Genomic DNA, 144179 nt, shown 5'->3' with positions numbered 1-144179 from the left:
ACGCCATCCCTTAACGCGGGTCGAATCCGGCGGCAAAACCGACTCGGGAAAACGAAAGATGGGGACGTTAACGTGTGACGGCTGCCGGAAAAAGAACAACTTTCCCAAGTTTGTCGGTTGTAGAGTTGCACCACGCCCGCCGCGAGAAGGTTTCCATTCGCGGATGAAATTACACTCCGAGTGAAAGGCCTTAAGTACAGGGTGTGGAGAAAGCGGACGTGCTACGAGATTCGACAGGTGTTGGCATCGCTAGAGAACGGTTAATGGAGGACTTTGCCGAGTAAAATTCAGATCCAGCTAGTGTTCTCGCACGGAAGGATTCTAATCGTCCTACCGCGTAAACTTCGTGGGTAGCCAGCCATTCGAACTCTCCTCCCGGCGACGTAACGGTAATAGTTTGGCCCGGTGGTTAAAATTCGGCGGATTGCTCGGCCTAACCGACGAGAATATTCTTTCTACGGCCGGTGACTAATCGGAATTAATACGTCGCTAGTTTGTAGGATAACCGTTTCGACCCCATCCGATAATTCGGCCATCGGGACGCCATTTATCACGTGGTAATTAGGCGTCCGCACTGCCTTAATTACCCGACAGATCCGGTAGATTGCCGTAGAGGAGGATCGCGGTTTCGTTCGGGTACGCGTGACTCTCGCCAATTTTTTGCTTATTAAAAAGTGACGAGTGCGACTTTTCGCTTCCTCCCAATTTACTCGACTACCGACGAGAAGGTAAATCGCACGCTCCCTCGGGCGGAAGTCTCCCCTTCTCGCGATACCTTTTTAAACGACGGGCCATTCGGGTCGGGGGCATTGGAAAAGGGGAGAAAGTGGCGTAGTTGCCGATTCCATTCGACAAAAAGAAGCGAAAAAAACGTTTTCGGTGCCTTCTTCAATTTCCGAAAACTTTAGTCAATCAATATTGCCGGAGGCCGCATTACTTTCGGGATTTTTGCCGTCGCTCGACTCCGACTTCTCTCGTATCCGGTAAAGAAATTCAGAAAACAATTAAGGTCTCCCGCTCCTTCCGTATTTTTACGGTGTCTCTACGAAAGAAAGTAGAAGAAACCATTTCTTTTCGGCATCTTTTTACGATATTTTATATGAGATTTCGGTAAAAATCTGTCGGGGTTCCTTCTAGTTGTTTCAGCTTTTTGGTCTCCTATTTTCCGAGGAAAAAACTGGATTATCGTGACTCCGATATGAAATGGCGGCTTATCGTCTTGTTTCCGGTCGATATATTATGAATTTTTAAGAATAAATTCTAAAAATGCTCGGCTACGTCCAAGTAGTTGTATTATTTCGATTTTTTAAGATAACTTTCTCAAAAATTTTTCAAAAGTTTAAGATTTCTTCCTTACCTTCCTATCTTTTAAACGGAATTCCTTATACGTTTCCTAAAAATGATACATTTCGCAGAGAATTTCTTCAAATTCTCTCGAGATTTTGGAACTGCTTTAAGTTCCTTTCCGAGATTCTTTTTAAATATAATTTTAGAAAAAAATTGCTTTCCCGGTGAAAGTTTTAGAAAGAATTGTCTTAGAAAATCGTTAATTGGTGTTCGATTGAAAATTTTCCAATTTAATAATGTAAAAGTAGAGGAAAAACAAATAAAACTTGAAAGGATTTTTCACCGAGTCCTTGAAAATTAGCTTCGAATTCGTTGGAATCCTTTAAAGATGCTCGTATATTGAAGAATTTCTTGGCTTCTTCAAAGAATTTCTAGTTAACGAGTTGAGAGAAATGTTTGCCTCGCGACTGCGTGCAGTACAAGAGCGGAATTCTTACGGAACAAAATGGGAAAGAAGATTTGATTTGAATTTGAATAGATCGATGAAAATATCGTCTATTTTCCGGGTATTTTATCCCTCCGGTCATCGATATATGCGGAGTATTTTCTTTTCTCCAACGAAGAGAGCAAAAATAAAGGAAAAATTCGAATTTTCGCTTTCGGTCGTCGGTAAAGATCACTCTGCCATAACTACAGTAAAGTCGACGAGTCACAATTGGCGCGTGCTATTTCTTCACCCCACCATTTTCTTTATTCTTTATATCTAGAAACCATTCCGAATTAAATTTATTTTTTATACCAAGCACCGCACGGGAGCCCGACGTTCGTGTTAATCTCGGATTATCTGGTGTCGACGTCGGGGGTCGAAGCCGATTTCGGCACGGAGAAAGGAGAAAGAAAGAAAAGACAAAGACTCCCGTCATCAAATATCCATTAGACGGATAAGGATTGGGACGGAGCAAATCCGAGCAGAATTAATGACGTCAGACATTGATGAAGTGTGCAACGGAGCGACGACATTATTAATAATTTTCGGGCAAAAGCGGCGCGAGACGATCCTCGGGATGGATGATGGATCGGGATGGAGTCTGATCCAGAAACCGTTCGGGACAAGAGGCAAAGACGAGATGACAAGCGAGAATATCCGCTGATTGACAACCCGACTCGCCGAAATCGATCGGTTCCGTGGCAGCTCCGGAGGAATTATTCGGAACCCGAGTGATGAATGGTTTTTTCTACGCAATTCGGAAGGGTAAATCGGCGTAAACCTACCAAGGTAGCCCCTACGACTCGGGATTATGGAAGGCATAACCCTTATTTGAATATGGCGTGTATAAGGCAGTCCGTACGAAATGTCTCGTGTGCCTGGTGTAAACGGTGCCGAAGATACGGTGTATTCTTCTGTTTCTTTATGTCGGTGTCTTGTACGTCTTTTTTCTCTTTTGTGTTCGTCCTGTATCTCCTCTTTCTCTTTCCCCTATTTCTATTATGTCCACTTGTCTCTTCTTAACTACCTCTTTCGCTCCCTTCCAACGCGTTTCCTCCCTTTGTATGGCCTGTGAAGCGTGTGATGTGTGTCGTTTTCTGGGCACACACCGCACGACCATAACCGATAATAGTTTAATGGAAACAAGAACCGTTTAACAATAGATGGCCTTTTTGAATAACTCAAAACAGGAAACGTTAGTCATTACGATACACGGTAAACGCGTAGGAAATTTCTTTACAGACATTGTTCACCGGTCGAAATGTGCAGAGAACACGCCACGGCAGACGTCCACATTGTAAAAAGAATCGACGTAATCTAGTATGGCCGCCAAACAACACAAAAAGGAAGTTTTCGTACGCAGTTGAATTTGTAAAAGATAAAGGCAGAATCTGCGGAACTCCTTTTGCCAATGCTAGAAGCGGGTTCTGGTACGAAAGAGGACGAGGAGCGTGTTTTGTGTCCGGGATTTAAATTTATTACGAAACGTGTAAACGTGGAGCTTTCCTTCGAGATCTTAAGACTCTTCCCGTTTGTGTAGTTAGTGTGCCTCTCCTGTTTACTCTCCGACAGCTCGTCTGTTCCTCTTAAAGGGATTAGAAATGGTAAACAAGACGCCTCTCTTCTCTTTATGAATCCAACGAGTGGGAGATGGATGTTAAACGCACACTCGTCCTCATTTTAGACGGAGTATTCGGTTTTGTGAAAACACAATATCGTCCGGTTCCGAAACTTTTGTATTCACGATCTACGTTCCCGATAAACAAGGAAGACGTTTTAGCCAGTGGCATTTTTCTAAATAACGTTTTAAAGTAGGTTAAGAGAGGTAAAGTCTTTAGGAAATTTTTGGCAGGCTTTCAGGCCACCACAATGGAATTTGCAATGTTTATGTGTCGTGCGGCGTACCGACATTAGGACGACGATTAGAGGGCTTTACGGAGAAGAAACGGAAATAAAAATGAAAATCGAACATTTCCGCCAATATTTCCCAGAAGAATGGAACAATTGCCGGGAAAATGCATTCTCGCGGGCAAATGGCTCGGGCCAATTCCGAAAATTACGCACGAAAGGGGAGGAGGAAAGTGGCAAAGCGGGAACATAAACACGAACGACTCAATTACCGATTAGGAAAGAGCTTCCGCCATAATGGAAGGTAAGAGCGGATTTACTGCCCCGAGGCCGCGGTGATGCGGACAATCTCTCTACCTCGACGTCGGTCGGGATACGCCTTTTCTTCTCTCCCCTGGCTTCCATAGAAAATCGATAGCAGATCGCACTTTGCCAAACAAACTTTCACCAATTTTTCGGACGGAAATGCCGTCTGCAGCCGAACTAAGATGCTCCCGTAAAAGAATTGGCAGAGACGGCAGCCAAAGGCCAAACCGGGTTTCTGGTAGTAACGGGACCCCTATTAAACCCGGCAAACAACTGCCACGGCGGTAACAATGGGCTGGGTGAAAGCCACAGAAGATCATCGACGGTTCGCGCTCTGCCATCTCGTCCCGGAGAATGGATATCGAATGCTTTATCGCCCTCCGTATCTTGGCCATCCGGGCACAATCGATGAGCTTATCGGAGAGGAGCGGAGGCTTCCGTGCCTCCGCTCCTCTCCGATTGACATCTCGCCCGGCCGCATCCACTTCCCCCTTCTCGTTAAGGCTTCCGTCCGAAGGAACCTTATAAAGCCCTCCGGGGCTTCCGTAAATCGGCCGCAACGAAGTAGCTCGCACCCTTAAAGTAAACTTTCTACCGTTTCCGCGCGTAATCCGGAGGCCGGAAGGGAATAAAAAGTAACCCGGCCAGGAAAACTCTGGCACGTCTGGGCCGGAATTACATAATATTTATGGCTTCTCCCGGACTCAACACTTCCTCATCAATTTTGTCCGCTGACCATATTTTCGCTGCCGGAGCCATCTTGGACGGTTGCCAGAACCGGACAAACCGTCTTTCTCTAGACGGGTCCTCCGCCTAATGTATGGACGATCGACTCGATTGGAAGAAGACCAATTTAATCGGCGGGCGCCCGGGGAGAGTCACGACGGAACGTCCCGTCTCTCGTCCTAATCGCGCCAGGCTTACCCCCGCGGAAGGTCGAGGAACGTCCCCGTGGCAACGCTGCCCACTCCCGAGGAAACGATTAGATTAATCGTCTTCCTTCCGGCACATCGAATCCCCCTCTACGGGCAAAAAACACATCGATCACTTTCCACAAAAACTGGGGTATCCGCTAGCGCTCCGGTAATAAATCCAATTGCAGAAAACGGAAGAGGACGACCGGGACGTTACGTCACGCGTTACGATTAACGCCGGAACGTTACGTACCGTACGTGGTCCGTCCGGCATTTTCAGTGCGAAGAAGCTGCAGAAGCACCCATTTCACTTTCGATTCTTACCCGGAATCTTGTCTGACAGAAATGAAACTATTTCGGTCAAACAACATAGCGTTACTTTAACGTTAATACGCTACAAAATTCGTACAAAAAGGAAAAATAAACAGAAAAATCGCCACGTTTCCATCACAAATCCGGTGTAACTCCGTAACTCGGGGCGTACAAAACTCATTAGAATTTGCTTTGGTAAGTGTGACTTTTTTATTAACTTCCCGGACGATAGAAGATTATATTTAGACGAATTTATAAAAGCATCTTTGGGATTTAAAAGAAGAAGAAAGCAGAAAGGGCTTTCAAAAATTACTCTCGGGGGAATTTCTGCACAACTCGTTTCCATCAAAAGAAACGTCAGAATCGTGATAGCCCAGTCGGAGTTTTCTACAGGTTTTTGGCTTTCGAGTAAAGATTTCGACTTTATAAAAAACGGCTAAAACGATCATTTAAAAAATGTAGATTATACGTTTACCGGCCGCTTTTAAAAATTGCGCTCTGATCAATACTTTAATTCGCTTAAGGAAAATGGCATCCAATGTTTTTTATTGCGGATATTAAACGTTGCTCGAATATTTTAAGAGACCGAAAATACATTATTCAAAGAGTTTATTAGGAAATACTCTCCGCGTATTCATTTCGAAGTTAAACACTATTTCTGCCAATTTAAGGATGTCTAATCCGTCGTTCGTCGGGGGCGCCGACAGCGATACATTCAAATTTTCGCCAGTTTACGCCAGGTTTTCACCCGTTTCTTTCGAATTTTAGGGCCAATTTTATACGCCACGGGGAAAATTGATTTATTGGAAGAGAAGCGTCGAGATTTGCATCAAACAAGTATGAAAAAAATCGAGTTAAAATAGCCGGAACTACTTACTTTCGACTTATTTGTGGAGAAAACGAATAAATTTAATCGTGAAAATTAGCGAAAATGCCCGTCGAGTTGCGTGAATGAGCCAGTTCCGGTTTCTAACAGTTTTGTACCTTAAAATAAGCCCGCGTGTATTTTGATGCGGCACGACTAACTTTGAGCTTACCTAGAAGTGTACCCGCATAAACTTTATTACAGGGCGGACCGAAACTCGTCGACCGCCCGTAAGTTACGCGGACTTCGGGCCACCTTACAGTGTATTAAAATGTATTTTACGTAAACTAAACGTTAAAGCGTACGCCGGAAAATATTCCGAATACTAAAACGACGGAGGAGGATGGGAAACAATACTTTTGTTACCATCTTTTATTGAAAACTGTACAAGTGTTCGTGTCGGCTAATCTCTGACGTTATTTATCGAATATATAAAAATCCCATACCACGAAACAGATACTAAATATTAGCATTAACGGAGAAGTTATTTATAAAATGCACGCTCGGACGTACCATACATCAAACGATAGAAGCTGTGCGTGGCAGAAGGATCCAAACACCACAAAAGTCGAATGTTTTTCCATCGTTTTTAACATTGGAAATGTGTTTATGGAAGAGAGAGACGAATTTTCTAAAAAATAGCGTAGGATGAAAATCTCCAGTTATCGGGTCGTCACCGAGAGCAATTTTTCGGTAGATTGGGAGCATCGGCCGCGGGTCGAAGGCGATAATTACTTCTAAACTGTGTGGGTGGGTTAGTAGAAAAAGAAAAAGGAAAGAAAAAAGAAAGAAGAGAGAAGAAAAGAAAAGAAAAGAAGAGAGAAAAGAAGAAAAGAAAAAAAAAGAAAGAAATGAGAAAAAAAAGAAAAAGAAAAAAGAAGAAAAAGAGAAAGAGAAAGAGAAGAGAAAAAAAAAAAGAAAAAAAGAGAGAAAAAGAAAAAGAAAGAAAAAAGAAAAGAAGAGAGAAAAAGAAAGGAGAAAGAAAAAAGAAAAGAAAGAAGAAAAGAAAAAAGAAAAGGAAAAGAAGAGAAAAAAAAAAGAAAAAAGAAAAGAAAAGAAAAGAAAGGAAAGAGAAGAAAAAAAAGAAAGAGAGAGAAAAAAAAAGAAGAAAAAAGAAGAAAAGGAAGAAAAGAAAAGAAAAAAAAGAAAGAAGAGAAGAAAGAAAGAAGAGAGAAAGAAAGAAAAGAAAGAGAAAAAGAGAAGAAAAAAGAAAAGAAGAAGAAAAAGAGAAAAAAAGAAGAAAAGAAAGAAAAAAAAGAAAAAGAAGAAAAAAAAAAAAGAAAAGAAAGAAGAAAGAAAAAGAAGAAAAAAAAGAAAGGAAAAAAGAGAAAAAAGAAGAAAAAGAAAGAAAAAAAAAGAAAGAAAAAAGAAAAAAGAGAAGAAAGAAAAAAAAGAGAAAGAAAAGAAAAAGAAAAGAGAAAGAAGATGAAAAAAAAAGAATAGAAGAAAAGAAAAAAGAAAAAAAAAGAAGAGAAAAAGATTGGGAGCATCGGCCGCGGGTCGAAGGCGATAATTACTTCTAAACTGTGTGCGCGCGCCGTCTATAGAGATTCTTTCGTACCTTTCCCCGTTTTCTTTCTATTCCAGACTAGTCTCTGAAGGAGACGAGTATCTCTCCGGAAGTTCGGGATCCACCCATCTCGCGCCGTCAGTTCTTTCGACAAGTAACGATCCGTCATCTATCTACGTTATTCATCGTCGGGCGACCCCGAGAGAAAGAGACGAGGATCCGTAGCAAACGTCGCAACATTAATTAAAACTCGCAACAACACCGGATTTAATCAAATGTTTTTTCTTTCGTTAGCTTACGACGGATTCGTTCCGCATTCGTCCACACTCGCACGTTTTGGGAGTGGAATTTAAGCGACGAGAGAAATAAGGATGCAGGAGCGTAGAATGGCTGTTCGAGGAAGAAATTATTCGGCAGCGAAGTTATCTGCAAAGAGCTATGGAAGCGGAGAGAGTGGATTTCGATGCTCCGCTTCCGTAAACCGCATCTAACCTTTACGGCTCGATTTGTGTAATAGGAATGTTTCTATAGCAAAAAGAAGCATTGGAACGCGAATTCTGTTCCGTTTCCCGGGAAGAATTCGTTACGGCGAAGTAGAACGGAACCTTTCTTCGTTAAAACGAAAGTAAATAGAAACCCCGCGGCTCCGAAGACACTGCATTGTTACGCTCGACGTTCCTCGTCCATTAACGGACATCTAAGGTTACTTCGGTAATCCTTAAGGGCAACCTTTTCTTTCCGGTGACGAAAGCGCGTGGCCACTGCACAGGTGAGACAATTTGACAATTAACGATGTGGACTTTCTACTCGCCGTTCCGAAAAGGATCGACGAGCTCGGAGTCGTCTTCGGAGATACCCGGAGTGTGGTAACATTCCGACAGTCGTCCGTGCGAAATGCCAGCGTGCGGAGCCGGCGAGGGTGGGAGAAGCGCCGTGCTCTGGAAGGGTGCCTTTGTTACCGCCGGAGGAGCGGACAAAGGAGGAAGGGATGGACCGATACGGCCCCCGATGGAACAAAACGAATATTATTTAACGTAACCGGCGCTGCCGTTTCGCGCGCGTTACGCCGAGACGGAGCACTTACCAGCGTGACCACGGTGTCTTCGTGACCGATGCGTGACTGGTCGTAGACCACCCCGTCCAGGCATCGCTGCGTGGAGTTTCGCAGAGAGGAATCGCAACTGTGGCGCCCGTGGTCGGAGGCGTTGGCGGAGGCACACCAGTGATCGGGGGTGAGAGTCATGAAGAGCTGACTGTAACTGTGAAATCCGTAAGGCAGGTGAGCTGGTAACAGCACCAACCACAGCATCAGCTGCTGGTAGCGGCCGTACTCGCCTACGTCACGGAGGATCTGGTCCACGTCCATCGCCCTGTTACGGCAGAGGCGCTCTGGCCGACGACGACGTCGACTGCTCGGCTAAAATGGGGGAGACTCCGGATTGGTCGATGTGACGCCGCTCCGAGAAAGTAATAACGCCCTTATTAGCGGATGTGGGTGTCGGATGGCGCCGCTGCCTTCGTCCGGCGTCACTTCCGGTCTAATCGACCCCCGATGACGTGGCCGGTAACTGTTGATTCCGTTGGCCCCGGAAAAAAGAACTTCCCGCGCCGAGGTGAGTCGGTCCCCGAAGTGACGAGATCCTCACCACTGTCGAGAATGGTTGCATCCGTCTCCTACACGAGGAAAATACCGCTTCCTCCTCCCATATTCCCAATTGCCATTCTCTTCCTCTCAGCCCATTCCAAATTGGTCTCCGGTTATTTTCTACTCCCGGACACAAATCTTCGCGTCTCGTCGCGTGTCGTGCGCCAAAGCCCAACTTTTCCCCGACACCGAGACCAGACGGATTCCAGAAATTTTAGCTACTCCCGTGCTTAAGTCTTGGCACGAATGACGGATCGTTGCTTATCCAGTCCGGTAAATCGGGAGCGGGCTGGCTTTTTTCCAGAGATTAAATGAGGGGTGCCAGAATATTCCGTGGAAAAATTTAGAGGTAAACGAGCAATTAGCTTTAGATGCGGAAGACGGAAAGATGTTAACAAGTTGGCCGGTGGATTCCCCATCGGAGCCGCAACAAAACACTTCTAAAGGAGGAGGTTTAAGAGCCGTAAAAGTTACAATTTCTACTTTTACATTACGGGAAAGAGAAAATGGTAATTCAATTATAAAATTTCCGGACGGGGCGCCGGGACCTCTGTCTCTTAATGGTTCGGATAACGAATATTTAGGAGAAATGGCACTTCAACGGCCGTAATCGCGAATTTATGGCACCATAAAGATGGCTATTTTAGTGGTCCTTAACTGTAATGGATGAGAGCATCGTCTCGTATGATTTGCATAAACGTTAGCCATACTTTACCGGATAAGAGGTTCGGAGTGGAAGAAATTCGCCGGTGTGCAATAGAAGGAATTTAGCGGTTGATACGTACCGGAAAGCTAGAAAATGGACCTCTTACACGATAAATACAAGAGAATTTTCGGTGGACAGAGATTTAAAGCCTAGCGAAGTTCTCTTCGAGTCGGAGGAATAATCGATTACGCAAACTCTCCCTCTCTTCGGTGGCTGCAAGAAACCCGCTGCGAGTGTCTCCGACCAGTTACAGATTGTTAATTATTTTCGCATTTTCGGGTGCTCTTTAAAGGATCCGGCCGAATGCAAAGTGAAAATATGAAGGCTGCAATTGCCGTTCTAATGATGTAGATGATCAGAAGTCGAAGGGTGGAATAGCAGAACGTCAAAGTTTCATTAGAGAAAGTTAGTAATTCGGAACCGTTAACCATCGATTGGAATTATGGTCGATTTGATTGGCATTCTTGTCGTCACACTAGTTGCCAACGCATCCGGGAATGCGCTTTCGTTGCCTAACAACTTCTTAGCGGTTATTTTGTGTAACACGACTCGCATTTCTTATTTTATTTGTGATATTTCCTAATTAGAGCGGTTTAAAATCCATTTCCAATTTACTTTCGCCGCATTGTATGTTGCGCGGCAGGATTTTTTCGATAAAAGTGCAAATATTAAGTGAATTTGGGATGGTCGTCCACTAATTACTCGACGGCACCGGCCGAAAACACACGTATAGTTTTAGTAACTGGTAACCGTAGGTAGATTTCTGCATTTCGTGCGTAAATTCCCCATCGCACTACGGGTACTCGATCATTTAAATGAACTTTTCTGAGCTTTCACCATACGCAATTTTCCATTCAAATGTTAAACTCGTTCCGCATAATCCCCAAAGTGGGAGAGACGTGTCTTTCCAACATCATTATACCCGGAGGAGGAATATTTAAAGGTAGCACTTGTAACCATTCTGCTTGGATTGACTTGTAAAGAAGAATGGCGAGGCCACAAAGGAGCTTTGCTTCTATCGAGCATTTCAAAGTCACGGTAATCTCGCGGGCGACAGTTTGTTTTTCAGAAAACTTCTTTTTTGTTTGCAGAGTCAGTCGGTGCAGTTGGACGTGGCGAGGGATTGCCGTCTCCTTATTCCCATTTGCTTTCAATCTCCATCAAATTTACTGCTCTCTAAGTTAGATTTAGCTTCGGAAATGTAAAAAAAAAGAGAGAAAAATTGTGTCCCCGGGCAAGATATCTCGTGCCAAAATGGCAAAAATTTTTAGGAGAAGTGGACACATTCGCCCCTGTGCCAAAATCGTTGTTTGGTGCGGATATTAACAAAGGGGAAATAGAGAAGACAAGAAGAAATTAGTGTAAAAATTCCGCAACTCGTGTTTTATGAGTTACGTACAAGGGCGCGGCGCCCTTGTACGCAACTTATACGTAACAAAAATGTTGAAACGAGAGAAAAAGTAGAAATAAAATACGGTGAGAATTGCAAAGTTTCGTTAATCTTTCCTAATACGGCAGTGTTTCACTCACCTCGGTCAATTAATTGTTCCGTTGTGCACCGATGCACCACCCGAAATAAATCCCGTCGGCGTCAATGATTACGTATCATTATTTTGTTATGTCTACACGATAGCCTAAAAGTTACGCGTAACTATATTACATCTACTGGTATAATTCTGCTGGTAATTTATAGAGCTAGATAGCTTCTAGCGTAAACAAACTACTAATACTGTATATATATGGCCCTTTAATTATATAACCCTTATGGAAATGGCTTTCACGACACCGGATACCCTCACGGTATTAAAAGATTAATTACTATTAATTGGTCGCTTTTGCGTATACTTAAGGGTAATTGATATCTTGTATACTTTATGTAATCACTCGTCGTATAAGGGCATCTTATCTATTTCCTAGTATTGTTATAATCGAGTTAATGTAATGTTATCGTAGTTTTCTTGTATATGCCGTTATTATGCGAGTTCGAGTTTCGATTCTGTACGTCTGAACTCAACCATACAATAGATTAACTGTTCTATACGTAAATTTACACTTATTTGAACGAATTTCCTTTCATGCAAGTTTGAAATGTAATGTTCTCACGTATGAATTTTTAAACAGAGTTCCACGTTAGCTGACAAAGCAATCTTCGCTACGACCCGCTTTATATCAGACAGGTGCCGATGAGATGCAAACATAAATGAGAAAACGGTGGTAGAAACAATAGTACAATTCGTTTCCTTCCTCTCATTTTATTTGCCTTACGTCTTACATAAATTTTAAATGATATTGGCAAGCCATTCCGTTGGAAAGATGCCTATTTACAATAAATAATCTAAGAGTTTTGCGGTTGATAGGATTACAGCAAATCAACTTCATTGACGAAGAATTAGAATAGAAAAAATCGTTTATTTTTTAAATACGAAAAAAAATGCTTGAAACGAAGCCAAAACAATTATGGTAATATCATAACCCGAACGGGAATAATCAAAGATATAATTAATATCACGGTTACATTTTTTGTTTCCGTTGGAAAGAATAGAATTTTTATCGAGCTACCACCGTTTGCTCCTCTCGTTCTTCTTTCTAATCTTTCTCTTGTTTCATCATCCACATTTTTTCCACCTTCTCTTCCTTAATTTAGACTTTGTTTCCGCTTCTTTTGTTCTCGTTTGTGATTTATTTTCTAACGTCTAGCCAGGCGTTATCACCTTATAAAAGGGGATGATGTTTCCCCTAAATGACACGATAACAGGTGATATAAGATGAAAGCCTCTCTACACTTCCGTACAGATACAGAGAAGATAAACACGAGTTTCCTGGCAAAAAGAAGACAGAATTATAAGTTGTTCTCGTTCTTAAATCTTGCTTTTTGTTTCTGGAATTGTTTGGATGCTTAGAGAATTTTCATTAAGTTCTTTTTCTTGTTTTGTAAGTGATGCTCGTTTGGGGGGGAAGTTGCCCGTTTAATGCGACGCAGTTAATCCGAGACGATCAACGAACTAACTAGAAAACGAGAGCCAAATTAGACAGTGATAAAAGGATGACGTGAGCAATTCCTTCTCTTGTTCTTTTAATCGTTCGTCCATTTCTCTCGGATTATTTCACTAAATGTCTATTTTCCTTCCTTATTACGGGGTTTCTACGCGCGGACTAAATTCTAATTTGCATGTGCCAGTTGTGTTTCTTACACCCGGTGTTCGTGAGTACGAAATAATGTTTTTATTTAAACAAGCTTTCGACTAATTGTCCTCGCAGCAAATAAGGAAAATTGCTTCGAGAATTAGTACTAGAAAGCACTATCCGTACGAAATGTACTTTACTATTTCATTGGCTCCTATTAGTCAACGATAACGTTCGTTCTTCCGGATCTAATTATTTACACGTAAAAAACGTGGCAGGGGTGCGTGTTTCTGTGCAAGAATTACGACGTGGAGTCTCGTTTCGTCCATTTAACATTTTCCCGTGCCGAAAATATACCGTGTTTCGTCGGTGCAGATGCACGACTTAGAAATAACAAGCATCGTCCCTCTCGAGACGAGAACATATCGTGCTCCTAACAGCAATTTACTCGTTGAGAGAAAGGGGAAGAAGCTAAGGTGACAGCCGAGCTAATCCACTTTATTGTGTTCGAGTGCCAAATTTTCTCTTCTATCTACGGGGTTGATAATAAGAAGTGTTCCTCTCCCGTAAATAATTATCTTCCTTTCATTTTCGGCACGAATCAATGGCCATCACTCCGGCTCCGAACATCGCCGAGACGAAGAAGGCACTAAGAAAGGGATTGAAGTGATTTATTTCGCGTAACGTCTGCGCAGTTCTCGCTTCTAGTCGTGTAAGCGGGGGGAGGTTAGAAAGATAAATAGAAGGGCGGAAACAATAAGAAATCGGTCGAGTAGCGTGTCTTCTTAGCTAATTGTCCATTGACCTACCTTCGTTTGGATACGGTCCAGAAGTGGAAGGACTAGGATCGAATCTATAGAAAACATTTGCTCGTCTTCTCGTTTTCAACATTTCTCCGTTAAATGACGGAGGAGACGAGATTTAATAACCCGAAACCGCAACGGAGAATCCAATTAAGAGGTGACAATAGGTTTTCGTGGTTTAATTGTTTAATTAAAAGTAATTGGACCAATAGAAACGTGGTAGCAGAAATTGCGAGAGGGGGAGGCCGGGCATCCCCTTCCATTAAGACGGGGACGAGAAGCGTTTAAAGGAGGACGTAAGTTACTTTAAAAGGCGCGGTGTAACATCTTTTACCGTTTATGGAGCCCCGTTTCTGTAGCGGCGACGGAGATAAAGAACGAAGCGATAACCGATGCGACGGGAATTACGACAACAAGTCGATGGCAGTTTTGTCTTTTAACACTTCCGGTCGATAATCGACATCCGTTCTCCACTTTCCGATGAGGTTTATTATATTTCCCTTTCATTTTGTCTGTCAGATGGCAGTTAAATGCGAAAAGATAAGTTCGGAATCGGCGGCGAGTGATGAGAACGAAAATTTTTCCTTACACGTCGCTCCCCGGGGAAACCTTTTCGATAATTGACAAGTCCGACCCCCGTACAAAATCATTTCGATCATTTCCGAGATTGCTGCCGACGTAACTGCGCTTAAGACTTTTACGCCTCATCAATTGAGCCGTCAGTTTTTTAATCAAAAATAATGCGCCATTTTTATATTTTCCTTTTCAATTTTCCCTTATCGTTCTTAAATTACCGAAATGCGTTCGTTTTTCTTAATTTTTAATGAATATTTCTACATTTTCTAATCAATTATTGGTATTTATTTTATACGGAAATTAGAAAAATTAATTAAATTTACAATAAAGTGGAGAAAATTTTATTGTAGAGTTAAAGATTTAAGGCGGCGATTCTCGACCTTCTTAGCTCCGCCCCCCCCAAATAGTAAATATAAAAATGAATATTCGACAGAGTAAAAACTCGGTTGACGGAGTATTTCCCGGAAGATAAAAACGATTTCTCCGAGAGACGGGTCCCGAATCCGTTTAGTGAAAATGATGACGACCAGCTCATCGAAACGCTACAACTGCAATTTGAATATGGAAATTTAGTCACAGAAGCATTGAAAATATTAATCCCTTTCGCCACGTCTTATCTCCGCGAAAAGGGTTTTTCGCCTATGGTTGCGCTAAAAACTAAATACGCCGCTCGAAAACAATTCGCTTTTGTGTGTTTCTAACGTAGATCCACCTACGAAGAAAATTTTAAATGAAAAACAAATGCGACCGTCGCATTAATTTTTTTCTTTACGTGTTTACTTATTGTAAGTAAAATGTTTATAAGTTTATAATAAATGATTTTTTCTCATAAAATGATTTCGTTATTGTTTCGCGACTCCTCTTTAATATCGCCGCCACCCCAGGTTGAGAAACTCTGATTTAAGGTAAATTCTCATATATGTTCTCGGTCTGAAATTAGTAGCGCTTTGTTCTTGTACATAATACTTTTCCTGTTAGCGATAGTGTGGTGCCGGTCACCTATCTAACTCCTTTGGAGGAAATTTTTGGTTTGAAATGATAATACAGTGGAACTTCGCTTAACCGGCACAATTCGTTCCAGAGTATTACTCGTAATGCGAAACACTCGTTAATCGAAACGATTTTCCCATAGAAATTAATGTAAAATACGATAATGCGTTTCACGCCAAAAAATATACTCAAATGTTTTATGTATAACACTTATTCGAAGAAAATTATACAATAAACATTGTTAAGGAGCGTGAATCTTCGTCATCTTTTCTTGTAGCGCGGAATGAACCAACCCGAAATGCGAATTCGATTTGCGGAAAACAAAAAACATCGGATAATTTGTCCGATATGCCAAATTCTTGGGCTACGTAAAGGCTATAATTAAATATTAGAAATTAATTAATTTGACTAGAGGTAGGTGGATAGTTATGTTTCCATCTCGTATTAAATTTAATAATTATAAATAGTTAATTTTTAATTTAGACATTTCTGGAATTTGATTTGGAATCGGTCATTAAATTTAATACGAGATGGCGGTATAACTGCCTACCACTAATCAAAATAATGAATTTCTAATATGTAATTATAGACTTTACGTAGCCCGAGAATTTGGCATATCGTTTGGAGTGTTTATTATATAACGGGCTATGGTTGTTGATGTTTATAAGTAATATGTGCGAACACAAGTTTGGAAAAATATCTGATCACGAGTGACACTAAGATGCTAGCTGAACGAGTGCCGAACACGGACTGATGGAACACGCTCGCATCCAGGACTTCCCCTCTCCTCGGCACTCGTTAAGCGAGTCATTTTTCACAAATTATATCGCTCGTTGTGCGAGGTTTCGCTGCAGTTAATCGGGCCAGCTGCCCCTAAGCTTTCCACACCATTCTGGAGATTAAGGAAGGACGACAGTGGGAATTTATAAGTCTACAATTTTTTTCGAATTGCAGGAAAAAACGGGTATAGGCGAGCTTACAGAAGAAGAAAACGCATTAATTTTCGGTTTATTGTGTAAGAATTCCTTTATATTTTAACTTTAAGCAACGTATTTTCCTCGTTACGCATTCTTCGACATAAAGTGGGAGAAAATATAACATTTTTACCTTTTATTCCCTAGACGAAATCCACGTTCTCTTACTTTGTATTCTGCAGAAAGAACCTTCTTTTTCATTTTCAGTCCGAAGAGAAATTATATCCTCGCAGAACCATTTTTCTTCCTCTTACATCGATATCATTTCTTTCCATTTAAAGATTTTATCGGGTTATTTCTAGCTTGATTTTATCCGGACGACTATAAATTCACCAAAGGTTAACGCCTAAACAATAAAAAAGAAACACGTTTAAATTTAGAGGAGGAGTAAGGTGAAGCTGCGGACGATAGATAAGCCATTCGCACCTTACGCCTAACGATTCTACCACCTTAACCGCAACATTAATGAATACTAATTGTTAACACCTGTTTCGCTCCTCCGCCGATTAAATCCCGCACGAAGGGGGTAGGGATTTGCGGGGATTTTTCGCGCGGCTAAGGCTTACCTCGCTTGTTACTTAGGGAAGGACGGGCTTGGAGAGGGTGAATTAAACCGAAAGATGTTCCTCCCTATCGATCGCGGTTCAATTTCGCTAACGATGCGAAGGTAATCTATTCTGTAAACTGCTTTCTACTCGGAGGCGTCGAATATTCACTTTAGTAGGAAATCGCATTTAGAGTACGGTAGATGGAAAGACTTAAAGCACTCGCCACCCTCTCTAACTCGAGTTTCGGGTGCCCCTCTCCCCTAGGAAAAGTGCAATTTGTGTCGCTACTACGGCATTTCCTCTTATTTTTATGCGGTTTTCCGCCCGGCGGCCTTGTAAAACGGAGCATCCGGGACGAAATTTCGGGTGGGACGACGAGTGAGAACGTGAGAAATGCGAACAAACGACAATCGGACGACAATTTGCGACAAGGCAGGACAAGCCAGCTAATGATAGCCAGCGCCTGTTAATGGCAGTTAGTGAGATGGATTGAAGGAGGAGGTGGCAGCGCGTGCACTTCATTTGCATAAAACAGCGGAAGGAAGAAGCGCGGAGGCGGAAACATCTAGCATAAATAGTTGGAAAACGACGACGGTTAAAGCCAGAACCGAACCCGATTCCGTCGGTGCGGATCGATGGTTCGACCGTTCTTCGTTCTTTCCAGAAGGTATCCGTCGACGACATCCGGTTAGTTGACCCGCACCGGAAGTTCTCGTCGGGAGCCGGGTCAAAACGGCGCGAGTTAGATTGATTGAATGCGCGCGACACGATGATCTTTCTTCGTCAAATAACCTCCGGGATCGGGGCCACTCGTCCTTAAATGAGGGTTCTACTCGTTTCTAGCTCAATAAATAAAATGAATAGCTTTATTAAGCGATTACCGGCAGAATTTGCTAGCAGAAATCCCGTACGGCATCGTGCAATGCTGATATATCAATAGTTACCGACGACGACGACGATTCGATGAAGCGGCGGATTCCTACGACATTGCAACGGGATGGAATTGAGCTCTTCGAAGGGTCTTCTAGTGAATATACCTTATATATTATTCACTGCATCTTCAAAAATGTGACCTTAAAAATAGATATATATATTTCTCAAGAAATTCGAATAAATGCCGTTTTTTAAGTAATTCTGAGCAATTCTCTGCGGTTACCATCGATATCACTGGTAACAAAACTGCGTACATTCTTTAAACACGAATTATTAATTAAAATTCGGCCACGGAGACATAAATAAGCTACTCTAACTTTACATTTACAAGAAAATATTCCCCAACCTTTCACCTTTATTGAAAAAAATACATTATACAGAAATATAAAAATAGAATAGGCCAACTCCTCGTTGGAGAAATCAATTTAGAGTAATAAAAATATCGATATTTCGTCTATGATAATATATTTTATTAATGTTTCCGTTTAATTGGCTAAATAGTTAATGTTAATATCGAATGGATACAGAAAGACTAAGGTGAAGTGGAGGAAAAGTGTTGCCCTGTCATAATTCCAGATACCTTCCATTTTTCTTCTCCATTGCGGAAATTACATCTCTCTCTCTCTCTCCTCCTAGAATTTCTTACACTCACGACAGAATATTACATTTATTTTACCATTTTTAAGCGATAATTTCAATATTTTAACATCGAGAAAATGTATTCTACGCCCACAAAACTCTATTTTAAAACTACTCTCGAGAGTTCGTGACCTTTAGGGGAGAGTTTAGAAGGTTTTCTCTACACCAATGTCGAACTGACCTATATTAAAATATACTAAATTAAGCGATTCTGTGTGAAGGAGCCCGCTAACTAGCGAACTAGAGATCAGTAGATCTGCCAAAAACTAGAGATAATGGGAGTGGAGCCGAAAGGAACGATTGTAGTGTAACAGAACGTGGAAATCCGTATATATATCCTATTATCAGATGATCTACAGCTGGAGATATTCTATTGTAAATAGATTTATAATATATTTATTGAATAAATTTACATAAATTGAACCGAAAGGTGTGAAAACTTCGTGAATTATCATACTTTTTATATATTTTTCGTAACAGAATAGCAAAAATAAATGTTTAATTATTAAAAATGGATTTTCACCTCTCTAAGCCAATTTGATCTCGATAATTGTGACTGGAAACGGGGGAAATGGAATAATTAACAGTAATTATAAAAGTATTACAAGATTATTTTAACTAGAACTGCTTCGCTTTTCAAGAAATTTTGCGGACACACGCTTGGGCGACGTATTAGTTAATGTGGAAGAAGGCACGTTTGGTGCGTGGTAGCGTAATTCAATCTAAATTTTGTGCTTTTTATCTCTATAATTTTAATCCTAGATCACACTTTCTTCTAAACGTGATAAATAACTACAATTTTCACTTGTTCTGTATTCGCTTAATCATTTATAGCAGTTATCAATAGTTTAAATTTGAAAAGTGTAAACAATACCATTAAAATAAAAAAATACATTGAAAACAAAAGTTGACAGATAAAATCGCCTACAGCATACAGAACGAGCATTCTTCAAAGTAAAAAAATATCAATAATCAGGGTAATGACTAGAATTTAGATGGGATGTGATTGATGATGGAAGAAGAACGATGCGATTCTTTAACAAAAAACCATTATCGACGCTTTGTTTATACAGAAATTATTAGTTTAATGCAAGGTGAGTGGATGCGCAGAAGCTATATTTTCGCATCATTAATGCGTTTGGTCTACCGTAAAGAGGAGACAGAGAAGCATCCTTTCCTTCTGTCTCTTCATCACCCTTCGTAGAGAAAAGAAAGGAGCAATGCATTAATATATGTGTAACGTGATAACGTGCCCAAGTAATGTCGAGTGTAAAGAATTCCGTAAATTAATTACGAAATAAGAATGTAAACGGTGTTTAATACACCATTTATCCCATATATTTACACTCATTTTTGAAATCTTCGTACGCGTATTGTGGGACGACACTGGAAATTCGCTCATTTTATCAGCCTAGGATGCGTTATTACACTATTTTACACCTTTTCGTTACAAAAAATATACAGGAACGACGTCGAAAGGGTAGAAAATTCTGAACAAACGAGATAAACGTAAGCCATAGGAACGTATTTATGAATTGCGGACTAGGATACGAAGCGTTAAAATCGCATAATTGTTCGGTACGTACACCGGTATAACGTTTTAGAAACAAGAATAACATGGTTGTTGACACAAAGGCGCAAAATAAATGTTTATGTTTCATTAGATAAACTGCCCAAAGCAAATTTTGAGAGGAGCGAAGAGTGCTATTCGGCATCTGCTACACTCCACGTGTTTGCCAATTCGATATCTGTTGTGTGTTTCGAAGTAGAGACGACGAGCGTGTTATTAAATTGCCGTTTTTTTCACTCGGATCGAACGATTCTACGCGCTTTTATTTCCTTAATGGACTTAAACTAGCGAGAGAAGATGTTTACTCGAGTTTGTGTAATTGCTCACAAATGCTGTACACTATAAAATTTTCGTATTGCCGGATAATTACGATTGGAAATGAGTTTTCCTCTCGCTTGCTTCCTCCTTTCTGTGCAAGAATCTGTGGAATTGCAGCTCGGACGAAGTACGGAAGGCCGAAAAACACCATCTACAAATCGAATTTTTTGCTCGGTTGCTTAGCAGCTCTCGGCAGACGGAATTCAATCTTCGTCCAAGTAGCCTTTTACAAATTACCTAGAAAAATTGCTAAAAAAATTTATTTTCTGAATAAAAGATCCTTTTGCTCTCCCCCGCTGATTTATTTATTTCAAAAGCCGTCTCCGAATTTTATTGCTTAGTTTTGCTTAATTTTTCTCTCTTTAGAAAGCGGATTTTGTATTCTCTTTGATTACTCTCGTCCGTTTGAATGTCCGCCCGTAAGATTCTTTAGAAACTGAGCCGGCGTATCGAAATTTCAAAGGATGTTTTCTCCTTTCTGCAAATATTTTGGTATGGAAAACTGCAGAAAAGTATAGTTGAATTCCGTTATTATTTATAACTTACAATACAACCCGTCAGTAAAGCAACATCCTTGGTTTATTGTGTAAGATAATTCCCAACTTACTCGAGCCAAAACACAGAACGGCCGAGAGGACGAGAGGAAAATCGTTATGGGATTCGTCGCTACTGTCCCGAATTTGGTTCCTTTTTTCTGACCAAATTCGTGCGTTTCTCCCGTAGAAAACGAGAAAATTCTAAAGATTTTTAAAGGTTTGGAGAGTCCATAACTTCTAGAAGTGGTCCATTGCCAACTATTTCTTCTTTCTTCCTCTTCTTCTTCTTCTTCAAGAGCAATTGGGACGTCGAGTACAGTAGGAGGCGTTTTAAAACTTGTCGATTATTCATTTTCTTGCATTTTTCCTGCCTCTCGTTCGATTTTCCGAACTTTTTCTGGAAAAATGACAGAGACGGCTCGAAGGGTAATTTAGAAAATGACGCGACGGAGACCGGAAGAGAGGAGTAAAAATAGCATTAAGTGGGCTCGCGAGGCGAATTTTCGACCCTCTTCCGGTGCGACTTTGACAAAAGCCAATACGGAGACGGCCATTAACAATATAAATAGCACGAAAATCCCGGGAAAACGAAGACGTCGGCATTGACGGGACGAGGGATTAGTGTTGTGGTGTTATCGGCGCGAAGAAGGCAGATGAGCGTGTTGTAGCATCGGTTCCGGACATGTGTAAACGGGCGAAACCAAGCGGAAGGATCGTTCTCGCCTCATTTCTTCTTTTCTTCTTCTCGACTAAGGAAAAGCGGGAGATCTTCTCTTCTGTCACAATGTAGCGAAGAACGTGCGCCCGATGGGTTCATCGGATTTCTTTTCTCCTAAATCCGTGGTTCGTGCCGTTGTCGGTGTTCTAAAATAGCGGGAGTCAATCGTATTTATACGTCGACTCGTTCTTCGGTGTGTTCCCGTGCAAATCTTTGCCTTCTCCAGTTTCCTTCAATCGGTCTCGTCTCGGAGGGCAAGAGAGCATTGGCCAAGTATTGCAGAAAAGACGTGGCTTTCAGAACATCTCGCCATTTTTATCGTAAGAAAAATCAGGGATGATGGAAGTATCCTTTATCTGGAGAGCAGACACTCGAACAGACGAAAAACACGCATTATTTGCCTGTTTTTGGCCGGGGTGGTTCGGTAGTTCGTTAACTTTCGGCCCAGTTTTTTCCTGTAAAATTTTTAAGATCTAATTCGCCTCTATATGGGTGGAGCAAGATTCGGTTAACCGTTGTAAAGGCTAAATTTCTCTCCAATTCAAATATTTTATTGCTCGCAATTCACGATTCGTATTCGCAACGTACTGTACCTCGACTATGCCACGGTTAACTGACTCTGTGTATTACATTTATATCTAAATAATGAGCAAATGATAATAACGAAAGATTCGGTTATTTTCCGTATAAAGGATTTTTCTTGAAGAGGAAGTACTTTTTTCCTTGGAATTCTGGAGTGAAGCAACAGCAAAACTCTCGAAAACCGCTCTATAACTGAAAACTAAAACTATAAAAAGTTTTGGATGTGCACTTCTAACAACAGTGTATTGATTACATCTCAGGATAGTTCGAAAATTCTTTCCATACAACTTTAATTTCCAGAGAAAGGGAGAGGGGAAAAGACTAAGTGGAACGGAAAATGGAAAAATAATCCCCTTTACATTCTAGAATTAAAGCCGAACTCTAAATTATGGAACAAAGGGAAGAAAATTCTACAATTCTAGAGTTTAAGTTCACAATTTTAAGAATTGCACAAAGCTACAAATTCTAAATGAAAAAGAATAAACTCTAAATTTTAGAAACCAAAGCAGAGGTTTAATTTCTAGAGAAATATATTTTAGAATTTTGTAGTGACAGAAACAAGAAAAAATTAACAAATTATTTGAAAAGACTGTACACTTATAAATTCTCAATGTCCGTCTGATGTCTGGCCGTCCATAATCTCGAGAACGAAGTTAAATAAATAAAAGTCGAGACCAGACACGAAAGCGTTAGGGGCAAGAGGCCCCGATTATCTGTACACGAACTTTCGGTACAAACCGGAAGTCACGTTATTTTAACATTTTTCCCCGAAAGGAAAAATATGACGTACAGTAAAGGGGCAAGCCACTACTAATTTGAAGTGGAAAGCGTATATTTTAAATTAAATAATTAAAAATTGCAGCCCGGTATGAAAAAGTCAACTTTTCTAGAATTTCGGAATGCCTAGATACATAACGAGGAGATTAAATGCAAATAATGAAAACCGATACTAATGTTTGTAACTTACTCAGTTTACGTAAAGGTCCGACTGTCAGAAAGTGCTAATTTTCTAGAATTTTTTAAGTTCTAGAAACAAAAGAAACCGGAAAAGCTAATGGTAAAACTTTCTAACTTAATTTTAAAAGGATGTTGCCGAAGTAACCGATGGTATTTCGACCATTCTAGAAAAAAAGAAATGTAATTTTTTTCCAGAAGTATCCCAGGTGGTCTCGCGACTTAAAAATATTTATCACAACCCGCAAAACGCCAATTTTCTTTTAGTAAAGCGAAAGACTGGAGAGAGAGAAAGCGGCTTGGCTCGCCCGTCCAATCGATGGAACAATTTATTCGTCATGATTTGTGGACGCTTTATTCACCATTTATTGTAAACTCGGTAAAGTTTTTATAGATTATTAAGTGTCCTCCGGGGCGCGGGACGGCCACACCAGTCGCAGACTTACGAGAGAAAGAAAGAGGAGAGAAGGACGAGTGGACAGATTGACAGTTATGAGGCTAACCTCTTCTGCCGCAAACGTTGTCGGAGAGGGATTATTTACATTATGAATTATTATTCACCAATTCCATCATTCTCTCATTTCCGTCTCTGCCGCAAATACGAGAATTTGAAAGATAAAAAGAATATATATCCCATTAATTTCATTTAAAATTGGATTTAAACCTTTGTTTTCTTTAACAACTTATCAATCTGCCGCTGCCTAATTTCTGCATCTGACATATAAAATTGCTGCAGAAGCCGGAGTGTAAGAGGACTTTAATGGGTTTTAAGGTGAAAGAGGAGAAGTTAAATATCGTTTAACAGCTGAATTTTTTAAAGTGTTTTTTTCAGAAAAGGATCTACTGAATTCTTTTTATAGATTTTTCACGTTTCTACGGCCGAGAAAGTTCGATTAATCTGGTAGGATTTAGTAGGGAGAAAATCAGAGTTTTCTGAGTAGAGGAGCGCGCGAGATGGTGGATAACAACACTGGACGTGTCATTATTTCGGTGACTAATCGATCATCATCGTTGTCTCCGGCTCTTTTCCTCTTCGGCCGCTCGCTTTCGGCTCTTTTTTGTGGAAAATCCTGCAACGATTACAGTTTTTTAACATTAAGACAAAGAGGATCACTTGTGGAACGCGCCACTCCCCTAACCATCCACGGCAAAGACCTCATAAACTTAACAATAGAATTTTTAGTATTTGCGAATAACGATAGTCTAGAGAAAAATGGGATAGTTATCCGGAGCCATTTTCCCTGGAGGGAGCATTTTGGTAGAACATAAGGCAGGAAAATTGGTTCGATTACGACCTCTTACTGCGGCCGAAGAGATCAATAGGAGCTCCGTGATTAGGGAGACGACACGTTAAAAGAGGGCGTATGATGGCGGTGGGAGACACGATCCAGGACGGAAAAACACCTTCTTAATTGTCTCTTGTCTGTCTTCTGTTACCGACCGACGACATTAGCCAGGTTGGCCGTTTAGTTTCGCCGGTGCAAAGTGTCAACAGACGGCCCGAGGCGGCTGGTGTGATAGGTTTAGTTTGAAAAAGGCACGTTCTAGCGGTTGACGCATTCGACTGCCAACGATGTCTCTAGTGCCGCCCTACACTTTGCCCGTCTGTAGTGAGCGCTACATCAACTACTCCGTTCTCGAAGCTGTGATGTAATAGTTACCGAGCTACGTATGTAGAGAGCAATTTGTGCCGTGTTGCGTGACAGTTTAACAACCGTCTGTTGGTTTCCCAAATGCGTGATTTGTTCGAGTGAAATTTCTGTAAATGGATGGTGGATATAACATTTTATTTGACACCTTTTCGGGATTATTTAATGGTAAAAATATTTGTTTTGCGATTTGTCGGCCGTAATTCGATTCCTTCCGTGATGTCCAGTGTGCTTTTTTAAAGAATTCTTTCTAGGAGAGTCCCGTTGTGAGAGGGTCTTTTTATATTCGAGCAGGATATAAGAACAAACAATCTTTAAACCACACGTTCGATGAATTTTTGAAATACTTATCTGAGTCGGTAGTTGGTCTTATCTATGGCTCTCCCTCTACAGGAGCGCAGAGAACACCTGGAGAGACAGAGAGCGAGCCACAGATTAAGAACTACCGGTGCACTACTGCTTTTGCAAAACCGGTTCGGTAGTTCTTTGTGTAGTGCGAAAACAAGTGTGTTGCAGCTAAAAATCTCCTTTCCGTGGATGCAAATGGAGTTTTTTCATTTGCACTCAAAAAATGCAAAGATATATCCCTTCCACATTAAAATTTTATCCAGTAATTGCAAAAACATTTGAGAAGCCCCCAATCTTCCTTCTGTATCTCCTTGCGAGGTTCTCAACGTAAAATCGCACTCCACTAATTTAGAAAAATTCATAAATTTATTCCAAAAGAATTACTTGACATAATCGAAAGATGTTTATAACATTTAAATATTCAAGAAAAACTCAAAATTCAATGCGTTTTCCCGAAATACTCTGAAGAATCTTTCTCGAAGCATTTTCTATTTTCCAGAAATATCATCGTTACAATGGAAGAAAATCTAATTGTTCGAGAGGAAAAAAGCTATTTTCGTGAAATATTATCAATAAAATATCATATAAAGCTCGTAAATATCTTCCACACCCATTCGTAGATGCCATCTTACAAGGTCGTCACTCGAAATCTTCCTCCGTACGGCTTCCGAGATAAATAACCATCTTGAAGAAATGGTATCGATAAATCGCCACTGTAGAACCTATATCAAATTCTACTTTATTGATTAGACTCTCGGCAAGAAATCTTATGAATAAAATATGTTTACAACGCAAAATATATCGTGTGAAACTCGATACCACGGAGGAGGCTTTTAAGAAAATACATCATCCCAGAACGATATCATCATCGTCACCATCTCGCAAAGCGTATCGACACCTTGGAGAAACCTCGTGGACGAAGTAAGCCATATAAAATATGTTGAAAGGAGGACCCCCGTCGAAGAAAAATGTAAGGAATCTCTTATTGTCATGGCATCAATCCTCCATTTTAAACTTTTACTAATTGTTAACCGAACCAACAGACGTCCATTCCACGTAGAAACGTGGAATGTGCCTCAAAAGCCCGACGTCGTTTTCGACGGGAGGGTATTTTTTCCTCCTCTTTTCTTCTTGGCAGGCGTGCAACCCGCCGAGAACCATCCGAATCTGGCTGTACTGTGACGTGTAGTCATCCATCTTACTCCGGATAGATGCTTCTCCCACGTCGGTGATAAGTTCAGTCGGCTCGCTTCCATTATGGGACGACACGAGACGGAAGTACTCCCCGGGGTTAATCGGATCTCCAAAAATCTCCAGGGGCAGAGTCTGTGGAACGGAGCAGAAAATTAAATGCGTCAAACCGGAATTTTTTCTACACGTTCTCCACCTTCCGCCTCCGCCATGTTGGTCGACCAGGCGTGACCATCCTCTGCCATTAAACCCTGGCCTAGAGAGATTCTCCTCCTTCCTCCTCTTATTTTATCGACTATAAAAGGGAATTTTATGTTTAAAAGTCCATAAAACTGTCAAGAAGAAGTAATTTTCGCGGTACTAACCACGAAAATAAGGCGCACGCTAATGTTTCTTTTCTACTTTAATGCATTTACCGGTTAAAGCAGGCGCATAAATCAATACATTTCGATAATTGTACGTAGGGAAAAAAGTATATTAAGCGTAACAGCTTAATTAAATTTAAGAAAGAGAAAAAACCGGGCGAATTTTTAATGATTATAAATGAATAATTTGACTATTTATAAAGGAAAATGATGGCGAAAGTGCCATTCATTTCTTTCTGATGAACAGGACATGACTCGGACTCGCTTCGCCTACACATTTTAAATTTTCTTTTATTAACGTTAGTTAAACATTGGAAAGTAATATTTTTTAATTAAAAATCTCCAATTTGAATTCAGAAAATCATTCAAAATTTACATATTTCCCTTCTTCTAATTGATATTCTTTAGTAAATATTAACATTAAATGTCTGCGTGACAAAAATATTCTTACATTTAAATGCGCTTCTGATAAACATTGACTTAAAAAAAATAGTTTTAATTAACTTTATAATTATTTTCATCTTTTATGGCTTTTAATTAGTTTATTTCTTTCATATTTGCTACTTTTTTCAACTACTTCACCAAATTCGAATTACTTCTGCCGCTAATCCTTCAGATTCTGTACATTTTCTCCTTAATTCTCCTCTTTTTCCTACTTATTTTACTCAATTCTAATATTTCCTAGCCTTCTCTAACTCTGCCAAATATCCCCCTTTTATACCTCTATAATCCTTTTGTCCTAAACTTAAATACGATTTTTCTACCGTATTTTCCCTATTCCTTTTTAATTTTCCCGAAATTAACAATTTTCCCCGAAAGTTTCATCTTTCCTATCCCATTTCTCCCGAAAGTTTCATCTTTCCTATCCCATTAGGTCTTTTAAAATTAATTTTTTATTTCGCGGCTACTAAATGTTTAATTTTGCGATTTTCTGGTCTTTAACTCTCCTTTTCCCTTACGGTCCACACCTAATCCCATCGAAACTCCTTTCATATCACGACTTAATCGCCGTTTTCCTTTAAATTACTCCTTTCTTACTAACTTCTTCTTGCCGTTTCTATTTTGCCCATCAACTGCTTTTTTCTCGTCATTTCGTCTTATTTCTAAGTCATCGACGGGTGTGAACGTCATCATCAAAGTTAATAAAGTATTTAACAAGTATTTCACTTAATCCAATTACATTTGTCCAAACTTTCTTTCTCGGATGCATCCTACTTGTTACAGTCGATAAAGAATTGATAGAGAAAGTTTGTTTTAATGAAAGGATTTTTATGTGCTGGAAATTTAATTAAGCCGAGGGCCAACGCCGAGAGATAAACACCTAAATTTAATTAAAGCAACTCTATTAAGTATAAGGCTTCATAACATCCCGGGTAGAAAAATTACTACTTTCTTAATCGGTACGTAAGGAGCTTACACAAAGAAAAGGAGAAATTCACTTTCATTTACTTGTATAAATTGCTATTTTAAGAAAATACAGAAATCAAGACGTGTAAACATTACATACATTTGTTACTACCAAATTTTCTTAAAGAGAAGATTGCTTCGCACTAAACTCGATTGCCATTTGGGAAGCCGAGAAGCCAAGGATCTGTTTATATCAGAAACAAGACCGACACTCGGAATCTCGGTAAATCCTTTACACCGAACTAAGCCATGTAAATATGTTTGCTGGGTGTGTTTGCCTGGTCACGCTGCAGAGTAGTGTGTTGACTGTAATTTGTCTGCGGTACTTAGCTGTAATTGTCAATAAAGCTCAAGAGAACATCCATCAACCCCGGAGAGAGCCTCTTTTTTCCTCTCTTTCGAGATAACGAGTTAATCACCCCGGATCATTGCGAGAATGATCCTGGATGATATATCGATTCTATCCTGTTTTTATTTACAGAATCTTTGACCAAACGAGAAGTAAAGCTCTGATTACACGTGCAGATATGGCATTTCATCCCGTGTTATAAGCCGCAAATGCTTCCCAACCCATTTTCTGCACTCCCTCAATCGGATTATAACTTTGCAAACGTGGCAATATATAAATTCAACAATTACGGACGGCTGTACATTGGAATGATGTAGCATTTAATATAGAATTAATATGAGTTTACCGGTTTCCAAGAGCTTAGAAGACGGGAAAGTTAATTACGTAGGAAAGATTTGTTTTAAAAAGGAAAAGGTGAGGCATTATATATGAATTTATAACGGGTACGACCCTCGTATTCTCTTCCGATTTTGACATTCTATCGTTTTCTATAAGGGGCTCTATATACGCCCTACGTCTTTATATAAGACAACGCGGTGTAGAACCGCGAGATGCGAAACATTTGAGAGGGAGAAACACCTTATACTCCTATATACAAACAAAATAAAGAGTGATTTAGTCGACAGTTATGGCTTATAACACTCTGCAAAACTAACATTTATCATACCGCAAACAAGAGGAAGACACGCAACTTTATTGAATTATTCCATCGTAACTTCTGGTGTAATTCTCGTATGATGTACCTTTGCCAGTTTACGAGATTTACGACATTTTCACACACTCGTCCTTTGACACATTTCAACGAAATGCAGCGCGTGAGAACGAAGCTGCGGTAATTAATTGTAAAGAGATATCGCGAAATTTGCATCTGTCTACGCTAGATTGTATAGATCTTGTTTATTTACATTTATACAGAAGTGTAAATTTACCAAACTACAGATACAAATTTAGAATTTTCTCCTATACCCGGGTGCGTTACGTAATTATAACACTTCGCACTGTCTTAAGTAACTTACTGGCAGGAAAACACTACTTCTAGGAAACTTCTTTATTAGAAATCACGTTTATCTGTCCTTTGCCCCGAGCGACACGTCACGAGCCGACGTTTACACTGCGACGTTGACTGGTAGTGTTTTATTTTTAAATCTCCGTCTTAGTTTTATTGCGGACTGCTACTCCGAATATAAAAGTAAAAGAATTCCATACGTAAATGTAAGCTTCGTTTATGCTATTTACGAAAGACGTTACGTGAGAAAGGAGTCGGCGACCCCCGATTGAATATTTTGGGGTTGGCCAAGTCCCCGTCGAACAGATCGATCGTCGACTTCGAGTGTTTTCAATACGCCAAAGAATAGTTTTCTATATATTACCAGTTTTTTTTGTATTTTATTGGAGGCCATAAGCCACCGATATAATCGATAGTAAGTAGTGAAATATGGGTTTTTGGAGGTTATAGAAACGGTGGAAAGATAGGAGAAGGGACGTTTCGGGAAACTGTCAATATTTATTGCATAAATGTATATTTTATAAAGAGAATTCTTTTGACTTCTTACAATTTGACATTCATCCGTTCTACTCTTGTCTATTATCAGAAAAGAAACTCCGCAACTTCCCTTTATCCACACGGAGTTTAAATTTAAAAGAAAAAGAAACAAATGTTTAGGTAATTAGAGATATTTCTTACGTATAATAACTAACAATAGAGAAAAAACCTTCACCTTTTATTAAGGGTGGAAAGTTCCGGATTTTAAGCACCTAAAAATAACAAATAAACGGAATTGCCTCCTTCAAAACCCGATTATTTACGTCATTTCCGCGTTTTTCAAACTTTTTCTCGGTCTGGTCTGTTGTTTCTACTCTTCCATTAAAGTCCATTCTTCTAGGTTATTGTCGAGACGGAAGAGAAAAGAAATCGGCTCTAATTCTCTTGGCGCGTTGTTCCGAAAGAACAATATTTGGGCAAATTTCTTCCTCCAGATTATATAAAAAATATCCTACATTATGCACCGGTATTTATTTAGGAGTAGACATTCTGTAACTCGTTACAGCGCTAAACGTAGAGTTCCTACGTAACACAATGCCCAACGCGTAACCATAATGGGCCTATACACCATCTCTCTCTCTTTTTTACTTATAAAAATAAAAATGTTTTTAAATATTTATACATAAATTTTTATAAATTTATGCATAAATATATATATTTATGTGGAGTATAAATTTTTTTGGAAAATTCTCAAAAGTGGCGCCATCTGGTTATAAAAAGATTTCAAATTGCAGAATTACTGATATATCAATGAATTTAGTATACGTTTTCGATCCGTTTTAATTTAAGTAACGTTGACGTTTATCTCCTCGGGAGGGGAGAAGGTACGGTATGGAGATTTTTTCCATTTAATTAAATCGATTAAGAAGTAAATGGTACGACATTCTCATTAACGTCTACGCGCGGTTTAATGTTACCAAGCGCCAAGCGGTTGCAAAAAGCTTCTTGGCTAACTCTATTAACTCTGGTTATTCTTTTCTTCCATTCTACGTAGGAACGTCTTCGGAATCTGTAGCAATCGAGAACAAGAAACACGCGATTCCTCACGTCCTATCTTTTATCGCGTAACCACAAAGGTGACGTGGTTTAACTGTTAAGCGACAATACAAGAAACTGCTTAATGAGGTCGAAGCAATCGAATTGACTAATTGACCTTCGGTTTAAACATTTAAGATTTTTGAGCAGATAATACACTTTTGCACAAAGTCGGCCACTTGCATTACAGAAAATTCACACGGGATATTTACGTTTTCTAGTGTTGAAATTTTGATTTAATTTCCAGCCATCTACTTAAAAAAAATCCAGCAGCCAGTTGCTTAACTTTTCCGGCAACGTTTGGTGGCGCCATCTGTTACGATATTTTATTTTTAAAAAAACTTTTTATATTGCTAACTATTATAAAATGGCAAAAAGCTTCATTTTGAGGGTTTATAAAAAAAATTATAAATGCTGATAACCGGTAAAATCGTCATTATACCCGAACCCTCTCGAGACACGATGCACGAACCCTCCATCTCCCCACCCCCTCGACTTTTAATCACTAAAATTTAACAGTGTCAATTTCCCTAATAAACAACCTCCCTGCCAAATTTCGGGAATTTTCGACATTCTCGATGGAAAACTAGTGTCATTTGTGATTTGAAGCGTTCTTCGTCAGCCATTAAAAATATAGTGACGTCATTGCCTGTTTAGCGAAAACCACGTCTGACCTATGAAAATATCTGTTGATAATCGCGTGTTAGCTCGACACTCTTCGGTTTGACCCTTGTATCGTAACCGGCAATTATTTACTGCCACATTGTCGCAACGCCGGGCTGCAATTTTCCGTCACGATGCTCTTAGTTTAAGTTGTGTCTCGCCCCTGTACGTCATACTTTTCCTGATAACAATAAAGTCGTGCCGATCGGCTCCGTTGGGGAGAATATTTTTCAATTGAATTGAAAAAGTTAATCGGACGCCTCGCCCTTAAGGTTTGCATTTCATCCGTCTAACTCCGTTCTCCAGATTAAGGAAGAACAGACGGACAGACAGATTTTTGAAATTGCCTTAACTGTTTTTTTCTCACTTTTCCACCAACAGATGGCATTAAAATCTCCGATTTTCTCATACTTTCCCCGCTTTTTTTATTATTATTTTTTAAATCTAAGCTAATTGAAAATCTGACCGATAAGGAACTCTGTCTAAGAACGTTTCGTTATTAATTAAGCGCTTTTTATTGATATTAAATATTTCTAATTATCGTGTTAAGAAAGAAGCGCGTATATTCCTATATTATATACTTCGGCCCGATTGGAAAAGGAATTCGTGAAACAGAAAAAGATAAGAACGCCTGGACCTCATACACTAATTTAGAATTTTCCCGTGTGGTGTCGCTTTAAATTACCACATTTATAAGGCGATAAAACGGCAATTCCGAAACTTCTCGGTTCTTATTGGATAAAAAGGAAAAATAAATTATCTTGAATAAATACTGACAATGCAATTAATTTTTTAACGTTATGATATTTATTATATTCATTATTAATAAATGTTAATATTAGATTATATTTGAAGATGTTTTCATTTTAAGTCATCAGATGGAGGCACTAGTCGTCGATCTATGGATTATATTCACTGTATTTGGTGTATTTTGTGTAAATATTTTGAATAACTAAATTCAAACTACATTTAATTTCAATGTATTGTTGAGTAGTTAATTTGAATTTAAACTGTTATAAACCAAACTACGTTTCACTATACCCAGTCACCGTATAGCTGTAGTGTTGAGTATAATGTATTGTATACGTAAAAGTTCGAATATAAATCCATTTATAAACGACATTATACTACGACAGAAGCCCGTGTACGGGATCTTTTACAGGGCGAAGTTTTAAAAACATTTTTGATTAAGAACACGCTTTTTACTTTTCCGACTGTTGTAGCCTAGGTAGCAGAGTAGCTAGGTAGCAGTACGGCCATCGGTCGAAAAAATTACACCCCCGTAATTTTTATATTTTCGAACTCGGGGGGACCTTGAAACGTCGAGAATAAAAAAAATCAGGTTTTTTTCTGTATGAATAAATGCTAATGTTAGTGTTTGTGTGTGGATGAGGAGGCGCGGTTTTGTTCACCCTCTTTAAAGCTTAATAACTCCCGTGCCTTTTGTCGAAAATTTCTGAAATTTTGCAGGAAGGTTTGTGTATTAGGGGAATCGACGCTATTAAATTTCGGTAGTTAATGGTCGAGGGAGTGGAGAGATAGAAAGGGTTCGTGCATCGTGTCTCGAGTGGGTTCGGGTGTAATGAAGATTTTGAATAAAAATGTTACTAATTCTTCGTAAACGAGGGGTTAAATCTCCTTTAATCTCCATGCACGCGATTCTTGCTACAATGCACTGATCCGAACGAAGATGTAGTGTTGCGTGTGAACAGCGCGGTGTAATTTTAGCGTAGTTTGAATATAAATCTAGTATAAATTACATTGTGGCACAATATTGTATTTGAATGTAATTGTAGCATTCGACGTTTGAATTTGAATGCGATTATATTCACACTAGAATATCATTACACTACACTTCAATGTGTTTTCCGAATGTAGTGTAAGCTATGTTTATAATTTACACGCTAATTAGCACGATATTAAATGTGATTTTAATGATTATAATGATTATAATACCTACATTATTCGATTATTTTTACGAGATGACGAATTGTATAGAATGTTACCGTACGTTGAGTGACGTAAGAAACAATACCAATAGAAAGGGTAACGTACGTCGTACTTATTACAGCGTGCCGATTTTTTCTTCCAAATCTCATTTTCCACGAGAGCCGTCAACGTTTCAAAAAAGTGTCATCTGTCCGTCGCGGGTGGATGGTTGCGCGACACGTAATTAGCACGAGTAGACTAGGAACGTGATTTTGTCGATAATTTAATAGCCATTTAACACTCGAGAGAATACACCGGCTAAAATGGCCCTGCCGAGTCGCATTAGCAGACCGTAAAATAAAAAAAAAGAAGGAAAATCCGACTTGTTAGTGACGTTCGGGAAATGCTCTTCGGGGAATTGGAAACTTACGTTTAATATGCAGAAAATTGTCTATTAAGATAACTACAGGCAATAGTTATTAAAAGTAAAATAATTATTTCGTAATGAATTTTAAAAAATTCTGGTGTAAGTGATTTAAAGCAAAAAATAGAAAATTTCTAATCCTCTTACGACGTGATCCGAATTATTTTCATTTTCCCGGCTGTTATGTATATAACAGAAGAAAAGCATGAGCATCGGTGAAAAAATTGCCTGGTGATTTTTGTATTTTACGCAGATTTACTATAAAACACACGCCTAAATACATAAGTGTTTTCTGTTTTCCTAATTATTTGTATGTATAAAATGCCCGACTCTTCCTTACACGCAAGAGCATATTCGTTGACGTATTACCAAAAATTTTGTGTACGCCACCGTCTCGAAAGGGTCGAGAACTATCGAACAAATTACTACAGGCAATAATAAACATACGCGTGCTGGAAATCGCTTCCAATTATCATTTTATATTAATTTAAATGGATTTTTTCATTAATCAAACCGATTAGTAAATAACAATTTAACAGCGAAGTAAAAGGAACGACAGACTAAAGGCTATTTATAGCAAAGGCAGTTGCTTCGGTACAGATTTATACCGGTTAGTAATTATATTTCTAATTAGGCTTTCATTAAGAAGTTAATTGCCATTTATTTAATTAAGTACTTTCGAGAAAAACCCTAATTATAAGAAAAAGAAAGAATAAACAATTTTATTAAATAATTCAAATAATACGACATTTAATCGCGAAAGAAAGGATAAATCGACAAACAAACCGGACGAATTCCAGCATTTTAAATCGTTTTGCCGCGGCCAGTTTTGCTAATTTCTGCGGTAAATCTAAAGTGGCGGCCACCGGTAGGGGAATTTTTACACGCCGCCGAAGTGAGAAAACAAAGAAATTTCCCCACGGCATTAAATTTATTTGTAAAGTGTACGGGACGTGGCAGTTCGATTCGATATTCCTATAACTTAAACATCCGTGTCCGGAAAGAATAATCTGGCCGTAAATATTAAAACGACTCGATCGATCTTCATTCTGCCTTTATGGCCCGACTTGTTAGCAAAACTTTTTCCAAACTCATCAAAAACTTTCGACTTTTTTTCTCTCGTACGGAATTTTATACGGCGTACAATACTAAGCCAGGCAGCAAATTAGAAGCGGGCGATTAACTTTCGACTGCTTAATTGCCATATTAATTATTTTCTAAATTAGTTTATATAATACAACATATATTAAGAACGGATGAATACTTACGGAACTCAAAATGGCGTCCGAATATAAATACAAAATTCTTCTCGGATATTCCGATTTCCGAAGGAAATTCATTGGATCGCGACTTCAATTACCCAAATTATCAAGAACCGGGATTTGAGATTGGAAATGGCTTCCAAATTCTTCTCGGATACTGGATTTCTGCAAGAATTGCGCTATTTTCCTTATTAAGCATTCTCTCGCTATTTCTAATAGCTTGACCATTGTTAATACATCTACAGTACTAGGTAATTCCTGGTTATTTCGTACTAACTTAACAATAAAGCTAACTTTCTTCTTCTTCTTCGTCCAACCATAACGCTTTACTCGCCACTAAATTCGAGTAGTAAATTTTCGGCACGTCAGAATGTTCCCTGGTGATGAGGCATTGCCGGATTATTTCTATAGAAACCGGCGCTGCCGCCGAAAGTGAAATGAAGCCTTAAAGCAAAATAGAAGATTAAAAAAATTCTAAGCCGAAATTTAAAAGTTTTTGTTCGTTCGATCGGAAGTTTTTACCAGTCGTAACTGATTAAAAAGTGTTTTAAACCGCACAAAGAGAGGGAGAATATAAAAGGGTCGGCACCGATCTTCTTTCTGTAGGTTCTATTTTCATAGTAATTCTGTATATCTTGGTGATAAATCTAACATTATATATATATGCGAGTTATAAAAATGTCGAATTTATGTGAAAAATGTAAACGTTTCCAACCTCTATTTGTTACTTCATATATTTAGGTGATATCGCGTATTGAAAGAGCGACCATACAATTCGTCGGGCGATAATCGAGCCACCGGTTAGGAAAATAACGGTTCGACCGAAACGTTTTCTCTACATCGAACTTAAAAGTATTGTCTGTCGCGAATGTTTTATTCCCATTTTCTTCTTCGAATAATTTGGGAATCACGAAGCAAAATACGTTATAGCTGTGTGACGTTACTCCTGACGCAATGTCAACGAATCAAATCGTTTGGCCTTACGTTAATAAAGTAAAATCGAACTGACCAGGAAATAATATACGTCTACGCTCGCTAGATGGCGAGACGTTACTATTATTATTATTTTCGGCAAATTAATGATTAAATTAAACAACAGATGGCGACACGCAATTTTTGAAAGGTTTGTGGTTTAAATATTATATAAAGTCTGTGTGGTTTATAGACGTATCTGCGCTTTTAATACGTGTCTATTGACACATTTTAAATAGGTACATTCATCTTAAAAACAAACGTAAAAAAGGGCATAAATCTCTATTTTATGGGGGAAAAATTAAGGTTCGGGTGGACAAAAGTGCATAGACTAAATGGGAAAGAACCCACGACTTACGAATACAGTTGTATTATTTTTATAAATTATCTCTATTGTTTATTTAAGCGATTTAAAGTAATGATAGAGAGAAGCGGGAGAGGAAGAGCGAGAGAACGAGACGAATCCCACGCTCCTCTCTGCAAATGACAAAAAATGTATGAATGAAATCAATAAAATAAACAAAACCAGACCTTTCGCCACCGATGGAAAAGATTTTATTTGCGTCACTCGGATTTTACGCCTAAAAGATGAAATTTCTGGGCCTGCGTATGCCCGGGGACCGGGCCCCGGGCCACGACATCTCCTAGGGATAATTTTTATTACCAAAACTACAAACGATATTTAAATTACAAACAAACCGTGTGTTAGAAAGTGAATAGAGAATGCATTATGTAATAAATTCGCTTCTAGTACGCTTAACATTGCCGTGTGTAAATTTACAATTTTATACGCTTTATGTAAAAATCGTCAAAATAAATTTGTAAATTTAATATCGAAATTTTATTCCTTTCATTGAAATCATGCAAAATGAATATTTCTTATTATTAAAATTTGACGTACGTAAACAAAATATATGTATATAAAACCGATCTTTTTAAAATTACTTGTATCTTAAGCTAAATAATGTCAAATTATTATTCTAAAATATCTCGGATGAATGAAAAAATGTCAAATGAACTTTCGCTCTAAATATCAAAGGAGACAATACAAATTTTGTAATTGTCCTTTTCTAGGCGTTTCCTAAGTATTAGCCATAACACTATGATCTTGCCTTAATTCGGGCCCCTCGGAACCATCTAACAAAGCCGTGTATATTAACGTCGTTAAGCGCATTTAAACTCTCACTCTCGTGTCATTTTTTCTTAAATAAGTATAATTCCCATTGTTATATTTGTTGTTGGGTTCCCTGGCCCCGTGGACACAAATATTAGAACTCTAATTCCTTCTCCTCTCTCGCGCACCCCCTTTAAATGACTCCCTCGTAGACCCTGTATGGTCCAATTAAAACTTGCAATCATATAATTTCACTTCTGCAGGCTTTTTGCTATTATTCCAACATATAATTAAACATTCTAGAACAGTGTTTCCCAACCTTTGTTGTGCTATGCCCCACCTAAGCCTTTCTAAAATTCTTATGCCCCCCAACATATACGTTGAACTCTTCTGGAAGTTCTCTCGTTCTCGTGTTCGTTGAAGTTTTTTTCTTGCACTTAATTGCCACACTGTTTTATCGTAACCACGATAAAACCCAATCCTTTCATCAGTCTCTTGCACTTTCCAGTCATTGCCAAACACGACCTGGAACACAACAACTCACATCTGCCCACCTCGAGGTCTGGGCAAAGAATGTTCTTTCTCCTCTTTCGCCGGCCTCAGGGCCTCGTTCATCTCTTTGTTCTCAGTGGTTCCCAGAATTGTTAATCCCACCCCAAGAGAAAAGGGTTATAAAGGAAAGTTCTAGAAGGAAAGGGAAACAAAGAAAATTAAAACTAACTTAAATCAATATTTACAATAAATATGGCGTACAGCGGCTATACGGTTAACTTAAACTCTGAACGAGTTTCGAATTGCCCCCCTTAACAATCAAATTGCCCCCTTGTGGGGCGTGGGCCCCACGTTAGTAAACACTGTTCTAGAATGTTTCTGCTGGGGTATCCTCTCAGCCGTGTTCTAATTTGTAACCCGTTCCCTTTGTTAATAAATCTCTCGTTCTCCAATGTATTTTCGGGTCCAGGTTCACTTGTTCAGTTATTCTGTTGTGATAAATGCAGGGTGTGACAGTGGAGTAAAGTGAAAAACCAACTGCTCGGTTAGAACACAGAGTTTAATCTAGCAAGTAAGCTGTATATACTACATATACCAAAACGAGGGGAGATAAGGTATGAAGTACAAGAACGCAGTTGTATAAACAAAAGTCTAGACATTTCCTGGAATGTCCCTAAGAGTGTCATGATACTCTCACCAACATATTCTTTGCATTAGGACGTTCTTGTAGGTAAGTACTCGTTCTTTCCTTCTCAGTGCCATTATGCCTGTTACTAGATAGGTCTATTTTAATATAGAAAACTACGTTAACAATTTTAAATATACATATTGTTATTAAAGAAACAGTCGTAATCCTGTCGAGGGTCAAAGTTCAAGCTATTAGAATCGATACAGAAACGATGTTCTCGCTATTTACTTTCGTAAGATTACGTTTATATCAAAGTACTAATATTCTAAATGCTTCGTAGTAGAAATCTAAAGAAAGAAATGACACTTTTTTACATCTCGGGTTTGGGAGTGTTGCCCCTTACTTTACCCTTAACAATAGAGTCGTGCCGGTCATCTAACTCCGTTCGGGAGAAACTTTTCGAATTGAAACAGAGCGACTTCCGTCAAAATAGGAAGTTCGTATATGGTTAATCGGGGCTTCCGGTTCCTAACCGTTCCATATCTGGTCTCGACTATCGTATATCTAACTCCGTTCTCCACATTAAGGAAGGACAGGCAACGGACGACAGTGGGGATTTATAAGTCTGAAAGTTTAAAATTGCGGCCCAATTAACGTGTAGTAGTCAAATACATAATAAAAGTACTTTTACTTTGAATATATATTTTACAAATATTTACAGACTATTTTTATATTTGGTTTTCTATCTATTCCGAGTGACCATGGCAGAATTTACTATCGACCGTTGCCCATGGATAACGAACAGAGAAGTAGTTTAAATTCATTTAAACCACAAATGTAAACATCTCTGTCGACGTTTGTACTGTTAAACTTCCCGAAAAAGAGCTAATCCAAAAATCAATTCGATAGATGCATATATTCTAAATAAATTTTAGAAGAGCCCCCCAATCAAAATTCCTATTCAATTTTAGATTTAACCATTAATTAAATTATACACCGTATATAAATTCACCTATTCACGTAGTTCCTAACACTGCGTATATAACCTATATTTTTTGCTATTTTCGAAGACAATTTTCTACAATGCTGCTTCCAACACGGTCGTTCGTCCACCCCCATTCCAACATATTCGATATGGTTTACTTGTTTCAATTTTCTGTACCAATCTTTAAGTTACGTGCTAAACCACGTAGTAGGATAATTTGGGGTGAAGTGGATAGTTACGATTTATGAAAATTTATCCAATGAAGTTGTACGTACACGATAGAAATAACGATCATCCGATACCATTTTATACTGCAAATGCATTAGAACAATTATTTTTTATTCGTCATATTGTAACGTTTGAAACACATGGGTTAACTGTGGGAATAAACAAACATTCCTTTGCTCGAGCATCAGCATCAGTTTCAAATTTCTCGATGTCGATTCCACGCTTCTTACTATTGTCAATTTATTGCCGATTGGCCAATATTCTTTGGTATTTTTATAATCACTTATCACGATAATACCTATCTCTTTCTACGTCCACTTCCTCTTCTACTCTACTAGACACATTTATCGGCAAAATACTTTATTTTTAACCTTAAAATCATGGTAACTGTTAGCGTAATACAGCAAACTCCGGCCATTAGGACCGATATCTCTTATTGGTCACAATTCTTAAGTTTCGAAGATAAAATCTTTCCTATTTCCTCCAATTTTGTATCTTGAAAATAGTCTCTATTCCGTAAAACGTCAATATTAAAATCCTCAATTCTCAATAATTTTTCGTCACAATGCTCTCGATTTTAGTAGTGTCTCGCCCCTTTTGCTCTCTACGATACACTCGTGCCGTCATCCATCTAACTCCGTTCGGGAGAATATTTTTCAACTGAAATAACGTAACTTCCAGTTTGAACCGGAAATTAAATCAAAGCTTATGGGCAGGCTTAAGCTTTCCATATCTACTCTCGACTTTCGTCTATCTAACTCCATTCTCGAGATTAGGAAAGGACAGACAACAGACAGACGAACGGTGAGAATTTATAGGTCTGCAGTATTTGAAAATTGAAGCTCGAACAGGTGTGAACCGTCGATTCATTTTGCGTCATCTCTACGCCACACTTAATAAGCTTCGTCGTTCTCTCGCGCTCTTGAAACGTACCGGTTGGCCCAAAATCAGTTAACTCCTGTATAATATAAACAATTTCTAATCATTTTATTTAAACTGGAATTTTAAAAAAACATACGTTAAGTTTATTATAATAATTATGAATTAAGTACTGGGTGAAGTTTACACATCTTTCTAATCAATTAATGAGCGAGCCAACTACAAAATAAACAGGCACTAAAGCTAATTACAACGCAAACGTTTAACTGTAATGAAGCTTTAATTATATTCAAATATAATTTAAATAATAATCATTTAAATCCCGCGCGAAAAATAAATTTACTAATTTAATTATTGAGTTGCAATTTTTAAACCGAAGACCTGTAAATTCCCACCGTCCTTCCTTAATATCGGGAACGGAGTTAGATAGACGGAAATTGAGGCCAGATATGGACGAAAGCCGCACGGGTATATTACACCCGACGTGGACCGCAAGCCACGTGATTTCAATTCTTAAACTATTCTCTCGATTATCCGTAAAGAATTTCTCAAGAAGTGTTTGAAACTTTATAGGCTAATTAGTGTAACCAGCAATAGAAAAACAAAGTGAGGCAACCTACGTAAATCCGATTAATTGTTTTGCATTCTTCTAATGTGGGCTCCCGTGCTTTATTTCTACTTTTACACTGATTAGTCGGTTCCAACAGGTTCGTATCACACCTAAACGTATACCCGATAACATTGGTGCAACTATTGAAATGGGAAATCGATCGAGTGAGAGGGAGAACCATAAAAAAAAAAAAAAATGGTAGCAACGGTTCCCTTGGTAACTCGAAGTATACGCAAAGCCTGGATTACGGTCGCTAGGTGACGGTGGCACCTAGCAACTACGTCCGATACAAACGCAGTAGCTGTGGCACGACGGCATTTAGTGTGTTTCTATCTTTTCTTCCTTCAGGTAAGTGGTTTTTTTTCTATTAAACACGCGCTGCAACTCATCCAGTGCCAGCACACCCGCTTTTCAAACTGCAACCTTAACAACCAATCGATGTCCGATTCAAATCTCCCGGGGTGACGAATCGATTACGTTTCTTTACCTGGGGTTGGCCGGCCATAAACAGAAATTGGGCACGATCGTATCCAATGATATCCCACTTAAACCGGCACCAATCGTCGTTATCCGGTCAAAAATATATACGAGAAAATGGTGTAGTATACGCGTTCGGCAGGCGTTAAACGGGTGCTACACACCTGTACGATAAATTATCCCTGTAATTGAACACCGTGTATTTTTTTTGCGGGTATTTTCCCTGTGAATAATGCAGAGAGCTTCTTACAATTCAACCTGTTAAATGGGAAACATCCAGCCACTTGTTGAAACTGGGTTAAGATACAAACCAGTGTAGTTTTATCACGATACAAACAAAGTTATCAGATAAAAAGCTCGATTTATAACGGTAAAGGTAGAAAAATTTATACTTAAAACTAAATTCCCACTTGATTAAACATAACTTTAGCTTTATTAACACTAAAAAAAGTAAGTTTGTCAGGATTTTCGTGTTTCTAAGGGATCTTTAAACAGAGAAAGGTATTTTTCAGTAGGTTCTGGAAATAGTTAGGGAAATTTCCCTATCGAAATGATTTTTTCAATAAATGTTTTCATTGAAGAGGGCGTACACTTTCTCGAAAACAACCGACGTCATCACTAGCGTAATACAATTCGTAGTAACAAACTGTTGCTTAGCAACCGTGGCTTTTATCTCTGACAATGAAATGATATTTCTCGAACAAACGTTTAATTTCGTAAATTTTGTTATAAAGTTTACCACACAAAAAATAATAATAAAAATTTGGGAATGAAAAGAATGTAAAAAAACGATACGAAAACTTTTATTTTTATTTCGACCTTTACGCGGTAAATCAGTGTTTTATAGTAAAGAGATATCATATTCGTCGGCGGGATAAAATCGAATGTTTGTTTCGTTGCTTGGAAACCGTTTGTTACCGGTTGTCAAGGCGACGTGGCAACAAAACGCGTTGCCTGGCAGCCGAAGTAGAAAACAAGATGGCGACTATCAACGATATTTTACTATAAATATAGTAATAATAAGAGGGAGAAGAGGAAATATCTTTGCTTTTAGCGTAAAAGCCTGTCCGAGACGGGATCAAAACGGATTTCTTCAAAAAATTTACGGCAAAGGTAATTTTTTTTTTTTTTTTTTAATTTTCAAGTAGGGGGCGCCAAAACGTCTCTCGCCGATCTCGGGATTTATATTAGTAATTGTGGCCGAGTCGCCTGTTAAATGAGTGGAGTAAATACGCAAAAATTCGAGAAAAGGAAATTATTTAAGGTTTGCGCTTATATTCGATATTCGCTTAAATTAATTAATTAAAACTCAATTTATTTTGAGCAAAGAATTAGATTTCGTGGCGTTTTACAAATCTCTGGAATTTAACCCGTTAATTTTAATTAATATACTTATTATTTTTCTGAATTAAATGAAGAAAATTTCAGAAATTTATGATTTATCATCTGTTTATTCTCTAAATATCCTTTTCACGAGTTTGGTTACGTCAATTCGACGTCATTCGTACATTCTCCGTTATAAAAATAGAGAAATGACGTCAAATCGATGTCAGATTCGTATTTCGCCCCCTATCGCGAAAAAAATTGGATTTAACTATTTTATAGAAAATAGCCAAAAATCCGCAATATATTTTTAAAAATTTTAGATTAAAATCAATGAAATTTATTATATCATCGCATTTTATTTCAATTGTTTACAATTAAATTAGGTTATAAGAAACTTATAACTTCTTTCGTATTTTTAATTAAAAATAATGTGGATAAGTGTTTATTCAGTGACATTTACGTGATTTAACGTCATTAACATTATATAACTCCCCGAAGCTCTAACACGTTCAAGTTGATCACGATAAATTCTAAACACGTTAATATATAATTGGGAATACGAAAGTGGACGGAATTTTAAGATGTTGATAAACAAAGAATTTAATTCGAGTTAAAGAGCGTGTTGAGTGCAAGAAAACGTCAACAAAATGGCGTGTTAAAACTACAAAAAACAAATGCATTAAGAGAAAATGTGGTTAAAATGTAGGAAGAAAATATCGTATTTTTAGCTAAATTTTTCTATTAAAAAATCAATTTTCGCTTTGTCTCGTTCATTCTCCGAAAAATCGATTTATTATTTTTTTATTTATTTCCGCCATTCACTTTGTTTATGGATTTAAAATGAATAATTTTTATAATTAAAAATTTATTAATTTAAATCAAATTACAGATAATTTTTAATATATATTTATCTACTAATCAGATACTTTTATTTAAAAATTTAAATAGGAATCCCTGATTGGTTAATATTATTGGACGGTTAACGTTTATCGGGATCCGTATCGATTTATGATTTGACGTGTAATTTTAATTCTACTCAAAAGATCTTTCAGTTCCGTAGCATAGAAAATATTTTAAAGCGAGTTTTCCTAACTTTTCACTTTAGAACAATGATGAAAGCGGAATTAAATGAAGAGTCAATTGGCGAGTCAACCGAGTGGAGAATAATCTCTGCTGTTGGCGCAACGGATCGTAAATGATAACCTTATCTGTTTACTTTGTTAAAATAACTTTCGAAGGTTAAATACATCTTTTATCTATATTTTTGCTTTAGTTACGTGCAGCTAACCACACTCTTTACGCTGGTATCTATTGAAAATAAGCGAGATTTTACGAATATACCGCACTACTTACGAATGAATTTCTTAAATTTTACACTCTGGCTTTACGTTAAGGGATAAAGCCACTTCAAATACGTATTTCACTGCTGAAGATATGTTCCTCATAGTCACGTGTTGTTTGCAGTTTAGGTTATTTAAAAGACGTATAACTTAATTTAACAAAGTAAATTTTTGAAAAAATGGCTGCAATATGTGCAAAATATATTTTGTTTTAAACTTAAAATCGATTCGTTCTTCGGGAACTCCAGTATAAAGAGCCAAATGCTTCAGAAGAGTGATGAGTTCTCTCTCTCACCCGATTTCACATTCGGATGGTAAAGAGTTGATGCGATATTAGCACAATAATAAAATCGTTTCGGTGGTCGTATCAGCCAAGCTAGAAAGTAATTTGGAAGCCATTCTTCGACAGGTATCTTCCCTCCAGATTTAATTAAATTCGACATCCGACATCCACATTCCACGTCTTGGTTATCCATTCTTTAATCGCTAATTCAATACTCTTCGAACTTAATTTTTTAAGGATGAATATAAATAATTTGTAATTAAAACTTATTTCAGAGATAAAGTATAGTTTAAAATTACATTTTATTGCTTCAGTAGCTGGAAGCAATGTCATTTTTCTTTTATTTTTTAAACTCTACTATGGTTGCATGAGTATGGAGACAAAGTAGAGTATAACCATCTGCTTGGCTCGAGTTATTAAAGGGAGACAGGAGTTAAATTACAGGTTGAAAGTAAATTTTAATTACACGCAAGAAAAAAAATTCGACATGGTTTTTGAAAGATGTTTAATCAAGAAAGGAATTAAGCTGGGGTAATTAATGTTGGATATCGTTGCACTTCTTACACTCTTCTCCACACCGTAAGATATATGATCGATAAAACTAGTTTGGACGTGATTTATAAAGATTTTTTTCTTGATTTCTTCATCCAATCCGTCATCATAAACAGAAATTTTACATCTGGCATCCGATCGACGAGCTGGCATAAAGTAAGCCATTTGGAGAAACGTTGTAAATCATCGCAGAAACTGAATTTTCCAGGGTTCACTCGCTAGATATATGGCTTATTTTCGGATATAGAAACGAGTTCGAATGAGTTTTAAAACAGTAAAATATGTAGTAAAGATAGGTACGAAATATATAGAAACAAATTTCTTCTTAATAAAGAAATTCTTTTTAGTAAGAGGATCGTTGAAAGATCAAAGTCATAAAAATGAGATTGAAGTAATCTGCTTAACTGTAAGATATTGGATGTAGAAACGAGAGACGTCGGAGGAAAAAAAGGGGAGAAATAATCGATGTTTCGTGCCATTCTGGTGTATCATTTGAATTGATAAATTCCTTTCCTCATTCCGAAATTATTCTTTACAACAAACGAATTCCATATTATTGTAGCTTAACTTGATTGCTATTGCCTAACTTCATTATTATCTGGGTGGAAAATTCCAGACGAGCCGTTTTCCATTACGGAGGAACAATGAAATTGTTCGTCTCTTCAGGAAATTAATTCATTTTCGATTGACGTCCCTCCTTAAGTAGCGGTTTTGTAATACGATAATTCTTTTTACATCCTTTCTTGTCATCGCTTTAAGTGAATAAAATGTTTACAAGTTCTCTGCATCATCATTTTAAACAATTCTTAATTAGGATTAGCAGAGATACACGCGTAGATTTACACGCATTAAGCAAAATGGCAACCGTGTTCCTTCATTTCTAATTTTTTATTTAGGCTCTTAAAAATGTAGGGCATATCCTTCACTTAGACGAAAATATGTCTTGTATTTATGAGGCATATCTCACGCTAACGACCACATATATACATGAGGTATAGCTTCCTAAAAGCGTGAAGATATGCCCTTCATTAGTGAGATATACTTTTTTCCTAAGTCTTCTATAAGTGGATCTTAAGGGGGAATACTTACGCCTCGCATTTATGAGGCATGTCTTCCTGTAAGCGGGAAAGTACGCCTCACAATTAACAATACATTGCTACACAAATGAACTTACAAGACATTTTGTTGCTTATGAAAACACGCTCGAAAGAACTACTCCGAGACACTTTCTACCTTTTTTTAAACCGGCAAATTATAAAAACATTTTAACGAACAGCAAAAGTGTCGTTAAAAGAAGGATTTTTTTACCTTCTTAAAAATGCAATTTATCTTTTTAAAATTCTTCTTATTATTAAAAACTCATCTTATTTTATCACAATACTTGTACCTTTACAAGTTGAACGGTTAGCATTAGATATAATTAACTGATAATAGGATGAGGCTATTGTTCATTTTATGGAAAAAATCTATTATATTACAGTATTTATTGTTGTTACGTTTTTTAAATGTCTTCAAGTATCATATTACATTAATAAATTCCTTTGCAATGTACTAACTGGAGCTTGCTTCTTTGTTAATAAGATTCTTGAGTCGTTTCTAACGGATTTTCTGAAGAATAAGCAAATGTTCCTCTAATATTAACTTTATTATATATTAAACTAGTGAATGCATTAAATTACGCAGAGTTACGAGGCTTACTCACTTAAATTTAATAGGATAAACATCGTAATAGTTACTCTGTCATTGGCGCGAGCGATGGCGCTTCGTCGCGTCGCTTTGTGTAACGTTTTAATTTCTACCGTAGCATTTTAAATAGATTACCCATTTTTTTTTACTTATAGAGTGACGTCACGAGTTAATTTTATGCGAAAGGTGAAATAGATTATCAGTGATCTTACAGTATAACGATCCGTGAAGTCTACGCGCAACGCGACGAAATGAGAGAAAGCGCTGTCGCTTCGAAACATTCACGCATTAGAAAGTAAATATTTTTGAATATAAGTTAAATAATGGAAGTAATAAATATATTTAAATGAGAAAAATATATTAAAATATTGTTAAATTAAGTAAAAACAGTAAAAAGTTTCCTTATATTCGTATAATTTTGTCGTGAAAGCGTCTTAAAATCAGAGAGCATCATTCAAGTTGTGGAGAAAAAATTAGCCAATAAAATCTCAGTAATATTTTCAACAAAAGAGAAAAGTATCCAATAAACATCCAGCTGACGTCTGCGAAAACTGCTGTGTGACGTGTTATGAAACGAGATTATTTCTAATAGATATCACCACGTGATGTTACATTATACAAATGACGTTTTCAACTTCACGCTCAGAATTTCCGCAATATTTACTACAAAATATAAAAATTCAGTGCAATTTTTGAGATTTAATATCATCTAAATAATGACAAAGGCAGTTTATTGTACTTACATTTATTACTGTATAAGAAAGCGCGATAACACTCGTTTACTATATTCTAGACGCGACGGCGCAACGTCGCGTCGCGTTGACTAAAATACTTAATTCTATTAGCTATCAATGTTATCGATCTCTCATAGTCTACCGTTTCTGCTAAAACACTCAATATACAATATTAGAAATTTCATTTCGATCCGAGTGAAAAAACGTGTGAACGTTGTAGAGCTTTCTTTGCTGGCGCGAAGCGACGCGACAAGTAAATAACCCGTTACATCGAGGAGTAAGGTGCATAAAAACAAAATATAACAATATTTATTATAATACGAAACGCGTAGTAAGTAGGTCATGGCTTATTTCTCAAACCGCGAGTTTTAAAGAAATAGTCTTAGCGCGAAGGATGCGCCTCGCGACGCGACGCGACGCGAAGCCATCGCATCCTACCGTTGAACATTCCGAGTTATAATTCGAATACGAACGCGCACGCAAACAAAATTATTAAATTTTAATCAATTTTATATTAAATTCCACAAATTCTATTTATTCATTAACATTAAATTAAATATAAAGGATTAGAATATTGATTTTCGCATCACGGCGCTAAACCAATAGCCAATTAAAAAAGTAAATTGCACTTAAAATATTAATTAAACTTAACAAAAAATACAATTAAAAGGAATTAATTTGCATTTTATATAATTGACGGCACGCAAAATAATTAATTAATAAGAGATTTGAATCGTTTAGTAAGCGAAGATTCACGTATTGAAGGAAAGAACAATATCGATCCTAACACCGGCATTTACGGTGCTTCCATCTGTCGGAAACGTTAGTAAATTTCGCATTCAACGTTTTATTATTAGAAAATGGTAGAATGACTCCCGAGGCATCTGTCAACTTCCATTTTGTCAAATTTCCTTCCGGCTAATTTTATAAGTGATATTCTGTGGTTGACAATTGATCCCTTTACACACTAATGCACTCTCTACGACGATCTTAATGATTTAAACGTTAGTTTAAACCATTAAGATCATTGTATAGAGTGATTTAAAAATTTATTAATTTCTTCTTATTTTAATTTTATTTTTTGATTTATTCGTTGGGTTACCGAGTGTTAAGATACTCAATATTTAAAGCTTAAATCTGTAATCTTTTGATATTTTTAAAGATAATATTAGTAATTATGGGAAATTGTGTGGGTTTTTTGTGTAAATATTTCTTAAGTTTTGATTTAAATGCTTAGAAAAGCGTGTTAAACACTTAAATATCACCTCAAAGTCTCATAAATCCTCTGAAAAAACAGCGTTGATTTTAGCAAATAGAAAAAAAAATACGTTTAATTTTATAGTAATTTTGATGAAAATTAACTAAAATATCTTCATTTTAAAGCAAAACTTAGAGAAAAATACATGGACCTTTGATGGAAGAGTGGGACGAACGTTGTAAGATACAGAGGAAATTTTCATTTGAGGGTATTTTTACCCAACTCTAGAAGTATAGAAGCTTATTGAAAAATCTCTTTTATTCAAAAATAAAATAGCGATTTTAGTCTCTTTCAGAATTTTATTTGTATTCAGTTTGCGCTGTCTAAATTTTCATTTTATTCAGAGAATTATTTGAAGGAGAGAATTGTAATAACGTGGAAAATTGAAATTTTCAGTTCACGCCATTCATCGACAGCAATTGCTATTATTATGTCATGTATTTCTGGACTAAAATAAGCGAAAGAATTCTATTTTTTCTTATATTTTATTTTATTTATCCCGATACCTCTCGACTCTTTCCATGACACAGCTTAACATTGATCTTGTTCTGAACAACGCCATTCACTCATTCCTCTAAACAAATCAAAGTTTGTTTCAATTTGAAAGTAAAATTCGGCTAAAAATTTCCAAATAAACCAGTTAATTACTTTAAACTTTTTCTGAAAGCATTCTTCAATCAAATTTTATCACAATTTTTGCCTGAAAGTAATGAAATTTCCTTTAGATATAATCCAATTTTAGAGACTTGGAACGCTAAAATTCTTTATAAAATAACTCTCAAGATAATTAAAAGTTTAAACAGAATCAATATTTTATGTTTGAATGAATTTAAATTCATTTAATTAGCTAAAAAATGTGTTAAATTTAAAAATTCCCCTGTAAAGCCGGCTTTACCTCATAAAGACTGTGAAAGAGTTATCAAGAAATTGGCACGTTAATTTTAATAGTGAGGCATAAATAATACATTTCAGCGAGGTTAAATTAACATATTGTTGTAACTGATGAGTGATTAATAATATTATTGTTTCGTTTATAATAATAATTTTCAATTTCTCTTATGTGTGGCAATCATAACATTCTGCATGCATAATAATGGTTCACATTAATTTGAAATCGATATAATATGTAAATATTCGCATTACAACAATGCAAGTGTTTGATTATTTGTTAAATTGATTATTAAACGATTGACATTTCTAAACGAGTGAAGCGGTGAAGCCGAACTTTCACCTCTTTTTTTCTGAGTTTTAATGTATCTGTATTGAATTTTTAATAAATTTATTTACTTACGAACATTTATTTTTTATTTTATTCATATTTTAAGAATTATTTATAAAATTTTAGTACATATCACTAAGATAAATCGACATAAAACCGTAAATTGAGGAGTAATGAGGTGAAGCCAAACTTTCAGTTTGGCTACTGGTTTTTTTCCAAATTTTAACCTCTACACCTCAAACTTTCGATCGTTTTACTTATTTAAGAGCATTTCATTTGTGATTTTCTCACGTTTTGAGGATTATTTATGAATTTTTTTTTGTATAATGTGAAATTTTTATACGTCTGCACGTACTCATATAGTGAATTTTTGATGTAAATGAGATTTATTATTATTATTATTACTATATGCTTTATATTAAGCCGAAAGTGTTATAAAATAACCTAAATTTATAAAAATGTTTCTATGATATAAATTAAGTGAGCCGTAAACGTGATAACAAATTGTTTTGCGTAATTATAAGTGACCAAGTAATTACGGAAGCCGTTACACGATAATGATTAGTCATAATGTATCACGGATAAAGGTGAGTCGTTACGAAGTCGTGTAATTGCAATTGCTCACACGTTTATTCCACTTTTTTTCTCTTATTTCCCGATTTTATGATTTGTTTTTCGTGGTTTTTCTTTTACTCTAACGCATTTTTAATGATTTTAACAAGGTTACAAGCATCACATCTTCTTAAATAGTCTTAAAAAAATGATCTTATATATCTAATACAGAAAACACTCGAAGGAACAGAAATCACCCCGAATTACTTGTGATTTTAGTTAATTTTCTCACTCGAAGTTGCTATATTATATGAAACATCTCTTCGGAAAGATTTTTATTTAAGCTTGCGAATAAACTTGATTTATTGTGACTCCAAATAACTGTTAGACACGCGATGATGTCTTTGGAAATGGTTCCCACGATGCCATTCTCCATTGTACCTACGACTGAACGACAAAAAATGGGTTTGACGAGAACAGTAGCAATGAGAGCTTAGTTTAAAGATGGTAACACAAAATTTTCGAAGAAAATACTTTTTTTAGCGTGGGAAATAACGTCGAGAAATCCAGCGGACGTAGTAAAAGACAAAATTCTGTTGGTCTCTCCTAGTTTTTTCTTATCAATCCCTATCCTGATTTCATCTCTAAATTCGTATCTTGACTTCCGGACATGATAAAAAGTCATTTTATGAAATTAAATGAATATCGAAACGTAAAAAATTAATTAACACTATTAATTCTTGCATATTTTCTGAAAAACTAGAGTTTTGAATTGAAAGCTTAGCAAGATTCCCTTTGGAATCAAGTCTCTCTACGTTTTCAACATGTCTTTATGAAAATATTTGATCTATATCTCCTAAAATACTCAATTAAAGTATTGGAGTATACAGTAATCGAAGTAAAAATGTGTAATTTCTCTTTAAAAGAAGTCGGGAATCATCGACAAAAGTGGTAGAGTAAAAAGTTTGGAAGTTTGTCTCGATTACAGTGCGAGTAAGATGGTATTTTCAATTATAGAGAAAGTATCGATGTGTTTTGAAGTTAGAATTGTTTCAACAGTTTCTGGTTATCTCGCCCCCTTTAAAAGTTAGATACATAAAATTGGACGATAAAAACTTGAAAGTTCCGGAGATCGATGGAAAATGCAATCGTTATATTGATTGAAGTTGTAGAAATATTACACATTGAGTTTTGGAGGAAAAACTGGTACAAAAGAAATTATGTAATTATAATTAGGAGCAATATATGCGGATGTAATTTAAAATGTTTTAATTTTAATTTTTAATCTTCAAAACAACAACAAAAGTAACCGAAAATAATTAAATTTTTGTCACTTTTTTCCTCCCGTTCTTTAAAAATCGATGATAATTAATGTTCAGAATATAAACTGTGTAATAAATATTCTGGATAAGTGCACTAGATGAAGAATTTAATTTAATTAACCCATTTGAACCTATCAGCTCTAATAGAATCTAACGTAACCTATTTAACCCTACTTGATTTATATAAACAGACTTAAATTAGACTAATTATTAATTATGTTGTGGAAGCCAGTCAAACTCTTATTAACAGCGCTCGGGTTTCCTCCCTTCTACAATGTATGGTACCTGCTGCTTTTTTAATTTACGGATGAAGATGAGCGAAGAACCTTTTCTAAAGTCAGGAAATGACGAAGAGTGCAATGACTCCTTTCCGAAGTTAGAAAACTGAAGAAAAGTGCAATAATCTTTTTCCAAATTTGGAAAAGCGTGAGGAAGAGGGCAATAATCCCTTTCTAACGTTAGGAAAAAGGTCAAAAAGAATGCAGCCGTATCGCTTTCTAAAAGTTAGAGAAGAGTGCTTCATTCTTTTTCTACAGTTAGAAAAGCATAGAATGCAATTGTACCGTTGTAAATATAGGAAAGGGTATGTAGTAATTCTTATCTAACGTTTGCAAAGGGTATAAAAGCAGCAGCAGTTCCTTTCTAGGGTTGGAAAGGGATTGCTGTTTTCAAAAATCTGTGCTAACTTTTCTGCTTAATTCAATTTGAGGAACGTAAACACTTCTATCTTCCATGCTTAGCTTCACCAATTTAATTTAACCTAATTTAATCTGGCTTGATCTAAATTTCTACGGCTTTACATAATCCAACTTTGATGTTAAATGGAAAAAACGTAAATAAATTATATTGAATATCGTTATTTAGTATCCATTAAAATTTAATATGAGTGTAATTATGACGAAACTCAATTAAAATAAGATTTTGATTTTAAGCTAGCAAACGAGATAATTTTTAATAGATAAAACTATTTTAAATTAATTTTATTGCTTTCTTATTTACCTCATTTTTTAAAAATATATTTATTAAATTCATATATTACTTTGATTTTATAGTTATTCAAACACAACGATTCATCAACAATGACCTATGCACCCGATCAGTTCAATTTGGCAGATTCTTTCAATCACGTGATGAAATGTTCGTTTTCTTCTGTTCAATCCCAAGTTGAGAAGACAAATAACAATGCCACTATCCTAGCAAGAGAAACGAGAGGAAATCATTCGTTAGGACTTCGAACGACACATCGACAAGTACCTTTTCCATCGAACAATAATCGTATACATCCCATCTCCAGAAAGACAGTCAAAAGGGCCTACAGACATAGATCACGCGCAGTTCAATTAGACGGTTCCGATCCCTCCGAACCTCTGTTCATCTCTACCTGGTTAACGACCATGAAACCATTGATGACACCTCTTTCTCCCCGAAACGATGGTTCTGTAGATTTCCCTATTAACAAACAGTTCGAAACCAACGAAGTGCTATCTAACCTGCCTCTACCATCCAGAATGAGCTTACCTATTGCTTCTTCGCCTACGTACACGGCTCCGAACATCGCCTTTCCAGTTTGGGTGGCTCAGGAGAACACGGAAAACAGATGCCACAACTCGGAATCTGTTTTACCCGACGTCACCATTCCTCAAGCAACGAATAGGATACTATCTTCGTCTTCTCTTCTAACAAAAATGAGACTACCGATCGCTCCTTCGCCCATTAACACCCCACCGAACAGTCCCTTTCCCGTTTGGGTGGCTCAGGAAAATAACGAAGACGATTGCCACAACCCGGAATCCGTTTTGCCCGACGTTTCCGTCCCTCCGGCAACCAGCTGCGTCATCAAATCAAGTCCAAATTCTTCGCCGGCTCCCGAACAACATCCCAATATCCAAGAAAGCTGCAACACTTCTTCAAAACCAAATTCCCTACTCCTTATTCCTAATGCGGATCACGAGGCTGTCCAAAGCTCCCTAAACTATTCGTTAGAAGTGTCTGGAAGTTCGTGCCATTTAGTTAAACTCAATATCAATTCCTCGAAAGGAAATCATCACCCAACCTCTCCTGTTGTATCTGCCCCTAGTGTCGCAGAAGGGAATCGAGAAGAGACCAATTCGGAAAGAAGGGAAGACGTGGAAAAGAGGACCAGAGTAACCATCGAGATCGAAACGGGAGGAGAATGCATCATTTTCCTTCCTGTAGATCGAGTGGAGTATCGCGTAGTGGCTCGCGAGTGTCCAGAATGCAGCAATAAACAGAAAGAAAAATCTGCGGGTAGGAAACCCACTGTTATGGTCGAGACGAAACGATGAATATGTACCTTCAATTTTGTTATAAACAATAAATATGCTTTTCCAGTAAGAATTTGCTACTTACTCCATGTCTTAGGTTAAGCACAATGAAATTTTTATGTTATACACCTTTGCTCACTTGCACACCTTTTAGTTTGGCTTGGTTTATTTGTTTACGGCACGTGGAAGACACCTTGGAAGATCTTCGACGTGCCGTAACCCAATAAACCAAGTATTACAAACGTGAAGAAAACCCGGGAAACTCCACGCGGCCTGCCCGTTGGCAGAGGTGCAAACCCACCACCGATTATCGGCCGTACGCCTTTTAGATTCAGTATTGCGCGAGCTTTAAATTCACCTAGTCCAAAGCTATCCTTTGTAGAGGAATAATGGAATTGTTACTTCACTTTACTATCCGGTTAAGGGAAATAATCCGTTTAGAAATAAACTGTATACCATCATTTTCCATGTGTTCCGCATGCTAAGCAGTACGAAATTCTGGATCGTTAACTCGGATCGAGTGATTTCCTTCCCGAGATAAAGATGGCATATTTTGATTTTATACGAAACGAACAGAAATTTAGAAAAAATTACTGAAATATCAGGTAAAAAAGTCACTGGCTGAAGACAATATCACAAAATTCACGGTACATCCGTCGATTTCCGGAGGATATTTTACGAGATTCACTTAATTGAGGAAATTCATTTTCCCGAAATCTTTCGATAGACATTTTAAAACAAACTTGGTCCCACGCGAATAAAACACTTGGCACGACACGAGAAAAAGCCAAGTGTCTAGAAATCTTTTGTTATTCTATCGGCATTTTCGACAGTTTATCAGTCTGCGGAGGATGTTTTTAGTAGCAAGAAATCTTTCTATTGTCGGTTTTTCGGTGCGAAAATTAATGTTTGCCATCAAAGTGCCAACAGAAACGTTTCCGTCGATGCTATAAAGAGAATCGCTTCGACTGCCATTCATGTCCAAATTGATTGCCATTTCATATACATCCTATACAGGAAATTGCCTGCAGCCAACGTGTGTTGCATTTCTCCATTTTCGATCGATACTCGTTCTCAGCTCTAAATAAATGTTTGATCGAGCGTTTAATAAAGGTACAAATTTTAGGGGTCGAATTTCCACGCCAGAAGGGAGTTCATTTACAATTGGATTTTTCTTCGGATCTATTCCGTTGGTGTAAGACCGGATTACTTCTATCTTCGAGTCATCTGTGATGTTTATCACGTCCCGAAACAAGAACTTGATTAAAATGGTTGACTTGGTAAAAAAAATTACATAACCCGAAAATCCGAGTTACAACACCAATTAAGTATGAAAAAAGTTGGTTTCGTGTAATTAATGCGCCAGTTAAAAATATAATTTTAATTCCAGTGACGCAATAATTTACGGTGACTCAATTATCGATGCTGCCTTACAAAATGACGTAACAATCGAGATTAGTTTCCACTGTAACGCAACAGTCGAAGTCGGATTCGGATGACGTAGAAATCGAAATGAAGTTCGACTCCACCTATCAATCGACGTGACGTCACAGTCTTAACGTAATAATCTAGGCAAAATTTTGTATGACGTATTAATCGGGACGACTGACATTAGCTTCGTTTTGACGTAATAATGGATATTTTACTTTTTTATCCAATTCATTGTTGCGTAATTTTAATTATTATGTCAAAAATGTACGTAGAAAGAGACGAAATTCGGCAACACAGACGAATAAAGAAATCGGTTTCGGCATTACGTATTTAAAACGGCGTACGTAACAATGAGTAAAACCGTGGTGAAAAGAAAATTTACATAAATTATTGGAATTGGATTTTCAGAGAGAGAAATTATTGAAAGGGATGCAGTGTATCAATTTAAGGATTTATAGAATCTCGAAAGAGCGAGATTCACTTTGGTTTTTAAAAATATAAAAAGGATATTTTTATTGAATTTTTTACATTTTTCTCCTCCCGAAACATCTAAAATCCTTTTTCAGAATCTTTCTTACATTTGTAAAATGTATGAATCAATTCGTTTCGGGAACATTTGAATTTATAAATATGTTCGACTGACGTACAACTACCAATAATTGATGATGTGAAATAATAAAACACTAAGATAAACTTCTGGAGAAAATTTCTCTAATCGAATCAAAAAATTCGATAAATAATTCATGATTAATTCTAGAAATTGCGCATTGAAAAACATTTTGATTTGAATGTCGCTGCTTACAAACAAACCAACTAATTGTTACGTCAAACGAATTCTACGTAATTTATTCGACGTAATAATTAGTTAATTTGTTTTAAACGATTTACTAATCTTATTAATTACGCCATTTTTAAACACGTTTCAACATGTAGTTACGTATATCTTAAATAAGTTTCAATTCGTTTAGTTTAATTATTACGTCATTCTTAAATTTGTTTGAATTCGTTTAGTTTAATTATTACGTCATTCTTAAATTTGTTTGAATTCGTTTAGTTTAATTATTACGTCATTCTTAAATTTGTTTGAATTTATTGTTACGTCACTCTCTGGCGCAAGACGTTGTCAAGAATTCATTTTTGCGTCATTTTAAGTTACTTTTTTATTCGTTGTTACGTCATTCTTAAAATTGATTGAAAATTTGCTCCAAATTTTCTTAACGTAATAATTGAAATTAATTTAAGAATGACAATTGAGTAAAAAAAGTCTTTGGAAGAAGTTGATTGCATTGATTGTTACGTCATAAAGATGCTGCTATCAACTGTTACGTCAAAACAGAAATCTCGATTAATATATCATACCCAACCTAATTTCTGTTTTTTACGTCACAGAAAATGCTGCCGTATCCATCAATCTTTGATGCATTGTGTTTTATAACAATATGAAACAATGTGGCCCTGTAACAATTACAAATAATTTCTTTCGAAGAAGAATTAATTGAAATAATTTATTATTTTTTCGAACAAAAACTAAAAAAACAACAATAAATCAAAATGTTTCCAAATGACATAATAGTAAATTGAACAGAGTGCCCGAATGACGTAATAATTAATTGAACACTGGTTCAGAATGACGTAACTATAAATGGAGTTAGCTCCCAGTGTGACGTAATAATTAATCGAGTACAATTTTGGAATGGCGTAACAATAAATTGAGTACTATTCGTAACGACGTAATTATTGACTAATTACTAATTTAAAGCGACGTAACCCTAAATTAAATTATAATTCTAATTAGGAAACAATTAATGACGTAATAATAAAATAAATTCCGTTTGAGATGTTACAATTAATTAATACAGTTTAGTGAAATAAAATTAACTTTTTTTTACTATTAAATAATTCCTAATTTGACGTAATAGTTAAGACACCATTTTAAAATGACGTAGAATTAGTTAATTTTTTAATTTGACGTAACAATTTTGTGCTATTTTTAAATGACGTAATAATACGATAAAATCCTTTCCTCAATAACACAATAATAAACAGACGCAACAATAATTTCCGAGCGACGTAACGATTATACCGGAAAGCAATTTTAAAATGACGTAACAATAGGTGGAGGCGGAACTTACTAATCGACGTAACAATTAACTTGCGCGTAATTTAGACTGACGCAACCGTGAACCGAACTGAAATTTCGAACGACATGACAATTGATTCCATTTTAGTCGAACGTAACAATAATTTTCTGTTACGGATCGCGTTCGAATTCGTAGAATTGGTAAGCCGGAAAGGCGTAACAAGTTTAGATGTTTAACAACCCCCAAGATAACAGCGTAACGTAACGGGAGCAAAAATAAAACGAACACAAACCAGTAACTGTCCCGAGTATCGTCATCCTGTCACCGCTCTGACACAAAACAAGGGTCCAACGACGGTACAAACTTGATTTTCGACACTTCCCGTAACATTTTAAGTCAGAGTAACCATATAATTAACACAGCTTCGGTTCGACATTCCTCCAACACCGAACAAGTTTGTAATTTCTGGAATTTCTCCGGAGACGGGGTATCTATTCTGGTATGTAAGGATGACAGATTGTTGGCCCTCAACGTCCTACACGTCACGAAATCTGAGTCGATGGGGGAGGCAGCAGAAAGGACCCTCTCGAATGAAAGCAAACAACTTTCACTAATACATTCTTCCGAGCTGCAAGTAGGATCATCCATCAACAAATTATGTAAGCTGATAGTAGGAAAGAGGATGTTTCTATTCATCTTCTCTGTCGTTGTTTGACTAGCCTAAAAAAGGGGTCAAAGTTCACGACTAATTGAAATTAATTGTCGAAGCACAACTTATAGAATAGGATTTGTAACCAGATAATACAATTAATTTTGAGTTTTCAAACTTCAAACTTGTGTAATTTGTTAAAGTATCTCTGCAAAAGACAGGTCAAAGTTCATTAGAAATTTTTAATGCTAAAACTTGATGCGAAAAATAGCAAAATCGAGTTAATTTTAAGAGTTTCGCTTCTTCTAACTCGCTGAAATCGCTAACTGGCTCGATCATTGGTTGAGTGACCCAAAAAGGTTAAAGTTCATCTGAAATTTGAAATTAAACTAGCTGATTCTCAATGCTAAACTATAGGATTGGTGTACTTTTTTAAAAAAGGGAACGGATTGAGTTAATTTTGAGAATTTTACACCTTCTGTCTCGTTGAAACTAATGTGTAAATCGTTGTTAAGCCAGGCAAAAAGGTCAAAGTTCATTATTAGTTGAAATTAAACCAATCAATTCTTAATGCTAACACTGGAGAAACTGGGCGCTTAATCTGAAATTCAAATTGTTTCATACCTTCTAATGCGTGAATTTTCTAACCGACACCTCGACCGTCGTTTGAATGAACCAAAAGAAAGGCCAAAGTTCACCATTAATACCAAATTAAACTAATAATTTTTTAAGAGTAAAGCATGGAAACAGAGAAAATCTGACTACGACTCCTTTAAATTAATTTAGGAGTGAGTGAATTAAAGTTTCTGGTAAAAAATAATAATAATAATAATGTTTTCGTATATAAAATCTGAAGATATTGAGAAAATCGAGAACAACGTTAAACGTTTAACGTTAGAGAAGCTGTTAACACGATAAAAACAGCACTTATAGACGACTAGCATCATTCAAAATTGAAGAATAATATCATTTAATTTGAAAACAAAAAATCTGCAATTTACAAGTGAAATCACAAAAATTCGCTAGTAAACACTATAAACAAAGCAAAAGTAAGCACATTTTATTAAGCTTATTTAGAGAAATTTTGTGGCCAACCTTGTAACGCCAATTATGTGACGATGGTTAACGTTTATCTGGCAACAGGGAGAGGGAGTTGTACGCTTCCTGATGCTACAAGCCTACAACCATGACCTATGTGACATGATAGATCCTCTTTGATCTACCTCTCCGCTTCATCCAACATAATATGATTTATATACTTAGAACTGTCAGTTATTACGATTATTAATTCAGAACTTTCGTTGTTGTCGACACACTACTAAACACGAAAAAATCTACACTAAAAATTGCATGGGCATGTTTTGAAGTATAATACGCGTTGTATCTTTTGTTAGAAGTAGAAAAATTAACCAGAATCTTCCCTTCTTCAACTGTAAAAAAGAAGAAGTACAATAAAGTTGCAACAGCTGCAAGACGATTATACTTATACATACTCGTGTTACACTCCTTCGGTATTCAATTGTCGTTTCCTTTCAACATAAAAAGTCAATGTTGCCGAAACGGAGCCAGCGGGATTATATTTACTATCGATTTCTCGGAAGGGAGCCCACGTTATACACTCTAACTTCCGGGGAGTCACCAATTTTTTCAGGTTAAAGGTTGGTGGCAGCTGATAACTCTTATCGAGAAACACCCCCTCTCCGAGAGTCTTAGAGATGAAGAAAAGCTAGTAGGAGTACGAGGACTGTGACTAATGATCCACTTTCTCTGTAATTCCACCTAGGAATGGTTCGCTGTTTAACTTTTATTATTTTTTTCTACTTTGAGTGGCTTCGTTTACGTGATCTTTCTACCTGTACTTTAATGAAAGTTTCTTAATGGTAATATGCTGAAGATGCTCGGGATGAATCTGCTGATTGTGTTGGAAATTTTTATGATTCTATGCAGCATTATCCAGATTTACCGCTTATTTTGTGTTTTAAACCGAATTTTAATGATTTTAATTATATTTAAAACGTTTAAAGCGTGGGTAATTTTATTATTCGTCAATATATTAAGCTGAAATTCACCTAAATCTACGGTGTGATTTTGTTATCGGTGAGATAATTGATGTAACTTACAGTTGTTAAAAGGAGCAACAAGTTGCCGAATGCTAAAATAATCATAAATCTGAAGGATTATTAACATCACCAACAGATCGGATCAATGTTCCTACCTTTCAGTAACTAAAAGACTTACTTTTATAACCATCTCGAAGCTAATTGCGCATATTTCTTAAGAGAAAAGGTAGAATTTGTGATCTTAGAAGTATTTTTGAGGGCGTTAGTCCACTAATTCGTACCACCCGTCGTAACTCAACATCTAACAGAAATAGAATCCACATCAGACTAACAGAGTCAGAAGAGAATGCGGATGGTTGCCATGGTGACTGTTTCCGGACGGGAGATGCGTGACTGGTATGGGTCGAAGAATAGATTTATCATTACGTTTACTCGGCTTGTTGTCTTTATTAGCCGATGTCTCGACGCCCGTTTGCTTGTCGTTTAGTGAGGAAGGTGAGGAATTTTCTCATAATACGAAATTCTAACATAAAAATCTTCACTATACTCTAAAAACGTCATACAAATCCACTCAAAAGCACTTCTTACAAGTGCTAGGACACCTTTGTAGGTACCTTCTACATAAAAGTGAGGACATTTTAACTCTTACTTAGGGTGTATCCACGCGTGTCCCTCGGAAAAAATCACTTCTAGCAAAGAAGAAGTGATTTTTTCCGAGAGAAAGTGAGATTTATAGAAACAAGAAACAAGATCTAATTAAATCCAATGGAAAAGATGGTCGATGTCCAGAAGAGAGCCGGAAGATGGGGAGACAAAAGCCATTTAACCAGATAATTCGACTCTAAAGGAGAAGTTGTTTGATTTCGGAATAGCTTTATGACCCAGATGTTTAAAACGGAGGAAAATTAACTATCGATCGTCTTAGCTTCTTCCTCAACCATATTCAATTGTTGGCAAGACCCCATCTTTAAGCCATCCAGGTAGTTTATCGCCTCTAACTTCTACATTTTCCACTCCAGATATTATTAAAATAACCATACTCTTCTTCCCTTCACCAGACATATAGTTACGTGTGTTGAAGCAGTAACGTACCTCGAGGTGTGTTTCTGTGAAAAACCGATGGTTACTACTACCAGGGCAATCACTTACCTACCCCCATTATCCCCAATGAAACGTGACAAATATCCGAACCAACATCCTCTGGGCAGAATGAAAAATGAAATTTCCACAACAGAATCGATATTGTTCCCTTTTGTTACACGATATTTATGAATCGTGCAAGGATGCGTGAGTTAATTTATATCAATATGGGGGATCGGTGGCATGCTAAAACGATCCTCCATCTCAACACTTTGCTTAATCGCTTCGATAATTATCGGAAAGGTGATGGGTTGGAGCGAGATTTGTTCACACAACATCTCTCTCTCTCTCTCTCTCTTTCTTTCTCTCTTTTTTATCTATCTTACGCTGGGCATCGATCTTCAACATCTCTCTATATAAGAGCATCGTTCTTTCCCTTTATCAACAGCACTTATGAGTTTTAGAGGTTGAAATATTTCAATTTTGTTTAAATTTACGCAACATCTAACAGTTTTGTGCCTATAAATGATGTGTTCTTTTCGTACTAGCTTTATTAAAATTCACCAGAAAAGTGTTTCTATATCCAGCACGAAAGCTAGAAGATGCTCTCGTATCGTATCCTTTTTTTTCCTCGTTAAAATGGGAAAAATGAATATATAGAAGGACCACGCCTCTTAAAATGAAGCTATTTTAATATTAGATAATTCCAGTTTTGATGTGTTAGTGAAAGAAACCGCGATAATCGAACACTATCGACCCGACGTTCGTGACCGAATTTTATTCGTTTAATCATTAAATAAGTAAAATTTCTATCATAAAATTGAGTAATTCGTCGATCGAACGTTGCATTTACGATTTCCTCGCCAAATTTTTCGAATTTGATTAAAAATTTTCCGTGCAAGTGAACATTTTTTCAGTTGATCACACATGAGGATAACTAGTTTAATGCCCATAAATTGATTTAAAATAATACGAAATGAATAAAACTTTCTGTTCGTATTTTGGTGATTAATTTCACTTTTAATGCTTCAGAAACAACAAAAATTTTATGATTAAATTTAGCGATATGCGCCTCGAATCTTCTTTTAATTGTAACTCCCTCAAGCATAAAAGCCCGAAGTGATGCAAACTATTCAAATTTTAATAATTGATAACGCTGTTGGGAGAAATATCTTTCTCGTTTCAATAACTAAGCAAAGAGAATTTAACTTTAAACTCTTCAAACAATTCTTTTTCAAATTTTTAATTGCGAAATTGCACGAAAGCTCGACGTTTTCGTTTAATCTATTGGAAATTACAGAGTGACCAACCATTTAATAAGATAATCTACTTTCGACCACGTGGTCATAACTGTAAACACGCTGATTTTTTCCATTTAAAACTAATTACACCCCGAAAAATTCGTGTTTTTTTTCTTGTCTCATACGAAATTGCAGCATAATTCTCTGTGCTTATCGACGTTTTTCTTTGGCTTACGACGATTCAAACCAGCAATTACAAGTTACTGTAACGTAATTAACTTATCACGCAATCTCGTGTTAGATAATAAATGTAAATTTAAAGGGCCCGAATTTCTGTCGAAACGAAGTTTTTAATGTAAAGATAAAAGTCTACAATGGCTCGAAGGCTTTCCGAAATTTTTTACTAATTAGTGATGACAAAAATTGGACTAGTTCGCTCCGTTTACAGTACCGTGACCATCACCGTCTTGACACCAGTTTGTTGCTCCAATTGACTTTCGGTCTCTCCCTCTGAGCTGGTGCCCTCGGAGGCTGTCTCGATGACGTAGTAGGCTAGAAAGGCGAGAAAGGCGTGAGTTGCAAGCATTCGTGACGGTCTGCAACACGCAGGAGGATCGAATTGACGCCACTCCGACCTCGGTTGTGCGTGACGGATCTTGTTTCCCTCGTGCGTGAAGAGGGAGGACTCTGCTAACTTACCTGAGTATAGGAGATTGCGGGACTTGAATGGATGGTTTCACCATGCCGTTCTTACTCTCCATCCTGTAAGAGATTCGTCGATTAGTTGCTAGTTCCTACGCTTCAACTGTGGGGTGTCAGATACTCGACTGACATTCAGAGGTATCTGCGAGAAAATATGGATGGTAAAGTACACTGCGCAGTCATATAGACCCTATCACTCATACCGGATAAGCTTAGCTTTCTGCGACAAAGATCCTCTCTTAGCCTGTAAGTCCCTCTACCAATCAATGTCAACCGAAGAAAGAAAAGCGATAGACATCAAAACTTTTACAGTAACTGGATATTATCGAACCCGGACTGAATTTAGAATACCATTTTACCATTTGAAAAGCCACTTTAGTTGTTTACCGGATCACTCCTTTTCCTCGGCACGTATTGCTTATGGTATAAAACACCATTATACTAATTTATTAACAAATTTTCCACATCACGGAAAAGAAATTTTTCTTGAATTTTCTTCTGGAATTTAAGAAAATAAGTTAAGTAATTGCCATGCAACACGGCAATCGATAACGCTTCATCTCCGAACCGCAATACCCTGTTGGGTCGTTATCGTTAACGGGTTATATTTTTCTGTCAGTATTTTTCAGCAAAAATCTAGATTATAAATGCTATAAAATAAATTACAAATTTACTCGTTTTTGCAAGCAAAAGTTTCCTTATTTTTTAAGCAAACGTGACTCTTATCTGCACCCTTTTCAACGTTGGCTCCTATTGTAATTGATCTTGGCAACGTACAGTTTTCGAACAACAAAATTACAAAGACCCCAATTAACAAGTATTTTTGCACTTTTTGGGACTTAACTTTGGTTATTGCGTATTTAAATTATAGATTTCAGGCAATTTTAGGAGATAATTTCATGCCGTTGTTGACTCTTATCGCCGCTGATTTTTCTGCTCTGTCATTTTCAAACACAATTACAAAAGAAAAAATTCGGAATTTATAAAAAATTTTGCTGGTTTACGAGATGAAGTTCGATTTTAATACATTTATATCCGCTAAAATTACAAATTTGGCCAATTTTAAGAGGTTTTAAACTACGGCTGCTGAGCATCTGCTTAAAGACCACAAAATAAAATTGAAAATTTAAAGAAATTTGCTATTTTTCCAATTGTATAAGTTTTCATTCGCTAAAATTATTTTCACTCATTTTTCATTGATTATTTTAATTTTACAAACGATTTTCTCGAGAATAAGCGATCATTAATTGTAGAGACACAATTAAATGTTAATTTTACAAGTCGTAAAATAAATAAATTCCTATAGGAAAATGTTGTCTAAATGTTGACAGCGAAGAAATTTTTATTTTAAAAATGTTATTGCTGGAAATAAAAAATTGCCAAAATTAATTTACTTCGCATCGTCTCTAACTCCGTGTTAAACAGCACAAGAGCTTAAAAAAAGAAGTTACTTTAAAAAATTCAAATTTCTTCCTAAAAACATATCTAAATTTAAAAATTGAAATTCTAAAATAATTAATAATTAATTTAATTTGACTTTTTCAACGTCTCTACCGCTTCAATTCTGTTAAATTATTTATTCTAAGTCTTCCAGGATAGAAAATTGGATCGAAATATAGAAAATTCTGTCGAATAAATTTAGGAATTTTTTATATTTAATTTATTTTACACCTTTACTAAATAGCGATTCGATAAATTTAGGATTTTTACATAAATTTTTCTGAAAAGAAGTAATTTAAAAATCTGATTATCCGAGAGCTTATCAGAAGTTGTTGCAGCTGTTGTGAGTAGAAGCGATAATATATATTTTTTCTTCTTCTAATCTTCCAGAAAAAATTTGTCTACTCATGAAGCAAATATTTGCATAGAAAATTTGCTAAAAAAATTAAAAACAGGAAGCTAATCAGAAGTCAAGAGTTGTTATATTTTAGCTCCAGCAGTCTCTCCGATAGGAGCTTATACATGCTTCGAGGTAGAAATCTCGTCTGGTTGATGTTTCGTTAGTGTAGGAATTTAGGAATTATTTAAAAGTCTTATTCTACAGATTTTATAACGTAATTTGCCATTTTCTTCTCGTTTAAAACGTTTACATCTTAGCGAAAACGCTTTATTGCATTCCAAGATGCGAGCCACGTCTGCAGATGACATATTCTAAAATATCCGACCTGACAGTCGAATAAATTCTACTCTTCTGAATTAAATTAATATATATATATAGAAGGTGGATAAATCGATAATAAATTTCGTACTATAAAAATTTTTAGATATTGAAGTGTTTCTGTCGCATTTTTTAAATGTATTATCCAGTGCGGAATTCGAGACGATGTTTTATTTTAATTACGGTTTTTGAGAATGTTTTACTTTAATTAATGAGATTTTTAATGATTTTTTTAAAATATTTGAAAGCAATGTTATTCTTTAAGGACTGGATTTGGCTTATAAATTAACGTAATTTCGATTTATCGATCCATGTAATAATGCTTGGTAACGTTCCTCGAATTCTTCTTGGAGTAGTTCAACATGGAACACTGATTGCTTTTGGGATTTTTATAATTATTACTGGTTTCTAAAGAAGAATTCTGAAAGCCCGATGTGTCCAGATTCGTAAAAGAAAAGCATCTACACTTTTGTAAATTATGTTTCGAATTTTCGTATACTGAACTCGTGAAATCTGAGCAGAAATTGTATAGCGTGCTGTTAAACTGGACAGCGGATCTCTCTCAACTGGAAAGTGGAAATGGTCTTTTCATGTAACACCATTTTGACACGTCTGACGTGGACAAACTAACTTAAAAAACAAACTTTAGTAAAAGCAATATAAAATTTTTGAGAAATCCACTACTTCCAGATGCGAGTTTCTGATTTTGAAAAGTAAATTACGTTTATAAGAATGTAATAACGAGATATTTACTCGTTTGAGTAATAAAATATTTTATCTTTCGATGAATTTCTTTACTTGTAGAGTAGATTTTCTAGGTGTTTTCAAGTGGAATTTCTTACCGGGAATATACAATGGAGCTCGACCAATAGGCTGAGAAACGTGGTATTAATAACATTGCTACCAGTTTCATTCATACTCGAGGTGGATGAAAATAATCCACCTTATCGACTCCACCCAGCATCCCGCTTCCTCTGGATTTCTGCAGTCTTCATTAATCTCATGCCAACAGTTGCAAGGGCGTTGTTTCTCACTCGCTAACAATTGGAATAACATGTTTAGTTTTTTGGGTTCTAAATGTAGATTTCGGGAGATTAGTGAGGCGGAACATTTGTCAGAATTAATCTCCGATAGCAGTAGGCATTAGTTTCGAACGTTCCTGTGTAAACTAATTGATAGAAGCATCATAATTATCAATATTTTGATAGTTTCTGGAAGATATAACCATTAGATTATAGCAATGTTACGTAATTTAATACCATAATCTACAAGAAAATTTAAAAATACTGAATTTTTTTATGAAAGTTTTTTAAAGTTTAGTACAATAAAAAATTTGAGAAGCGGTAAAAATTTAAAATTTAAAAAAAATGGGATAACTATTGGAAAACCCATTAAAATAAGTTATCTAAACAATATTTTATATCTTTTTGCCTTCAGGAAACCATTTTTATTCAGTAAAAATGGATAGAAATCCATTTTCGAAACCTTTTAACATTGTGACAAAGCTGTTTAAGATAATCCCTGACAGAACGAGAATATCTAGTTGACATTTTCAAACATTCTTCGATTTATGGAACTTGATATGTCGATTTCCTCTTATAATTTACCAAATCCATCGCGAGGGAGGTTGATTCTTATCATTTATCACCACGAAAGAGTGGAACTACTGCCCTTATCGCATTTTACTCAACATTATTGCAGTTAATATCTTAACTGCAATAATGTTGAGTCTTCAAGAGATAGAGCCTGAAATGATGATTTTGATTGGATGTTAGTGATGTCTCCTTAAATATACCCCTAAAAATATATGCAGGTAGTTGCATAGAGTCGTAGAAACTGTGCCAAAGCTGAACATATCATTATACTCCAACCTTTGACCTCTTATCACACGTTAGCATCTGGTAAGAGGTAACAAGAAAAAACATATTTTTGACTTGAAATGAACAGTAGGAAAATTTTTCTTTCAAAATTCTGTAGTATGGTGCAGTTGGTTTGTTTGACATCAGCAGATGTTCTTTTTCCCAAAACTATTTTCTCTACAAATACTTCCTTGCTGGATAAGGATTATTTTTGTCAACATACTCTCCTTGACAAAAGTTGCAAACAAGAGAGACATACAAAAATGTATGGTATAATATAAACCAAACACTCTGATCGAATATCCAAATAGTGTACTTAGATAATAGTTGCTGTAAAAATTCGAGAATGTATCTTTTCAAAATTTTGTAACGAACTGGATGAATTATATTAATATCTCTTAACGAAGAAAGTTTCCAGAGTGGGCGTAAAATTGAAAATGGGAATGAAATACTATTTAAAACGTGTTTCTTTTTTCGAGAAATTCAGCAGTCATACCTTACAGATTAATAATAAACCGTCAGCTTTTCCGGCTCGAAGATCTTTACCTACGCCTCCAAAATGACAATTTCAATTCTCTCACCTTTTCGAACCAATCAATGGACAGAGAAGTTGAGAAAGACTACAAATTTGGTTCTGACAAGAAGATCATAAATTCAATTCTGACCTAAAAATATCTGGTTTAATAATCAAATCTTCTGTCGACATCTTTAATTCTTGCTCAAGTTAGGAGATTTAACTGAGCCCTATAAGTAGTCACCCTTACTAGTAAAGGTAATTTTGAATGATACGATCCAAAAAGAAATTTTACGAGATGTTTTTATACAACATAAAATTGCGTGATATGTTTTATAAAATCTGATTTTTAAAGGGTGTAGAAGAAATCGATTCACACTTTAATTTAAGAATTGCGCTAAAAAAAGCAATTTCTAGTGAAGAATTTTTAAAATTATTAGTCCAGAAGTGATAAAAAGGTTTAATTACAGGTGTCGAGTGCATAGAGTGAGTACGTTTTGCCCCGTTTTATCGGCGCATGCTGTATTTATTCCGCGTCATTGATGCGGATGCTGCGCTCCTCCTCCTTAACCAATTTTCGTTTAAGTCGTGAAATCTGTGTTTTGGAGAAGCCAAAATACGTTCGGTTTATGAAACATTTATTTATTAAGATAACCAAGCTCGGAAAAGTTCGAATAAACAGGGGGTGGAAGGAGTTGACGATTGTCTTCCGTGCAAAACTGTCTAGAGAAAAGATTTTTATTGAAACGAGACGGAAGCCGTTCGGCCAAGAAATCCAATTTCTGCTGGCGTCAAATATTTAAACTTGTGCCAAGGGATGCTTTTTACATTATAAAGACTCGAGCGGAAGAGAATCTTTTATTCGAGTGCATTAGAAAACCTTCCGGGGGAGAGTTGCGTCAAAGCGTAAGAACTGCCGTTTCTATGGCAATGAGTCAATTTAAATGTCAAAGAAACGTTTCTATTTAGGAAAGGAGAAGTCAGCGTGACGTCAGAAAGTGTCAAACGAAAGCACTTACTTGGGAAGGCTGCACCGAAAGCAGTCCTTCAGACTCCAGTGTTTCCCATATTCTTCTCCGTCTTCTAAGGTTTGAGGAAGCTGTTGGACGAAGGGTTCCGGCAGCATCAGGGCGCCCAATGCTGATACTAATTCTACAGATCCCAAAACTACTAGAGGAATGCTTGGATGATTTCTTTTCTATAAAAGAAACATACTTGTTTAGTTTAACTTAATGGCATTCTGTATTGCATTGTGATACGCGTGACAACGTAACTTTTATCAGCGCTTTGCTTTCCAACATCAGAATAGCTTCTTGAGTAATTCCACTTTCAGTCGACGTATTCAACTTCTGAAAGCTAAATTAGCCAGGGAAATTGCTGTTAACTGACTGCAGCTCACCATCTCGAACGTGAAACAACTGTTAAGTGGATCTATCATCAAGGGTCGTGTGGAGACGCTTTCATACAACTAGTGTTGCTCAGTACCAAACTGATCACTCCCACAGACAAATAAATTAAATATGAAGATTAAAAAATAAGAATTATCATTAGAATGAAATAAAACCTTTGTTTTTCTTTCAAAAAATACAAGAGTAATTTTTCTCGAAACAATTAATTAATACAATGCAGAGAGAGTGTGACGCTACGCAATTTTCCAGCAGTGCCGTGAGGTGTTTTGTACAGTAAGCGGCATCGATATCGATAGAAGGATGAATTAGTATTTCTTTTGTTCTTCTCACTTATTAGAACTAAAAATATCGACAGAGTTCCATCCGACTAAACGGATTTTAGATATTCTACTACAGACTATTGAAAGAATATAACTTTCCTACAACAAAAAACTGCTGAATGTCTATCTGTCACGCGCTATATTCTTAGAATTGGATTTGAGTGTAACATTTATTTCAGGCATTTCAGTTCGTACAATAGCTATAGACAATAATTCAAGACAAATAGAATAGGAAAATTGAAAATATACAGTACACTTAAAGGTAGAGGAAAATTTGACTCTAAGTAGGCTTTAATTATCTCAAAAAAAAAGGAGCTTAAACGTTTGGATCTATTTTAAAATAGTAACTAAATTATATTATTGTTGTAACTAAAAAAATAAACAATGCTAATAAATTCACGAAATCCATGACATTAATTAAAGTCATAGTTAAAATTAGTCTTCCGGACTTCCGGACTCCTAAACACAGAAGATTGGGGTTCCTCTAGATAATTTCACGGCAACTAATAACGTCTAACTGTAACTATAGAATTATTTATAAATTATAATATACAATCACAATGGCTTTATTTTTTTCAATTCCGGGCCCTAGACACGTGAGGCGCGTGCATAGTGGGTATCCGTCACTGGTGAATTTTACTTTCTATTGTATAAATACATAAATTTCGATTAGAATTCATATATTTTTATGAGAAATAGAAAAAATCTTCAGTGAGGAATTGACGGAAATTCGGAAAGAACAGAGATTATATGAAACCGCACCCGTTTTAAGGTATTAAAAGTATTTTAGCACAAAAGTATAAGAGATTAGAAGGTAAGAAAAGTCGAAACTGCTCTGTCAGATGCTACGTTAAGCCCTTTTAAATCCCAGCATCGAAGTATTTCGACTTCGTCACATTAATTACGGGAGCAAGGAGAGCAGAGAGCGTTTCGACCAGAAGAATTAAGAGAGGTGTTGGATTACTAGCGCCTTCCGATGCAGCGAGAGCAGTAGTTTCTCTGTACCTGATTACTAGCAGTCAACCCTAGGAATTACACTCGATTAATTCTGCCTGGCGGCAAACATTCCCTTCCTTTATTTATAATTTAGGAGCTACGCTTCCGGATGTGATGTTGCTAATTATCGTATCTTTTCGCATTAAGCGCTATGGGAATAAACATTACTAGAGAGTAGAAGGAGGAGAGATACCTGATAAATGAGCAAAGGTATGATGACTGGAGACAAGCAGCAAAGAACTTCTAGCATGTTTTGTCCCACATCCCTCACCACCGTCGGAAGTAATTCAGAGCTCCATAGTGGCAGGATGATACACGATGACGACACCGTAGTTTTGGCCACCACAAACAATACTTGCGATGTCTTCTTACCTGTCAAAATTGATTATTTGTTAAATTACGCCAGGGTAGAAAATTCCACGTGTTAACTTTGTTTCTTAACGGTTCCTGTACAAAAATTGATGGAGACAACAGGTAATGCGCTCGACTGTCGTTATCAATTTGTTTACAAAAATTCTTTAAATTATTCTTGGATTTGAAAGTTTAATTCCCCGTAGATTCGAGTAAAAAAAGAAATAGAAACTTTTGAAAAATAAACTTAGATAGTGGAAAATTAAATTATAATTAAGTGCGAAATATTCTTTAAAAGCATAATTAATTATCACCAACTAATTAAAATTAAACCTTAGAACGTGTTGATCCGATTTATTCCATTGTACAAACTATAAATATCGCATCTTATTATAAAAAATATCTAAATATTTTCTTAATAATTTACTGTTTTCCAACATAGCGGCTAATCGAATTAAGCTAGAAACTGTAAAAATACACTTAACTGCATCTGCCCGTTGATATAATCAATGACAGCATTCCACCAACAGCGGAGCATAAAAACACCGAACAACGCCTTCCATACCTCTTTAACATGATAAGAGCAACCACCAAACCCATCAGATCGGCAACAACCGCTAGGAAAAAGTTCAGGTACAGATCACCTTCTATTTCGACAGAGTAATACGTCAGTCCAACGCACACTGCCGTGTTAGTCACCCTGGAAAAAAACCAGATTGCCAAACTGTCCATTAGGAAAATAATTAATAAAAAAACACCACCGTCTGAACTCACCGTACAAAGGAAACGATCAAGGTTTTACGGCATAAATTTGGTGTTCTGAACAAGTCAGCTAAGGAATAACTATCATCGGAGCTTTTCTCATCTTGGAGTGCCCTTTCCACTCGAAATCTCCTCTGTAATACAGGAAAAAAACAGCGACTTAAAGCGAGAATTTCGTGCTAAATTCATAAATTCTTGAAATTTTCTGATTAAATTTTTATGAAAATTTTAGACACCCTATCCATTCTTTCAGGACCACATGAAAATACTATCAATTGCAACCTACGGACTGCGGTGGCATCAGTTCCTGTTGATGGCATTTCCATGTAGACAATATACTGTATATATAGGGTAGCCCAAAATCAGCTAACCATTGCAAAAACTTATGAATCTTGAAAAAGTTCTTCTTCGAGACGACATCCTTCTCGCTCGACACACTTTGGCGCGCATTTACGTATAATGACAAACGAAAAAACATTGTTAACTGATAATTAGGCCATCCTGTATTGATTGTAAGCGGGGACTTACCTTCAGATTGATAATGTAGTCAGGAGAGAGGTTAGCACCGTTGGTGTGAGCAATTGTTCTATACAATCTACCTAATTCTTCGAATCTTCCTTCGTTTAGTAGCCATTGCGGTGACTCTGGAAGAATCCTAACCAACTGCTGAATTATTGCGAAAGGTTTCAAAAATTAATTTTTATAAATTTTATAAATAAATATAAACTTTTTTTTTAAAAAAAAGAGGGAGTCAGAAACGTGCTTTTAAGAATTTCTACCCTGTAGGGATCGTGCGAATAAATTGCAAAATTAAGGATTTTTTTAAAAGTAAGAATGTATTCTGAGTAGAAAAATATAACTTTTAGATAAATGTGTGGTTTAGCGGTCGAATTTAACAGGTTTTTTTACACAAAAGTTTTAAAGAAGAACCACGAATAATTTCAACAGAAGTTTCGTTACAGGCTCCGGACTGTGAATTAATGTAGAAACAAACAGTTAAACAACAGGCAACTCAAATTAGCATTGAAAATATTACATTTTGATACATACAGAAGAATCCCAAAATCAGTTAAAGAGATATACCTATTTAAAACTGATTTAGAAACAAGCCTATACTATTTGTCATTGCGATGACGTGTAGTCTTTCCAACATTAGTAAAGAAAATATTCTAGTTAACTGACTCCATATCTTAATTAAAAATTCTTCAAACGATGATACTAGCAGCTTTACCATGAAGAATGCGAGAAGAGCGCGCAGCTCCTCCATTTCGTTTTGTTTTTGTTTTTGAATTTTTTCACGTTCTTCTCCGATAGTTATACTAATTTATCATTAATATTTTACTTATTTTTGCTATTTTATTATTTTAAACTTTTGGAAAGTTTCCATTTATTTTATCCTTTAGAAGTCTAGACTGAAAATACAGTAGAAGTGGTATTAAGGGATGCCATCAATCATTAAGTGACAAGCTTAAAACTTCTTTCGAGGGATCAGAATTTAAACCGAGTTCAAGATTTTCTTCTTGCTTAAGTTACTAATTAAAGGTTTACGATTTGATGGTTTTAAGTTACAAACGTGATTTTTAATAGGTGAAGAAGGATTTAATTCACAAAACTTATTTTTTCTATTGTCATTTCCCTTATTATTTAGAAAAAGATATTAATAAAAATAAACATTTGTGTGAGGGAAACGATTTAAACACGTTACTGTGGAGTAACGGGTAGAAAAGTGTACAAATTACTCAATTAAATTTGTCTGCTTTAAGTTGGGCAAGATTTAAAAGTATTCACGTACACATTATGATTTCTTCAAACCACAAAAATTCTGTTTAAAATTGTTGAGGTATCGATCAAAATTGAATTCAATATATAAGTCCTGTTCGTAGTTTCCTTCAATTTATTGTACACGAAAGCGACTAGTTCATACGGATTCAATATGGCAATTTAACTCAGTTTGAAAGCTTCTATGGATCTTTATAGAGTAAAAAATCTATAAATCTAAATTCGATAGGCAACTTTGACATTGATTATCGATTTGAGATTGTAGAGCAAACCACAAGATAAGCATTTTCAATAAACTATTTCTTTAAAATGTTAAGCTCGATTGGTGTTTTTTAACAGAAACTATCGAGATTTTGATCGGGTCAATTCAATAAAATACCTTTTATAAAGATTTAAAAAACCGAACTCGAAAAATAAAATAAAATATATTGTAAAATTATTATGCTTACCGAATTTTTAAAAATAAATTTAGTTTTTTTTAATATTTTTAAATATTAATTATTACTCAACAATGGAAATTTATGTAAGAGTAATAATAATTATTATGCGATAATAGTTACGTAACAATATAAAGATCGTATTCGTTTCTTGAAATAGATATTCGGCATGAAATTGATTAACTGTGACGTAATATCATATAGGTTACTATTACGTCACATTTGTAAAAATATTATTACGTTACTGTATAAATTGATGGTTATTATTATTACGTAAGAATACAAGAATGATATCTATTTCCTAAAATAGACGTTAAATATGAAATTGAAGTGTAATATTATTACGTCATACAATATTTATAAAACAATGTTTCGGTGAATTATTTCGTGACAATGAATAAAAATATCATCAATATTGTAACATTTATGATCTTTTGTAATAATCTGAGCAATTACGCGAGTAAATTTATTTATTTTCCGAATAAATAAGAGCAGTTATTTATAGTTTAACCTGCAATAACGACCACCCGTAAACAGCGGCCGTTTTTCAGGGACTTTTTTTGAACAAAAATTTTGAAAATAACCTTAAAACAACGGCCAATTCCTACGTTCACGTCAGTGGCCGTAGTTCAGAGGTTTGATCATATAATAAGATAAATTTGTAAAATTAATAAAAGGTCGAAATTCAAGGGGATCCAATATTAAATTATTCAGTGTTTTAAACAACTGTACGCGGGATAACACACAAAAAAGAGCTAATTATAGAGGTAAAGAATTATCAGCACTACACGAGTATCGAGTTACACTAAGTTAAAAGGCGATAGATTAAGTAAACTTACCACCAATATAAGAAGAAGGCGATGAAGGGCAGTGTGTTGGCCAAGGAGAGATGGGCCCAATCACGTATGAGATAAACCACTCCACTCAACAGAAGCATCCCTAAAGTTCTAGAAAAACAGCTCAATAGCCAAGCTTGCAATCTTAGACCCGCTCCTACCAACTCTTGGGCTACAAACAGAAATAAGCTTCGTTAGAAAACAGTTTTTTCTATCATCAAAGTAAGTACTGAGTGAAGATCTGTTGTGTTTTCTAGCAAGGGAGATAGAAAGAGAGAGAATAAACAGTGTTTTCAGAACTGATAAAAAGCAAATTTTCTCATTTCTGCTACTAGACTAGCCCATTAAGGTAGCTAAAGGTCGTTTCGTGATGCAACCAACCGAAAGAAAGACAATCAAAGTCGAAGATTGATTCTACCTCCCGGGGTTATACACTATTCGAAAGTGTTTTTCTTTTAACTAAAGTTGGATTGAGATATAAAACTGGTTCCATTATAAATTATATAGGTCTATTATACTAAATATTGGCCCAAATCTAAATTTAAAATTGGTTTACTGTCCGCTCGATAATCGTAAAACCTTTGGCTATTGTCGACGTCACCGTTTTAACATAAATTTCGTCACTTTTATGACCCGGAGCGAGGTCACTTTCAATCTTGTCATTGCTTTGATTGGAAAATCTGCTTCTCCCATGGTTTTAAGAATTCTCGGCAACAACTTTATGCAAATGCTTTGGTGGAAATTCTCGAAATTACACGTAACTTCTTCGATCCAGATGCAACTAGTCTCGAAAGCTCGATACACTTGGTCTTGAAAGTCGATCCAACTAATTTTAAGACTTGAAATCTTCTGAACTTCAAGGAACTAATCTTGACACTTGATGCAACTAGTTTTCTTGGAACTTGAAGCAAGCAACTAGTCATGGAATCTGATGCAATTGCTATTTCGGATTTTCAAGTAACTAGCCTCGACACCTGATGCAAATAGTTTTCACAGCAAGAACAAACCAATCTTACCAGTCGCATATAAACTTTTTACATATAGAAACAACCATTCGCGAAACTTAATGCAAATAACATGAATCTAGAAATAAGCAATCCCGATGCTTGATGCAATTAATTTTCTTGGAAACAACCAATCCGGATGCTCGGTGTAGACAATTTTCTTGAAACTAGAAACAGACTAATTCTGGCTTTTCTCCTGGTTATATAGGTTATATAAGTTAAATATTCGTTAATTTAGTATACTTGGAAGAGACTCCGGATATGACTAAGTAAATAAAATTTTGCACTTCTTAAACAAATCACAGATAAAATGCAAGGAAATGAGTAAATTTGTAAAAGGTAGGCATTTATATGGATACATTTCTTTCCGCTTTCTACGTCTTTTTTCTGCTTTCTACAGAAGATATCGTGAATAAGAGAAGAGAAAGCACTATACCACTTCTGATACATCTTCCCAAGGCTAATAAAACGAGTAAAATCCCCCTCTTTGGACTGGAAGAGTATAGTTCTTTCGATACTCGACAAAATAATTGAAAAATCGAGCTCTATCCGATCTTTAGCTACAATTCTCCGGATTCCTCCATTTTCAATAGAATACAAGATGTTTCTACATCCTTTTTGCCTTCTTATTATAGATGATAACCGGATGTAGAAGAGGTTAGCATCTTCCAGCTGCAAGCTATTCTTTTTTTGTTTTCTGCTTAAACTGAATATTAAAAAATCGATGGAAATTTATACTGTATCTTCGTCTATCTAAAAAGGAGGGGGAATTTATAGCCATCTTTGCTCATACGAAGGAATGTCTTTATAAAAGAGATAGCTGCAGTTTCTACCTCCGGCTGATTTTTTGCACACAAACTGCATGTTTTACTACCTTCAGTCGGGATGGTCCTACTTTATGACAGCTATGAAACTGACACTTTTGTGAGATCGACTCTACTCCGCCTATTAAAAACTTTTTCTTTGTTCATTTATGACGTCACAAAAGTTTCTTGTCTAAGTACTAATCCCCCGTTTCTTCTTCCATCCCTGGAATTCCTTCCTCTTCTCTCTTCCCTAAGTGGAAAGAGTAGATTTTTTATAGAGAATAAAGTTGATTTTAGCCAAGAAAAGGAGAGTAAAATGTAAAATTTGGCTTAAATTAAGTCCAAAAGACTCTACTTATCTCGATGCAGATAAAGTCTTTGACCTTTAAACTCCCCAAATTGGGAGTAGGATGAAGCTAGAAGCAAAATATGGGATTTTTACACGGTAGATTTACAACGCTGTAGTAAATTTGTATACTCTTGAATTTGGAGGCTTTCAGTAATTCTTAAGAAAGATAATAGCATTTTTTGCATATTTTACATATAACCTAAAGATTTAACGTAGATTTTTATAAATTCGGTGAACAATTGATGAAAATTTATTCAATAATTAAATGCAAGGTTTTGATCTTCGGGATAGATGTAATATTTTTAAGGATAATTATGACATTTAAAAAGATAAAATTTATAAATTATTATTTAAATTCTCTAGACTTAGAATATAATTGCTTTATTTATATATTTTTAATATCCTAAAACAATTTTTCAGTTAATTATTAATCGGAACTCATAGGAAAGTGCTTCAAAAAATGGAAACTGGAAGATCATCAAGTATAATTCGCAAGAAAGAACATACAAGCGACTAGAAATTGCATATTTAATAAGTTAATATACGGAAAAATTTGACGTATCATTTGTAAGTTGCACTAGAAAATATCGATATTAAGTGAAAAATACGAGAAATAAACAGAAATAATTTCGTACGCTACAGTCCATTTGGCATATTTGTGTTTAATAATTAAACACAGGAAGAAAATAATAATCTTCCGAGATGATTCGGGAGAATTTCCCGAAATTAGATAAAGGACTTTACTCTTATATTTTCCTATTCTCTGAATAATTAAAGGAAAATTTGTTTACAGTTCAGCAATTTAGGGAAATTTTGGGAATTATTCGGATAATTAGAAAAAAAATTTACAATCGCTCGTCAATTTGGTGGATAATCGGTTATAATGAAGGGAAAATTTGTTATCTCTGGCGACAATTTAGGGATGTTTTGAGTATTATTTAACAATCAAATAAAATTTCTTAAATATCTTTGGAAAATGAAGAAACGTTTTCCGAAGATATTTAGGAAAACTTTAGAAATTTTTTAAACAGCAAAACAAAGTATTTATTTTTTGATAATTCGAAAAAAATTTAACGTATTTAATGTCAATTAAAGAGAACTTTTACACCAAAAAATTAAAAAGAGATTTTCCAGAGTCATGTATACATGTATAACAATAAAAATAATAACAATAGTGGAGAAACAACGTGTCATTTACGTTTTTTTGTGAGTTATACAGTGTTTTTTGCGACTTTCAGAGTGTTAAAATCACATTTTTCAAGCTTATGTAGAGAATTCTTAAAAAAAAAAAAAAAAAATGAGAGTTACCGAGAGCAGCAGGAGTGGCGCTGACAGCAGGCACAGTGACGCCCATCAGAAGTCGAAAGAGCACAAAGGACACAAAGTCTGGCGAGAATGCGCTTACGACTCCAACAAGGCACTGAACAGTAAGAAAGAGGAAGAAAGACGGACGTCTGCCGTACCTAAGAAATAAATAAATAAATAAATATGGTGGCCGTTGGTGGTATAATTAACGATTTTAACAGCGCGTAAATCTCTCCACTACTTCCGGTTCCGTTGTCGGTAGTTGTGTATATACCATTCCTCTCGTTGCTCCAGGCTGGAGAGGTGACATCGATTGCTCCGTCGACATTTAATTTTCTGGCAGATAAAATACCACGCTACTACTATAAATTCCGTAACGGTCGCGCCTTCCAGTGAGTAGAAGGCCCTTACCTCTGCATGAAAATCAGGTAGAGTCCTTGACCTATGAACTCTCCGAATTGGAAGAGGGACAAAGCTAGAACTGGCAACCAGGCTTTATCACACACCAGATCCCACTGGAAAGAAATTTTTAAAAAATCCAGTTTAATTATGCTTATTCGTCTCTCAATTCACTAATATCTGCTTTAAAAAGAATTTATTGGATAATTAAATAAAATTCTATTCATTCTCTGTCACAGTAAAAATATTTAGCGTTTTCTCCCCAAATTATACGGTTTAAATTGTATTCGGCTGTCCAGGAGAAATTTTTCCCCTTGCGCGATGATTTCAAGAAATTTAGGGAGAATTTTCCTTTAATTTTACGTTAATTAAAGGAATATTTGTTCGTCCGTTCAAAAATGAAAGGAAATTTTGGGGATTAATAAGATAATTAAGAGAAATTTCGTTCTTTTTGAAACGAATTTGGGGAATTTAGAGATGAAATATTCTTGATTATTCAATATATATATATTATATTTAAAATAGCATTTATTCTCTCGTTTACCAACATAGAGAAATTTTTAGATAATTAAGGAAAACTTAGGGATTAATTTCTCTTATTACAATAATTAAGGAAAAATCCATTCACTTATTCAAACATCCAAGAAAATTTTAGGTATTTTTCGGGTAAATAAGAGAAACTTTTCGTTCGCTCGCTGTCAATTTAGGGAAATTCCAGAATTTTTTGCTAATTAGGGAAATTTTCTTTAATTATCTGAGTAATTAAAGGAAAATTTGCAAGTTTGTCAACAATGTAGAAAAATGTTAGATATTACTTAAGTAATTAAAAAGTGTTGGGTGTTATTTGGGAGGTAAATTCACTCGCTTATCAATTTTAAAAATGATCAAGGATAATTTAGATAATTAGGAGAAATTTTATTCCCTGGAGAGATGATTTAGGGATATTTTAAATGTTCTTTATTTGCCGGATAGTTTAGGGGAAATTTTGGAAATTTCATTAATAATGAAGCAGATATTTACTCTTTTCGCTCCTGAATAATTTTTAAAAACTTCTTACACCAAAAGCTAAAAAATAATTCAGAGAATCACACTCTTCGCCTAATTAGGAGAAATTTCTCGATATTATTACGAAAAATTTCTTAAACTTCCCGGATAATTAGGAACATTTCTCGTAGATACCGAAAGAAATTAATTAAAACTTTCGTAGCTGAAAGCAAAAATATATTTTTTTATAAAATTTTTTTAACATATAAAATTTGTAAACCTCTCTACAAAGGATATGATATCTTTCGTGCGCATTCTTAGATAAATCCCGTGCTTTTTTCAATTTTTCTCTTTGAAATTCGAAGGAAAAGATGTTTTTCTATAGAAGAACCACCGGAAAATACCAACAAAAATTTCTGTATTTTACATTTAAAAATAACAGCAGTTCGTACAGACATACAGCATGGCGTATATTTGAATCCATCCGCCATCGTGTCTGTTTGGGTAACGAAATGAATCTCTCATCTCGAGATGGCGATGAAACATCTTGTCAGTAGAAAAGCCGCAATTTTTGGTTAGAGGACAAAACCCGGAATCGATTGCTAACATTCTCTTTCAAAAATTATACTCCCCAATGAAAAAAATCCTCAAAAAAAAAGTCAAAATGGTGCATTAGAAAATTGCATTTGCAACACAAATGGCGGGCGTATTTTTAAATTTTTAGTTAATTTTTGCGTACGGACAGGCAAACGGATGAATCACGTAATGAATGACGAGACGCATGCTCAGTTTTAGCGACGTCGACCGATCGATAGTGGCGACCCCGATGGGGATTTGGAGACGTTGTTTATTTTCGAGAAGACATCGTATTACGTCATTACAGCTTTAATGGCATCATTACAGAAAGGGAAGAAGGGGGGAGGATGACGTTTTGCTTTCTTCCCGATACGGGAGGAACCAAAGCGGAAAAGTTGTCGAGTTCGTAAGAGACGTTTAATAACTCAGAAACGGGGGAGGGACGTAAGAAGAATGATGGACAGAAACTGAAAAATGAGAAAGCGCCATCAACTGAATGGTGTATTGCTTTCCCTTTTCTGCAGAGTGCCATTCTCGTTGGATGTTCAATAAAGAACGTAATTATTTTACTCCGGTCTCGTCTATCCATACTGAATTTTGGAAAGATATTCAATACTGTACGTAGTTGATGCTTTAAAATAACTAATTTACGAGGCAAAAGATTAATTACAACTATCCTCGAGCATTTAGCACACTCAAAAAGTAAATATTCATTGGTTTAGGTCTCAATAATTGCGCCATTTTTGTTAAATCGTATCAGCTTTAAACTTTGTAATGTTTAAGGACTCCTACGCGATGATTTTTTAGTTGTTTACAATAAAACAATCTGATAATGTCTCGGAGCCTTTATACCAGTGTGTAAGGGCTTCAAGACGCCGATCTGAGTATCTCAAACTAGTGTCTTAAACCTATTTAAATGTCCTAGACACTGCTTAGACTAGGATTAGATCTGTCGTGCGGTATTTTTCTTACATACAGTACATAAGAAAGAATTGTATAACTACTCTTATTGATAAATCAACTATTTTCGATTTTTGTTAAATATAAAACTAGAATTTGTGTCTTATTGTACACAACAGTAACACAACAAGTCATTAACAATTAAAGTTTCTAATAATCCAACCGAAAACAAACATTTGAGTTCTCATAAACACAATGCAATGCAGAAGTTTGTATAGCATAGTAAACAAAGTATCGTTTATAATTATAAATTAAGCACGCTTAATCCATGGATATTTATCTTCTGATTGTGCTGAATGCTCGGGTTGTAGTTCTAACTAATTTTATGTTTACAATTAGGAAATCAGTGTCTACAAGTTTATAAAGCAGAACACGTTTCGAAATGGCCAAACTTCGACGAATATGTACTGTACAACCAAGATTTGGGATCGGCTTCAAGGACTATCTATTACGTTTTGTTTAAACTATAAAATTATATTTTATTGGATTAGACACTGGTTATTTACAGGAAGCCATCTGAGAACTCCTTGTACGCGTTATAAGACATTCGAGGGAGCCAGATTGCTTCGATTACGTAAAATCAGGATTTAGGATCGGTTTTAGGGACTTTATTTCTTATTTTTCTACTTATAAATTGTATATACTTGGTTTTTCGATTGTAGATAATCATAAACTTGTGTATAAGAGTCATTCTTACAAATGAAAGCAAAGGTTTGAAGACTTTCGACAGAACCAGATTGCTGGGATTACTTAAACCCAGGATTAAGGATCGATTTTTTCCTATTTTTCTAGCTAAAAATTATATTTTGATATATTAAATGAACTAAGCAGCAATTTTCGAAAGAAAAGGAAAAAAATTAAATATATTGCACAACCTGTTCCCAAAATGCAGATAATCTAAGCGAGATCTGATCCTTATTAATTGCTTCCAAACGACACCTATTTATTAAAGCTGGATAGAAGAAAATAATTTAAATATTTTAATTAGTAAAAAGATAATTTTTTTTATTTTTCCGTAATTTATTCGTGGAAAGTTAGAGGTGTACTCAACTCCCTCTGATAATACTACTTTCACATTAATCCTATTACTTAAGCTGCAAAAACAGCAGTTTAGTTCGAAATTATCGGATATCAAATTAACTGAATTATGTGAACGTTTAAGCATGTTAAATTCCTCTTTTTTCCTCTCTCTCCCCTCTTTTATTCTTGTTCATGGATAAATTCTAGTTTGATGTGAAAATTGCATTTTATCAGATATGCAAATTCATAAAGCGATTATTACTTAGCACATAAATGTTATCATTTTAATTAAAGATAAGCTCAAATATTTTTAAAACTTTGTTATAAAATGAAATACATTTCCACTTTATAATAATGTAAATTTTTATATATTTTTTATTTATCTTATACACAGAGGAAGAACGAACGAAAAATAGATACAGATAACACACAGGTAAGTACGGTAAGTGGTAATTAATTATCGAGTTTTTTGCCATATTTAAACTAGAATTTAACGAGAAAAATACTTTATTTTACTAAAAATAGTTTAAAATAATTATAATTTACCAATTTTTAAAGATTTTAACCAGCTACTATAGAAAGAATGAGCGAAAATTACAGTAGTCTTGCATAGAAGATTGACCGTACTGTCCAATAGCGATACAGTAAGATGGCGCGGCTACTAGAATCAGTTACGATATCCGGACTATTAATCAGTAACATAGCTGCTACTGATTATTACCATCGTTATCGTATCAGCAGTTTGCCTATCACAACTATCAGTCAATGCGTTATCGCAGGTATCAGTAATTGCGCTAGCACCGCCATTTTCGAATGATGTATGCTGACTAATAGCATAGTTCTATTGATAAAGGGCTAATAAACACTTTAAAAATGCAAAAATTTCATTATAGAAAATTAACACGTATTCGTATACAGTGGAAGAATATATCCGCAGAAAAATAGTAGAAAACAGCAATTAATTCGGAGTTTGTAAACTAAGAGTTGGTGTTTTGTGAAATGGAGCTTGCTGAATTTATTCATATGCCCGTCTGTCATGAATAATACATGATTTGCATCAAGTTGAGCCCAAAATTTGCGATTCTAAACCTTTATCTTGTTTAAGAATCATAGAGAGAAAGCAAGTGCTTATAAAACACCAGAGTTAAGCGAGTGGAGAACTGTCGAAATTCCCGAAAAGACAAAGAAAATTGAAATTTTCTCGTATCCGTTCTCGGCTGCTGACAGATATACGTAGATCCGTTTAAAATAATATTTCTGAAGTAAATTTTCTTTGAAATATTTACGTTTTCTTTACTTCTCTAAACAGAACATCTGTTCTCTTTTCTATAATACAGAAACTTTCAATTTTTTATACAGAAAACGTTGTACATATGTTAAATGTATAGCTGCTGCTAGTTGGGCTATCGCAGCTTCTGGCAGTTGGAATATTGAGGCCTCTGGCGGTTAGGGCATCGAAGCTGCTTGTATAGTTTATTAGTAAATTTAATCTAACCATCATTTGTGCCACTAATTAGTGAGAATGAACTAAAATGCAGACATTGCTATTGATCATTACGAGGAATTTAAGTTAGAAAAAAGAAGTTGCTTGCGGTAGATTCAACAGAGAAAATGGCAGGAAGGAACCTGAAAAAATACCATAAGAAATAATTCGAACTCTTATAATTGAAAAAAAATGTGAAAGAAGCAGACGATTTCTGATCTTGTTTCTGTTCTGACGTGGTACCAACAGACACAAAACGAGATCCTTCAAACAGAAGAGGGCAATAGCATCATCGAATATCGATCGATAATGATAACAACCAAGGTGGGAAGACAACATTTGCCTTCGATACTTATTACTATACTTTCGCTGAGTTCAATGATAACAGTAAATGGATGGCAATAATATTGATTCTGCTGGGAAACGACCCCCAAAAAACATGCCTCTGCAGATGAAATCTAATATTTTGGATCTCACACCAGCTTAAAATATGAACATTTCTAACGTTATGCGTATTTTTTTTCTTTATATTTATAATATGTTTTTAAGTATTGGTGAGGATCGATAGATGAGGAATTTTAAATCGTTTGTTACTTAAAAAAAGAGGAGTTTTTTGTCTTAAAGTCGATATAATTAACTTAAATTTAGAATTATTTAGTACTTATAAGGGATTTTTATCTTTATTTTTGTGTAAAATTATCTTATATATGTTTTAAAATGTGTAAAAGATCGATTCTTGACGATAATAGTTATTGCTGCTTTCTAAGATGCTACTATATTATGATAATTGGTACTTGTAAAATGCTGTAATCATTTTCAGAAACAACTATTAACTTACATTTAATGATACTCCTAATGTCTTCACTATCTTTGCTCATATCTGTGTATCAATAATCATTTTTTGAAGATGCCGCCCGATGTTTTTTAAGATATTAGTGAATAGTATCAAAAGTTAATCATTAAATTTACCACTGATATCCTAAAAGATAATTGAGCAGTGATTATTAAGTGACTTTTAAAATTTTAATTGCTTATTTGCAGTTTCTAGCAGTTCTTGTTTATATTGGGAAATTCTTAGTATTCTCAATCTTCTTTTAGTAAGAATATAAGTTTGTTTCCTAAATTATAGGAGAGAGTAATATGGTCAGTAGGTTATTGCCGATATGGTTATTGGCTACTTCAAATTCGACGCAGCTATTAGGTGAAAGAAGGAAAAGAGAAGATGGAAGAAAAGAAGAGAAAAACAGGAGAAGAGAACCAAGAGAGAGGAGAAAAAATGAAAAAGAAAGATTTAAAGAGAAAGAAAGCGGAGATGAAGAAGAAGAAGTAGAAGACGAAGAAAAAAATGGTAAAAAAAGAAAAGAAGATTTGAAGAGAAAGAGAGGAATGAAGGGGAGAATGGAAAGGAAGAGGAGGAGGAGAAGAAGAAGAAGATTTGAAGAAAAAGAGAGGAAAAAGTGTGAAAAATGGTAGAGGAGAAGGGGGAAGATTTAAAGAAAATGAAAGCGAAGGAGAGGAGAGAAGAAACAGGAAGATAAAAGAAAAGCAAAATTGTATGTTTCTACTTTTGTGAAGTCAATTCTTCCTCTTCTTCTTCAAGCAGATTTTTGAGAGGGGGAAAACACCCCAAAATAAGCCGATTAATTGTTTATTTACTTTCCTTAAAAAATAATAATAAATAAATTTTGCGTACGGAATAAACACTTAAAATGCTACTCACCTCACGCCAATTACACAATGCAGTGCTATTAGCAGAAACCAACCGTCATTTCTTTTTTTTCCCTTTTTTAATAATTATCTAACGATGGTTCCTACAACAAGGCGATTATCATTTCCTTTCATAAACAAAGACTCCATCAATTACGTTCAAATTAATGATTACATTCCTCAAAAATCGCATCGACTGTACTCGTCGCGTGACTCTCTCCACCCCGTACAGGCGCAATATTTATTAAAAGGAACAGAAAAAACTCAACTAAAAAGAGCTAGGGATAAATTAATTTGATTTTTAATTGACTTTCCTCTTAAGAGAAGCGGCAGAAGCCATCAAGTTAATAAACTTTTTCGTTGGCAATAAAGAAAAATGTCTGTAATTAAAGTTAATAAGACAATCCATTACAGCTGATCCAATGGAGAATTAACTAGAGGAAGTGCTCTACTGATATATATTAATGATATTTTTGATACAGATGATACTCTTAACTTAATGCATTATTCGATTATTATTATCTTAATTAATTCCGATGACGTTTTGAATGTTGCAGGTGATATTTTCTGCTCGTTTTACTCTTCTCGAACTACGATATATTGTTAACTATCAGTGATATTTAAGTAGATAAAATTTGTAATTACTGTAAATTATGTGAATTTTAACTAAACGATACGCCATTTGTTATCTTGTTTATCAATTTTATGAAGGAAGAGGTGATGAAAGTTTACGTTTATAATGTCGTATCAACGTAAATAATTGGTACAAATGGTAATCGCAGATGATAACATTGCCTTGGGACTTAAAAAACACCTAACTTATGCGCTCACGTGGACAACTAGACGATTCTTTTATGTAATACACACTACTATCTTGCGTATTTATATATAATTCTGTATATAATACGGTTTTCCAATTAGTAAATGCGATCACCGTAAGATTCATCTTCATTTTTAGGAGAATTCACATTAGATATTCCTCAAAAGTAAAAAAAAAAAAAATGTTCTTTAATTATCCAAAAATATGGGGAGAACTACTACGTGATTTTCGAACACTAAATTGTATGTATTTACAGTGAATTTATATATGTAACAGTCATCTATAAATATCGAAATGTGACGTTTAGGATGCAAAATGTTAATAAATTACATTCGATTCCCTTAAAACTTTGAAAATTTTGTGTTTAAAACAATAATATAATGTTTTATATTCTGAGAAAATGGCGTAAATGCTATTTTTTCACCGTTTACAACAGCATTTGCACATACTTTTGTGTAGGTTGTTCTAACTTTCTAGTACCGGATACTTACAATGGATAAGAGTTAACAATAGGAACTGAGGTATGTAAAGAGGAATTCAAAATACAAATTACATCTAAATTCTCCCTCCTTTCTCGTGATAAAATAGCATTTATCAAAATATTCACGATTTATACACGATGAAGATTTATCATCCCTCAAGGCAGGAGTGGCTTTGCGGTTCCAACTTCAACGACGGATACGAGCCAGAAGGGGGATGCAAGAGATGTAGGGGTAGAAAATTTACATTAAGCGATTGTAGATGTCTGTAATTTAGAAGATTCCAATTAAATCGGAAGTGGAAGAGAGGTATAAACAATTAATTTCTAGAAAGACGGAAGGCTTTACGCTTCCTTCTGTCTAGAAATTGATTGTTCTGTTCATTTTGGGAAACTAGCATCTCCAATCCGACTGCTGCTGCAATTAATTTACCTGAAGAGAAGTCGGAATTTTCTCTATTCTTCTATTAAACTCCGAAGAAAAAAATATTTTTCTAATGTTTCCGAAAGCTAAATCGGCTTATAAAGTCTCAAACTTTCTCGGAAATGAATAATCATTGCTTAGATTGTCCCTCACAGTGTCAGATATTCTAATGATTATGTTTACTCACACAATCTCTAGAATAATCGACTGCGAGTTTAGAATATCTACAACAAGACTGTAATAATTATCTTGTAATTTGCAAGAATATTCCCCATATATTCGCATGATACGTGTAATCCGCGTATAACTATAGAATAAACACTAAATAATTACTGTACAAGTCATCGTGTAATCGTCACATATTCGCGAATATTCGCTAGATAATCATAAAACGTTTTACACATAGTCGAAGAATATTTGCTACGTAATCACTTAATATTCACCAGATAACTAAGAGACATTCCTCACATAATAATGGAATGGTTCACTACACATTCATTACATTACAACTAGAATATTCACCATAAAATCACGAAATTCTGGCCACATAATCGTAGAATAGCCAATTAACTAATTGTTGAAATAATCATTATCTATTTACCAGAATATTCACCAGATACTGGTGAATAATAAATAAAATTGTCAGTACATAACCAATGAAATAGTTGTCAGTCGATCCAAGAAATGTTCTTCATATAATTATAAATTATTTGCCACATAAACATAGAATAGTCACATAAATGCTGGAATTTATCCCATTTTCATAATAATTACTAGAATATTCAGTAGATGATAGAAACGATCAACACATAAATATTAGAATTGCCGGTACATAATTGTTGGAATTAATAGTCATATAATTAATAGAATGTATAAAACTGCCATTAATCATTAACACGCAATTACTAGAAGACTCACATATAATAATGGAACATTCAGCACATTGTTAACGAGTATAAAAGAGTTCATCAATAATCTTCATTTATGAAATAAAAAAATATATATGAAAATCACCTGTCATAATGGGCAAAATATCGTCAAGAATTAACTAAAACAGTAGCAAAAGAAAAGGAAAGAAAAACGAAAAGGCCGTAACCATAACTGCTGGTGTAGTTCATCGTCAACAAAGGGGAAAAGAAATGGCTTCGAGTCGTTACAATTTACTGTAAAAAGATAAGTTTTGTCGACAGTTAATAAATAATGAATGAGCGATTCGAGTTGCCACGTGAATGGCGCTATCGAGTATTATTCCAGACGATTATTGATTTCCAGCGGAAGAGCTTTTTGATAGGCAGAAACAATTTAGCAACACAATTTTTATCGACCATCCTCCGAGGTCAGTCGAAAATCCTATCGTTTATCGAGGCCGGCGAAAGGCCTACGAATTGATATCGACGCCAATTGCTCACCTATAAAAGAATTTATTTACTCCCCGCGAGTATCTTACAACGGATAGCAGCCATTCAAGATATATTATGGTGTAAATGATGATAAACAGCAAATGGTAAATACACATCTGGGAGCACGTCTTCCACTTCGATATTTCTCACTACCTAAACCATTTATCTGTCACTACACGCGCCGAATTTTCCAGTAAACACCGGTAGAATATCCACCCTCCCCGTTCGTTCCCCGACCGATACGAATCGATTAAACTCCGCCCATCTTTAATATTCTCGATTGGTCATCTAGGAGTTAATTAAATTTTATTGGCCCGTTTCCACGGTAACTGTTGCTACGGTTCGTTCGATTTTCCTCTATTAAATTTTCATCAATATCCATTCGACATCTCTTCCGCGGATCCTAAGAGGTTGATGAAATCTCCGGCATCTTGATGCTAGAAGATGCTCTAAGCTCCATTTATTGCTTCCGTTTTACGGTAAAACACGGTATAATATTGTCTTTCCATCGACCACGTGTTGAAGACCGCGGCATTTAGTACAATCGGAATTTGTCGTCGATAAACTGCCGAAAAAAGGGTCATCTTTCGCATAATTTCCGACGAGATATCGATCAAATTCTAGTTTAAGAACGTTTAAAATTCGATTTTAACATATTTTCGCGTGTAAAATTTGCATTTACATGATTGATAAAGTAGTTATCTCGGATGTTATCGAGAAATAATTTGCTTCTCTTTAATCAAATCACCATATTTATCTGCAACTCCAATTGCGGCTTGTTTATTCGTTTTGCCAGATGAAGAAAGCAACGAGCGTGGAAATTCTTTGTAATTCGCTAGCATGGCGGAAGAATGGTCGAAAACAATTACTTCCAACTCAACAATCGATGCCGTTGATGAATTCTTGTTGCCAAAATTAACGTCACTCGCCTGGAAGCGCGCATTAGATAAAGATTCATTGGGATGTAACAGATGCCGTGTTGGTTTTTTATGGCTTACACCTGATTTTATCAATATAAACGTTGGGAAAATGTGTAATTTTATTTAAAAAATCCGAAAAAAGAAAAGCAATTAGCACGAATTGGTCGGAAAACTCGAGAAATTTCAGAAATATTTTCCAATTTTTAAAGATTTTTTGTTTCAAAAAGTAATTTTAGTTGGGTTTTAGAAAGTGAAGACGATTTTTCTGGCTAGAAAGATGCTTCCAAGTGAATTTCCTGTCATTTTATAGGTCACCGAGAAATTTTTGATAATGAAAGCTGTCTTGCAGGGTTAGAGAGAGTGTGAACGTGATTTTATTTTTATCGCTACTTCATTAAATTAGACACGAAGAGAACGAGAGAAAAATTCGCTAAAATCTCTCTCCTTCACACATCACTAATAGACCCGAAATGCTTAATAAATAATGACCTTTCTTCTTCCTTCTTCTCTTACCATTTGCGTCGTCGTAAATAAAGTCATACGCCTTTTGTTGCCGCAATATGTAAATTTGATGCATCCGCCGCCCAAAATTTTGCTAAATTTAATGCATTTTACCCATAATTTCGCCTTTTTAAATCGATGTATTCGTTGTTCCACATGACTTTGACTCAAATGTCCCAAGATTAACGTTGTTATTCACACAATGTTGTAATCTTGGCTAAGAAAATTTAATGAATTAATTACGTCAGGAAAGTAAATATATATAATGCAAATACCAATGAGAATGTAATTTTCCTCAATCTCGGGTCTTCTACAGCAATATTCCTGCAATTTTTCATCCATCCGACTCTTCAGAGTCCATATTAATGCAACGTGCAATAGACCCATGCTTACAGAGCTCTTATTAATGCAGTTTGCAACGTACTCCCGATTCTTAAAGCCTTCATTAATGCCGCTTGCAGCAGACGGAGTCCATTGAGCCTATAATAATACAATTTGCCACACTTCCGAGATCGAGAGATCCGAGTTCGAGTTTGATATGATCCACGATGTTTCCTGTGCAGCACAAAAATTACGTAATGTACTGTACTTGCGCGTTCCGTTTGCAGTTATTCAATTGGTCTTAGCGATTGGAGCCAACATACAGAGATTAGCATATGTTATTAGTGAGGAACTGAAGGCTGCAGGGTAGCTCTCTGCACCAGTGTCACCATCATTAATCTTCGACAGATGGATTTATAGCTAAAACCAGAAAGCTGTTCTTTCTCTAAAGCCTATTAATCACGTTGTTTCTGGTGGCTGCGCGACCAAGCATGGAGATCAGCAAAAAGAAACTTCTAAGAAAACACGAAGAGGTCATAGATCAGGGGGCTAACTTGTAAGGTCGTAAGTCAGTGATCAGCTACACATCACTTTCTGTATTAGACGATGGTCTTTTCTATTGTAGCAAGAAAATGCTTCGATAAAATCGTGATTAATTAATGACCTGAAATCTCGTAATCTTGGCTCGAACCTATGACCTGAAAATGGAACATAGGTCGCAAGATTAGAGGGTTTTATTGAATACCTGAATAAAATCTTTAACTTTTCAAGGAATGTCACAGGACGACAGAAATTTTTTGGAATTTTATATAATTAAAACCCAAAATAAAATCCTGGAGTCTTCATCCATATGATCCTCTTTATCGCAGGAAGATATTCTTATAAAAACATGAAAACCTTTTAAAAATCCAACATCTCATCATCATAAATCTCAACCTAATCATACATTATACAAAGGATCCTTATTCATCCTTCTTTGTTATTTTGCACAGTAAACCGAATTCTAGTCCAGATACAAAAATGAAAAACTACAGCATTTTCTATGCAATTTTAAAACAAAAAAACTGAATAAATTCAAAAAATCGCTGAAGCAAGTCAAATTTTTCATTCTAAACACATCGCATTCTTTATTTTGTGACTTTCTTCCCTTATATTTTAATATAAAATACGTTTTCTGGGCTTAAATTTATTCCAGATTTATCCAGAAACCGTTGAATTTAGTAATATTATGTTTATTTAACTACCATTGCACTAAACTTAATTAACGCGGTCCAAACTAGATCACCGGATTCTAATTATATATAGCAGTTTATCCAAACTCTTTAATTAATTAGCTTACAGAAACTAAATTAAACTAAAAATTTGACGTGTTTTAATGTATCTAAACGAAGTTTAGAGTTAATTTCATCATTCTCTGCAGAGAAAACTTATCTTTCCATCACTCCTCTGTACGATGAGTGATGGTTTAGTCACACAGAGCATCCTTCCTCACTAAATTCATTTTGATGTAAAACTATAAACAAAACGTATAATTATCCTTATTATTTGTCACAACCTGGTTAAACATGTTGGAGATTAATAAGCCGATATCTACTTTTATAATTAATTATTTCGAAAAATAAGACGTTGCTGATGTTAATTCTTAGGAATTTATCATCTTTCTTTCTTTGATGGCTTAAATTCAAAGTTCTGAACGTAATTAATGTTCTCTAAGCGAGGTGTTTCTGAAGATTCTTCTATTAAGTATGCTCTTTCTGTATCCTTCTGTGATAAGACGTTAGTGTTAAATGTGTTCCTCTTCTCTATTAATATGTTTCTACACAGAGATATGACAATAATATTGTGTTAAAAACTTGTTTCTGTTCCGTACTATCAATATTACACATTTAAATAAGGAAAAAGAGTGTTTCTTACTTCCTAAAGTCAACACAATGTGTGAAATGTTTCACTCTTCCTAGTTATAATGTATTAAATGGAAAAATAGAGTGTTTCTATTCTTATATGGTAAAAAACACATTCGAATGTGATACAGAAATGTGCTCCTGCTCCTATATAATCAGTCAACCCTAGCAAAATACAAACCAAAACGTAATTTACTTTAACATAATAGGGGGAAAATGTGTTCCGCTGGAAAACACGCTTATAAATACTAAATTTCTGAAAAAAAAACGTAAGAATGTTTCTCATAATAAAAAATAGACGATTTTCGAGCTTACTTAGTGAATTAAAATAATAATAAAAAGAACGTTCGTGTGTCGAAACACAGAATTACTATAAAACTTACTATTTAATATTTTTATACACTCTTACGTAATAAGGCTAAAATTTCATTAATAATACAAAATTCCACACAAATTTTGCAACAAATAGAGCAAGTTTTTAATTGAAAAATAAAAGATCTTAACTCGTTCCGGGATTTTTCTTAAATATATATTGATACATATAACTTCTAGATTTATATAGGAAAAAATAACTTAAAAAATTAATTTAATTAAATTAATTATTGTGACACGGTCACAATGCCGGGCTACAATTTTTAATCATATTTTTAATTTATTTAATTTAAAGTATATGCTTTCCACCAAATTAGTAGTGGCTTGCCCCTGTACATCATACTTTTCCTTTAATAATAGAGTCGTGCCGATCATCTATCTAACAACTTTCGGGGGAGAATTTTTAAATTGAAATAACGTAACTTCCGGTGTATGCCAGAGGTTTATGTATAGTTTATCGGGCTTCCTGTTCCTAAGCTTTTTATATTCGGTCTCGACTTTCACCTGTTTCTCACTATTCTCGAGATTAAGGAAGGACAGACAGACGGACGGCAATGGAAATTTATATTTAAATTTAACATCTTTATGTTAAAGAAACAAATTAAATCACTTCCAAAGTGTTTACGAAGAATGCATTGATAGCAGCAAAGTGTTATTCAATAATTAAATTTCAATTTTTGAAACTTAGCCCAAAGGAAATTTTAAACTTACGCAAATATTTTGAAGAATTCCAACAACACATTAAATCCCTTCAAGTCAAATTGTCTTTTGTACTTGTTATAAGATAAATTATTAATGTTATTGTTCCAGATTCTTACAAGATTAATGTAATTGAAGTAAATTCACGAGAGGACGAAGATGCTTTAATCTTTGAAAAATCCCTCTAATTTTAGTCAAATTTATCATTTTCTTAGCCAAATTTTAAGTAAAAATTCATGCGTATAATTACCTAAATATCAATTAGGTTGTACAAAATTAGCGTTAACAAACTTTAACTCGTGATTGATGCGACTAACTTGCTATTATTATCCACTTGCTAATGAGTTTGATCGATTTTAACCTAGACGGGTCCCTATTAGTTTGTGTTTAACGCTTTGGATGCTGATGAAAACACTTTAGAGTTATAGAAAACCGAGAAATATCCCCATCAGTCTTTGTTTCACACTCTCCAGAATGAAGAAAACACTTTATACAGCCTTTAGAGTTACAGAAAACCAAGAAAGACCCCCTATTAATCTGTGTTTAGGCTAGTGGTTGATGGCGAAAACATTTTATACAGTCTTTAGAGTTAGAGAAAACCGAGAAGGACTCTTATTAATTTATATTTAACACTCTAAACAATGGTTTTCACCATTAAACTTCGATGAAGTATAGAAACTTTCATAAGAATGTACTTTACTTTCGATTCCACACACTAGAGATTCTCATTAAAGATATATATAAACACTCGAATTTGAACTAAATGTAGAAAACTTTCGATAGAATCGAGTTAAATTTAATTTTGTTTGCAATTAAACAACTTTAGAAAGGTTTATTTAAACAATTATTTTAATAATCAAACAAAGCATTACTGATTTTCATACAATGCCTGCAGCTCTTCATTAATTATTCTAACTTTGTAACACGATAATGTTTGTAAGAATGGCAACTTTGAATTAAAATTTTCATATTAAGAAGAAAGAAATTGCATAGAAACAGTGATTTAAAATAAAATTTAAAGTTGCGAGAATGCTTTTAAATTTCCATTTCCTTTTCGGATGGTTCCGAAAGTGGAAATTTGGCTACTTCACCTCTTCAACGAGAAGACTCTTTTAATCACTCCTCTGAACTGAAATTCCACGCTAAAGTGTCAGTTATCCAGAGGAAAGAGCTCAATTTTCCTCAAATTTACCATTATATAAGTTTATCGACACTAAAATTTATGAAATTTATACAGTATTTTGGCCTAAATTCATAGATCAAAAAATAGAAGCCAACATTACAAATTTAGTTTGAAATTATGAAGCTCAAAATAAGAATTTCTTTCCAAATTAGAGAGCGAGAAAAAGGCCCAAGATACGAATTTAAGTCCAAATTAGAACAAAAATTATGGTAAAAATTATGAATTTATCCCAAATTTAGAGTTTAATATATTTATATGTTTGGCCTTTCAACGCCTTATAGAGCCTCAAAAAAGCAGCTATGCATTCTTTATAGCTTTAAGAAGGTATTAACAGATTTCTACGCTTTTCTGATGTCAAAAAGAATAATAAAATAAAAAAAAAATTAGGATAACTTGATCCAAATGAGCTTCACATTCTCAAATCAAACACGCTTCAAATCTTACTCATATGATTTGAAGTGCTATTAATGTAAATTTTTAGCTAGTTTTGGTCTAAAAATAATAATTTTTATAAAATTAAAATATAAAAGTCGAAATTTTTTGAATTTTATAAATTTTTAACACGTTTTAATTCCTTAAAGAAACACCGTTTTGTGTTCACGAAATAATTTAAAACCCGCCGTAAAAAATAAAAACTTGTTAAAATTTCTTAAACTTAATAATAACTAATTATAGTCTAAAATAATTAACGTTTAATATAATTATTTTGAATATCTTTTACGCCGGTTAAAAATTCTAATCACGTTGTATCTCATTGTTAGATTATACGGATTAATCCGGATCACGCATAAGATTCACTACATCTGCCTCTTCCATTAACTCTAACGCTCACGCAGGATTAATCAATGCCACACGTGGGTCACGTGTCTCGAGTGACGGATATCCGCCCCCGAGTAACAGAAAATGTAATTATCATTGGAGTTAAAGAGTAAACGACGTTATAATTATATACCACTTTGGCAGCATCACGAATTTTACAAAGGGAGGGAAAAAACGAAGATTATGTGCAACATCTTCCAACACCCGAATTTAGGTTTTAAAATTACATTATTTAAGTTAAATGCCGCATTTAAATCCAAGTCCTTTTGGCGAAAAGTATCGAGAATCTTCTCCCGAAGGAGGCGCAAAGAGGAGAGATTCCCATTTGAGACCATTGATTTCTTTCCGTAGTTTAAGGAATTATCATCATTAGAATTTAGGAAAAATATTCACGCATAGCACGCATTCTGAACAGAAATTTTCGGTTTCGGCTCTCTTGTGTAATTAAGTATAGTGCAATCATTAACTGCAGCACGAAGGCCTTCAGAGCACTTTGCTAAGTGGTCAGTTGCATGTCAGTGGACTGTCTATCGAATGCTTAATATGTTGATTCTATTTGGTCACAGCTGCCTCTTCTCGCACCCTTAAACACAATTAGGGTCGATTATACGGTTTCCGAAGTGTTGCAGTTTTCGATATTCTCGCCTGAAGCTCACCAATCGAGAACAACGTAACAACCTTACACGCCGGTATAAATAAAAAATTGTTCATATAAACGAAGAAAAATTGTTCAAAATAATACATTTTAAACGTTCAATTCTTAATTTAGCAATTAAATAATTTATAAATATTAAGATGAAATATTTATCGTCGTAAAGCGTGCTTCACTGCTAAACACCCCGAGATATAACGGATTATTTTTGATTTTATTCGTTTAAAACTGAAAAAATAATTAATGTTTTTGTCTTTAAAATGTTTTAATATTTAATTAAATAAAATACAATTATATTGCTGAAATTTTATATTTTGAAGCGAACTTTTGGTTTTCTACAAGAAATACGAGGCGAGAACTAAGAGGAAGCTGCGAGAACTTAGAGTTCTGTAATAAAAATACAGTTTTGGGCAATAAAACATTTATTTTTTTAAAAAAAACATGTTATATCTAAAAAATATCGATTAAAGTATGAAAAAAATGTAATTTATAAAGCATTTAACAAGCGAAGAAGCCATGAAGCGAGAGTAAAGAAAGTAACAGAGAGAATGTTAAAAACAAATGACAAATTGAAAAGATTCTGGTCCAAACAATTTTTCGAAAATCTCATAACTCGAAAGAAAACTTCCCAATGCATTTATTAGATTAAAACGTTTACTTTTATAAATGGCAGAGGGATAAAAAGAGATAAATTCTTCTCCTTGCTCGAGATAAGGCGCCGTTCCTGGCAACGTTCTGTTTTCTTTTTTGTTTTATTTTTCATATGAAAAATATTGATATTGCAAACTCTAACGGTTTTATCGATATCTCCTATATCTAAAAATTCAAATATTTTCTTAGAATGGAAGGAAATGTGATTGAAAGTCGCGACACTTACTCGCTCCAAGTGACCATCTTCAATTTCATTCTTCCAATTTTAGATGCTCAATATAAGTAAAATATATTTCAAAATGCTAGTTAAAGCATACTTTTAAGAACAGAACATAGAAATTTATTAAACAAAAGTAAATAAATCCATGAAAAATGGAATTAATTAACCTTCTGTCACAAGAATTGCATCTAATGCAATTGCCAAAAATATTTGGCCATGTTGTGATATATCGTAATATCACGAAGAAGCCACAAACAAGAGCAGCGCAAGAAAATTATAAAACCGTTCTTCTGTCCTGTTCCTGAAGTTCCGCAGAAGACACTGGTAATCCTCGACCTATCGGTCCAAGAGGGAAGGTATAAATGTTATAAAAACATTACTAAAATTAAATTATATTTTTATATTGCAGAATTTGGTTAGGAAATTGCTAGAGGGTGAAATATAAATCGCGAAAATCTTTATAATAAGTAAAAGAAAACAGAGAGAGTAATTAAGACATTGAGTTAAAACAGATGTGAAACTTTGCGTAATTTTTAATTTTTTGCGGCTGTAGTTGGAAACATTTATGTAAATTAAAAAAGTAACTTTTTATTTAAAAACTCTGCATTTAAGGTACATAAAACAGAAGTTTTTAGACGAAAAATTCTAAATTTATCCAGGAATTAGATCAAAAATTCAAAAATTACTACGAACCTTTCAGAATATCTTAGATTTTATGTAGAATTTATCGTCAAGATTTGTTCTTGAGATAATTCTAAGGCAATTATATAAAACCAATAGTTACATTATAGAAAAGCCCACTAATGGCGAGCAGATAAAACCCCCGAACATTTGGTACCTCACCAACTGAATGGTCAGATGGAATTTTCTAGGTTTTTCTTAACATATCTAACACCTATGGGAGTCAGTTTCCCATAGAAAGCTCACCCATCGCTAAGTGTTTTGCTGCCAAAAACCTCAGACTAAACCAAAGCAATTGTAGAAAAATTGAACAACAATATTGAATTATCGAGTAATTTCAATTGTTGACTTTGAAATATCTCTTGAAGTAGCATTGAAGTATCAACGAAGCATTGTTTGTTAACTACAATAAAATATCACTGAAAATCCATTGTTTGCTGATATAAAACACTCTCGAATCATTAAAATTATCTCTGCAAACAATAAACTATTATGATTTTAAAGTTACGCAGAATTTCAACTATTAAATTAAATCCTTAATAATTATTCCCCAGTGATATTGACTTACAGAAGGAATCAATCCTACATTGATTAACAAAGAAACTTTGCACAGTGGAATTAAATGTTCAAGATTTTGCACAACGGTATTATAATTTGAAATTTGCTGAAGAAAATGAAAAAATTTAAATATTTCTGTACAAAATATCTTAAAATGAAGTTTTAGAAAACAATTATCGCATAGTATCAATTCTCTTCAGTTCTGCTTTGCAAAGAACTTGTAAAACTCGAAAAGATGAAGGATTCTCGTTGACCGAAGCAAGAAATCTTTCTGAAAAACCAAATTTAAAGCGAAATTTTGTCTTGATATTTATAAATCTATGAAAATGTTTCCAAAGGAACTTACTGTTCGTAGTGGCGAGAGATACGAAAAATGGCACCAATTCCTGGCGAATTCTCGGAATTCTTTTACGTCTTGCCACATCACTTTCACGCATCTGTTACCCTGTGCGAAAGGGAAAGGTATCGGGGTTATCACGAAATCTATCGTGTTTGACGCGGTTTTCGTGACAAAACAGGCACACCTCGAACGCAAACCAAATTACAAAATGGTAAACGGAGTACAAATCGTAAAGTTTCGCTGGAAGAAACTAGAAAACAAAGATAAACTTTGAGATTTTCTAACATTAACAGTAATAAATGGCGTGTTTATCATCAAATTCTAGGGGTAATTGACAAGGAAGATGGCCAATTATGGTGCGAAGAAGGTGGCCATTTTGCAGAATATCTCAAAATTTCGATGCAAAAAGAGGAAAATTGGAATAAATTTACAGATACATTAGTGGTTCCTGACTTAAAATTGCATTTTTCTAGCAAAAATCTCATTGATTTTTTTAATGAAAACCATCATAAGACGATTGAACAAAATAATGTCCAGCCGCGTTGCGCCATACAGCAAAACCAAGCTATAAATCACAAATGCACAACAAAGAAACAAGATGATAATAATAAATTTAAAGATTTTCTAGCAATTAGAAAGTTAAAATGGCCCCCTGTTACGGAGAATCTTAATTATTTTGACACGGAGTAAGCCGAACTACTGCCATTATTAAGGATAAAACGAATGATGTCCAGAGCATAACGAAGCTATAAATTTCATGATTTTAGTAGAGGAACAAGAAGATGAAGTTAGAATTAGAGATTTCCCAGTAATTTACAGTATAAATGACTCGTTTCTGATACGATACGGAGGATGGACTATTGACAGTTTTAAGTGAAACCACGTTGTAAGACGTGTGATGCTCGATTTAATTTTACACTTTCTCTCTCCCCTAAGCTCTTCAATTACTATTTCTTTTGACGCCGTCAGTTAAGGAATATAATGAAATTTTTATACCGTGAAAGAGCCATTTGGTACACTTCGATCTGCCATAACATGCACCATAAGTCTTCTGTCCATTCCGAAAATTTAATGAGAAACCGAGACAGAACGTCTCCAAGAAGGAATAACTTATCGATTACATTATAATAATAGAAGACAAGTTAATCCAGATAGAAGACAGGAGAAAGAATAGCGCTGCTAATACTGCTTTATGTAGATCACGTGATGCGATCGATACCCAACTTTGACTTTTAATGGGGTGCTTAAGGTACACCGACAAAGTTTATAAGCGCATTTTTTGACTTTTTCAGCTTACAATTTTGTTAAAAATGCATTTTGAAGATGAAAAAATGGAGGAATTTTGTATTTTTGGAATAATTTTTTGGATTTTTTGAATCTACTCTCCTCACACCGCATTAACTTAATCACATCAGTGGTTCTTTAGACCGTAGAATTGATGTCAACGCATGAAGAAAACGCACCAACCCTCCTCGAGAGCTGGTCTTTTTTATAATTTATACGGTAATTTTTTAGATTTTCGAATGTTTTTCCAATTCACAATTCAAAAAATACCTATAAATCACATGTAATTTATAAAAATTAATAAAAACTTTGTTAATCTAAAAATTCATACAATTAATGTGTGATTGCTTTATTTTACACATACAACACTAAAAATAACAAGTTTCTTCTAAGAACATCAAGACTCCATTCGAGCAGTATTTATCATTCTTCTATAAAATGCAATTTTTATACTGAAAAATCTCTATTTTAGTACAAAAATTAACTCATTTCTTCTAGAAACGATTATAATTCTCTAAAAATTCAACTCATATGTAGAAAAAAACTGCAATAGTTTACCAAAAAATCACTTCTTACCAAAAACAACGTGAAAAACAGTATAAAATCACCGTATTTTCCTCTTTAAAAAAATATAAAAATTATCTCGAAATTCGCCTTTTCTCTGCTAAAAAGATCTTCGCAATTTCTAAAAAAATCAATTTTCTTCAATAAAAACCACACCAGCTTTTCAAAAGGCTTCTAAAAACTACTACACCTTCCTTCATCCTACTGAAAATCCGCTACATCCTACTAAATTCTTCCAAAAAATCACTCTAAAAACTATTTTCTTTCAGTTCTAAGAAAACACTTTTTATAAACTATTTTCCAAGAGTCTCTTCTGACATGAAAAAAAGAAACTTCAATCAATAGAAATCAAAGAAAAAAGAGAAAAAATCAGAAAAAGCTGTTTATTTTATTTATTTATATGATTTTCTTTGATATTTTCTCATATTTTTTCAAGTTGACGTTTGTAAATTTCATGAGAAATGAGTCAACTTGGGAGTTACAACGTCTAGACTCACTAATCTACAACGTCTCTACTTAACAGAATGAATTTTTTCGACTTATAACATCCAAAAAACGAGAATTTCCACGTTATTTATTTATTTTTCGATAGAAATCCACTAGAAAATTATACAAAATCGTCACGGAAGTCAGGAACTATTTTAGAAAACAAAGGGATCTTGGCAGGAAACTAGCAAAATAATAAATTTCTTTGAAATTTTTTCGGAGGAGCATTAAGAAAAAAGCGTGAAATAAAATGTTTAAACATTTTTTGAAAAGATTTATCTATATTTTTATGAATTTTTCTTCATTTATCATGCACGGCGCGTATCCTCAAAAAATAATTTAGGATTACCGAGAGCGAAAGATGGATTCTTCAAACAAAACACGTATCAAACTCACAAGTTTTTACGTTTCTAAGAAAATTATTAATTTGAAACTCGAATAAATGTGTTTTTCTTTTGAAAAACTTCACATTCGTCTTCATTATTTTCTAAAATTTCAACGTTTTCCAACGTTTAAGCGTGCAAAATTTTGTTGGATAAAAAAGATTTACTGAACTAAATTTTATGGATTTACAGCCGAAGAATCGCAGATTTTTTTATATTAAAAATCTCAAAAACGGCAATTCTTCGAAATATTTTACTCGCAACTCCATTATTTTTCGAGAATTTCAACGTTTTCTAACGTTTAAAAGGAAATTTTTTGGATAAATGTATAAAATTCATTGATTTTTTAAAAATTTTACTGAAATTATCGTTAAAATCCTGAAATAATTTGTCCTCTTTATAAAACTCCACATAAATCATCTAAAAACTACACCTTTTTAACGTTTTTAAAACGATTTATCAAATGAAATCTTATTGAAAGCACGAAATATCTGATTAAATTTCACACAACGTAGATTTTTTCCACATTTTTAACAAAATTTCGGGTGAAACTTCGCAAAATACCTCATTCTCGACCGAAAATTCCACTTAAACCATCAAAAATATTTGGGGTTTTCAAACGTTTACGCAGCTTTTAAATGACTTAACTCTAGAAATTTTATTAGAAAACGAAATTATCTGATTATATTTTACATATTTAAGAAATAATTTCATTAAAAATCCAAAAAATATAATTAAAACCTTAAAAAAAACTCCCTTTAAACCTTTGTCATCAATAATTTAGCCATTCGAATTTTTTCAGTGGGTTTTTCTTTTGAAATTTTGTCTGAAAAATTAACTTATTTTCTACAGATTTTCCGAGGGAAGAATCGAATAAAACAGAAACGGACGAGGAGATTAATTAATTCCATTTCGTGTAATTAAATTTTATCTTAAACGATTTTTAATGAAATCTTGGTGGAACAGAATTCAAATTTGATTCAAAATATCTTTAAATTTAATTATTTTATTGCCCGGTCTGAACAATTTGTGTAAATGTTATTCAGTTCGTAAATAAATAAGTCATTTAAACAAATTTTTGTGGCCTTCCCGAAATCGGCGCATTTTGTTTTTTCCCTTTGTACATCAATAATTTTTATGGTAAATGTGTGCAAAAATCGATCATTTTTGCTTATAAAATCAGCAATTTGTCGGTAAATATCTTTAAAGACGAGTGTATTTTTACTGAAAAATCGGAAAAAGTGCATCGAATAAGCCCTTAAATTAAGTAATTTTCTCTTGGAAATAGAAAATAAAAATAATTGCATTTTTTAAAAGTGTCTTATTGAGTTGTATTTTATCCCTAGAATATGTTTATTATTAATACACGCGATATTTCATTCCGTGGTTTTATATGTTATTTACTTATTTTTTGCAAAAATGGATTGCGATTTTGGTGCAAAATTGATCATTTTCTTCGTAAAAAATCATTCGTGTTTACCGAAAAGCAAAAATTGTTTTCCCTTCGAAGAATTATTGCTTTTTACTAAAAAATATTCAATACGTTTACTAAAAATATAATATATTTCTCTGAAAAATTTCTTTTTTTTTCCTACTTTCTATTCGAAAATTACCATTTTTACAGAAAAATCAATATCCTTCGCCATATAACTTACTACTTTACTTGGAAAAATCGCTATTTTCTGCTAAAAACTACCGCTTTTACTGAAAGAAACCACCGTTTAGTACTGAAAAACTACAGTTTTCTACCAAAAAGTACCGTTTCCTACTAAAAGAAATACCGTGTCACTGACAAAATATTGTTTCTATTCAAAATTATTTCTATAAAAGATACAACTTTCTCTACTGAAAAAACTACTGTATATACCGAAAATTTAATATTCCTACTGTAAAACCTACTGTCTCTACTAAAAGAAAGCTGGCAACGTTGCTGCTGAACTTTTCCGGCATTCTTTATTTGTTTCCATCCCTAATAATTGTACCGTTACTTTTATAACTCCTCGGCTTTGTTTGGGAGATATGAAGAAGTGGACCATATCTCCCAAACTAATAGTTCGATTTTCCTGAAAATTTCTACAAACGTTTTTCCCTAATACCCAAACTTCCCCGAGAAATTTCAGAAATTTTCGAAAAAAGGCGAGCGAGTTATTAAGCTTCGAAGAGGAGGAATAAACTCGTGCCCCGCACACACTATTATCCATAGCCTACCTACAGGGAAAAAAAACCAATTTTATTTTTGCATTTCTCCGTGTTTTAAGAGGTTCCCCAGTCCAGAAATGTAAAAAAATCTTCAGGGGGTCATTTTTGACCGATGGCCATACTTCTCCCTCCGTTAAATATAATAACCTGGAAAATAAAGCCGGGTTTTCTACTACAAATGTCTAATTTTTTTAATATAAGAAAGAATTTTACGCCAATTATTCTCGTGAACTGAGTGACGCGTTATGGCTTGACGGGGCCCAGGCGAATTCGAATTAGGGGGCCCCACGTACAATGTTGACGTCAAATATTTTTCTTTCGGGCAATTTTTTGGGGAAATCTTTTGTTATAAAGGATTGGTTTGGGCCCCCAATTGGTGGAGGCTCCAGGCAATTTCCCCGTTTGCCATTTGGATAACGTGCTTTTGTGTAAACTATATATATATATAGTTTTGTAGAACTTTTGAGGTAAAATTTGCCGTAAAAAATTAATTAATGAAAATTGTTAAAAAAAACACATTAATTTTTTTACAAAACTTGAGTATTTTTAACAAATATTTTCTTCGCAAAAGGTATTTTCACCCGAATAGGATGCATTTTCCACCGAATATCGTGATTTTTTTTTCTCTTGGAATGAAAAAAATAAATTATTTTTATGCAGAATATTTACAATAAAATATATTTTACTTTTGTCTCCTTCTTTTATTCATAAATTGTTATTTATAAATATAAAATTCTGCATAGAATAAAAGTTTGTTATTGGAAAAACATTAAATTCATGTTATTTCTGTGCAAAAATTAATGCTTTTCTCCGGAAAAATCAATCGTTCCATGATGCAAAGCTAGAAAAATCACTCAATTTTTCTGAATAACCTCAAAATTTGTATTGTTTTTTTAAAAAGGAACTCATTTCTCAGCAAAGAACAATAATTTTAAAGCTTCTCGGTATTAAATTACACTTCAGATATTGATAAACATTGAAAATTCACAGTAAATAAGCAAAGTAAACACTAGTAAACTTCAAAATTTGCATAAATTCCGCCATCGTAATCATCATCAACATAAATTCGCTTAAGAAACTTCAATTTTAATGTCTTTTTAACAATATTTTACACCGTGTAAAGTAATTGAAAGTAAAGTAAATCCGTTACCAAACAATAATTAATTAGAAAATTATTTCTAAAAAATTAATTTCCACCCCCGAGCACATTGTTTAGAACTAAAGATAATTTACGAGAGATGGTAAATTATATACTCTCTGCGGGCTTGTATCACCAAGAATAACGCTCCGCATTAATGCTAATGAAGTGGAGTCGATTGGTAATGAAGAAATTATTTAAATATCATCTTGTTCGATTGCTCGATGATAGAGAATTTATGCAGTCGGCCTTCCAGTAGCTTGTAGAAGTGCTGTATTCTTGTATACATCTTGTAACTAAGAGATTCTGAATGATTTAACTTCTAAACTTACGTCTGATTAAGGATGATAAGTTCTAGCTTTCGTAGATGATAGACTGCAATTCTGGATGATGAAGCAACACCTTATAAGCGATATCTTAGGATTAGATTCTGATAGACAGATTATTTAAAGATGATAGCTTCCAGTTTTTAAATTTACAGTCTAATGCCATACATTAGAAATAATATCTTCTATCATCCTATAAGCCTATATGAAATCTATCTACTCATCCAATCATTCTTTGTGTAAAATGGATGATAAACATCACAATATCATTCTATATATGTAAGTTTGTTCTATCATCCTACAAGCGAATGTATCCTCTATCGTCTTAAAGACGATAGTTCGTACAAGACTCACGTAAAAAAGTATAATCTACATTTTACAATAATACAATACAATACATACAATAATACATTTATAATAATACAAAGTGTAATTTAAAATAAGATGATGCATGGGTCGTTGGTTGTAGATGATACAATCCATACAATTCAGAGAAAAATAATATCATTGTAAACACGAAAATATAACAGAATGTCGAAGTATTTTCAATTATTTTCCAATGAACCATGAAAATAAGGAGTTTCCTTTACGGAAGTTCTTTGTATGCCGAGGTAGAAAATTGTACAATTGGGTAAAAGATGTTTTTATTTCTTGCAGAAAAAGTAGGGAGTTTTATGTCTTTCGACAGTTATTAACTAGTATTTTTATGTGTTATAAATTCTGAAATAAAGAAATTTTGCTAGAAAAATACTTACAATCGATAGTTTCGTTGATAACCTCACACGAACGACAATGTGTGTACGTTAAAATTGCATAGTACGACGATAACTGTGATTGATACTTCGTGTTAAAGTTGTTTGCGTTGGCGATCGTGCAAACAGTTATAGAATCTATCGCCTAACTACATAAAAACTAACGTATCATTTCCAAGAAAATACAGCACTTATCTTCTCTAAGATGATAACTTATCATCTTAAAAAGATGCATACGGATGAAATCTATCATCTGTAAGAGAACTTGCAATCTATCATCTTAGATTCAGTTTCATCTTTAAGATGATAGATTGCATCTTCGAGACGACAGATTCTATCACCTATCATCTATAAGAGTATATGGAATCTATCACCTCTGATTTTCGTTGGAAGTGTATGTATGGCCTAGTGTGCACTAATTACACACGCTCCTTTCTATTCTGTCAATACATATGTTATATAATTATATAATTCTGGAAACACGAATGTATTGGGGAGGGATGCGTGTGAATTTAGTAGTGTTTTATTTACACATTGGTTTACAGCGGCACATTTTATGTATTTTTCACGTAATTTACCAACAGGAGGATGATCAACCTTAACAGTTATATACCAAAGAGTATAGACGTTTCTTAGACATCTCGCACTTAGAAACTAATCAAAAATTGATTATTGAACCTCCTAACGGGGTCATCAATAACGGAATCACATAAATTAATTAATTAAATCGATTTATCTGTAACATTATTACCAGCATCGAAATAGAAGAAAGCATTAATAACGTATAAAAAAAAGCAGAAAAATCTCTATTTAAAGTAAAATAACAAGTGATTTATTTATGTAGAGGCTTGCTGCTGGTTTATACACACAATTTTCAGAAAAATTTGCAATTTTTAATTAAGAAAATGTTTTTTTTCAGACGAAAAAAGTGATTTGTTTTTAAAAAGCTACTTGAAAAAATCTCCAATGCTATAAATCTAAGATTTTATTACAACATTTTGTGTGCTTTTTTAAGTAATGTGACTCCATATATTTATATAAAATTGAAATTTTAACGATTTATGAGATTTTGATCCCATTTGATTAGAAGAATCTTCATGTTTTATAGGACTATTGATCCTCAAAATGTAAAAGTACGAGATAACAGCCGCCTGTCATTCCTTTTTTTCTATATTTCTATGTATTCCAGAGCAAAAAAGGGAAGTTTAAAATGGAAAAAAATACCTATAATTGTCTCTTATAATGATTGATCCTTTTGATTCTTTTATATAAATTCTTAAATTAATAATTTTCAGCAATTCTCCATAATAATAATAATAATAACAAAGTTATTCATTAATTTAGTTACATTTTTATTATATTTAAGCGTAATATTATAAAAGTATAAATGAATTTTTTCAAAAATATTTAAATTTAGCTTTAAAAAAGCGAAAAAAGTTGCGCTACTCGAGTATAACCCGCACCCCTTTCGACCATTACAATAAAACTTTTAAAATTTGAACAATTTAAAGTGTAAATAATAATTATTTTGAATTATTTTAATTAATTATAAGTGAATAAACGTCGCTTTTTACAAGATAAACGAAGTTTTTTCACTTCCTGTATGATTTATTATCTGTAGCAACTTAGCATTAAACAAAGTTAAAGATCGCGCTCAAACAAATTTGTAATTAGTGTTCAAACGAAAATAATTGAGTTCAATTAAGCGTGTTGATCACTTTCGCATCGTTAATGTGGTCTGACTAGCGTGCATAACTCGGAATGAGGGATGAAAAGACCAATTATACACTAAACAGTCAGGCAGAACTGGGTGTGGAGAATTTCTAGAAACCAGTGATTAGTACGAATTTAGTTGATTGAAAGGCGTTTCTTCTTCGAATTTCATTAGATTGTTAGATAAATTTAAAGAAAATCTAACCAATAAATGGTTTAAATTAAAGTTTTGGACAGAATTAAAGGGAAAATGACATCATTTATTTGTTATAAAATATACAATTTAAAGCTAAAATATTCTTTAAATTACTTCATGATTCATTAGAAATTGTTAGAATATTAAAATTTTATATATTTTGCTAGAAATTGATGCTAAAGATGGATGCTGGAGCAAGCATTTTTTCTCCAGCATCAGTGAAGCATCTCGATCCAGCAGCCATCTTCGGCATCAGTGCTATTTACGGAAGTTTTCGATTGATTAAATACAGGACTATCATTTGTTTCAAAAAATACACAAAAATTAAAGAAATATTAAGATAAATTTATTCTTTTTTTGACTGATATTGTAAAATTTAATACGAATTTTATTTAAATTTCTTGATCTAAACAACAACAAAAAGTGTGAATTTAAGTCCTTTATTTCTCTAAAATTCATTTTGATAGCTTTTCCACGCCTTGAAAATGCGTTTTGTCTCATTAAAAAGCAACTTTGATTCCAAAAGTTGAATCTCCAGAGCTGTTCTACATATTTAAAATGCATTTTCAGTCCTTCACTTCTCAAAAAATGAGTTATTTTGGGTCTTAACAAGCATTCTGATCATGTTTTTGCTCCTTAAAAAGGCATTTCGATCATTTCTAGACGGTTCCATGGACATCAAACATTTTATTATAATTTTCTCGCATTTCGGGTCAGCTAGTATAAAGAAAAAATTCAGCAACGAGTTGCGTAACTTTCCCGACAAACAAAGCTAAAATTGCGTGTGGCGCCATCAGTTACGATATTTTATTTAAAAACTTTTTATATAATAATTATAAAACGGCTAAAAGTTTCATTTTCAAGGAAAAGATGGGTTTTATAAAAAGAATTGTAAATGCTAATAACCAGTGAAATCCTCATTACGTTCCACTCCAGATATGACACGTCACCCACCTCTATCTTTCCACTCCGCCGACCTTTCATCACCAAAATTTACTGGCATCAATACTTCTAATACACAAACCACCTTGCAAAATTTCAGAAATTTTCGACAAAAAACACGCGAGTAATTAAACTTCAAACAGGGTGAACAAGATCGTGCCCATACACACAGTAACATCCGTACATACAGAAATTTTTTTGCATTTCTCGACCCTTCGAGGCCCCAGATACAAAAATATAAACACTTTGAGGGTATTTTTGCTCGAAGGCCATAGTTTCCCACTGTTACGTAACATCTGGGAAAGTAAAATTAGTATAAAATTCCTATTTTTCATTAACATCATTCGAGAGAATGACGAAAATTTTTTTGATTCCGTATCAATTTACCAGGAATAGAAGGTACGAAATACCTTAATAACGTTTACTAATCTTTAATTAAAGGCTGAAAATATTAAATTTCGAGAATTATTTAATATTAAATTAAAAGACCTTTTACTACAATTGACAAAAGGTCGACAAATTAGCTTAAGGGCCTCTTTCCCTCGAGAGGAAATGACTTTTCTCCATTTGTCTTCGAAATCCCATAGGATTTTAGGAACCGGAATCTGCACTTTCTCCTCTGTTACTGCTAGAGAACAACGTCACGGCTTGGTAGGGGGGTCGAATTTGGTTGTATTGTTCATATTTTCATTCTGGTTTCTTTCAATCGAGCATTTTACAATGAAGAAACAAATCTGATTAAACCACATCTCGTCTTTCGACGATCAAAAAAGGGAATATAGTCAATTGAATAGTATAGAAATGCACGCTATTCATTCTTAAGAAGGCCTTCTTTGAAAGAAGTGCGCCTGGGCTTTCTCGACGAAGGGCCTTCTGCGTAACAATATGCAAGAAGACCAGGCAAAGAATAAGAAATTATTCACTTTCCTCGAAACATATTAAATACAATTGTAAATAAGTGTAGGCTGCCCATTCTGGAGAATGCCTCTCCTGGCGAGGAAGGCATGGTGTAAAATATTTGACGATAAAACAAATTTGACGTTTATATACGAAGAACTGTAAGCAATAACGTGCAAGAAATGACTCATAGAACGAGAAATTATTCACTTTTCTAACATATATTGGATAGAATAGTAGAGAAACGTGTGCTTTATGCTCTTAAGATGGTCCTCCCTTGCAAAAAGTTCGTTTCGTTTTAAAAATTTGATTAAAAAAGCACAGAAATTGGATAAATAGGAGAGAACCGCACTCGAGAAAACGCAAAAAATGGGGCAAAGAATAAGAAAGTATTCTTTCCTCGTACTCAGAAAAGTGAAACTAATTCGATACTTATATGAAAATCTTCTACTTCTTCTGTTTATTTTGCCCTCCTCCATAGATTATTTTCATTCCTGCGCTGCTATCTCTGCTTAGTTTTCTTTTTCCATCTACTTTACAACCACTGCTTCACTTTTTCCCCTTCCTTCGGGCATCTTTGGGACTTTGGTGTCTTTTTCTTACCATTCCCCAAGGTTTACTCGGCTTTTATCTCCTATTTCCTTTAGTTCTGTTCCACTTTCTTCCTTACAATCTATATGAACTTGGCTATTGTCTCCTCTTTAGCCACATCCGCGTTGGAAGAATCGATACTACCCCTGTAAATATCTTCTACTATCAAGAGAATTGGTGTAACTTACTTCTACCGAAATCCTCCAAAAATTTGACTCGAAAAAGGCCAGTTTTTAAAAATATATCTTTCAAATATTCGGAAGAAGAGTTAAAATACATTCATTTAACTTTTTCCTCTCTCGTGGTGTGCCGTGTTAAGTTAAAACCGCAATTTTCCTGGTGTTTTTTTTAACCCTTTCTTCGTGTAGTCCCATTTTAACCTAAGGAAAACTGTTCCAATCATTGTATACCAATCCAATTTCCTAGACTGACACTAATCAGGACACAGGAGAACATTCAGGAAGTTCTTAGTTTCAATCACACCAATAACTCAAGAAGTTCCTAGTCTCGGGAACACAGGAATTCAATAACTTACGCTTGACAAACAAAAAATTCAAGAAAGTTTCTAGTTATATCACAACTTTAACGACTCGGGAGCTGAAATTAAAAAAAAAATTCTCGAGATGATGATAAGAAATTCAGTCTTGTGTTTTTAAACGTACAGCACCCCACTAGTTGAGAAACCTTCCTGTAATTAGCGTGTCCAAAAGAGATCCGAATATCTTTCGATACGCTGATATCAATATACAAAGTTAAATATATATTTTAAATTTTCTTTCGGAAGAAGTCTTTTCTTATATACGTTACCATTCTCTCTTTTAATGTTGAAAGACTCTAGAGTAGGGACGGATTTAGGGGGTGGAAGGACGCTTTCTGCGCCCTCTTTTAAAGATTTGTGGATCTTGGCATCTTTTCACCTCCATTCCCCAAGGTTTATTTGATTTCTATAAGAAAAACAAAACATTTTCCATTCTCATCTTCCTTCCAAAAAACCTCCTTCGACTAGAATTTCGTGCGAGTGTCAAGAAAAATTTATAATTCCGAGAGAGATCATCTCCGAGGAAACTGTAAATGGAGAATTCAACAAAAGACAGTTGTGTATCCGCATCTGTTGGGTTAGCCAAGTGCAGAATGAGCAAGGAAAGATGTCGTTTTGCTACCATTTATCAAGTAGACGTCAATGCATTAACAGCAAGGCTGTGGCCTGGCAGAAAGCCCTCTTATCGAATAGCTGGGTCGATGCGTCCTACCTTGATTTATAGTTTTCAAGTTTTGTCTCTCCGAGATAACAAGAGTGGTTCAGAATGCCCAAAATAGCAGCTGTCAACTTGTCTGCCAAGCTATGTCAGTTCCCGCCACACGACACATTCTCTCGTCTCTAACCAAAATGGCGGCGAAGTTACCCCACTACGATGCTTAAACCGTGAATAAAATTAATAATTTGCTTCACTTTTTATAACTTTTCCACGATTATTTACAGGTTTTGGTTTTACACTCGCGATGACACTTCCCGGGGTTCCTATAAATCCTGTCGCGAGGATCATCGATGGCATCATTAACGGAAGAGTTGGGTTTTTGGGTTCCTCTAGGTGAGGGAGTTTCTCCTGTCACGGCTGTTCTAACTTCAACGCTATTTTATGATTTATGCTTAATTATTCGCGTGGTCCTGATTGTGACGAAGTCGTTGAACGTCGTACAATGGTCCTACTATAAATAGTGACCCAATTCAACCAAAGTTTCACTATTTTTTTCGCCCGGTAACATTAGAATTTCGATTATTTTTTTGTTTTATGTTAAATTTCTTACGTGGAATTCTATTTTTCAGCAGGAATTAATATTTCATGTTCGATATTTAATTATATACAGCTAAAGTAGCAAAGATATCGAGTATTCGAAAGCGCTTTCGTGTCTGGTAGAAGGTGTTTCTCTCGGTATCTCAGGTTTCAACCCCATTTTATATCATCGAACTGGAGAGGAAGAAAGATAAGAAATTCAAAAACGCCTTTAAAAGCTATCAAAAATTTAAACAAAATTTAAAATCAAAAAATACAAACGTAAAACTTTGAAAAATTAACAAACTTTAACTTTCTGACCCACTGAAAATGCCCAAATGAAGCGAGAAGTAGTCATGAAAGGTAAAAATTTACGATTAGAACTTTTAAAACGTTACAAAAAGCGCAAAAAAAATCAAGCAAATTTCTGAAAATACAACGGAGATTTTTAAATATCTTAAAATGTCAAATTTTATGAGAAAATTCAAAACTCCACATGCAAAAGGCAAGATCACGTTGAAAAACTCGAAAACATACATTTAAAAATTGCAAAATTGTATTAAAAATTTCGTAAAATTGATTAGAAAATCCATAAAACTGCATAAATAATGCAAAATTTAATTAATATGCCGTTTATATTTTTCGACGTAAACAACAATTTTACACGAGAAACCCCAACTTTTGAACATAAATTCTAGAAAAATTCTAGAAAAAATGTTTAAAAAATTCCAGAGTATTCTGTTTAAAATAAATACAATTTACTACCATCCAAATTTCACGTAATAATTACTGGCAAACGTTGAAACGAAGGAAAAAACACGTGATTTTTTAACACATTGTAAAATATCAAAAGACACCGTAAACAATTTCGTAATCTTGTAGAAATTTGCGGTTAGGGGTTATAAAATACATGAAAAGGGAAGAAAAAGAGGACAAATTGCTGGACAGACTTGACATATTTGTGGACAATTGCGAGATTGCAACGTCGAGGATAAATACAAGTTTAAACAATATACGTCAGAAGAAGTGTAACACTTGGAATTTGTGTGATGCTGCAACTTCTTATCACAAAAATTATCTAGAAAATAGGAAACAATGTCGTGTGTTACGACACTAAATCATTTAGTTGAACAATTGGATGAACATAATGGAAGGGACACGTCACAACAGATAACTGCGTCACCTAATTCCTTCTTCCTGTTTCTTTCTTTCTTTTTAATAATTTATCGAAAGAAAAATAATTTTTCTATAAAGAAAACAATCAAGTAAAAGTCAAGAGAACAATTTCTTTGTTTATTTATATTTAATACTACTCTTTAGTATCAAAAATAGCAATTTTTTGAAGAGCGAGAGTCGAGATTCGAATTTTTTAACAAAGGAAAAAAGGCAGTTCAGGTGTTTTTTGAAGTGTTGGGTTGTAGTAATTGTGTTTGTTAGCTGCAGAAACAAACAACTGGGTGTTATTTTAACAAAGGGTGAAAGGAAATTTTCAATTAATTGATAGCGAACATCTGCTGTTGTTTGGAAAGTATTTTAAGTAAGTGATGAAGATGTTGGAAAAATTCGTTAAAAAATATATTGTTTTTTTCGGTAAATCGTTCGTGACGTTTCGAACGTTCGGAAGTATTCGAGAAGCCGAATTTTCAGTTTTTCGTGTTCAATTTGTTCTATATTTATTCTAGTTCATATGTTGGATTGTTGTGTTCAATTATTCTAGTTTAGGCAATTTCCGTTCGGTCTTTTCTTTCAATTTAGTTCTGTTTTTCTTCATTCGTTGACGTATTTTGATTTCGGCCATCTTTAATTAGTTCAATTTAGTTCTCGTGTTTCTATTGTTACTTTCAAATGTTCTGGCATCTGACATTACTATTTTTGTTCGAAACGAAACAATGAACACTACTAAACCTTTCTGTCGCTATAAGAACTAAACACGACGTTCAATTTCAATATTATTAGCGAGGTTGCGGCCGAAGTTTTCATTTCTGAAACGTAAACGTCGAACGTCGAGCGCCCGCTATTGTCTCACGAAACATCATTTCTGAGCACATTGTATGAATGGTTAGAGGAGCATTACGTCATGGAACACTATCCGATAAATAGTTTATAGAACGTCGTTTCGTGGAGCACCAGTTCATAAACCATCCCCGAACAGTATTTTATAGAACGTTAATTCATAAAACAAAACACATTTCTCGGTACATCACAAGAAATATTTCGTGGAACATCATTTTAAAAGTGCCAAATTTTTCATTTTTTAGTGATTTTAAAAACAATTATTTTTACATTTTTCGAACAGAAAGTGTACAGAAATGAATAAAAAAGAAAACAGTCTCAAAAATGCCGTTTTTATTTGCTTTTTTTCAAAAAAATTATACACAAAGAAACAATTTTGGAAGATAGGTTGATGTCTTCTTATACGAAATTACTTTATAATAATAATTATAGGCCTAGATTTATCTAAATTAATTAGAAAAATAAAGAAAAAGAAATGAATGGATTGAGTAGAAATTTGCATTTTTTAAAGTAAATTAAAGGTTATTTTGCTATTTTTTAAATGTCATTTGATAAAACGGAAAAAACTCGTGATAGGGCTTTAGTATGGAGTTTATCGATGCGGAAAATGAAGTTTTGTTCGGTTTTTGGGGGAATTTTTTGCTGTATTTTTTGATCCTTTCCGTCACGATACAATAGAAAATTAGATAATCGATTACGGGAAGTGTTTTTGAGGTTTTATTTTTATTTTTTTCTGTGAAATTTTTTGATATTTCCTATGAAAAACTCGTTTTATTTCTCAATTTTTTCAACAATATAACTTATTTTATTCTATAAATCTCGGTTAAAGTGCTGTAAATAATCTAAATGTTTGAGTCGTACGTTTGTTGTCGGAAAGGTTATCGAATGGAAATCTTTCACTTCTTTCGTCTGTCTGTATGTCTATCTGATGTATGTAGAATGTATTAAATCGAGATTTTATATTAATTTAATCGATCTGCCGTGTCGGTTCGCCAAGTTTCTCTGAAACTGAGAAAAATTATTCCATTATTCTGTGAAAAAATTCAGAAATCGGTAGACTGTTTCGTGAAAAAACGAGTTAAAAAAATGGGAAGAACTGAATAGATTGAGGAGAATGAGAGAATATCAGTATTGACTAACGAAATTTTCTACAAAATCACTATTTTATTCGTGAAAAACTGAATAAAGCGATGTACTGTACAGTACATTGCAAGAAAAATGGGAAAAACCATTGATTATTTCGTGAAAATACGGGTTATCAGCTGATGTTTTAAAAGAAAATTTCGGGAAAATAGCAATTTTCTTTGTAAATTCAGAAATCGTTACATATTTCGTGAAAAATTGACGATTAGTGACACGAATTTCGTAAAGAAAGCTACCAGACAGCAATAATTTTCTGTAAAAATTGAGGAAATTCGCTAACAATTTCGTGAATTTCACTACTAAAATGTAAAAATAAAACGAAGAAACAGCGATATAATTTCGTAAAAAACTGGAAATTCGACAATTTTTGTCATAAAAATTTTTAAAAACGCGAAAGTTTGTAGTCATTCCGCATAAATTATGAGGAAATAACGTATACGAAAGTAAACAAATGAAACTAAACACAAGACGACAATAATTGTGTGACGAAACATTTCGTTGTTTATAGGAAGGATTTAGCGCAATATTTGCCTACAGGATTATCGCCATTGCCGGTATTTTTATGACTGCAATGACGATATCTCATTTCCTAAACTCTACGAAATAATTAAACCAAAACTTGGTATTTAATAGTATATAAAAATGTGCGTAAGTATGTCTGCCCTATCTCTCGTCAAATATCTTAATTCCCTCATAAATGTCGATTTTATACTGTCTAATAGAATATGCGAGGCAGTTGCTTCGTCGTTAAATTTAGACTATATACGTGTGTGTATATGTGTGTCTGTCCGATATCTGTAGAATACGTCATTAAAACTTACCTCTACTCTGTCGGGATGTTAACTTACTTGTAATAAACAAAAGTTAACAAGAATTGACGAGTTTAAACTCGTTTCGGTTTCTTTGTTACCGCTTCTATTCGGAATAACTAAAATAAACAAGTTCAAACATGTTAGAGCTCGTTGACGAAACAATGTAACGAAAACACGCGGGCGATCTGTCAATGGGGTGCCATCCGAGTGGACATTTTATGCAAAAGTGAACCCTATTTACGTGAAGAAAATCCGGAAAATTACAAATGGCGTGTGTCTATCCTTTCTTACTTAGGTAAGTACACGTTTACCCACGTTTATTTTTTAAAGAAGTATGTCTTTCGATAATGTTTGGTACAAAAACAAAGGCAGACAAATTCGAACTTGTCTGTTTTTCGCGTATTTTTCTCCTTTTTTTTAACTTATTGTTTTGTTAATTAAAGCAGGAAACTTCATTTTTTCACGAAAGGCATTCGTTATTTCCTAACTTTCACGAGATATGTAGTGATTTTTCTTGATTTTTACAGTAAAGTATTGTCATTCTGCATTATTTTCGCGAAATAAACACCGATATTCCTACGTTTTTCACGAAATAAACATTTGTTTCACGTTTCTTGAATTAAACAGCGCCTTCTCGCCTATTTCAGAGAAAATAAATACTGATATAATCTGATTCTTTACGAAACAAAAACAGACAAGTTCTAGCATGTCCGGATTCGTCTGTTTTGGGTTTTCCGCTCCCAAACAGCACAGACGAATAAGGAAACTTTAGTTTTATAAGTTAAGATGAAGAAATCTAGTTTCTTTTTAATGAAAGTTATATAAAATATGTAAAATGCAATTTAAATAAATACAGTTTTTTCCATTAAAAAATAGTCAATAAGAAGTTTTTTAAGAAAAAACAATGCGTAGAGGTTATAGTTTTTTACGATAAAATGTATCGTGATATATCTTTTCAGCAATGTGAAGAGAGTTGACATCTTCGATATCATTCTTCATGAACTGTTGTTTCTCTATCTCCTATTGTTTCTCTCCTCTACAAAAGCTGTTAGAAACTTGATACGAAGATATTTCTTGATATCTTTCTTCAGAAGTTTCTGTATTTTTCTTTAAAGTTTTCAGAAAACTTCAAGAGGAACGATATTTATTTCAGCACGTATCAAGATATATCTTACTGTTTGTTGAAGAGTATAGGATTTATGTAACTTACATTGGATTTCTGTAAAAAAATACATTTTTTATGGATTTTCTTTAAAATATCTATGAAATTATGGGATATCTCTGTGTAATACAGCGTGTGTCAATATACAGAGTGATCAAAAATTCAGTTAACCTATTTTACGTTGTGCTCCAGACACAAGATTCGTAACTTGAACCTATTAAAGCGTTATAACTTGTGTATTGAACAATTTTTACAGCGGTTAACTACCTTTTGGACACCCTGTTTTCCTGTAGATGAATACGCTTTTGAGATGAGGGTAAGTTCAAGTATTTTTATTTTTTGAAGAAAATATAATCAAAAAATCTTGAGGACTGAACTCCATTGTAAAAAATCTGAACCATGTGAAAGAGAAAATTAATTTTGAAAAGTCAGCAGCAGGTGAAAAATGACTCTGTGTTAACAGTATTAACACAGCGTCATTTTTCATCTGCATTAACAGCCGTTCCACGTTCTGTTCATGCTTAGCAATACGAAAAATCTTTCGTGTAACGCCATTTTTCAAGCTCTCCGACAATGAAAATGCTCGTGCCTACTGTGTTTCGTGTCATATTAAGCAGCGACACAATTTCTAGCGTCATAATTCTCTATTTAAGTCCCTCCGATCTCTGAATTTGTGATTTTCTTAAGAGCAAGATACGAGATGAAATTTAATGGTGAGCGTGTGGTAAGCATTCTATGGTATAACATCAAAATTTCAAATAATTATTTCAAATTCTTTAAATATTATTTATGTTACAAAGAATTAACACTGGTTTTGTATTGTTTTTCTCGAATACAGCAACATATTTCCCACTCGCGGTGAGTTTTAAAACTAACTTTCTTGCTCTACCTTTTATATTATTTTTCGGAAATAAATTTTAGACGTTTTACAAACATTTTTCCCTTTATAAGCTTTGAAGTGTGGAGCAATTTAGTTGTAACGACTATATATTGAAAATATTAATACAATACCATACTGTACTTTTCCACGCGTATGGGACAGTAAGCTGCCTTCTATATTAGACAACGAAATCATTTATAGTGCAATTTCACCAGCAAAATTCTCAAAAGTATCGTTTAGTTCCAACGGGTAGCAAAAAAAGAAAAAACACAAAAGCAACCGGGCGATTTTAATTAGATTACCTGTATTAAACTCTGTTTAGCGGGATATTTACCATCCCAAATGAAACCAAATCTGATATGGTGACATTTGGAACATGGTGAAGACATTTCCGCAGAAATATTAGACCCAAAACTCACCATTAGGAAACCTTTGGCGCTTTAAGTAACAAACATTTTATTTGTACAGAGCATTCATGCTATATAGAGACCTTGGCGGCAGGGCATAGTATACTACTCGATGTGGTTTCCACCTAAAGACGATGGACAGTGTGTTCAATGGGCAACCGTATTTGATCTATGGTGCTTCTCGCGTGCAGTGTGACACTGTGTTTTAATGCTATCAAATTTGCAACATGTCTTCGATAAACCACATTTTTCAAGTTGCCCCACAATCAAAAATTACACAAAATGAGCACCAAAAAATTCCTTACTGGTAAATTTTGGTATTATTTTTTTCTTTATGGAAATGCCTTCTTCTTATTCGAAAACGTCACCATACCAGATTTGGTTGTATTTGGATTACTAATTATCTCTATACATCATTAAATAGGTATACTTTAACTACAATCACCCCCTTACATTATCTTCTCTACATAGATTTTTACGTGGCAATTATTTAAATTGCAAATTTTTAATATTATGCAGCATTTCTCTACCGAAATTCTCAACTAAATATATTAATATTTTGTTTCTTTGCGGTTTCCATTCCAATAAAACGACAATGGACAAGAGAAGCCATTTTTATACAATTCGCGAGTATCGCGTGGAAGTAGAAGCGTTTTATCACACCCGAAACTTTCTCTTAACTGCTTTTACCAGCAGCCATTACTGTTTGTTTGTATTAATTGACCGTAAAAGAAGAAGAAAATGTGAAAGTTGTAGAAACAGAAGTCGCCACATGGTCTAGATAGCCACTGGATGAACGTTAAAAAATAGCGGAAAAGCTATTTTCTAATTTAATGTACCGTTATTTCACATTCGTAATTACTTAATTGGTATCTTAATTATCATTAATTAGCATCCGCAATGTTAATCATAAAAAATAATAATCATAATTAACGAAAATAAACAAACGTAAGAAATGGCAACATTGTCCATTATCTAACGTTGCCAGTTATATAGAAGCTCATTTAATGGACCCTAATTTGGAGACTTTTTGAATTCGAATCGTTACCGACTGTTACGAGGGAAAAAAATAATATTTATTTGCATGTGAACGACTGTGTTTCAATGAGAAACCCCAGTCCACTCGTACGTTTTCAATTTAGTCAGAGAGTAGTTCAATTAAATAAATTGAATTTAGCTAATAATTGTCTCCGAACAAATTTAAATGCATATGCAAATAGTTGTTATATACTTAAGTGGATTTTTTTCTCTTCAATTCTTTTATTATGTCGCTATTTTATTACAATGTTTTCGTTTGGCCTTTGTCAACGAGCCATTGTGTTGTAGGACGTGAGAATCTGCTCTAATGTCCGTTACTGAAATAAATAAATGAGATTTTTCCGAGAGTGGCACGATAGAAAAAAAGATTGTAGATGGGGAGGAGGAAAAAAACGGAGGGAAAACTGTATACGAAAACGCTTGGCATTTCTATCGCAGAGACTACTCGCTGCTTCCGCTGTACGTATATCGATCGATTGTACTGCGTATCGGCCACAGAACGGGAACGAACCCCCACCCGAAAAGCACTCTTCTCTAGGCCTTGTACGAATTTTTCCCGCTTCTTTCCTCTGCTTTGGAGAAACGATGACTAGAAGTATTATAACCCGCCGTGGAGAAGATACGGTTTATAATTAGCATCCGGAATGTTTTGTTTCTCTTGCCACCCACAACTGGTCCCGGATCGTTTCCTAGCAACCGTTGCAGGTAACTGACACGGGAAACAACTGAAATATAAATAGATGAGACCAGTGCTGCTCAATTATTAAAAGCCGAATGCTGGGGGCATTATCTGCGTTTTGTGCAAGAAGCTGTAGCTGATGGCTGACGTCTCGGCAACGCGACTGTCCGCCATGCTGTTTCTCTTATATAGTAAATTAGCGTGCGATATGAGAATGCCCGCCCTATAAATTGGAGGAATCGGTACAGGAAACTGTAGTAATTATTGGCATAAGTTGAAAACTTTTTATATATATAACTTATAAAAGATTTATGGCTCGTAAGATCCTGGATCTTGGCGTCTAATCCTCGTAACGTGCATAATATTTTCACGTCTTTGTGGCGAACTGCCATTCAAAGCTTAGAAGTGAAGAATTAGAATTCGTCTTTTTTATCCTCTTCCGCATCCTTCCGGCAAGTATTCAGCTTGCAGTTGTCTTCCTTTGGGAAAAGAATCACGAAAGCGGAAGGAAAGAAGCAATAGCACACAAGAAAGAGACGGGAAGTAAATCGGAAGCTTTACTGTCGCAGCTTCCTTCATTTGATTGCATTAAAAGCCAGCATGTACTCTGCACAAATGCAAATAAACGGAAAATCTTTATTTCTGTTTCCACTCACTCGCATGGCTAACCCCTTTTGTTTCTTTCAACATTAAATTCAATAAAATTTATAAATTAATTACTTACCGTTTTAGAAAAACTTAGATTTTAAAGAGTTTGCGACTTTTTTAATCTCATAATTTACTTATTCTTGATTTAAAACATTGTTTAATTAGTAAGAGGGAAAATCTTCCGGATAATCGTCCAGGTCGTTCTTTGTTCTTGAAACGAAGCCGAAGAAGAATTAATTTTTATAGAAAATATCCGGAGCGGAACTTGGTCAAATTTTGCCAATTCTTCAGCCATTTCCTGTCTCAACACGTGGTACGTGTTCCTTTATTCAGGAGATTGCCCGTCTCCGAATTTCGCCCCGATTGTTGACAGCTACTGGTCGATGGCGCTGACATAAATCTTCCTTTGCGCGTTGTTGCCGAGGTAACGAAAAGCGGTGGCTTAATTTCCTACCCGATTCTGTTAGTCTTTCCCATCGACATCCATCCGAGAGAGCAATCCCATCTGTCAAGTGAGTGGGGCGTTGATGCCAACGTGTTGTTTTTCCATTAAAAGTTCCGTCTCCCTCTTGTCTACTCCAGAAGTGTCAATTACTGTATTCGATTGAATTCCACGCCGAATTTTCTAATTAAAAACATAAAAAAACTTTAAAAATATATGGGATTAATAGGTTAAATTGCGCCTAGAAGTAAATAATATTTTTACACCTAAGCAATAAGCCAGGATTTGTACTTGTAGCGGAGTAACTGAAGAATTCATCAGTGTCAATTTAGCACCAGAATCTCTTCGGCGTTACCGAAATTAACTGGTTTCTCTACTTCCTTAAGGGTATTGCTTTCTTCCAAATGTCACTTTTGGCAATTTTTAATTAAAGAATTCTGTGGTAGGTGCCATTTGCAGCTGTTTCGTCTAAGTAATTACTTTGATCTCTAAATTGCCAGAAGACGATGGTGAATAGGGAAGAAAGTAAACGTAAAAGTAGAATCTATCTAATTTGGCGCCACGCCTCTTATTCGCATGGTTATCTACTTCGATCGATGTATGTGAACCTACTTTTATTGATTTATAGTAAGGATACCGCCTCGCTTATCACAAATTTCCAGTAATGGACCATAGTGCCAATAAGTAGTGTTTATCCTGCAATCCAACGATTGCGGTTAATTGGTTTTTTCTCCTTCTTCTTACTCTTTTTACAAATGAAATGCGCATTTTGTTGCTCTTTATCGCTTCACACATCAGCAGAATTCTATCTTTTACACAAATGTGATAACATCAGATTTTAGCGACTAAGTTTTGCCTCATTACCTATAAGTTAGCGAAGAGGAACAGAAAAAAAAGACTGTTTCTTCCAAAAATATCCGCATTTGGCAACTTTTAGAGGTCATAATTTGTTCTTTAATTATAATATCCTCTTTGCTCTTGCAAATTTACAGTTTTTCACAATCGGAATAAGCTCTGAAGCTGGAAATTTTGATGTCGAAACCACTTAGGCTTCAACTTAATCCATTGTAAGATGCAAGATCCAACCAGTGATCTATAACTAAACAATAAATGAAACCTGTTCTTGATTCTAGAGGATATCCTGCTATTCCACCCAATAAATTTGTCCTCAATTAACCTTTTGCTGACACAGAACCTTGTAGAGCGAACCAAGTTTTTCTTCTGTCTAACAAACTATTATTGCATTCGAAGAGGATGAAGTAAAGAAAAAAATAACTAGATAAATGCCGAATCTCTCTTCGGTCAGCAAAAAAGTTGCTTCAAATATGTTTTTTTATTTTTTTATTTTGATGTCACCTTTCTACGATTCTTATTTGCAGAATCCTTCATGGTGATAAGTCTAATAGTTCTGTCAATGGTTCCTTCTGGATGATAAGCCAACTGTTGGTATGTTTCTTAATAATGAATCTCAACATAGATCTAGAATCTACTACTGGTGGTATATTTCTTGTTAATGAATCTAGTATTGGGTCCTATCTCATGACAATGAGCCTATTATTGGATCTAAGGACTCGATTTCTTATACAATGCATCTACCATTTTCTCTCCTATTTGATAAGCCAACTATTTGTTAATAACGAGTCTAACCGTAGGTGTAGAATCCTTTATTGCCGATCTATTCCTTCGTGATGCGCCCATTGTTTGCTGTTACTTTGTGATAATGAGCTCACTATTGTATATATCGATTCAACTTAAGTAACGCATCTACTAATCATCAATGGCTCCTCTTGAATTGGCCTATTTCTTAATAGTAATAAATCTAGAATAGGTCTAAAATCAACTACTGATGATCTATTTTTTATTGATGAGCCTGTTATCTCGTGATGATGAACTCACTATTGGATTTTCTTACATAAACTTGCCTATCTTTCAATAATGAATCTTTCTATTCAGCTTTTAGTATAGTAAATGGACTCATATCGATCTATCCTTTGGTCGTGAGCTTACTAATCTACTCCTGTAGGTGACTTATGACTCCCAAGTCTTATACTCAATTTCAGTTCGCCAGGAGATACGTGACTAGATTCGAGCAGTGACTTCTAGAAACTCTTCAAAATACGTAAGCAATGTTCTCTCTGTTCAAACGACCCCATTCATTGTCCACTACAGTCTCCAGTGTCAGTACCATCTCTTGTTAAAGTAACGAATCCATTATTGGTCTAGTTCTTAATAATGAACCTAGTATTGGGGCTAACTCTCAATAATGAACCTCCTCTTGGCCAGACTCTCAGTAATAAACCTACTATTGATCTTGCACACAGTAATGACTCTACTATTGGCATTATTTCTTACTAACCTGTTTAACTCTTAGTAATGACTTCCCATTGGCTCATTACGAAGAACTAAGGCTGAGAGAACGTATCAAGTTTAGCAATCGATACAGGAAGTATCGAAATATCTTCCAGATTAAGAATTAATGGTTTATACAGCCATCAGGAAGAGCAAAAGTACTAAAGCAACAGCTAAACTTTACAATGTTAAATCGTGTTTTACCATCAAAAAAAACAGCAGTAAGATGTCTAATTTATTAATTTTTTGTAAGGACAATATCCTAAACGATTTAAACTAAAATTTAAGAGATTTTTATATAAATTATGAATTGTCTAAACGACATTTGAACGTTATTTTGCGTCATTTAGCACCCATTTGATGACTTTTCTCACTCAATCCATCATTGCTCCGAATGTTTTGCAATTATGTTGATAGGAGCAGCATTAGCTACCTGACAGATAAAATATATGATTGTGTTGTTCATTTTCTAACCCCCATAAAGAGAAAAATCGAGCATTGTACGAACGTATCTAAACGTGTGTTAATGATATTCGTATGAAAAATTAAAGCGTTTTTAGTGATCCTTTGGGGTCGTTTCGCATCATCTTAAAACGTTCAAACAGACTTTTCTCGGTTGACTACTAACAAATTTTATCTTTAAATAATTTCCCCGGAGCCAAATTTTTTAAAAATACTGTACATTTTGTTTCTAATTCTTGCTATAAAGTGTGAATTTTCCATTAAACAAGCGCTAAAATCCCTTCGATTTGTAGCTTTTCTACGACGAAAATTAGCATTTATAGCCGTCAGTAATGGTTTCAAATTGTGGAAGAACGTCGCTTATACCCGAAAAAAAAGACAGTAATAATGGTTTCAGACACGAAAACATTTTCATTTAATTAAAATTTCGATGCCAAATAACCAAGAAACTTAACCGACTTCTTCCATCGCTTTAATTTGTGACAATGTTTGATAAAGAAATTCACTTAGTACCATAAAGATTTAATCAAAATAAGTTAATAAAATTATAGCCCTTTAAGAAAACGTTGGTAATTATATTAGTTTCTTTAAGTAAATTCAGTTTTTGAAGCAAATTCTATCGATTTTCCTTCAACGAAAATGGAGAGAAACTATTGTTTTTCATCAATAAATCACTTGAAAATTGTTCTTGTGATTACTTTCGATATAATGTTTCATAAATATTCAACTTTAAAAGTCAAATTTCGCTTACTTAAATTGAATTTATCCTGATAAATTCCTCTTTCAAATGGTAGACAGATGCCGAGAGTCATTGATGCATAAGAGTTTCATTGAGTGCCTCGTCAGTGGGAACAGCTGCAAAATTCAACCAATAGCACCAAAATGAGCTCCCGCCAGTCCATAAAGTGAGTATATTATATTTTTAGACTCTTCTCGATTTAGTCCCTCTTCCCGATGAGAATATATTGCGGTATCTTGTAATTGCTAAGGAGAACAACACGAAATTCACGCGGCAGGTCTGTGAAATTTTAAGTTTTGAAGATGGAAACAGGTAAAAATTTCAGTTTTTATGTTGTAACACGTGTGAAATTGGGTGTAAAAGATGGAAACTCAGTTTAAGATAATGTGCAGGTGTTGATATTCTACGTTCTAATATATGAGGGGTTGGAGGAAAGCATAAAACTATAATACTCTAAGCTCAATATGTAAAAATAAAATGTAGAAGATTGCAAAAAGAGCTTCGAGTTATGCATAAATTTATGTGATTTCTGTGAAAAGATACATCAAGGAAGCTTCCAACTTCATAAAACAACTTATAATCACAAACCTTAAGGAGAAAATTCATGTTTCTGGAAAAGACATAAAAAGTTTTCAGTTTCTATGATGATAATTCAAGGAGAGTTTATTTTCTAAATTTTTCAGTTATATAAGGTACGGAATTACACTTTCTGTCTTCTTCCCATCGAAAATCATCATTTTAGAATATTTACAAACCCGAAACAGAAGAGAAATCGTAGCTTAAACCACGGTTAAGCGATTTAGTTCTTTCGTACATCAGAAAAGGACATTAGAAACGAACTAATTCGCTTCTCTAATGCGAGGTTCACGTTACAGATTGATAATTCCAAGATTATCATCACGATACAAGCATAAAAGTGGACATAAAAGTAAGCCATCATTAACCAGAATCGAATGGCAATGCGGTGTTTTTCAGCAATCAGCAAAAAGATTGGTTAGTAATTCAGGTAAAAGAGGACATTTCACTTCCTGTAATTAGGAGGAGGACACGAAACATACGAAAAATGTTGGAAGGAGGGGGAGGAAAAATAACGATTCGACTCGATAATCGGGGCTTTTCTGGCAGTTTCATTTCCTGTGGCGTGTCAAGCTGGGATTATTAGGTGTGTCTACTAGCAAACGAATGGGTAGATTCCGTGCTGAGGTAAGTCACGACATGTCAATACGATAACGACTGGAGGTCTGTAACCTTGCTGAAGCAACAAATTGCTGACAGAAAATAGATATGTTTGGAAATGTGTGATTTTCTTTATATTGAAACTGCGGTTCATCGTGGACGGTTGTAGTATGGTGTGAAGAAATTGTCGAAATTGTGAGAACAAGACGCGAAATAAAACAATAACAGAATGTCAACAGCGGAAGAGGATAGTAAGAAAACGGATGGATAGTGTACGAATGATGAATATAGACGGGTAGTAAGGCACAGAAGTACTTAAAGTTTTGAATACCAAGAATAAGACAAACAATAAGAGAACATGAACACATAATGCAGTGAGAATGCAAGAAAGTGAACAATGAGAATGATATTCGAACAGAAATATGATGAAGAAGAGGACGACAGACGCACGTGTAAACAGAAAATAATCTATATATATAACCCATCGAACGCCAAAAACGGGCACTAGAGGCGCCCCTATCGTGTGTCATATTTCAAACATTTAAATTAACAATATAAATTATTATTATTCATTTGGCCAATAACAATATAAATAATTCAGTATATTTGTAATAGGAATTTATTATTGTCACGGAATGCCTGTAACGTGCACTAGGGGGCGAATAACGAAAAAACGGATAGTTTTGAAAATTATATAGTGGGCTTCCGGAAGGTAATATTTTTGAATAAAGAATATCTTCACTTTCTAATATAGAAATACTGTTAGCTGTTTGTGTATTGATTCTTCGAGTTTAGTTTTTAAGATGAGGAATTGTATACATTTATATATATTAAGTGCATCAAACTTTTAAAAATTAAGCGCATAAAACTTTCATATATTAAGTGCATCAAACAAGCCTCATAGAATTTGTAATGCTGCTAGAACGCCCACTGGGGGCGTCCCGGGCTACCAGTAAAATATAAAAGGAGATATGAAAAATGTAAAAGAATAAATGGTTAGATGGAAATATTATGAGCGAAACTCAAAAATAAGATGGAATTATGAGCAGTAAGTTTTGGCTCTACGGAGGACTTATCACGCACTATTGTATGATAAGTCCTCCATAGAGTGTGTTAATTTAACTGTTATCTTGTTTATAACTTTGCATTACGTTCGTTTACCATAGTATTTACGTCACAATAAACTTTACTAGCAACAATTATAATCTATAGTTGCTATTTGTACGGAAAACACAACATACCGTCTGTGTAAAATTCCGCATCACCAGCAAAATAGAGTGTACGTTTTAAGTATGTATAAAAATGTAATTCTGTACCATTTTAATCATAAAGCCAAATGTTTGCAACGAAAAATCGCTTGTATTTTTGCAGACGCTGTATTCCATCAAATTATAACAAGTGGGACAAACGACGTGTCCGAAATGCATACCGTCGTCATAATAAACCCTGTCTTTCTACTTCTGTGTGATTACTCCGACAACGTCAATAGTGTGAGATAAGTCCTCCATAGAGCCAAAATTTAGTTTCATATTGTAACACGAGGACAAAAACAGTTTGAGATTAACTCAGTGCTTGAAGACGGAAAAGGATGAAATGTAAGAAATTCCTCTGTCTAATAATTTTTCAAATGACCTTATCCATTCTGAAATGTAGAAGAAAATATGGAAAAATGTTTTCAGAATCAGTACAGACCGAGTTTTTATAAGTTTTCTAACAATTGGCATCTCAAGATGTTCTTTTCATTATCTCGTAATACCATTCTGGATTTGAGTACGGTAGCAATCCATCAAGTAAGACGTAACGTTACCCACTTCCAAACTCGTCAAAGAAGATGTCATTTGTAGAAGTAGAATCTCTAAATTGAACTATCTCGGGGTGAACAATTGATTCGAGGACAAAAGTTGGCACGTAGATGCATCCTCCATTAATCCCAAAGGATGGGCGACAACAAAAAGATGTGCAGTACAGAAATCTGGAGGATGAAAGCTGAAGAGAAATCCTGTTTTTCTATCAAAAAAGAGGGTGCAAGGAAATCGAAGCGAAACCAAATTAGGAGTAGCAAGAAGAATTAATCATTCATAAGGTAGGATAGGATATTACATGCAGATGGTATGTTGCTTCAGGGAATTGAAACAAAATCTTTTCGTTCTGCAACACTCAGGATTAAGAGCAGGGAGAAAAAGTATGCGATTTATTATGTATCTCCCCTTTCTAGAATTTAGAAAATTTAATAATTCTAAAAATAAGATAGAAAACAATTCAGTTAAGCTCCTGTCTTTAACTATTACTCTACTGCATCTGATTAAGGAAACTGGAAAATGAGATCTTGCTTTTAGAATATTGTGACTTCCGATGTTGGAATGTATAATTTACAAGAGTTTGTTGCACTCTTCCATCCTCCAGTGTCCGACTTATGCAAAGTATGTAAGCTTCATTAAAATGAAGTATGGCTACAATCCCTAACGACGGGATGATCAATGACCGAGGATAAATAGGAATATCCATCTTCCTGATATGAGTAAGAGTTTTAATTTTATCATCCTGCCACTTAAAAATGCCTTGGATATTTAAGTAACGCGTGATTAATCTGTGTGACTAAGTGACTTTCTTCCTTTTACGTGTCAGTTGGTAATTCACAGTTAAAATATAGAATGTAACAAAATTCCACAAGCATCCCTCATCTCCAGTGATGCAGATCCTTCTACAGAAAAGATTTAGGGAGAACAGACGGTTTCTATAGTTTATATCTTGCTATTATCCTCTCGTAAGTACGAAAATAATAGAAAATGGCCCTCGAAACTTTTAAAAGGCGTTAAAATAACATTTTAAGAACGTTTAATTTTAAAAATATAAATGCAAATTCGATTAAATTTGATAGAAATACATTTTTTCATAAAGGAGATTAAGAAAAGCAACAGTTCTTATAGTAAATATCTGATTCGTATTCTGTTATTGGCTTCGAAACAATTTAAAAAATGAAATTTAAAGCATCAAATAACACTTTAAGATGCTCACTCTCAGCGATTCAACTTGTATACTTGAGAAAACTTTAGTGTTTGTGCCACATAACGTCTATATTTTTAATTCAGTAACAAGTTATATCGTCATATCACGTCTACAGAACTAGGATAACCCCAAAATCGAATGAAATAAAACCACAATTCCCGCTTCAAATTAATGAATTAAACGTTTAGAAAGAAGAGATTCGAAGGAGCAATTGTTCGGTTCACACGAGAAGAATGAAAGCTCTTCAATATCTGTACTTTTAATACTGGTACATCTTTACAAAAGGATTTAACAAGCGACAATGAGAGAAAACAAAGACATTGTTTATAGAAAACAAATTGGAGTAAGGAAGAGAAAAGAGTGATAAATGAATGCGTAACGAAAATAAAGGAACTCGAAGATAGAAGCAGGAAAATCTAATTCCCTAATCGAATGCTTGAATAAAGTTAAATAAGCCTCTGTTCTAAAGAGATTGAAACCATAGGAAATTATTTAATCGATTCCAGTTCCTTCTACACTATCAAAAGAATTGCACTTCATAAAATTGCAGTTGTATTGTGACTCTAACGTATAAACAAGTCGTTCTCTCGTCCATTTACAAGTTAATATCAACATTCTCGTGTCTGATACTTTGTTTTTCAGGATATTCTAACCACGAATAAGAAAGAATAACGATTATAGCTTTTATTGTAGATTGTTTGAGTCACAGAAATCCTAAATTTGGGATATTCTTCCAATGTTAACTTTTTGTTCGTTCGGGATTAACAATAAATCCAAATTTCGTGGAGATTCAGGATAAATTTTAAGTAAATCTTTGATATTTTTGTAGTCCGTGCTTCTTTGGACTCGGCAACGTTTTTTAGTCCTTGTTTTCCCGGATTCAGGAACATTCTATAGTCCGAATTCCTATGTATCCAAGACTTTCGAAATTAATATCTTGTCGTTATCCAAGAGTTATTTAAACCACAAATAAACACATCCATCAAACGACGTTACGACAGAAACTCATTCTAAAGGAAAAGCTACGGATAGAAAATAATTTCGAATTTTTGTGAATTCGGGATGTTTGGAAAAATGCTAATCGTTGAATACATTGAGGATACGTTTCGAACTTCGTTATCGTGGGCAAAACAGGAAGAAAGATGGCTCCGTTCACAGAAGAACAAGTAACAATCATCGGCATCCTATTCGGAAATGGATACAAGATAAAAGTTGATTGATTAACCCATTGACAAATAAGTTCTTGCTCTTTATGTAGCGGAAGGCATTGACAGAATCGATGATAAGAAACCGCTACTTAAACTAAATGCTGTAAAGTCCGTAAATAGCTCAAAAGTTATGAAGCGTGTACCCGTTTCAGATAGACAAATATCCAATTTATCGATTTTCGATGCTTGATGTCGTGAGAAGAGAACTCGTATTTTTCAAATAGTATTATTTTTTTCTACTTTACTGTACGATATTTTCTTACTGAACAAAAATAGTCATCGATCTGGACAATAATTATGATTTCTGAATGACTTTTTTTAATAAAGGAACCGGCTGTAAATGTTGTCAACTCTAGTTGTAATTATACGAAGTTAAACGCGATTTTTTTTTCAAAATGTAAGAAAGTAACAATTTTTTCATCTTCATCAATAAGAAAATGTAGTAAATTTTTGTTAGAATCGATAATAAAAGCGATATTCGTTGATGCAAATCTCCGTCTCCCAACCTTTTCCGAGTGTGCTTTGCTTTTAATGTATTTGAATATGCAGCATCCAGTTTCGGGTGATCGCGAGCTACCGGTTGAAAGATAATCGATTTAACTCTGCTAATTTATGGAGCTAAATACCGATAAAAAAAATATATAAAAAGTTCAATATAAGATCGTTAAAAATTCAAAAATGTGATGAAAAAGTTCAATAAACATTTATTTTTTCGAAATGTTTAATTTATCAAGGCCATAATATGACATGTTATGGAGTTAATAAGAAATTTAAAGATTAAATTCATTATATATCCTCATTTTGGCGCATAATTTAAAAGGTTAAACTGTTACTTAGAAAGTTATTATTCATTGAAAGTGTGAGTGAAGTGGGAGAAGTTTATTGACTTATGAGAATTTCGTGTTAATTAGTACACTCTTTTGCTTCTAGAATGTGTCAAACGAGCACGTTTCCTGAAACAAACAGCAAAATCTTTTCTCTCTAAACTTCAGTTTTATCTCTAAATAAATAATGAAAATATCAAAAAGTTTTCATTAGAAATTTAAGAGGTTTCTCGTATGTTGGTTGGTTGTGAAGAATTAAATAGGTTTCTCGTACAAAGTGATTCTCCGATAGAGGAAACCTTTTTAAAATTTTTCTACACTTAAATTACACATTTAAGCTTAAAATTACTCTCACACATTTATAAATTTATAAATATTTTAAGATATAAAACAAGAAGTAAGAATAAACTACGCTATGATACATATAATGACAAAATCTTAAATTATACATAAGTTAATCTCTTGTATGAGAAGGTAAGGAAGACAGAAGATGAGAATAATCAGTAAAATATAGAACGAAAATAAACAATATTAATTTTTATTACTGCAATCCTCCATCTTCTTCATCTTTCCATCCTGTAGATAAGGAAAAGAAGATGGAGAAACGATCAGAGGATAAGAATTATTCGAATTTAATTTTGTATAAATTAATGCTGATTATTCTTTTCTCCTATCTTTTCTGCCACGCAGATAAAGTTAATGGTTGAAGATAGCGCTGATTATTCTTTCCTGCCGAAGATAAGGTGAATGGAAGGATTGTGTATGAGAACACATTCGATTATTTCTATCCTCTGCCTAATTTTCCTTATAGGAGAGGAAAGAATCAGAGAAACATAGTGATAGAGTGAGCCGAGTTCTGTGTATTCTATGGATAAATCATTTAAGTTATTTGCACTTTTCTAACTCTGCATCGATTTTAGATGCGACCAATCAATTTTCCTGAACTTTTTAGTAAATATTCCACAAAATTTCCCTCAATTTTTAAAGTAAAGAAGAGTTTCTCTTGCTTTCCAATCCGTAAACACTTAAACGCGACACTCGTATTGACTAGCTTATACTTTATTAGCTTTCAGTTTACGTTTCTCTTTATTATTAGATTTTCCTCGGATTTCTAAACAGGTTGGTAAATTTTGCACACGATTTCCTTAAGGCACAACAGTGTTTGTGAAAATGTTGGAAGGTTTGAACGACAGGAAATCGAGTTGGAGTCGTTGCCATTCGATCAACTGTCAAAAGTTAATTGGGATACGTCGGTTATTTGGCAAAAATATTTACTTGGCATCTTAGATTCCATACAGAGTGACAGCTTAATCCATAGTAGAAATGTGATTCTGTCAACCTTCTACCAACAAAGGTACTGCGATGAGTTTATACCTGTTTAACCTGTACTGTAGCTAATGCTAAGTCCTACAATGACGAATTATAACGGTTATACGTGTCATTTTACTGATTTTTGATGATAAAAACGTTGAACTTTTAAGTACATCGGCTTAATATCATCTAACCCTTTGCATAGTTTAGACACGAAGTGATGAAACTGGAGAAATTTAAGCTTTGTAAATTGGTTGATGGGGTGAAAAGGTCAGCAATTTTCTATGCAGTATAAAGTGATTTTTAAAAATTAATTCAGAATTGACTTAATTTTATTAAAATACTGTCCAAAAATTGAAAATAGAGTGTTTTTAAGCAGTTTTTTGTCTTTTTGTAGGCATTTTCTTTCATTTTTTGTAACTCCATTATTCCCTTCCATGGTTTCGTGATTCGTAGACTTTTATGGAGCATCAATTTTTTGTTTTTTTACTATTTTGTAGTCAGTTATTCTTCTTTTTAGTCTTTCTGTGAAGTTTTCAAAGATATTATTAATTTTTTATAGCTCTTATAGATGCGTATTTATAATTTTTTGCTTTTTAAAACCATTCTTATATACATTTTACAGCTACTTTTGACTTTTCCGAATATAATTTTGAGATATTCGAATACCTTCAAAGGCATTTTTTGCTATTCTTTCAGGTATTTTTTGCATTTTAATGGACATATTTCTAAGTAAAATAAAAACAAAAGACAATAAACAATGTAGAAAAAAGTAAAAACACAAAAGAAAAGGATTTATGAGCATTCCTTCTCCAAAAGAATTTCTGGAAAATAACATTCTTTGTCGACTAGACGTGCAATAAAAACAAAATTGATGAAAAAATTAATAAATAAATAATATTTTCAATACATAAAAAGCTAAAACCAGTTGATTTAAGTCCTTAGAACTATAAAAAAAAACGCAAAAAATTGAATTTATCACCTGAAATTCGGCAAGTATTAATAATAAATCATCAACTAGATTCTGCAGAGGTCAAAGTTCGCGTGTGAATTTCTAGGGGACGTAGTGAAATTGTATTGAATTTCATGATATAGTACTTGAATCAATACATTTATAATACTTTTCTTTAATACGGAACGTGACTTTACAACATGCCAATCAATATATCATGTCACGAAAGCTCGACACACGCGTACAGTTGACGACCTCTGTACTAAATCACGTGTGGTAAGTTAAATTCTCCTCTTGAGGAATAAAATGCTATTAAAAATGAGGAAACGTTCTCGTAACTTTTATACTTAAATTGTGAATTGTCAAGTTCTGTTCACGACCGAATGAATGAAAGGTGCAAAAATGGTTTTTATACGGAATTAAATATAGATTTTGTGGTCCATTATCTCTATAATTTAAAAATAAAAATTGAGGAAAAGTCATAAATTATCTTTCATCACCCAAACAATTAAAGAGAAAAAAATCTCCATTAATTTTGTGCTTTTATTGAGTTTCGATCCTCTCACGAGTATAGATTTTGGCTTTTCTCTTCATCGTGAAAGTTGTTTTTTGTTTTCTCTTATTCTAGAAATGAGATTTTTGACTTGCTCTTCTAGAAACGAAAGGAATTTCTGGCATTCTGATTCTAAAAATGTGAAGATTTTTGATTTTTTTTCTTGTACAAACAAAAGTTTTTGACTTCCTTTCTTCTAAGAATGAGAAAATTTTCTAACTTATATTAATAAAATAAAAGAAAACCTTAATTTATATTGCGGAAAATGAGAGCTTTTTCAAGATTCTCTTTCAAAAATCAAGAAATTTTCTTATTTTTATTTCTATTTTGATAATTTGATAATAAGCTTTTATTTCTAGAGGTTCTTCCAGAGAAAAAACACTCCAAAACTTAAAATAAAATTTTAAAATGAAAAAAAAGCATTCCGAATTTTTATTTTACATTTTAGATAATTATCCTACCTTTTTATTATTATTATTTATTTATTTCTATGCATCGAGCATGTTAATAAACGTTGGGCGACTCCGCAACATCACGAAGCTGTGCGGAAAGCTATTATTAGTATCTCAGGGGTAGACAAGAATTTGTCTGGTTTAGGAGATCCGAATTTCATCGTTTGAGAGAATTTCACCTTTCATTTCGTAGAGAATCATTTGTAGCCGACACAAATCGTACAGATTGAACTTTTCCAATCGAATCGCGTGGAGAATGGCTGAAATCTTTCTCAATAGCACTTCACCACTTCTCTTGGAAGTACACTCGAACGAGATCTGACCGAAATTAGAATTGCAGAGGCTCACTCCACGCACTCAAATCTCTACTTATGAATTTTTACCATCGAAATCGAGTTAATTTAAGTGGATATCGTCCCACCGTCCTTCGAAATTTATCCAAAATTTGCATATCTAAGAAGGTAGAAACGTGGTTTATTTGTAGGACCATACTCAAAAAAAGGCTGGTAGACGGGTTGTTATAACGCTGTTTATCACGAAATTGAGAGGAAAGGAGATCGCGTGGGCGGTTGCTAAGTTACAAAAGGAGTTTTACCTGGGTGACGATGGTGTCGTCGTCCAGTAGGGAGGTCCAGTTGTAGTCCCATCCGCTGTAGCAGGATACACGAGGCCAAGTGGCATTCCGGCGCCAGCTCCTGGGATTCTGCTGCCTGAATCGACTAAAATTGACGCTGAACACAGTGCACCTGCAGAAAGTGCGGTGGTCGCGCTGGAAAGGGATTGTTAGTTCCTTCTTCGTATAATCGCTGACGTTCAAGTTGGCCAGATCTGGCACGTGGCACCAATGATCGGGAGAGAGTGACATGAATATCTGGCTGTAGGCGTGCGAACCGTACGGCAAGTGCGCTGGCAAGAACACGAACCACAGCAGCAGCTGCTGGTACTTGCCGTACTCACCGACATCCGATAAAACGTCGTCCAACTCCATGCGAGAGACGTTGCCGTGCGACTGCTCCTCACCTCTACTCCCGCTTTTTAACCCCAAGACATTTTCCGACACCAGGGCGGCGCTGTGCCATCCGCATGGACCTCGTTGACCAATCCGAGTTGATCTTACATTAGTCCTTTAACGAGATCTGAGGCCTGTGAGTGGGATGAAGTTCGGAAGATTCGAACTGGTAACGCTCACTCGAAAGAGGATAAATCGATCTGCCAGTGCCTTGATTCAAAGGCTAAATTTAAGGTTTTCGACTAAGTATCAGCATCCGGATGTGGAAAAAACTCTATTTTGGAGCTTCTAGTCTTTATTATTCGATTTTGGACAGAATTTAAGTGCTCGTTACGCTCATCTTACTTATCACATGTGTATTCCCTACGAGAGAATACGTTTCCTCGTACAAACGATGAAATATTTATGAGATAAAAGAGAGAAAAGGGAAGATATTTAAATTTTCTTTGTATACATTTTTAAAATTTATGATCTTCTACGTTTTCTTATCTTTTTTCGGCTGATTTTATAACGATTTAACTGTGTCGAATTACTATAAAAATAAAGATTTGCTTAATATATAGCTAATATCATAAAATTTACTTTGATACTTATACAGATTAGTAAAATATGATATTTATACACGAAAATAGTAAAAAAATGCACAGTTTAATGCTATACACGAAAGGAAAATATAAAAATTATACCATATTTGGCAACATTATCATAGAAAAAATACATTTTTATATACAAATGCAAGTCATTTATATTGAAATTTTACTCAAATTTTTAGTCGAAATAATTTACTTTTGTGAAGGAAAATCGTCGGGAACACTTTATTTGACATTTTATTATATATTTAGAGAGGAGGGAAGTGTTAATGAGCAGTAAAATACTCATAGCATCCACCGAAGCATTGTAAACGTGTATTCTTCCTTTCAATATTGTTAATGGAAGAAAGAATATACTCTTTAATTATAAACTAGAATAAGCAAGAATATATATATATATACGTTAAGTAGCAAGAATTAGCAGTACTAATTATAATTAGAAGACGATAGAGAGCATCTCTGTTGTGAGAAAGAAACATCTATTGGGGGTCAAAACGTTAAAGAATAGCAGAAGCAGGGATATATTTACTAAATACAGTACTGGAATGAATATGCATTTGCTAATTAGTAGTAAATTAAGGGAGCAACTGTAGAAAATCCCTACTAACTAGCAAGTAGTATGATAGAACAGCACTCATAAGATATATTTAAGAATTATAGCAGAAAAAAGCACGAGTAGGACAGTATTTTCAAGAATTTACATTTGTTAATTAGCTGAGTGAAAGAGAAACGATAGAGATGTATATTTATAAACTAGAAAGAATGCAGAAGAAGAGCAGTGTAAAGTAGGGAAAAGAATGCAAAGTATCTATCTATATTGCAAGTAAGAATAGCAACAGAAAGAATGTTATACTTATTATGTAGCAGGAACAACGACATTCACAAATTAGAAAGAACAGCAACAGCAATAGATAGAAACACAAACTAGGAAGAATAAACTAGGGAGGGCAGCAAGAGCAAAATTACATCTACAAAACAGTACACTATTCTCACTCCTGCTGTTCTTTTTGTATTCCCAAATTAAAAAGACAGCAGGATCAAGGATGTACTTATAATCTAAAAAGAAAGAACAACAGGGTGCTTTTATTAACTAGTAACTACTAGTTAAGGAAAGTTGTTAAGCAGCAAGAATGGTAATGGCAGATCGAGTGAACAACCTCCGATCACAAAAGAGTAGAAGGATCGAGTGTAACCTTCAATGATAGGACAATGTAATAACTTCTTATAGGTTTTATCAGATGCAGTTAAGCTTTCTTCTCCATCTTTGACAATATTAACCTAGGGAAGATGACAATTTAACACACATTTAATGGGGATTGTGACAAGTGAGGATTTTTCTCATTGATTAATGATCAGATGTCGACATCTATTAGTTCATTGTTAACAGGAGAGTGCCATTAAAGAATTCTTTCTTTTACTTTTATGTTTCTTTTTATAGGGGGAATTATCCAGCCAACGTTACTTATAATTCTTATAGTATTAATATATTTTATTGTTTAATATTATAATTAAGAATGTTATAAAGTATTAAGAACATTTTAAACTGTTTATTTTACATATTTTTATAATTTATCTTTTGAAATATATTAAATGTTGCATTCCTTCACTCTTAATTATTGTCTCGACATAAACACTTAAGACGATGCCCTATTTAAAATGCTCTTTTTAAAATTTCCCTTAACTTTGTGATTTGTTTAATCTTAAATTATCTTTCGGAAATAGAGCAATTTTAATAATATAAAATGACTTCAAGCCCTAAAATTACCCTTATTAAACAAAATCTTTCTTTAAAAACTCCCCTTAAACAGTAATTTTCACTTAAAAATCTCCCTTTGAGTGATAAATCATTTACAAATATTCTTTATAATCCAGAAAATATCCCTTTCCAAATGTAAAATTCCTTCCATTAACTCAAGAACAACGTAAAAATAAAGAATCGAAAAGTGTTTTAACGTCGAAAAGCAGGAAAGCATAAAAAATTCACATAATTAAATTGAAAAAGGAGATTAAGTAATAACCTACGACCTCGTTTAGTGGTCAATTACGAACAGTAATACGAACACCGACCAATCAGCGTTTCCATATTTAACCAGTAGTAATTGACAAGTTCCTACACGAAGTAATTAGCATATCCATTGGCGCCGCGACATAATAAATAACGTATAACTAATCATTATTAAAATTGCAGATTGGTTACCTTAACAATTCACAAATCCGTGTAAATCAGGTTACATCACAGGCACGAGCCACATCTTAATCAAATTCTAACCGATAAGTACCGTACATTTGTACACGCGCTGTACACCAGCAAACCGCGAGATAATCATCTACATTCACCGTACCCGGCGGAGATTTATTGATCTTTCTGAAGGGATTCATCCAAAGTTTGCTGATTCTCGAGAACACGAATAGATATATATCAGTGTGAAAAGGGTCGGTATACAGTACATTTATATTACTTTTCGTTTGTTGGGTCAGTGCCAACGTCTCTACACCGTAAAAAATAGGAAACACGCGAATTTAAAGATGTGTACGTGCGCTAAAGAGGCTTTTCGTGAATAATTTATAAAGTTTCCAACTTTATTCCCCGAAAATAATATTTTTATATTAATTATTTTGGTGTTTTTCGATGGTCGATGTTCGAATCAACAGGAGCGTAATCGTGTTAAGGTTGCAACTGGTTGTTTTAAAATGTTCCTGTTTACCACGGGTGTTAACAACGGAACAATCTGAGATGGTGAGTAGTGTAGGGTATGAAGTACTGTGCCATTGTTTGTTTATTTAGTTAACAATTGGAAGTAATTAATTTCTTGGCCTGAGCTAAAAATATTGTCGTCTACACTAAAAACATTTCTGTTAATGATTATTCTGAAAACGTTCTTCCTTTTCTTAATTTCTTCTTGTCTTGAACACGTTCCTTTTTTTATTATGGACACGTTTTCTCTGTTCGTTCTTTTCCTGAAACCGTTGTCTCTCCGCGGTTTCCGTTCATCCTGGACACGTTCGCTTCTCGGTTTCTTCTTATCCTTTCTTATTTTGGACACGTTCCCGCTCGGTTCCTATCGTCGTGAAACCGTCGCCTCCTTCGGCTCTTGCTTATCCTAGGCACGTTCTTTCTCCTCAGTTCTTGCTCATCCTGAACACGTTCCCTCCTTTGCTTATTTTTTGTATTAGTAGGATAAGGTTGGATAATCGAATCAGTAAAGAATAAATTAAATTTTCAAAAACTTACAAACCAACTTTATTAGCGAATGTATTTTTGGAACGGCTTCATACGTAGTAAACACAGCCTAAACCTGTGGGATCCATATCTTACATAAATTTGGCAAAATTAAATATTTGTAATTGTACTAAATTGCGGGTAAAGTGAGTCTGAATCAGTAATAGAGATATTCGGATCAAGTACATTTGTGACAGAAATTCAGTGAGATAAATGCATTTTTTACGGTACAAACTGCTATTGACTAGATGCAAATCCGATTCGGATTTCTTGATACCAGCGATTACACACTTGACATTGGGTTTCTATGGCACACTTTATCCCAGGAACCTGTTCATTGTTCTCGTGCAACTGTCGAGCTGTAACGTGAAGCCACTAGTGAATAAAAGTTTTAAAGTAATGTATGCACACACGTTGGGTTGTGGTACTTACGTGACCACTCCTCATCGATTTCCACGGTAAAATTGTTGTAATTGCGGTTGATGCTTATCCTTATAGCTACTTATCCCTTTATCCAAATATACTTAACCCTATTTCCCTGCATTTTTTTATTTGTTTTCATTCCGAATAATTGCTACTATTACCTTTATAAGTCTTCAGATTTGTTCGGGAGATATTAAGGGGATGGGGATATCTCCCCAATCGATGATCCGATTTTCCTGAAAATTTCTAGTAACATTTTTCCAGGATACGTAACCCTGATAATTTTTAGAAATTTTTGGGGAATATACAGTAAAATATATAAAGGACATGAATATCATTACCTAAAATATAAATATTGCCACATTTAATTTAAAAACAAAAATAAAAATGCACAATTCTTTTACAAAATATTAAACTTTAAAAACTGTTTTAACTATTTATTTAGAGAGAAAAACAACAAAAATATAATAAATTAACATTAAAAAACAATTTATATACATATGTAAAAACTCTCCGCGTATTTAAAGCACTTTTCTATTATTTAATTAATGAAAAATAAACAAACAATTAAATTTTTCGAAAATTTAAAATGTTAATTAAAATCTACCATTGTTATATGAAATTTTAATCTTAATTAAATTATTTTAATGAGATTTTTCTCTTGCGAATTTGTTATTATTAAAGAAAACAGCTTCGGAGATTTTGCAAAATATCCCTCTCTCTCCTCCCGTTCATCCTTTTCTGTAATTTGAAAGATAAATGCAAAATATTTTTATCATGTTTATGTTTCTAATTTTCCGTTATTTTTGTACTTTTTAGCCTTTTTATTTACTTAAAATGACTAGAAATTATCGAAAATTTCGAATTTTCTTCGAAATATTTATTTACCATTTATTTCTAAAATACACAATTTTAAGCTGGGTTTAAATGTGCTATAATTTTTTCTTCCTTTCTATCAGCAATGCTCTCGAGGTAGAAAATACTCTTTTAGAGAAAATCTTGGGCATTTATTAGGGAAATTTCGGGAATTTGTGAGAATTTCTAAGGAAATCTCACTAATTCCCCATCAGAGTATTTCATAAAACAATTTAAAGGTGTCGCGAGAAAGAAAAACAAAGCCAACACAGGAATATACATAAAGACCAAGAACTTAAAAAGGACAAAAAATGTCATACATTGAGCGACATAATGCTAGAAATTGTTCTCTGATCAAAACCTGGATTAAAGCTGGCCCTAACAGGTTTGGATATTCTTGGCAAGACTCAGACAACAAGAAGGAGAAGCTGTGACGACTTGAGGAGGCATTTGCTCTTTGTGGAAAGACAGATTTAATGATCGCGTCCAGTAAAATGGATTCTGCAAAGTATCTACGAGTATTTAATTCGATTGGTCTGTTTATTGGAGGATCAAATTGCAAACTCCAGCAGGACATTGTGCCCATCCACATATCAAATACGGTTTCAATAATAAAAGATTGGCCTGCAAGGAATCTGATTGGACGGATGAGATATGACAACACAACACGTGAATCTTCCCGAGGACTTGCCTCGGGAAATGTTAGATATGTCGCGAAGTACCAGTGTTCAGAAGTTTTATCCACTTAGCCATTAGTGGACTGCAAGAAATATGTTCTAAATCCATACAAAATGTATGAAGAAAATGGAGAATTGGATTGTATGATTGATGGAATAAGGCAACGATCTGCGAGAGAAGGGTTTCGGTGGGAAACTGGTTCGTATGTAAATGTCAGACACACAAAGAAAGCTCGGAAAACTTCATGAAAGCGAGAACCCGCGACTATCAGTGTCCATTGGTTTTATTTACTCGGTGGGCAAATGGAAGGTTGGAAGCGGACATTATGGCAAAATGAAACTTAAGACAGGATATGTTAAAAAGTCTCCAAATTTATCCAACCTAAAATGGGCTAAGAAATGATTGATTTTTTATCGGAAATTAAGTGTAGTTTCACACAAGAGTCTCCACATAATTAAGTTACACAACTTTATTTGTTTGTCCAACTCTAGAGCTTTTTAACAACATCCAGATTGCTTGTACATTTTTTTATAATATGGTGTAGTGAAATCGTTGAAATGATATAAATATATTTTATATTCAAAAAGATGTAATGGAAGCTTTACATTAATTTTTTACGGTTTACTAATTCGAGTTCATACAGAGTAACAGACTGACAAATCGCAGTTACGTAGATGAGAATCACTTAAAATGTCTTAAGGTTTTTTAGTCTGCAGCTTACCAGTTTTACACGAATAATTCAACAGTTTTACCTTCCCGGCCGTTATGCATATAACGCGAGAAATTATTGAAATGGAGTCAAATTTGGCCCTCCGAGTTTTTTGCAAATTTACACGTTTCTCCTGAACCTGAAAAAGTAAAAAGGGGGAATTTCCTATGTGGGGCTATATAAGGGTCATTCATACTACTACATTTGGTGTCGAACGTAGTCAAACTTAATAAAAATTTTATTCGTTATTGGCATTTACAATTTTAAAAAATGATCTCTGCTCTCAAATTAGCCTTTTGCTTTTTTAATAATAATTAATAGTATAAAAGTTATTTTTAAATAACCGATCGTAGCAGATGACGCCACACACAGTTTTAGCTAATCTCTTAGTGTTTCTTAAAGATACAAAACACGTTGTTGAATTTTTTACACTAAATTTCTACGTTTTTACATGCAGATTTTGCTCGTTTATTATGTTTATAAACGCATATTTGTACTAGCTGGCAAGATTTTACGTGTTTTTATATGAATTTTTTATTCTTTTCTATACATAAAAGTATTTTTCCTTGACATTTGTACTATTTTCCACTTGTTTTGCATTTTTAATATATTGATACGATGCATATATATAAATATTTTGAATGCAATATCAGCTTTTAAACAATCGATTGATAACGTGTTTCATTAATTTTTTTCAAATTTTAACGAAATATGATATTTCTACCTCTATTTTTCTTCATATTTTCCTATACATTTCCTAGGAAATATAATATTTTTCGTTTCTTTTGTTACGTCTTCCAGGTATCGTCTTGCTTTTCCATACGGTGCTCGAGTTTTATAGAAAAAAACTAACATTTTTATATTGTTTTCTACTCAGATTTTACCAATTTTCGTGAAATTCTGTTTTGATTTTATATAATTTTTGCCACATTTTTTTATTTACGATGTTCTTATTTCATATTAATTAGCAAATGAATAATTGCAGAATTCATCAGCTTCATCTATTCGAGTGTGGATGTTAATCAGAGGAAGGAAACTTTCAAGATTCTCTTAGTTATGACATTAAACTTTCCTACAGGTCAGCAACAATGACAGAATTCGACATTTCTGCCGACTCAACAGTATGGTTCTAAATATTCATCTCTCTAAATATGTAATATCGTTTTAAATTCATATATTCATTCAGTTGTTAAAGCACCGACTTTCGAATGTGTCACGAACTAAACTTCGATATAATATTATTGTAACATCTTCTATAGAAACACACAAAGAAAAGGCGACTGCAGCTGAATTTCTCGAAAACTTAACGCTAAAACTTGAAAATTCTTTATAAAATTGCTTGATCAGAGATTGAAAATTCCGTAAAAATCACGCTCAAGTAGATATTTTTGATAGAAATTTTCGGGAGCGAATTTCTGTAAACGTTTCGTTGCTCTCAAGAATTGAAAGAGTGTGCAACTAGTATGAAGTTTGCAGCGAAGGAAACAGGTCGAGAAATATCTAAAACAGCATTTTTCTTTTTTATACGCGTTTTGTATCAGTGCTTCGGTAAAAAGTTTGGTAAAGTGCCGAACTTATGAAGAGCAGCTTCAACTTTACCACAAGTATCGGGCTTCATCAGCTGTAAAAATATAGTATCCATACTTATCTCCATACTCCAGATGACTGTTCTACAAGATCTCATTTATTATGTTTATGATAATTTCTACATTGTTGGTCGTACCGTTATTTAAGAATCATTATTAATAGTTTTGGAACTGAAGCTCATGATACCTGCGGAAGGTCTCATTGATTCTAATTTTTCCCGTATTGTTGACAGTGTCACTAAAAATCATTGTTTGGAAGTAATCAGTGATAGGCACTTTTTGCGTAATTGATATTTCTTTTATGGAATTTACTTTATTAAATTTGCTTCTGCAGAGTTAGGATTTTTCATTTCTTCGGGATTTTCATCATCAGAATCCTTCGTTTCTGTAGTATTTCTTCGTTAGAAACTTTTCATTTCTGAAAGCTTTACTTCATTCCTCTTCACTATTTTATTTTTTCACTTGATATTTCTAAGTGATTCTAGTAGATTGTTATTCTTTATAAGAAGCATTTACATCAAAACTTTACGATTGAAAAGAAAAATCGACAGTGTAACGATACTAAACAATAACTTCTAAATAAATATACTATTTCTCTTGTTTTCATGAGGAAATCAAGACTAAAAACAATAAAATAGATATCTGATTTGTAGCATTCACTACAGAAATCTGTCGAGACAAAATACTGTCAATAAAACAGATTAATTATACTGTGCGAAGGAAAGTATGGAGGAAAAAACATAAAAAAGAAATATTTGCGACGAAATAAGAAAATTAAAAGGAAAGAGTGATTCCCAGGAGTAATGAAGTGTGCGAGTTGGGTAAATAAGACTGGAAAAAGAATCATAGAAGTGAGAAATAAATTGATGAAGAGAAGCGATGGATATCTGATCACACGAGAAAAATAACTGGAATACTAGAAAACTTTTCTAAATAAAGAACAGAAGTATTCAGCATCTGTTTACCTTTGTTCTTCTTCCGATGCTGAGATTATTTGCCTATAATGTAATATGTGTTTGATCTTTATCCTGGCTATTGAAATTTCGGTAGGGTCTTGTGTTAAGAATCATTACTTGCAGGTCGTCAATTCTAGATATTACTTGAAACATTAGACTAGATGATTCCTCTGTAAGAGTGCTCACCGGTGACTGAGCGAATAAA

At 34.5% G+C, this 144179-nt stretch overlaps 3 protein-coding genes across 8 annotated transcripts in view; 1 reads left to right on the top strand and 2 right to left on the bottom strand.

The window, feature by feature from the left end:
- LOC136974597 (beta-alanine transporter-like) overlaps positions 1 to 8921 on the bottom strand; it is a 16066-nt gene extending 7145 nt beyond the window's left edge. For all 3 annotated transcript variants that reach the window (XR_010880661.1, XM_067269526.1, XM_067269527.1), the window contains exon 1: positions 8614 to 8921. Coding sequence is in view for 2 of the 3 variants with exons in the window: in XM_067269526.1 (XP_067125627.1) it covers positions 8614 to 8895 (282 nt within the window). In the remaining variant the exon portion in view is untranslated. The remainder of the gene's footprint in view (positions 1 to 8613) is intronic.
- Positions 8922 to 38560: 29639 nt separating this feature from the next.
- LOC136974598 (uncharacterized) lies at positions 38561 to 54324 on the top strand. Of its 4 annotated transcripts, none has more exons than XM_067269529.1 (2): positions 38561 to 38617; positions 53019 to 54324. In XM_067269529.1, exon 2 carries the CDS (start codon positions 53046 to 53048, stop codon positions 54270 to 54272), a length of 1227 nt encoding a protein of 408 aa, XP_067125630.1. In that variant the 5' UTR covers positions 38561 to 38617; positions 53019 to 53045; the 3' UTR covers positions 54273 to 54324. The 4 variants fall into 4 exon arrangements, with proteins under 4 accessions (XP_067125630.1, XP_067125631.1, XP_067125629.1 ...); XM_067269530.1 differs by lacking the exon at positions 38561 to 38617 and adding an exon at positions 41451 to 41565; XM_067269528.1 differs by lacking the exon at positions 38561 to 38617 and adding an exon at positions 42876 to 42958.
- An 8799-nt stretch (positions 54325 to 63123) lies between these two features.
- Positions 63124 to 135143, bottom strand: LOC136974595 (beta-alanine transporter-like). The gene is made up of 11 exons (XM_067269525.1): positions 134544 to 135143; positions 78792 to 78895; positions 78384 to 78538; positions 74920 to 75088; positions 72393 to 72519; positions 71877 to 71998; positions 71588 to 71802; positions 70945 to 71123; positions 69046 to 69224; positions 63493 to 63555; positions 63124 to 63345 (listed from the first exon to the last, which is right to left on the bottom strand). Exons 1-11 carry the CDS (start codon positions 134934 to 134936, stop codon positions 63222 to 63224), a joined length of 1830 nt encoding a protein of 609 aa, XP_067125626.1. The 5' UTR covers positions 134937 to 135143; the 3' UTR covers positions 63124 to 63221.
- Between the last annotated feature and the right edge of the window lie 9036 nt (positions 135144 to 144179).

The sequence above is a fragment of the Centruroides vittatus genome, unplaced genomic scaffold (genome assembly GCF_030686945.1).
Source record: "Centruroides vittatus isolate TY-2023 unplaced genomic scaffold, ASM3068694v2 contig_351, whole genome shotgun sequence".
In the NCBI taxonomy this organism is placed as follows: Eukaryota; Metazoa; Arthropoda; class Arachnida; order Scorpiones; family Buthidae; genus Centruroides; species Centruroides vittatus.
Note: the sequence above shows the minus strand (reverse complement) of the source record. Positions and strands in the feature narration are given on the sequence as shown.

Coding starts and splice junctions, on each gene's coding strand:
- LOC136974595 (XM_067269525.1), bottom strand. CDS start 134,936: ATGGAGTTGGACGACGTTTTATCGGATGTCGGTGAGTACGGCAAGTAC. Junction 69,225..70,944: donor TACCTTTGCTCATTTATCAG/GTATCTCTCCTC, acceptor TTTCTTTTATAG/AAAAGAAATCATCCAAGCAT. Junction 63,346..63,492: donor CCGCAATCTCCTATACTCAG/GTAAGTTAGCAG, acceptor TCGCCTTTCTAG/CCTACTACGTCATCGAGACA.
- LOC136974598 (XM_067269528.1), top strand. CDS start 42,911: ATGAGTGGAGTAAATACGCAAAAATTCGAGAAAAGGAAATTATTTAAG. Junction 42,959..53,018: donor AGAAAAGGAAATTATTTAAG/GTTTGCGCTTAT, acceptor TTGATTTTATAG/TTATTCAAACACAACGATTC.